Genomic DNA, 114,064 nt, shown 5'->3' on the forward strand with positions numbered 1-114,064 from the left:
CTGAGTTGAATAAATGTTTGTTGCCCAGAATAGGGCCTAACTAGGTACAGTACCCAGGATTCTGAGTCTGATGAATTTTTGGCACTGGTTTGGAACTGCAACAATCTATCCCAGGATATAACGAGGAATTAAGTGCCTATATCTTTGTTTACTGCAAAAATCAGCCTGTTATTTGTATTGATTCCTCCATATCCTGAACTCCAACATTTTACATCAGTAGCTTCCTCACAGTAAGATCATTAGAACCATATGAGATATTAGAATTCATGTCATCTTCATTTTACTAAGGTATAAACTAATGCATCCCATAGAGATAAAATGATATGTCCAATCTCATAGTGAACTAATGGCAGAGCTAGGACTAGAAGTCATTTCTCAACTCCCAGAGTTTATTTCACTGTCCTCTGCCTCCATTCTCCTCTCCTGTTCATTACATTCTGCATTCTTTTACCACGGTCATCTTATTAAAATATACTTTTGGTCATGCAATTTCTCTGCAATGATTTTTACCTTTGATGCAATTGTTATGTATTCTTTTTACCTATGCAATTACCATATCCTTCTTAACTAGGTCATCATCTCCATGATGCTAAGGGACCTGTCTTATCAAAAATTTGTATTGTCTTTAGTACTTAAGCACATTGCTTGGTACATAGTTGGTTCTTAATAAATGTAAGGACTTATGGAATTGGATTAAATTTGAGATTTAACAACAATTGAAGCATTTGTGTCAGCCCCACTATTAACAGCTATAGTACATTTACCCTTGCATTTCCCTACCCAGGCTTTCTAGTGAGAGAATAGCAAATCCCATTAGAACCAGGTATTCATTCTCTTTAAAGATAGAGCCAAATTCCCAGGGACCTACTTCATTCATTCATTTGCTGAATAAGCACTGTAAATAAAGAATAAGCTCCTGCCTTCAAGGAGTTTATTCTATTGAGACCCTGTCTCAAGATTAAATATTCCATTGTCTTGGGAGCCTTCTTAACAGAGATAGAAAAGGGACAAAGGGAACGTTCTTATTTGAAATTTTGCTATAGCTAGTATGAATATAATTGTATATGTGTCTCCACATACATATACATGTATGTTCATAATCTTATGAAATTTTTTATTGTTTACATATTTATGTTTATATACCACCTATATATATTCAAATGTACCTGTATTTATTTTTATATATACACAAATTATTTACATATGCATATGTATATATGCAGAGTTATAGAGATAAACAATAAATATATTTCATAGGATTTAAAGCTGGAAGGGTTTTTAGAGATTATTTATTTGATCCCCCATTTTATAGATGAGAAAAATGAGATCCATGGAGGATAAATGATTTGCTCAAAGTCACATGGTGAATAACTAAGTCAGTACTCACCAATAAGCCCTCTATCTCCGTATCTATTGTTCTCTCTATTACTCTCTGCTGCCTCCTCAAATTAATAAACAATTAAGCAAACAAACAATATTGATAAATATATACATGAAAAAGCACTTATTAAACATCTACTTGAGAGTTAGATACTATGTTAAACTCTGGAGATATAATGCAAAAGTGAGAGTGTCCCTGACCTCAAGGAGCTTACATTCTAACAAGAAAGAAACAGCATATATTTGGTGATTAAGGAAGGTAGTTTTGGTCTGGGAACTCCCAGGGATGATAAGCAAACTGCCAGATTGCATCTCTGCAAAGCTTGCTCTCCTGGACTATGGCTTTGGAGGTCAGCCTCGAAAAAGTCTATGGTTTGGGGGTACTGTTGTTTGCAGTGCCCTGGAACTTACTTGCTCATCTTTGAACAGTTGACCAACAATTGGTGTTGGTGGTGTCAAAGATTGTGGGCTCCTTTTCTACAGTGGTTCCTCCCCTTGATAATAGATGCAAAGGTTGAGTTGGAAATAAGACCAGCGGTCTGAGGGCAGATGTATATGTGATGTGTGTGTGTGTGTGTGTGTGTGTGTGTGTGTGTGCACTGCTGTTCCCAGAACTGCTGAGCTCTTAGGCTATCTTCGCTGGGATCTGAGGGAATGGATGGTCAAGGTACTTTGACCTACCTGGGATCTGCTGTTTTTAAAATTTCTCCTTCAGGTATCTCATTGTTTCAGCTAGGTTTGCTTGACAATTCGATTTTGGACAGGGAAATCAATGGACATGCTTTTTTCAGAAGCAGTGGTAATTTTGATTTGATTAGCATTCTCTCTCTCTTTTTTTTTTTTTTTCCATCCATGTCTTTTCTTCCTGGATGGGAGAAAGCATTTATTTATTTATTTTTATTTAATAGCCTTTTATTTACAGGTTATATGTATGGATAACTTTACAGCGTTAACAATTGCCAAACCTCTTGTTCCAATTTTTCACCTCTTACCCCCCCCCTCCCCTAGATGGCAGGATGACCAGTAGATGTTAAATATATTAAAATATAAATTAGATACACAATAAGTATACATGACCAAAACGTTATTTTGCTGTACAAAAAGAATCAGACTCTGAAATATTGTACAATTAGCTTGTGAAGGAAATCAAAAATGCAGGTGTGCATAAATATAGGGATTGGGAATTCAATGTAATGGTTTTTAGTCATCTCCCAGAGTTCTTTTTCTGGGTATAGCTAGTTCAGTTCATTACTGCTCCATTAGAAATGATTTGGTTGATCTCGTTGCTGAGGATGGCCAGGTCCATCAGAACTGGTCATCATATAGTATTGTTGTTGAAGTATATAATGATCTCCTGGTCCTGCTCATTTCACTCAGCATCAGTTCGTGTAAGTCTCTCCAGGCCTTTCTGAAATCATCCTGTTGGTCATTTCTTACAGAACAGTAATATTCCATAATATTCATATACCACAATTTATTCAGCCATTCTCCAACTGATGGACATCCATTCAGTTTCCAGTTTCTAGCCACTACAAAAAGGGCTACCACAAACATTCGTGCACATACAGGTCCCTTTCCCTTCTTTATAATCTCTTTGGGATATAAGCCCAGTAGTAACACTGCTGGATCAAAAGGTATGCACAGTTTGATAACTTTTTGAGCATATTTCCAAACTACTCTCCAAAATGGTTGGATTCGTTCACAACTCCACCAACAATGCATCAATGTCCCAGTTTTCCCACATCCCCTCCAACAATCATCATTATTTTTTCTTGTCATCTTAGCCATTGATTAGCATTCTCAATGCCTTGCACATAGTAGGTGTTTAAGAAATGTTTGTTTCCCTCTCTTCCTTCCTTCCTTCCTTCCTTCCTTCCTTCCTTCCTTCCTTCCTTCCTTCCTTCCTTCTTTCCTTCCTTCCTTCCTTCCTTCTTTCCTTCCTTCCTTCCGAAGCATGGATGGTGTGTGGGACCTGCTAAATCAGGTGTACCTTTGTTCCCTCTTTCCCCTCAACCCTTTAGGGTAAGAGTTCCAAAGCTGTCTTGATTCTGGAGCTTGTCAAAGTCTCTGGAGTTTTGGTTCAGAGGATTTAATAGTGGCAGGATAGCATGGTAAGAATATAGCTAGAATGAGGCATGATGAAGATGAAGATGATGATAAAGAGGGAGTGGAGAAGAGGGCAAAACACCTTGGAAAACTGTCACATCCAACACTGGCTATGTGACCATGATCTAATTACTTAGCTTCTTTGAGCCTCAGTTTCCCTATCTGTAAAATGGGACTAATGATACCTGTATCACATATTTCATAGGGTGATTGTGAAAACAGCATTTTGTAAAAATGTGTTTTTATTTCAATAATTGTCTCTAAAGCTGGAAAGCTAGCTGATTAGAACTGAACCTCCCTGAAATTTTGGTTTTTGGAGAAAGGAGGGGCAGATTTCTCTTGGGTTCCACCTTGTGACAGTGAACTCCCAGTAACAAACTTGTGGTTGCTATGGTAGCCATAAAGCATCTTTGAAGCTTTCCTTCAAGGCTCCCAGATATGATCAACCTCAAGACTTAGAAAGCAAAATGAAGGGTCATAAATCTGAAAACTGATGACAGAGCTGTTTAGGGATTGCACATTCTCACAAAATTTCAAGTGCCATCCTGAAAAATAGCATAACTATAACAGCAAACAGATGTTGTACCTATTAATGCAATATACAAACATACACATAAAAATATGATTTTGATCCAGCAAAAGCAGGCTCTATTGGTTTGGGCTAGAATTAGTGAATATCAGAACTCCAAGTAATCTAAAGAATCATTTCCAAAGCATGCACACAAATATTTACATCCCTCTAATTTTACAGATAAGGAAACTAAAATCTAATTTTATAGATGCTACTCACATAAAGGGGGAAAAACTTGTCTAAGGTCATACAACCAGCTAGTAAGTCAAGACTTGAACCAGGTTTCATGAATATCAGACAAAAACTCTCTCCATCATACTATGCTGCCTTTCTAGGCTTGTTGGAGTTGAATTTCTTGAAAGTCCAAGAAGAAAGCCAGCATATGGGCTAACTGGGAACAAATTTGACACATTAGGTATTACTCCTCCTCCCCCTCTCTCCCCATAAAACACCTGCTAGCTGATGAATCAGAGCTTGTTATCTCTTTAGTGACAAGTTTCTCACAAAGTCCACCCTGATCTATATATAGTGATATTCATACATTCCCACGGTTTCACCCCAGATGAGTCAGGTATTAGTGCCGTCTGAAATAGCAGCCTGAGAACACTATACACAAGCTAATAGCTTGTAGGGATTTAAATAGGGAGCTGTTTAATTACCAGTTTAGAAATGAAGTAGGGCAGTTGGATGGCACACTAGCTAGAGCACAGGGCCTGGAGTCAGGAAGATTTGAGTTCAACTATGGCTACAGATACTTAGAAATGTGAGACTCTGGGTCACTTAACCCTGTTTGCTTCAGTTCCTCATCTAAAAAATTAGCTGGAGAAGGAAATGGCCAACCCTTCCAGTATCTTTGCCAAGAAAACCCCAAATGGGGTCATGAAAAGTCAGACATGACTGAACAACAGCAAAAATAGAAATGCAAAAAGCATTAAAGTATTGTGAAATAAATGCAAAAGGCATTTATTAAGCATTTGCCATATGTCTAACATTGTGAAGTGGAATCATAAGTCAGTTCTTGATCTCAAGAAATTCACATTGTAATCAAGGTAGATGACACATAAAGAGAAGGTTTTAGTTGTAAGTCAGATGGAAAGACCTAGTAGGATTTAGGATTCTAGGGCAAAGCAGGTAGAAAGGCATCTTCTTAGGGTCATTTTTATTAATAAGACGATATTACAATATTAATTTATATCTGCTTATATCTGAGGAGAGGTGGTGTCAGGGTAGTTTGACACAATTGGTTTAAGCTGTTTTCTGTCTCTCCCTCAGGATACCTTTGTCTAGATTGGTTTACCTCAAAAGTCAATACTCCCAAATTTCAGAAGGACCCGTTGTATATTGTATATTATTCAGATATAATTGTATATCTTATAATATTCAGATAATATTGTATATTATTCAGAAGGACCCCTATAACGTATATTGGATCAAAATAAGAATCCCTGCTACCAATTAAGTGGTCATTAGCTTTTAACTGAAGACTTCCAGTGAGAGTGATCTCATCACTTGCTAAAGCAACTCATTCTATTTTTGGACAGTTGTCAGAAAGTTTGTCCTGAGTAGCAAGCCTAAATATGCCTCTCTGCAGCTTGGACTTATTTCTCCTAGTTCTACCCTGTGGGATCAAGCAGTATGTCTAATCTGTTTTTAAAAAATTCTTAGCTAATAATAAAAGCTAACTTTTAGTATTTTAAGGTTAACAAAGTAATGTACATTTATTGCCTCATTTGATCCTCATAACAATCCTGTAAAAGTATGAATGTTTTTCTTTTACTCATTTTATAGATGGGGAAAATGAAATTGAGCTATGTTAAGTGACTTGTTCACGGTTACACTACTAGAAAGTATATGAGGTAAGATTTGAATTCAGATCTTACTATCTTCAAGTTCAACATATTAACCACTTATCACTTAGCTATCTTATAGGATCCTAAGGTAATAGACTCCAAAAGAGAACTTTTCACCTATATTTATCATTCCACACCTCAGGGTTAGTGGTGTGGTTGCCTCCATGATCTGTAAACTCCATGTAAAATTTTTTTGGTCCTCCCTTCATGCCAAAAAAGAAGTCAATTATTATGGCATTAAAAAATAAAAATATGTTGATGTTATGTAATGATATACATATATTTTATGCATTTCTGAATTTTAAAATTTTTTATGTCATCTACTGCCTTTGATTATTGTCTATGGTATCTGTAAAACTCCCTCCAAATTCCCATTTAATTTCTTATGCCAACTCTCCACATAGCAAAAGCACAATAGGCAGAGTCCTGAAATGAAAGGGAAAACTATAATTTAATCCTGATGAGTGTCCCACCTGAACTGCTAACTGCTTTTTCCTCTAACCAAAATGAAAACCAAAAATCCACTTTTCCAGATAGACATTTTGAAATGTATATGTTATCATAATTCAGGAGGACTCATATTCAAATATTCCCCATATCCTGACAGAATGGATTTGTGATGGTCTCAGAATATAGATCAAGACACAGATTTTGGGACTTGGCCAATGTGGGAATTTGTTTTGCTGGACTTGAACAGGGTTTGTAACAGGGTTTTTGTTGTTTTTGTATTTGTTATTATTTTTGTTTTCTTCCCCCTTTTCCCCAAGGAGAGAGGGAAGGAGAGAAGGTATATATTTGTTGATGTAAAATATAAAATATAATTTTAAAAATAATTAGAACATCAAAATGTATCCCCTAATAGAATGCAAGTTCCTTTATCTTTATATGCCCACCACCTAACAATACTTTGAACATAGTATTTAGTAAATGTGTATAGAGTGTATCTAATATTGTGGAAGATTTGATAGGAGAAAGCCCTTGCCTTCTAGCAGTTGTTGGTTCAGACTCTGAGGAACTCATATGAATTTTCTCTTATTCGTCTCTGGCACATAAACTTTAATGCCTTTATGATTCTGTTTCTGTTGTTATCCAATGAATTTGTGTTTTCCAACAACCTCTTGGCAATGAAAGAGAAAGAAACTGTCTGAACAGTCCTTCTCAGCATTTAAGGGCTCCCATTAAACTACAAAAATGAATACTAAGGAAGGAGCTTGGTTTTTTAGCTGTCAAGAATCATCTTTCATTCTATCTTTGTTCAATAATGAGACAGCCCTTTTGCATTCAGACATTAAGGTACTTGTTTTATCACAGAGATTCCTTGAGAATAGAAAAAAGCAAAGCAGAATTCATTAAATTTAACAATCATTTATTATGTCAACCGGTATTTGTTAAATACCTGCTAGGAGCATTAAAGTGTAGATGATACAAAGACAAAAGTAAAATAATTCCTTTCCTTAAGGAGTTTATATTCTTCTGGGGCCAAGAAAGTAGTATGGAGCTGTGCCATGTAGATTTCAGAGATCAGGCCTATTCTGACAAAATAACAATGGCACTTTTTTCTTGTATATTATTTTTAAAAGAACAATTGAAAATCTTCTTTATGTAGCACTATTTGATTTTTTAAAAAAAGAATTTTTCTCACCATACAAGGTAGGTAGTATAAACATAGAGTACCTTTGGCCCCCTTCCTTACTCTCAACTTGGGATATAATCAGCTGTCAAATACAGGGAAGCTTTGGGTAGGTTTCCATCCAGGCATGTGTAGTGCAATGGATATATATTTTTTATTATTATAGCTTTTTATTGACAGAACATATGCATGGGGTAATTTTTCAACACTGACCCTTGCAATCACTTCTGTTCCAACTTTCCCCTTCCTTCCCTCCACCCCCTTCCCTAGATGGCAGGTAGTCTCATACATGTTCAACCTGTTAAAGTATATTTTAAATATAACATATGTGTACATATTTATACAGTTCTCTTAGTGCAATGGATATTACAGTTGCAGTGAGACCTGAGGTTGAATCCTCCCTCAGAAATTACTGTGTGAATTTAGGAAAGTCACTTAATCTCAGTGAGTTTCAATTTCCTCATCTGTAAATTGGGAATAATAATAGTGACTATAGGGTTGTAGTGAGGATCAAATGAGATGATGTGTATAGAGTTTACAAACCTTAAAGTGCTATAAATGATAGTTGTTAACAATAATAATAGTAATAGCACTTAATCCAAACCAAGTATTATGTTAAGTATTTTACTATTATTATTATTGCTAATATCATTAATTCTGCTACATTTCTTGGTGTTTCTGTTTTGAATAATATTTTATTTTTTCTCAATTGTATGTAAAAATAATTTTTAACATTCATCTTAAAAAAATTGAGTTCCAAATTCTATCACTTTTTCCCTCCCCTTTCTCTCCCTCAGATGGTAAGTAATTTGATATAGGTTATACATGTGTATAATCACGCAAAACATTTATATATTAGTCATGGTGTAAAAGAAAACACAGACCCCACCCTTCCAAATATACAAAGTAGAAAATTGTATGCTTTGATCTGTATTTAGATCCATTCAGTTTTATGGGGTTTGAGGTGCAGAAGTGCTGAACCCCCAACTATATTGAGTTCCAGGAGTCTTCCTATACAGTTCACCAAATATTAGAGCAGGGTTGAACCCCAAAGTATATTGGGGTTTTGGGTTGGTGCCATGAAGTATCTCAAAAAATTTTGTAGGCTTAAACCATAGCCAAATCAAGAGGCACAGATTTTATTACACTGCTGACAGTGGGCTAATTTCTCGAAAGAATGTTCCCTAGTGGAATGCACTGTTAATAAAAAAGAAGACATCATAAAGCAGGGCTAAGTTCCTTGAGAACATATAAAAATTTTCCTATCTGTGTTCACTTCAACACATGAGACTTCATGGATCTTTTCTTGGCATGAGTGACTGAGGGATTAGTACTATGAGAGTGTTCAATCATCTTTTACCTGGCTAAAGAGTTGGAAGGACTGATGATAGGAAAGTGGCTAAGGAGGAAATGAGTGATGAATGTGCATAGGGAAGATCTCAATCACTCTTTCTTTTTGGATTGAGAAAGATTGCTGTGAACTAATAGCTTAGGACAAGGCAACAGCAATGTGCACTTCCCTTGATGTGGCCCTCCATGCATCCTTGAACTCTTATCATTTCTGTAACTTTTGTGTTTATTCTTTCTGTTCTTAGGATAATGGGAATGAGAGACGGATAAACTAGGTGGTTAATCCCCAGTTTCTGGTATTTGAAAAGTTGGAAAGGCCATCAGAAGTTTCCTCAGCAAGAAGTGGGCATAGCAGAGACTATTGGAGGCAGTTGTAGAAGCAGCTGAATCCACTGAGGAATCACCAAAGCAGTCAATTTGATGTAGTTCCCAAAGTAGATCAGTTCATTAGCTAAAACAGAGCATCCTGGAAAATCACTTCAACTGAGTATGGGAACAACTCATACATCAGGATCCAACCTGGAAGGTAACTTGGTGGGAATTTTGAGAAGAGAGAAAAGGACTTCTAGGGCTAAGAACTGTAGGGTCCTTGACCCTCCCATGTGTTCCCTATATGTGTGTCTCATTATTTTTATATTTTAAGTTTGAGTCTATTCTCCTCAAGAACCTTATATATGGAGGAGTAGAATTCCCTGATTTTCTGGTCTACCAATATGAGTGGGAATAGAAACTTAAAGTGGAGTTCTGCAAGAATAATTATTCTTATTTTATACTGAGGCTTATAAAAGTTAAGTGACTTATGATAGATTACACAATACCAGAGCTGAGATTTTCTGTTTTCAAATCCAGTGCTCCTACTACTTTGTCATCATCATTGTTGTCATTGTTATCAATGTCATCATCATCATCATCATCTTTGTCTTAAATAATCAATATTTGTTTATCTTTCTTGATCCCTCTGCTGCATTTGGCCATTTTCTTCTTTGGAATATAATATTTTCTTTGGGTTTTTATTATTATTCTTTCTTAGTTCCTCTCACCAGTCTGCTCCCTTTTTAGTTTCCTTTGCTGGATCATTAACCATGTCACATCCTCTAATTTTGGGTGCCCTCTTCTTCTCAAAGGCCTTCTTCTCTTTTCTTTCTATACTCTCTCTTTTTTGATTTCATCGACTCTTCTATAAGTTCAATTACCTCTATGCTAATACTTATATATCCAGTCCTATTCTCCTCTTTCTCTCTGTTTTAAAACATAGTATTTTATTTTTTCATTTACATGTAAAGATAATTTTAAAAATTCATTCAACAATTTTTTGAGTTCCAAATTCTCTCCCCCTTTCTCCTGCTCCCTCTCTAAGATGATAAGCAATTTGATATAGGTTATATATGTGCAGTCATGTTGTAAAAAAAAAAAACCCTCACAAAAACACAAAAGACTCTTTCTTGAGTTGTAGTTCTATACCATTAATTGGCTATTGGATATTTCTAACTAGAAGTCCAATAATACTTCAAACTTACTATATCTGTATATATATCTTGCTATGGAATTTCTAAAGTTTATGATACTATAAGCCAGTGGTTCTCAATTTTTTAGTCTAAGGATCCATTTACACTTTTAAAAATTATTGAGTACTCCCCAAAGCTTTTGTTTATATGGTTTATCTCTCTTGATATTTATTGTATTAGAAATGTAAACTGAAAAATTAAAAGAAAAATTTCAAATAACAAACCTATTACTTGTTAACATAAATAAAATCTTTTTTTTATGAAAATAACTTTTTCAAAGAAAAAAACTTAATTGAGAAAATTGGCATTGTTTTACATATTTTTGCAAAGCTCTTTAATTTCTGGCTTAATAGAATTTAGCTGGATTCTCCTATCTGCTTCTGCCTTCAATCTCTTGCAATCTGTTGTTTTGGTTGAAGTATATGAAGAAAATCTGGCCTCACATAGTATAGTTGGAAAAGAGAGAAATATTTTAATAGTCAAATAATGTCTCAAATTATTATAAAAATAGTTTTGATTTCAAAAATCCTACTGAAATGGTCTCAAGAGTCCCCAGGGAACTGAGGACCACATTTTGAGAATTGCTGCTACAAGCTAATGGTTCAAAAATGATTAAAGTTTCCATATGTCTATTTGTTGTACTCTAAATTTTTCTATCTTATGCTTTTTTCTTTTGATTATTTTTGTATTGTCTTAAATACTAGTTCACAAGGTAGTGCATATTCCAACCTTCCATAATAAGTATAAATCAAGCTTGGAAAGAATTTTACAAATGATTTCTTCAAGCAAGGTTCTCCCCTTTCCCTGTCCACCAAATAACTTTTAGAGAAATGTATTAGATAGCATTGAAAGATGAGGTCAAATTCTGGTTCTGAAGGTGAGGAAATAATGCAAAATGCAGTGGAGAGAAGAAAGAGAGGGAATGACAGACTGTACTAATGACTTTTTCAGATGTTCATATAGGACTTATGTAGCTAAGTAAATGAATAGCTATTAGATTCCTCTCTTTGATATGCCAGCCCATGGAGAATTTCCAAGATTCTTTTCTCAGCAGAAGAAACAGTGAATCTTTAAAAGTCATTGGTTACCTAGGTCAGACTTCAAGGAACACATTATCTTATATTTCTTTTAGATTATACCCGCATACATAGTCACATCTCTGTCCCCCATCTATATATAGATACTATATATCTTTTGTACAGATATATACTAAAGATATTTGCAATATAGCTATACTATTGTGTAGACATACAATACTCTATATCTGTCTCTATATATAATTGTGGATTCAATGAAAATTGAAGCCTCTGCTGATGTCACCAAATAATTATTTGCATTGATGTTTTATCCTTTTAGTATACTGTAAGCTCCTTGAGGGCAAGCACTATCTTATCTAAATTTTGTATCTAGGATCTAGGTACTGACTACTGGATAGCAAGAGTCACTTAATAAGTATGTACTGGATTGGAGTGGATTGATAGCAAACCCCACCAACCAACCAATCAATTAACCCACCCCTAAGCATATCTGACTTGAATCTTATCATTTTCATTTGATTTGAGTAGTTGTTGGGTTAAATCTAAATGTGAGCTGTGAATCTCTTCTCCTAGCTCAGTTTCTTTTCAAATTTAGGACATCATTTTCTGAATGAATTTTTACATTATCATCCTTTTCCTTTCTTTTTCTTCTCTAATTACATTTCTTTTATAATCACATAACTTCTTTTCTCCTGGTTTTGGGTATACATAGACACATGTAGTACAGGGAATCCTATATCAGAAATAGTGAAGAGAAAGGATGCTGAGGATGCCTTTTGGCCATGATTTTTCAAAAAAAAAATTTTTTTTTAGCATTAGATCTCAGCTTCTCTTTGTATATATAAAATTGCAAAGGTTTTTTTTTTTTAAATTGAAATTGATGACTTTTTAAAAACATATTTTGATTACAATGAGCAATGAGAATTCCAAAGAATTCATGATGAAAAATGCTCTTCATCTCTAGAGAGAGAGCTGATGAATTCCAAGAGTAGACTGAAATGTATTGGTTTTCATTTTTTCTATTTTTTCTTTTAGTATGACTAATATGGAAATATATTTTCTATGATTTCACATATACAATGTTTATCATGTTGTTGCCTTCCCAATGGGTTGGGAAGGGCTGGTGGAAGGGAGAAAATTTGGAACTCACAATTTAAAAAATAAATGTTGATGCTTCAGTCTTTCCCAAAAGCTGAAAGATGAGGATGAATTTGGCAATTTTTGGTCTTCCCTTCCTCCAGCTCCTCTACTCCCTACAACTGCTTAGATTCCTACCCTACACAATTTTAGTAACACTAGTTGTCCAGGTTTAATTTAGGAAAATGATTCTTAAGAACAAAACATTAGTATGTCAACTTCAATTATGGATCAAGTAGCATTGAAAACTTTATTTTTTAAAGTGGTTTTTATGTGTGATAAGTTTAGGTATTTTCTTCTTCTTCTTCTTCTTTTTTTTTTTAAGTTTAGGTATTTTCAAACCACCATGTTTTTAATAAGCCTTCCCTGCCAAGTTCTTTGTGTTGGTGTCCATACACACACATTCATATCCTCTAACCTTTCTCATTTCTTTGTTTTAAAAATAATGTAAAATTTTATTTATTAATGGTATAAAATTCTGAAACTACCATTATGAATTTTTTTTTAGTGAGAGCAATGTGATTTCATTATTTTAGAAAATATTTTAATATTTCATAATAGCTTTTTATTTTTCCAAATATATGCAAAGATAGTTTTCAAAATTCACCTTTATAAAATACTTGTGTCCCAAAATTTTCTCCCTCCTTTCTCTCTTCTCTCCTTTGTTAGGGGTGCAATCTGCTAGTGGCTGTTGGGTGTAATGGGAGTCACCTGCTAGTGGCTGCTGGGGATCTAATTCTGACCAGCAGAATAGATCCCTTCATGTGAGAGGATGATAATGATACAAGGAGACTGAGAGGCAGTTATATTCTCTGACCTCTCTCTTCTTCCTCTTGCCTCCAATTTATTTCATTCCCAATCCACAAGCAACATCTGCATTAGTAAAGGCTGCTTTGCAATTCCTTCAAGTGTATTATGATTCACAGCTGTGGGGACTTTCCGGAGAATTGACCTGTCCTTTCACACTTAGGCATGGTCCTTAACACTCCTCCCCTAGACAGCAAATAATCCAATATAAATTAAACATTTGCAATTCTAAAAATATTTCCATATTTGTCATACTGCACAAGAAAAATCAAATCAAAAGGGAAAAAAAGAAAACATGAAAAAGAAAAAAAAACCCAAGTAAGCAAACAAAAACAACAACAACAAAAGATGAAAATATTATATTTTGATTCACATTCAGTCCCTATAGTTCTCTTCTGGAAGCAAATGACTCTTTCCATCCCAAGTGTATTGGAATTGCCTTGAATCACCCCATTGTTGAACAGAGCCAAGTCCATTACAGTTGATCATCATATAATCTTCTTGTTTCTGTGTACAATATTTTCTTGGTTCCAATCATTCACTTAGCATTAATTCATGTAAGTCTTTCCAGGCTTTTCTGAAATCAGCCTGCTCATCACTTCTTATAGAATAATAGTATTCCATTACATTCATGTACCATAACTAATTTAGCCATTCCTCAACTCATGGATATCCATTCAATTTCCAGTTCCTTGCCACCACAAAAAGGGCTGCTATGAACATCTTTACATATGTAGATTTCCCTTCCCTCCCACTTTTTTATGATCTCTTTGTGATACAGATCCAGTAAAGATACTGCTAGATCAAAGGGAATACATAGTTTTATAGCCCTTTGGGCATAGTTCCAAATTGCTCTCCAGAATTAACCTTTCTCATTTCTTGGGGACTTCCCTCTTTCATGCCCTAAGATGTTTCTCAGTTGTACTTAACCTCTCAGCAACTGAGATGTGGAGGGCAGTTTCTGGTATATTTTCTAGAAAAAAAAAATCTGGATTCTAGCTTTAAAAAATTATAAAATGAGATTTTTTTTCAATATTTTTACTAATCTTTTTGTAAAATGAAAAGTGTGATGACAGAAGGTTGGTTATGTGGTGGCTCATTCCTCCTCCTCTCTTCTTCCTTCTTCTTCTTCTTCTTCTTCTTCTTCTTCTTCTTCTTCTTCTTCTTCTTCTTCTTCTTCCTTCTTCCTTCTTCCTCTTCCTCTTCTTCCTCTCTCTCTCTCTCTTTCTCTTTCTCTCCCTCCCTCCCTTCTTCTCTCTTTCCCCTCCTTCCCCTCTTCCCCTTCCCTCTGGTTCTCATTTTTCTTCCCCTCCTCTCTCTGTCCTTCTCCCTCTTATTTTCTCTTTCTTTCTCTCCCTCAACTGCAACCTGTCACATTCCACAAGTCTCCTGTATATGTACCTGTAACTGACTAATGAGAATAGATTGAGGGGATTGTTAATATTCTTAGTATGTATATTTATACTTCGGAAATCGGTAATTACTAAAATTAGTACTTGATTTATGCTTTTTTATTTTTAGGTTAAGAAAGTATTAACAATATAGATTAAACTTGTGTGATTGTTCATTCCCTCACTCCAGCCTTGGTTGTTAAATATTTTCCAGCACACTCCTATTGCTTTTTAGTCATTTTAGTCATGTCCAACTTCTGACCCAATTTGGGGTTTTCTTGGCAGAGATACTGTAGTGGTTTGCCGTTTCCTTTACCAGCTCATTTTACAGATGAGGAAAACTGAGGCAAACAGGGTTAAGTGATTTGCCCAGGATCACACAGCTAGTAAGTGTCTGAGGCCAGATTTTTAAACTCAGGAAGATGAGTAACTTTGATTCCTGCCCTGGCCTTCTGGGCACGTTGGCACTCCCTAGCTGTCCATGCTATAGTTAGGATTACAACAAATTTTAGCTTCTTGATGTTGGATTAGACATACATTTGCCTGCATGTCATGTCTTGGCTTTAAGCAGACCTTCTCTTTTGGTTCTTGGCTAGCAGGTCAAAGTACCTTTCATTGCAGTCTTACAAAGGTGACTTGTCATTGATCAGTGTACCACTTCTGAAGGGCAAACTTATTTTTTAAATAACTTTTTATTGACAGAATGCATGCCAGGGTAATTTTTTACAACATTGTCCCTTGCACTTACTTCCGTTCCAATTTTTCCCCTCCCTCCCTCCACCCCCTCTCCCAGATGGCAAGCAGTCCTATGCATATTAAATAGGTTACAGTATATCCTAGATATAATATATGTGTGTAGAACTGAACAGTTCTCTTATTGCACAGGGAGAATTGGATTTAGAAGGTAAAAATAGCCTGGGGAAGAAAAACAGAAATGCAAGCAGTTTACATTCATTTTCCAGTGTTCTTTCTTTGGGTGTAGCTGCTTCTGTCCATCCTTGATCAATTGAAACTGAGTTAGGTCTCTTTGTTGAAGAAATCCACTTCCATCAGAATACATCCTCATACAGTATTGCTATTGAAGTATATAATGATCTCCTGGTTCTGCTCATTTCACTTAGCATCAGTTCATGAAAATCTCTCCAAGCCTCTCTGTATTCATCCTGCTAGTCATTTCTTACAGAACAATAATATTCCATAATATTCATATACCACAATTTACTCAACCATTCTCCAATTGATGGGCATCCATTCATTTTCCAGCTTCTGGTCACTACAAACAGGGCTGCCACAAACATTTTGTCACATACAGGTCCCTTTCCCTTCTTTAATATCTCTTTGAGATACAAGCCCAGTAGAAACACTGCTGGATCAAAGGGTATACACAGTTTGATAACTTTTTGAGCATAGTTCCAAACTGCTCTCCAGAATGGCTGGATGTATTCACAGTTCCACCAACAATGTATCAGTGTCCCTGTTTTCCCACATCCTCTCCAACGTTGCACATTATCTTTCCCTGTCATTCTAGTCAATCTGACAGGTATGTAGTGGTATCTCAAAGTTGTCTTAATTTGCATTTCTCTGATTAATAATGACTTGGAGCATATTTTCATATGGCTAGAAATAGTTTCAATTTCTTTGTCTGAGAATTGTCTGTTCATATCCTTTGACCATTTATTAATTGGAGAATGGCTTGATTTCTTATAAATTAGAGTCAATTCTCTATATATGTTAGAAATGAGGCCTTTATCAGAACCTTTGACTGTAAAAATGTTTTCCCAGTTTATTGTTTCCCTTCTAATCTTGTCTGCATTAGTTTTGTTTGTACAAAAACTTTTCAATTTGATATAATCAAAATTTTCTATTTTGTGATCAATAGTGATCTCTAGTTCTTCTTTGGTCATAAATTCCTTCCTCTTCCACAGGTCTGAGAGGTGAACTATCCTACGCTCTTCCAATTTATTTATAATCTCATTCTTTATGCCTAGGTCATGAATCCATTTTGACCTTATCTTGGTGTATGGTGTTAAGTGTGGGTCAATGCCTAGTTTCTGCCATACTAATTTCCAATTTTCCCAGCAATTTTTGTCAAATAATGCATTCTTATCCCAAAAACTGGGGTCTTTGGGTTTGTCAAATACTAGACTATTAAAGTTATTGGCTGTTTTGTCCTTTGAACTTAATCTATTCCATTGATCAACTAGTCTATTTCTTAGCCAATACCAGATGGTTTCAGTAACCGCTGCTTTATAATATAATTTTAGATCTGGTACAGCTAGACCACCGAAGGGCAAACTTTCAGTGATTTTTCCCCCATTTATTCCATCTTCATTTTCCAAAGAAATTTCTCTTTGTGATCAATTCAGAGTTAGGGATTTATATTCCAAGAAGTTATACAAAGAGTTACACAAATAGCATTAAACTAATGTTACATGTAATTTCTAAGTAAAACACAGGAAGCACTGAAGTAACTATCTTCCACATGCACATGCAGTTTTTATCACCAACAAGCATATTCTGTGATTACAATCAAGTCATTTAAACTTTGTGTCCCTCAGTTTCCTCACGTGTACAATGAGATTGGCTTAGGTGAATTTTAAAATCTCTTATTCATATAAATAAATATGTGCTCCTATGAAGATTTTTTTTTTAAGGTTAGATTAGTTATATAAAAAAATGCTTTAATAAGAATAAATAGTAAAAAACTAGAATGCAGTTGCTACTTATACATTTATAACTAAATTTACAATTGGCACTACTATTGAACAAAAGTTCTATTAATTATCAAAATAGAAATTGAAAATGAGTTGTATTCTGAATGATGCAGAGGATAGGCTGCTGGACCTGGAAGTAGAAGACCTCAAATACTATCTGAGACATTAGCTATGTGAGCTTGGGCATGTCACTTAATCTCTTTCTGGTTCAGTATTTTCATCTGTAAAATGAGAATAATAATAACACCCACCTCCCAGGGTTGTTATGATGAAAAAAGCATTGTATTTTTTAAATTATAAAACATTATATCTATGCTAGCTCTTATTGTTATCATCACTATTGATGGGAATTACATCTATAAAATTATTGTTTAAAGAAGCATCATGATATAGTAGAAATAATTTATGACTTACTAGACAGGCAGCTTAAATTCCAATCCTATCCCTGCTGCTAATTTAGATGTGTGACTGCACAAATTACTTAACCTCTCTGAGTCTCAATTTACTTTTTTGTAAAATGAAAGAATTAGACAAAGTGATCTTTAAGATTCCTCCCAGATCCAAATCCTATGATTTTATATGTGGGGCTGAAAGCCAGAGGAAATTTTTAGCTACTAGTTTACAAATTTCTAATATTTATCCTGTAGTTTTTTATCTTCAGATTATTCCATTTTTGTTACCAATTATCTATGAAAGGAATTACTAGCAGATCAGAAACAAAGAATCCTTTTGACTGCAGTCAAAAAAAAATATGATAGATGAAGGAAACAAAATTAGTTCCTTATGTTCTTTGTAGAATTTAAGAATGAAAAAATTCTCTGAGGTATATAGCCAAAAATAGTACCCTAGAATTTTATATTTCATTTGGAATGAAATATAAAATTCTCCCTCCCCCACTTTAAATTTATAGGCAGCTAAGTAGAAAAGTGGAAAGAGTGTTTCACCTGGAGTCAGAAGAATCTGAATTTGAATCTTGTCTCGGGCATTTATTGTCATGTAATTTTAGACAAGGAATTTAATCTCTCTCAGCCTCAATTCCATTATCAGTAAAATGAGGATAATATTATCTACAAACAGGATTATTATGAGATAGCATATGTAAAATGCTTTGCAAACATTAAAGCCAATATATGACTTAGACATAAAGGATGATGTCTGTCATAAGCAAACGTCTATTATATGGAAGAAAGTACCTGCCAGAGCTGAGGGAAAGAGTTCATGACCAAACAAGAGATAGACAGGTTCATAGGATGTAAAATAGATAATTTTGATAATATAAATTAAAAAGGTTTTTTGTAAACAAAACCAATGCAGCCAAAATTAGAAGGAAAGTAGGAACTGGGAAGAAAATGTTTACAGTAAGTTTTTTTTTCCAATAGAAGTCTCTCTTCTCAAATATATAGTAAACTGAGCTAGATTTATAAGAATGAGAGCCATTTCCCAATTAATAAATTATTCAGGGATATGAAAAGGAGTTTGAAGAATTTAAAGCTATCAATAGTCATATAAAATGCTTTAAATCACTTTAAAGAAATGCCTACTAAAATAACTCTGAGGTACTACTTCATATTTATTAGATCAGCTAAGATGACAGAAAAGAAAAATGAAAAATTCTAAAAGGGATATAGAAAAATAGGAAAAGATATGTTTGGTGGAGGTATGCACTAGTAAACCATTCTAGAAAGTAATTTGGAACTATGTCCCCAAAGCTATGAAAAAATGCATACCTCTTGACCCAGTAATGCTGCTACTAGTTCTATAGCCCAAAGATATCAAAGAAAAAGGAAAAGGACCCATATATCATACAACAGTTCTTTTTCTAGGGGCAAAGAATTGGAAACTTAGGGGGAAGTCCATCAATTGGGGAATGGCTGAACAAAGTATGGTCTTTGAATGTGATAGAATGTTATTATGCTGTAAGAAATGATGAGGGGGATGGTTTCAGAAAAAAAACTTGGCAAGACTTATATGAACTTATACAAAGTGAAGTTAGCAGAATCAGGAGAGCAATTTATATAGTAACAACAATACTGTAAAGATAATCAACTGTAAAAGCTTTACTAATTGTAACTAAGTAACTAATTGATATAATGATCTACCACAATCCCAAAGTGCTCATGATGTAAAATATGCTATCCGTCTTCAAAAAGAGAACTGATGAACTCAGAGTGCCCACTGAAGTAATTTTAAATTTCTTTTTCTTTTGAATATGACTAATATGGACATTCATTTTACATGACTTCAAATTTGTAATTTTGCATTTCATATTTTATATTTCTTGCCTTTTCTTGCCTTTTCAATGGGTAAGGGAATGACTGGAAAGAAAGAATTTATATAAAATGAAATTAAAATTCAACAAAAATATTAAAAATAGAAAAATATCCAAAAGAAGGAGAAAGAGAAGCAGCAAAAACAACATGGCAATAAAGGATTTGGACTTCAATTCCTGGCTGCATTTGGGGTGATAACTGAATTGAAACTAAGGCTGCCTCCAGAAGCCCCCCAAGAAACCTGCTCCCAGAGAAGATTACATTTTTTAGAGAAGAATATTATAATGAACTTAGTGCTGTCCCAGACTTTAAGATCACTAATTAAGCCGCTGCTATAAAGTAGATGTCTATGAGTTGGTTTAACTCTATAACATTATTTGGGGGTTCTTGGCAAAGATAATGAAGTAATTGCCATTTCCTTCTCCAACTCATATTACAGATGAGGAACTAAGGCAAACGGGGTTAAGTTAATTGCCCAGAGTCACACACTTAGTAAGTGTTGGGGACTGGATTTGAACTTGGGATGATGAATCTTTCTGATTCCAAACTCTGATTCTGATTCTATTTATAGCACCATCTAACTGTCCTTTTAGAAGTTGAAAGTGAGAATATTATTCTCCTCAGTTCAAAACTAAAGAAACAAACTTATTCATGATTTGTTCACAGTCACAGAGTTAGTAAGTTTTGAAGCTGGATATTCAGGCTAGGGTGTGTATGGATGCTAGGTCCAACACTTTTCACCATATCCAGCTGTCCTCTCAAGAATAAATGAGACCAATCATTCAATTCATGTTTATGAAAAATGCACAAAGCACTAAGCCCTTCACTTGTTACTGTAGAGTATACTTCAACCTGTTGAAGATATGTTCAAATGTCAAAAAAGGCAGGTGTCAAATAGACAAAATAATTCAATAGAACATGAGAGAAAGCTCTGAGATAAATGTTAGATATATAATTCAGTGTACTTAGTACTTTTAATATTTAAAACAAACAGCTGTTTTAAAGCAACATATGGTCGTTTTTAATTTTGCCATGTATCTTATCATGTTTCATTGTAACTTAATCCTTATGAACTCTAACTTGTTTATACATGGGATTCATTTAAGCACCCATAGCAGCCTAGACTAATACCCTGTCCTCTTTTTCTTTCACATACATAAAGAATAAGTAACAGGTATTTTTACTTGTTTTTCTTTGACACAAGCAAGGAATCCATTTTGAGGAGGAAAGAGGCTCTCTTCTCAATGGCAGGTGAGGTTGTTTCTCAATATTATTGTGGTGTAAAAAACATAAACTTATTTATTTAAAAGAGCCCCACAAGACTAACAAAATCACCTAATACAATATAATTATATTATATATATTAAATATTTATTATTTATTATATATAATATAATAATAATATAATAGTTATTGTTTTTCCACAAGCCACCAAGAAGAAAATATTTTATAAAGCAGATAAATCAGGAAATTAGTACTAACACTTAAAAAAAATCTCTTCATGATTGGATGATGATAACCTTGTTCTGCTTTTTTTTTTCTTTACAAAGGATTCAATTAGTTATATTTTGATTTACATACAATTTTTCTGGAATATGGGCATTGCACAGAATGAGACATATTTGTAAAAGTTTAAATTTTGTCCTATATGGAACTTATATTTGGAATCTATTAAGTAGCTCTAAATGACCAAATCTGATATTCCTTTTAAAATTCTGAATGAAAACTTGCCTTCTTGAAGTGCTAAAACATGCCTTGATATTTATAAATGGCTGGAAAAAAGCAAAAACTTGAAGTGGCAAAATGAAAGAAATTATATGTAACTCACAATAGGATAGAAATATAACAAACAATAAAAGTTATGATTTAAATAATGCCATATTATATATTATCATGTTAGGCACCGTGCTAATCATTTTACAATTATCTTATTCAAACAAGACAATAACCCTGGGGAGTTGGTACTATTATTACTTCCATTTTACAGTTGAGGAAACTGAGACAAATAGGGCTTAAGTGATTTTTCCTAGGATCACTCTGCTAATAAGGCAAAAGGCAATTTTGCCTAAGGCAAAATTTGAATTCAGGCCTTTCTGACCCCAGAACCAGCATTTTATCCATTGTGCTACAGTCCAGGATTTAAGAGAATATTTTGATTTGGTCCACTAGCAAAATCCCTAGCAATTATCTTGCACTATGAGGTTTGATAAAAAGAAGTTACTAAAAGGGAAGCTTTTCTGTTGCAGATGTGAAATTGATTGGATTCTAATGCCTTTATGCAGATTTTTAAAAAAAATAACCGTTATATGAGATGGAGAGGAGATGGCATAGTAGATAGAGAGCTGATTCTGGAGTCAAAAGGTTTTGAGTTTAAATCCGGCTTCAGATACTTACTAGCTGTGTCACCCTGAGGAAGTCACTTAACATTGTTTCAGTTTCCTTATGTGTAAAATGAGCTAGAGAAGGAAATAGCAAACCACTCTAGTATCTTTGCCAAGAAAACTTCAAATGTGATCATAAAGAGTTGACATGACTGAAAAGTGGCTGTACAACAATAACAATTATTATCTGAGACATTTAATTCTTCAAAATACAGTAGTGAACCTGTTAAGGTCCTCTCCTGCTCTGAAATTCCAGGATATTGTGCAGTAATTTCCTTCTAATCTTAATTTACGATCTTGGAGTCAAGAAAAAACTTTCAATATCCTTCTAGATAAAGCAATTCTCTATCTCTGAAGTACATCATTGTTAATAGTATTTTATTTCCCCAATACATTTAAAGATAGTTTTCAACACTAATTTTTGTAAAACACTTGTGTTCTAAATTTTTCTCCTTCCCTCTCTAAGGTCCCCTCTCCTCAAGACAGCAAGCAATCTGATATAGGTAAATGTGTGCAATCCTTTAAAACATATTTCCATATTTGTTGTACAAGAAAAATCATACCAAAAGGAGAAAAAACACAAGAAAGAAAAAAACAAACAAACAAAAAGATGAAAATAATCTGCTTCAATTTAAATTCAGTTTCCATAGTTCTCTCTCTGGATGCCGATAGCATTTTCTACCCCAAATCTATTGGAATTGCCTTGAATCACTACATTGATGAGAAGAACTAAGTCCTTCATAGTTGATTATCACATAATCTTGTTGTTACTGTGTATTACTGTTCTCCTGGTTCTGCTCATGAAGTATAATCTTTGTTTCAAAGCTGGCTAAAAAATATGCCAGATTGGATACCTCAACAAGCATTTATGAAGTGCCTAATATATGCAAAGTACTAAGCTAGACCCAGCCTAAAACTAAATACTCCATTCAAGGAGCTTAAATTCTAATGGGGGGGGGGGTGGTGGTAGAGAGAAACAACCATATAATGTACAGGTAACTCAATACAAATATATGCTGTCAATACAGACTAATTTCAGGAAAGAGATACCAATAACTTGGTGATAGGAGTCATCAGGAAAGGTAGAACAGTAAATAGGCCAGTTTAACTGGAATACAAAAAGTTCCTGACGAGGAGTGCAACCTGAAATCAGCCAGGTTGAAGAGAGCTTTAAATGCCAAATGTAGGAATTTGTATTTTATCTCGGAGGCAATATATTACATCTTGATATTAAGACATGGATTTAAGAGAGGTAAAGGGAATTTTGTGTGTGTGTCCATTTTATGTATCTCTTGTTAATGTTTCCTGCCATCACTGAGGAGACTACTAATTAGAACTAAGGAGAAAAACCCATCTCTTTTAAAATTAATAGTTCACAAACTTTTTGGGTCAAAAGTTCCTCTTGGTTCATGGAAGACATTTAAGGCCTTCTACCCGAATACTTATCCCCATTTTCTTTTTCATGGTGAACCCTTGGAGAAGCTGTTAAGTAAAGGAAACTTTACTTATTCAGGTAAGTGAAGTTTTGATTGTGGTTACCTTACACCTGGGCTTCTTATCTTAAAATCAAGAGCCCACTCTTCCTTCTAGCGAACTCTTGTACTTGACTGACTGGTTCCCCCTTCTGGTTTCTTACCATCACCATCTCTTCACCATACAACCTGTGGAAAACTTTGGAGTATTCTTCCTCTAGCTTTCCATATAACTAATTTTAGGTCTTTTCTTCATTAAAGGCATTTACAACTAGATATTAAGCATTAATTCCTTTCATTAGCAATGTTTTACTCAATTTAATGAGAGATTTTATGGATGGCCTTAAAAATACATTGAGAAGACTTGTGACGAAGAGTACCATCCACAGCCAGAGAGAGAACTATGGAGATTGTATGTGGATCAAAGCATAATATTTTCATCTTTGTTGTCATTATTGTTGTTGTTGCTTGTTTGTTTGTTTTTTCTTTCGTATGCTTTTTTCTTTTGATCTGATTTTTCTTGTGCAGCCTGACAAATATGGAAATGTTTAGAAGAATTGCACATGTTTAACCTATATTGGATTGCTTCTCTTGAGGAGAGAAGAAAGGGGGAGAGTGGGAGAAAAATTTGGAACACAAGGTCATGCAAAGATGAGTGTTGAAAACTATCTTTGCATGTATTTAGAAAAATAAAATACTATTAAAAATAAAAATGCATTGAGAGAGGATTCTGAAAAGATGGCAGAGTAGGCCAGAAAATTACAGGCTCTTCAAATGCCCCCCCCCAAAAGATAGAATATCACCTCAAAGTGAACTTAGAATAGCAGAAATAAATAAAAGTTGGAGTAAAAGATGTCCTCCTAAGAGGTCATGAAATAACCTCTGGAAAGGGAGTTCCAGGAGTGGATGGGTTATGTGCAAATACTTTTGGGCAGATTCCTCTGCATCAATAAACAAACCCTGAGACCAACTGGGTGAGGAAGGCATCATCACCTCCCATCACATCCCAGCTGTGGATATGACAGCTGAGGCAGTAAGGATCGAAGGACAAACTGTGTTAACCAGTCACAATTTTGACTGTGTCTGAGGGCAAGGAGGAGGAGTACATATACTCATTAAGTATGGTGAGATGGGAGCCCTGCCATTTATAGTAACTTGCAGGATAGCTGAGTTCCTAGTTTTGGCCAGAAAGAGCTGAAATTTGCAGCCACATTTGGAGGCACCATAGGGAGCAAGAACATTTGTAGGACAGGGTGGGCTGTGGGCTCAAGCCATGGCTTGGGGGGATATAGAAGAAACAAGTTGGGATGGAGGATTGATAGTGCTGCAATCTTACTCTCATGAGACATGGGTATAATATATGCATCTACAAGGGTATAAAAGTTTTCTAAATTTATAAAGAAATAAAAGGGAGAGAGGATAAGATAAGGGAAATATTTTTTAGAAAGGTGTGTAGATTAAGAATTAGTAGGGTGCAGGGAGAGGATAAAGGTGGGATTTTTAGGGGGATGGGTAGATTAAGGAATGGGAGGATGATGTAGAGGTTAGAAATTAAATTAAATTAAATATACCAGGAGGAATAGGGCAAAAAGGATGAAAAGGGCAAATAGTCTGTGTGTGTAGGGGAAAATAGGAGGGAATAGGAACCAGTAATTATAATTTTAAATTATAAATGGGATAGATTTTCCCATAAAGCAGAAAAGAATAACAGAATGGATTAAAAATCAGAACTCAATAGTATCTTGTTTACAAGAAACACAATTAAAAATGAGACACTCAAAATTAAAGAATTGGAGTATCTATTATGCTTCAGCCTATCTAAAAAAAAATAATTACAGGCAGCAATCTTGATCTCAGATAAAGCTAAAGCTAAATATATTTAATTAAAGAAAGAAATAGGAAACTTATACTTTGTCACCAATATCATTCAATGTTGTTTTAGAAATGCTAGCAATAGCAATTAGAGAAAACAAAATGAAAGGAAATGAATCAAAAGGAGAAATGAAATAACTTTTTTTTTGCAAATGATATAATGATATATTTTTGAACGTCATAATGATCCAAATAAAAACTTATTGATAACAATTAGTAATTTTAGCAAAGTAATAGTATGTAAAATAAATCCATGTAAATCATAAGAATTCTTTTTTTTATTTTTATTTTTTAAAAAATATAAATTTTTTTATTGAATTAAATACAAAATAAGAAAAAAAAATAGAAAAAGACAGAAAAAGAAAAGAAAAGAAAATATTGTCATGTGCCCAGTAGAACATCAGGGAGGATTCAAAATATATAACAATAAATTTCCATTTCAAGAAAGCATATATAATAATAGAAGAGCTTATATTTATATTCATAAATATCCATCTTTCCTTTGCTTCCTTGTATTCTTTCGTTCTCTGCTGTGTACTTTTAACTATTTTTTTTCTCCCCTTTCACCTTTCCCTCATGTAGAGGGCTGAAACTCTTGAGTCAATGCACTGAGGCAGGACAGCGGAGCATTTGAGGCTAACTACCGATTGGACAATGGGTATATGCTTGGATAATGGCCCTTCCCACTATCCTGTGCTGGCTCGATGATTGGTGTATACACAGGATTGTAGGAGGGACTAGGGAATGGAGAAAGACTAGCAGAGTCACTTTGGCTGTGGACAGAAGAAGGTAGTTGCAGAGATCCTACTTCCATCCCCTTCACTTCTACCCCTAAAGACCAAGAACAAAGACTAAGGACTTTAGCTTATCTGACTCTGGTAGATTCTAAGGTATCCTGGGTGCTAGCGTGGTTGTCACACCCTCATCCTCCCAAGCAGGCTATAGTTAAGCACAGATATCTATCTATCTGTCTATCTATCTATCTATCTATCTATCTATAGATATATACATATATCCACATATATACATATGTATTTCACATTTCCCACCCATAAACATATAGCTCCATACACACATACATACACTTACATGCCCACTTTGCTCAGCCACATACACACACACACATATATACACACACACATATGCATCTACCCATATGTAAACATGCATCTAAAACAATATTATTATAGCTGACATATAACGTAAATGTCTTTCTTGATTGAATCTTTAAATTTGATTTAAGATCAATGATTACTAGCCTTACTTTTTTTTTTCTAATAAATTCTATTCCTGATTCTTGTGTATATCTTATTTCCTATCCCTGCTAAATCTTTTACTTTAATTCTGCTCCTTAACTAGCCTTGCTATTGGTTAACTTCTCCTAACCCATGGATCTCTCCCTTATCTTCTTCCCACCTTTTAATTCCCTCTTTATTCCATTCCCATTTATCTATACACTTTTTCCTACTCCTGTTAATCTAAACACCATTCTGTATCCCACCTTATCCTATACTACCCTCCCCTACCCCATCCTTTATCCCTTTCCCATCAATTTACACTTTATCCCACTACCATAACTCCACACACTCTTCTATTACTCCACTTTATCCTTTATCCCTTGTCCATTAATCTACATACCTTGTCCCACTGCCATAGATCTATACATCCTTCTACACCCTATTTTATCCTATTCCCTTCCATCTTATTTTTTTTTTATAGATTTTGGAGGGTATTAGCATTTTTATGTATCACCAACAAAACCCTTCAAGAAGAGATGGTAAGAGATATTTCATTTAAAATACCTGTAGATAGTATGAAATATCTGCCAAAACAGACATAGGAACTACCTTTATAATAATTATACATAGGGGCATCTAGGTGACATTGGAGTCAAGAGGAAGTGAATTCAAATCCCTCCTCAGATATTTACTATCTGTGTGACCTTGGGCAAGTTAATTTATCCTAATTGCCTTGCCAAGGAAAAAAAATACATGGTGGGGCAGCTAGGTGGTACAATGGATAGAGCACCAGCCCTGAAGTCAGGAGGACCTGAGTTCAAACCTGCCCTCAGTCACTTAACACTTCTTAGCTGTGTGACCCTGGGCAAGTCACTTAAGCCCAATTGTCTCAGCAAAACAACAATAAAAAATACATGGTTAAGCAAAACAAGTAGCTACACTGATCATATCCAAAAAATGTATGCCTTGCTGTGCACTCTGAATCTATCACTTCTCTATTAGGTACATTTTATAATTGGAGTAGTGGTTAGTGATTGTGTTGATCAGAATTCCTAAGCATTTCAGACCTGTTTGTCTTTACTGTTATTACTGTAAATTCTTCTCCTGTTTCTTCTACTTTTCATTAGTTCATACAAATCTTTCCAGGTTTCTCCAAAATCATCTCTTTTATAATTTTTCAAAGCACATATTGTTTTATTATTTTTTTGGTTTCTTATAGCTTCACTGGCTTCCCCTTACCCAATCCTAATTTTCAAAGAGTTATTTTCATCTTTAAAAACTCTATATCTCTTTTTCCAGTTGGTTAACTTTCCCCCCATAACCTTCTTGTTTTTCTTGGATGGTCCTTGTTTATTTACTTTTTAGTTTTTTTCTCAATCTTTCATCTGATTTTTGAAATCTTTTTTTGAGTTCTACAAATTTTTACTAGGCAGGTAGCAATTTAACACTCTTTGGGGTAGGAGAGGCTTTAAAAAAAAAACCTTCATTGTCCTTCTCCGAAGACAAACCCCTGACTTCTCTATTTCTATATTAGGTTTCTATGGTTGGGTTCTTTTTTCTTTGTCTGATTTTTTAAAAATGAGAATTATTACTGTAAACATCTTTAATCCTGGAGGGGTGAGCATGGTTCCTCTAGCTAACATCACTTCTCTCCTCTGACCTAGAACCCCAAACTAACAGTACCTGCAGCCAGGTATGTCCCTACTCCACTGCTTCTGCACTCACCAGGTGTGCTAGCTCCATTTCACCCAGGGTCCCATTTCTGTAGTATAGCTGGGCCTAGAATTCCTACTCAGAAGAGGTTCCCTCAGTCTTCCTGGACTCCTCACCTGGAAGTTTGGGCTGAGACTCACTCCAAACACGTTAGCCCCAGGACTTTCTGTTTGCTCTTTCAGTAGAGTGTATGACTCCAGGACCAGAATTTAATTGGTTCATTCTTCCAGTCTTCTTAGGTTGTCTCAGGAGGACCTTTGTTCTGCCTCAAGTCATTTTCTTTTTTAAACAGTCTTTTTCACACTGAGGTGCATGCAGTTTTGCTCTATTTGTGGGAGAAATCTGTAGAACTTGAAATTTTCTGATCTCTGCCATCTCCCCCAAATCCTGGAAATATAACTGGCTTATTAATAAATTCTACTGATGGAGAAGCTGAATCTTATGTTTCCTTAATCGTACCTTGACTTAGTTCCTTCTTTCAGATCTCATCCTTTTTTTTTTTAATAGCCTTTTACTTCTAGGTTGTGTCCTTCATAAGGGAATAAAATTAATACCCCTTTCTTGTTCCATTCCCCAGCTCTCAGACTCATAAAGAACAGCTCAGGCTTCTGGATGAAACAATAAGACTTTGACCTGATTTCTTTCTAGAAGATTTCTGACAATCCCACCCCATTTCAGGGAGGAACTCGAGAATGCCTTTTTAATTTCTTCATATAGTGCTTGCCTTTCTCCACTTTCAGAGATATTCTCAAGGAACTCAGAATCCCTGTATTTCTCCAAAGTTCTCCAGTGTATGGAGGAAACCACTTATAAACTATTTCACACTACCATGTTTAGTTAAATTTTTTACTCCTCTTTGAACATCTATATTTTAAAATATGATGCCTTTTAAGAAGGCAATGAAATAAATCTTTTGAGTCATTTCAGAGGTATGACTTAGGTAGATATCTAAGGATATGAAGGGGAAGTGTCTTTTTTCATAGTACCATATGAAAAAAAAAAACCCAGATCTTCAAATGGGAAAAGATGTTGAGATCCATTCCTACTCATTCATTTTATATGTAGGAAAACCTAGTTTCAAAGGGTTTAAAAGATTACAGAGAAGCAAGGAAAGTGAGAATTTAAACCCAGATCCTCTAACTCTAAATCTAGTGCTTTTCCCCATGTTACAGCTCCTGTTGGAGATTACAAACTAGTTTACTAAATTGAAGTTCTGCTTTCTTCATCATTAAGGGGCATGGAATCAGAAGGTTGGTATCAAAGCCCTAACTATGGCCCTGAAGCTTTGCATAATTTACTTGCTTTCTCTAAGAAGGCAATATCTAAAATGGAGGGATGGTATAAATTATCTCTAAAGTCCCTTCCAGCTCTAAAATTCCATAATTTACTTCACTTCCGTATTTTATTAAAGTTTGGATTAGTAGCCAAGAAATCTGTGTGCTTAATGTTTTGAAACAAGCTAGGTCTGATCTTAAATAATTTCTTTGGCCTCACGATTCTCATCTGTAAAATAATAATATTGGTAGTCACTCACATTTGATAGCCATTTACTGCCAATACTCTTTACTCACAACACCCTCTGAAATTTGTAGTACAAATATTATGCTTATGTTATAGATGACAAAACAGAACCAATAACTTGCACTTTCCAAGGTTAGAACCAGGTCTCCTAACTCCAAATTTTGGTCTAGAAAGTTCACGTTAGGCACATCTTTCAGCTCTACTTTTTTGAGATTTCATAATCTAAGTGGCACAATGGATAGAGTTCTAGTCCTGAAGTTAGGGAAACATGAGTTCAAACTCAACCTCAGAGTCTGAGAGGGTGATCCTGAACAAGTCATTTAATCTCTGCCTCCCTAGATTTCTTCATTTGTAAATTGAGTATAATAATAGTACCTAGTTCCTAAGGTTGTAGTAGGCACTTAATAAATGTTTGTTTCCTTCTTTCACTAACTTTATCTTGAAATTCCTTATTTTATATTGAAATTTCTCCTAGTATCTTTGCTTCAGGCTGATGTTTACCCAAAATAGTAATGTTTCCAAGACCCCTTTTATTTCTTGTTTCTCTTTTTCCCTTTCCACTAAGGAGCTGACTATACTTTACCTTTGGGAAAAGCCAAGCGCTTTTGATGCAGAATGGAATTTCTCCTTGTTGATTTCTTCACCTTTTGAAAGATAGAATTATCAATAAGACTGATAAAGAAATCATTAACTACTTTGCTTTTGGCAGAGAAAAAAGAGCTTCAGCAAATATGAAGTCCTCCATAACTGCCATATCATGCTTCTGTTCTAGATTTGTGATATTTCCCAAATTCTTCATCTATTTCTTCTTTTTTATATAGGGTCTCTGGGACAGACTCCAATAATAAAAATTCCTTCTATTTCACCTACTTTAACCAGATACCATTCATTCATGCTTCCTTCCTCTGACTCCTGGATTTCCTCACATAAGTATATCTTCTTAATAACAATCTTAATAACTCTTCCTTCCTTCTCTCCCCTCCCCCATATCTAATTTTTCTTTTAAATAAGGCAAATCCCTCCAGAGATATGATTAAGTTATGGCATTCACCTCAGCAAATCTCAGCAATACCTATGACATCAAATTCGCCTTGAGAATGTTTGTTCCTCTTGGTTGTTGCCTAAACTTTGGGAAAAGACTCTTGATGCTATGAATTGTATGTAACATTGATTATCTTCTTAGGTTTTACCTCCTGTGGGTATTCCATTTGTTAATCTTCTTTCTTTGATATTATAGTATCTGTCAAAATATTTTAGAAATACACTGTTTCCCAGAGGTAAAACCCAGCAAGCAGGCTGTGTCCTAAGCTTGGTATAACAATATCCTTTGCTCTTAGGATTTTACCTCCTGTCAAAGAGTATTGCTTGAACTAGCAATACCAAGATCAGATGTTCACTGAGGGATTTAGCTTCCCTCATTTCCCAAGGCCATCCATCACATGTTTACAATCCCTGTTTCTTGTCATTGACAGGTACTGCTGTACTGTTCCCATCACAGATCTTCACAGGGTGGCCACCACCCTGCAAACAAGAGAAGGGCTGTTCCCACGGAACCTAAGAACACCGGTATTGTTCCAAGAAATGCTAACCAGGAGAACTATCTCAAGATCTATGAATGATTGTATTGTAGATAGGCCCTTTTTAAAACATATGTGACCCCAGTATCAGCAGTCTTAACTCCTTCTTAAAAGGTCCACCTACAGGTGTCACTTTCCTTAGGCTGAAGTTAATTAAACTTTTGTTTGAGTCCTGACTCTCCTGTCTCCTGCCTGTTCTGTTTTGGCTGTAGTCATCCACTGGTTAGAGGCTGGTTCCAATCTGGTTGATGTATCTAACTCTAGGAATATAAACAAGCAGTCCTCTCCTTTAACCACCCTTTTAAGTTCAAATCCCTTTTAGTTAAACTTTCAAGACACAGTAAATACATTTTTAAAAACTTAAAAAATATTATTAAGGACTTATTTTTTTAAATAGTTTTTTTATTTTTCCAAATACATTCAAAGACAGTTTTCAACATTAGCCTTTGCAAAACCTTGTGTTCCTTTTTTTCCCCTCCCTTTCTCCCCCTCCTCTCCTTCCCAAGATACCAAGCAATCCAATATAGGTTAAACATGTGCAATTCTTCTAACCATATTTCCATATTTGTCATGCTATGCAAGAAAAATCAGATCAAAAGAAGAAAAAAACCCAAGCAAACAAACAATAAAAAGATTTAAATATGCTTTGATCCACATTCAATTTCCATAACGATGACACTTTCTATCACATCTATTGGAATTGCCTTGAATCACCTCATTGCTGAAAAATCACACCCATCACAGTTGATCATCACATAATCTTTTTGATACTGATACAATGTTCTCTTGGGTCTGCTCACTTCACTTAGCGTCAGTTCATGTAAGTCTTTCCAAACTTTTCTGAAATCAGCCTGCTCATCATTTCTTATACAACAATATTTAATTACATTCATATGTCATAACTTATTCAGCTGTTCCCCAACTAATGAGCATCCACTCAGTTTCCAGTTCCTTGACTTTGCAAAAAGGGCTGTTACAAATATTTTTGCACATGTAAGTCTTTCCCCCTTTTTTATGCTCTCTTTGGGATACAGATCCAGTAGAGACACTGCTGGATCAAAGAGTAAGTATAGTTGTATAGTCCTTTGTTTATAATTCCAAATTGCTCTCCAGAATGGTTGGATCATTTTACAACTCAATCAACAATGCATGGGAGTACCAGTTTTCCTACATCTCCTCTGACATTAATCATTATCTTTTCATTAAGGAGTTATTTTTTTCTCCCTCCCAACTGCTCTTCTTCCTTGCTCAACCACTGGAAAAGAAAAAAGGAAATGAATACTTTATAACAAATATACATGATCAAGTGAAATAATTCCCAACATTGTCTGCCTTATTCTACATTTTAAGTTCATTGCTTCTCTGTCAGGAGGAAGGTAGCATGCTTTATCATGTGTCTTAATTGCTCACGCAGTGATCAGAGTTAAGTCTTTTAAAACTGTCTTCATGTTTATGGTTATTGTATAAATTGTTCCCTTGGGTTTGCTTACTTTACTGTACTTCAGTTTATGCACATCTTCCTATGTTTCTCAGAAACTATATCTTTCATATTACACAATTATTATTGTATAACAAACACATTAATATTACATTATATTAATACCCCATTTGTTCAGCAAGTCTCCCATCACCCCTTTTTGTGAGGTAGTGGGGGTTAAGTAACTTGCCCAGGGTCACACAGCTAGTAAGTGTCAAGTATCTGAGGCTGTATGTGAACTCAGGTCTTCCTGATTTCAGGGTTGGTGCTCTATTCACTGTGCCCCATTGATGAACGTATTTTTAGTTTCTATTTTTTTGTTACCACAATAAGAGCTGCTATAAATGTTTTTATATAGAGAGATACTTTTATTCTTTTTTTTTCATCTCTTTTGGGGTTTAAGCATAGTAGTGGTATTTTTAAAATTTAGTTTAATTTTTTCAGTTAATAAAAAAATTATTTTCTCTACCTCTTACTTTCTTCACCTATTGGGAAAAGGAAAAGAATAATAACCCTTGTGACAAATATAAATAGTTAGACAAAATATGTGGTCATGCCCATATAACAGATGCATTTACCTACACTTTAAATCTTCTTATCTCTTTGTCAGAAGTGTGTAACATGTTTTAACAGGGATCTTCTGGAATTGCAATTGGTCATTTTGTTGATCTGAATTCTTAAGTGTTTCAAAGTTGTTATGTCTTTACAATGTTGTTGTTATTTTACATATTGTTCCCTTGGTTCTGCTTATTTCACCCTACATCAGTTCATACAGATCTTTCTAGCTTTGTCTGAAAATATCCCTTCCATCATTTCTTATGGCACAATAATATTCTTTTATATTCTTAAGATCCCTTGATTTCCACTTCTTTGTTACCACAAAAAAGGTGCTACGAATATTTTTGTGTATATGAGTTGTTTTCCTCCTTTCATCTTTTTAGGAATATAGACTTAATAGCAGTGTTGCCAGTTCAAAGGGAATGCACAATTTAGTGCCTTTTGAGTCCTGGTTGCAAATTATTTTCTAGGATGGCTGGATCAATTTCACAGATCCAATAACAATGCATTAATGCATTTGTTTTCCCTTATTTCCTTCATCATTTGTCAGTTTCCTTTTTTGGGTCATCTTTGCCAAACTGATGAATATTTTTAAAATGCATTTTTTTGATGATGATGATGATGATGATGATGCAATTGGAGTTAAATGACTTTCCCAGGTTACATAGCTAGGTTTTGTGTTACAAACCCTTGTGTTCAAATTTTCCCCTTTCTTCTCTCTACCCACTCCTCCAGATGGCAAGTAATCCAATATATGTTAAACATGGCAAAAATATATGTTAAATCCAATATATGCATACATATTTATACAATTATCTTGCTGCACAAGAAAAATCTGATCAAAAAGGGGAAAAAAGAGAGAGAAAATAAAATGCAAGCAAACAACAACAAAAAGAATGAAAATGCTATTTTGTGATCTACATTTAGTTTCCACAGTCCTTTCTCTAGGTGTAGATGGATCTCTTCATCACAAGATCATTGGAACTGTCCTGGATCACCTCATTGTTGAAAAGAATCATGTCCATCAGAATTGATCATCATACAATCTTCTTGTGTGCAATGATCTCCCAGTTCTGCTCATTTCACTTAGCATCTGTTCATGTAAGTCTTTCCAGGCCTCTCTGAAATCATCCTCATGATCGTTTCTTATAGAACAATAATATTCCATAACATTCATAAACCATAACTTATTCAGCTATTTTCCAACTGATGGGCATCCACTCAGCCTTCAGCTTCTTGCCACTACAAAAAGGGCTGCCACAAACATTTTTGCACATGTGGGTCTTTTCCCCTCCTTTAAGATCTCTTTAGTATATAAGCCCAGTATATAAACACTGCTGAATCAAAGGGTATGCACATTTTGATAGCACTTTGGACATCATTCCAAATTGCTCTCCAGAATAGCTGGATCACTATACAACTCCACCCAACAACGGATTAGGGTTTTCCTACATCCCCTCCAACATTCATCATTATCTTTTCCTGTCATCTTAGCCAGGCTGAGAGGTGTGTGGTACCTCAGAGTTGTCTTACTTCACATCTCTCTGATCAATAGTGATTTAGAGCACCTTTTGATATGACTAGAAATGGCTTCAATTTCTTCATCTGAAAATTGTCTGTTCATTTCCTTTGACCATTTATCAATGGGAGAATGGCTTGAATTCTTATATCAATTCGCTATATATTTTAGAAGTGAGGCTTTTCAGATTTCTTTCTTTCTTGGAAGGCAATTGGGGTTAAGTGACTTGCCCAGGTTTACATGGCTAGTAAATGTCTGAGGTTGAATTTGAATCTGGGTCTTCTTGACTCCAGTGCCTATCCATCCCTGCTATGTAGTGTTCTACCCACTGTACCATTTAGCTGCCCCTGCTTAGATTACTTACTGGGGATTGGATTTTATTCTTATAAATTTGAATCACTACCTTATGTAACTTGGAATTAGAACATTTACCAGAGAAACTTGTTGCAAAATTTTTTTCCAGTTAATTTTTCCCCTTCTAATTTTAACTTCATTGATTTCATTTGTACAATTTTTTTTTTCAGTTTTATGTAATCAAAACCGTCCAGCAAATACATTCCTAGGTGTCCTCCATCTCTGTCTAGGGTTCTGTCAGCACTATATTGTAAGTCACAATCCAGAAATCCAAACATCATTCTCAGGTACCATCTTCTTAGCCAGCTGTTCACATCCCAAATTGATTTTTCTCTTTGGCATCCCTGGCCTCCAGTAATCAACAGAGAGGACACAATCTTTCCCTTATAGTCTTCCTTTTTTTTTTTTTTTTTTTTTTTTTTTTTTTTTTTTTTTTTTTTTTTTTTTTTTTTTTTTTGCTTTTTAAATCATTGACAATATGTTCTAGGTTTCACATTTATATCTTTATGGATCATTTAAAATCGATAGTTGTCATGTATTTTGCTAAGAATTGGGATGTTTTCTGCTATGTCTTGGATTTGTACTTTGGGAAGAAAACAAACATCTTTTATCAAGTCGACAAAAAGCTTCCTCAGTTCCCCAGAGAAGTAAATCATTACTATTCTCTTCTTCCTCTGCACCTTACTGGAAGTTTGCAAACACTTTATATAATTATCTCATTTGATGCTCCTGACAAACCGTTTTAATGAGGATAATGGGAAGCTGGGAAAGGTTAATGACTTGCCCCAGGGTCACTTAGCTAATATATGTCTGAAGCTGAATTTGAACTCAGATCATGCTCTACATTCGGCAGTAAATTTATTGCCCCACCTAGCAGCTAGTCAGCGTGGTGGGATGCGGGAGGGTGCACGGAGGTGCAACTGAGGGAAACCGAGAGGCGCTGGAAAGGCACAGTAGGGAGACTACAGAAAATAGCCACCATAGAGCAAGAGGGAAACAAAGAATAGTTGGGTAGATGGAGGCGGCAGCCAGAAATACTAGAGGAGAGAATCCTCGCCTTAAACCAGCTTGCCCAACCTTAGTTTCCTAGGTGCAAAAGGATGATAGTCACTCCCCCTGCTCTCCTCACAACACACACACACACACACACACACACACACACACGTGTCACGCAGCTGGCCTCACAACTTCGGAAGAGGCGGGCACTCAGATCAAGCGCTCGGGTCACTAGGGAGAGGGGGCAGGGTGTAATCTTAGGGCACGACGAGCGGACTGGGGTGCCAGTTTATCAATATGTCTGCATGCCCAAGGGCTTATCCTTGGAGCTGGGCGGGAGGTTTGGGGGTGGTCTCTAAGGGCTACGCCCTAGGCTGGGCTGGGCTGGGTGGATAAGGAGGGAAGGCGGCGGACCAGTGCTCTTCTAGCTGTTTGTCTTTGGGGCACTCACTCTCTGGGAGCCGGCAACCGGGCGAGATGAGTTCCGGCAACTTCGAGCTGATCTTCGACCAAGTCGGACACTTTGGCAGGTACAGGGATGGTGCGGTTGTTCCTGCCTTGTCACCAAGATCCTCTTCCTCGCAGTGGCTCCCTCTCCTTTTCTCTAACTTCTTTCCTCTCTTAGGAAAGGGGGAGAGAAAAAAAGAAGAAAGGGACCTGCGCCCCACCCCCTTTGATCTTTTATCTTATTCCCCTCCCCCTTCTCTTTCCCTCCTTCTTTTCTTTCTCCCTTTCGTCTCCTTCCATTACCCACCTCCAGTCACCTTCCCTCCTTTCTTCCTGTTCTCTTCAAATTTCATCCATCTTTCCTTCCTTCCTTTTTCTCTTTTACCTTTTCCTCCACATCTCCCCTTCCCATTTCTTGTAACTGCTCCCTTCCTTCATCCCCCGTCCTATTCCCCCTTTCCCTTTTTTTTCCTGCCGTATTCTCGTCCATGATTTTCTTCAACGGAAAAAGGAAAAAAAAAATGGGTCAGAAAGTATAGGAAGTTTCCCCTTTTTTTTTGTCCCCAAAAGTACGTGGTGTGTTGGGACTGTGCGTGCAGAGACTTCTGGTACCCTATCAGACTTGCTGCTGCAGACGTTGGCTTGGAACATTTCTACCTCTCCCGGGGAGTCATCACCCCGGATTTCCTTCCAAGGCTCTAAGCGGGTGTTGTCCTCGCTTGACTTTTGATCTTGGTGTAGGACTGGAGGAAAGTAGGAGAAAAAAAAAAAACCCTTACAGATGTTGGGGAAGGAAAAGAATGCCTCTTCCCTAACCCTCAGGTCAAGGATGAGTTCCAGGAAAGCAATGCATTTGGTTAGGCCTTGGCAGTAGAACTTTTTAAAAAATGCCCCTGATTCAGAGTAGATGGGTTACAGGTGTGACTTTTCGCCGCTCTCTGCATCGCTCAAATATTTAAGATAGTCGATGCTGTCTCTTTTCTTTCACTTACCCTAACAAATGCTGCATTTTCAAAGCCTTGTTAACTCTTCGGATTTCTAGGGTCTCTCACAATGCCTTTTCTTGAGTAGGGACTCAGTAAATATATGTTGAATGAATGACTTTTAGACTATGAGGTTATTTTCCATACTGCTGCTTTTCCTATAAATATTTGTTGTTGAATGAATGATTGAAATGAAGACAAACGTTTCTGTTTTAAAAGTAGGTGCTCTATGACTATGCAGATGTGAGAAAAAGGACCTGACCAACTCTTTCCTTAGAAGCCTTAAATCTTTTGAAGTGCTAAGGAGGGGCAGGAAGAGCATCTCCTTTGTCTGCTGGGGCAATTCAGAGAATATAGTCTCTTTATGACAGCAGGATCTGTTTTATTTAATGTTTGTATCTTTTCCCCAGGCCATATTTGGGTTATTTTGTTTTGTTTGTGAGATTCTGTTGAAGAGAGATCAGAGAAAATAGAGATGTGGCTTGAACTTGGTCAGGCAAAGAAGGGGAAATCAAGAGTCCTTAGTGACTAAACAAAAATGTGTTAATGGTTTATCTAACACCTGAATATTTATGCCCATTTCTCTCACTTATGTTCTTTCCTTGCATAAGAAAAGATTTCTTCTGGACACCTGCCCCCATTCTCATAATAATGCCAAACAATCTTGGGAAAACAGGTGGGATGTACAGGTGGGATACAGTCAAGATTTCACCTTAATATGATTTAAGATTTAGTGTCTGGGAATATATTTGTTTTAAAAACAACAACAGGATTCATATGTCCTAGGACTCAAAGTGAAATGAATTGAGACTGTCCAAAGAAACATCTGGAGTAGAAATCAATTTAATCTAGTAACTTATAATAATTAGTCATTTGCAAACCTTTAAAGTTTGCAAAGTCCTTACCTTCCTTTATTTCACTTAAGTTTTACAACAACCCAATGAGGTAGGTAAAATAGGTTTTATTTATCTCCATTTTATAGAAGAGAAATTGAAGCTCTGAGTAAGTTAGTGATTTATAATGGAAAGGAGAAGTTATCATGAGGAAGAGTTAGAAGTGTGATTTGAACTCTAGACTAGTTGACATCATCCATATCTATATATCCATCCCTTGACTTGCTCCTGAGTTCTAGTCCCACATTACACCCTATCTATTGGACATTGCCCTCATTGGATGTCCTGTTTTTGTTCAATCATTTCAGTCATGTCTGACTCTTTGTGACCCTATTTGGTAATTTTTTTTTTGACAGAGAGGAATGATTTGCCAAATTCACTATCATCAAAGTTCCTTATGTTTTCCACCAAACCCACTTATTTCTATGGTGGGTGAAACCATCTTTTTTATTTTTATTTTTTATTATAATAACTTTTTATTGACAGAACCCATGCCAGGGTAATTTTTTGCAACATTATCCCTTGCACTCACTTCTGTTCCGATTTTTCCCCTCTCTCCCTCCACCCCCTCCCCTAGATGGCAAGCAGTCCTATATATGTTGAATATGTCGCAGTATATCCTCAATACAATATATGTGTGCAGAACCAAACAGTTCTCTTGAAACCATCTTTTGAAACCAATATTCTCTCACCTTCACCTACATTCACGATCAACTTCTTGCCATGATTCTAAGTCTGCAACATATCTTTCTTCATACTCTTCTTAACTCAACTATTGTTTCTCATCATATATTATCCTGACCCTTACAATGGTTTCCTTGTTGTTCTCTCCCTCAAGTCTTTCTCATCTCCACAAAACAATTAGTGATATTCCTAAAGCACAATCTGAATATGTCACTTCTCTGTTTGAAAAACTCTGGTGATGTCTGATTGTCATTAGTAAAATACTAACTTTCCTGTATGCATTTAAAAGTCCTTCATAGTTTGACTCCAATTCTTCCTCTTTTTTCAAAATTAATTTAATTTTAAGTTTTGATTTTTAAAAATGAAATCTATTTTATCTCTTTTATAATTTCCTATAGAAAAAAAAAGAATTCCTTGAACAGTTAGATATACATAGTCAAACAAAAACAATTTCCCTCCATTTGTCATGTCCAAAATATATATATTTCTCATTTTACACATTTAACACTCCAATTCCTCATGGAATTTTTTCCTCTCATCACCTTGCTGTTACGAGGGAACCAAGGAGTTCACAAGCTCCTAATATGTATCAGGCACTGTGCTAAATGCTTAACAAATATTATTTCATTTGACCTTATGATAACCTTGTTGCTTATGATTATCTCCATTTTACAGATAAACAGACAGAGGTTAAATCATTTGCCCAGGTTCACATAAGTTTCTAAGCCTTGGATTTGAATATTCATATCTATTAATTCTAAGCCAGGAACTTACCACCTCTCCTAGCTTTCTCAGGATATAAGTATCATGCTTTATCATTGGTCCTCTTGAATAGGGGTTCAACCTATCTTTCCAGACTTAATAATAATGTGTAAATGTTATTCTACTTCATTGAAGCTACATTTCCCCCAAGCTGCCTGACTTGCTATCTTTCACACATCTTTAACTCAACCTTGCAGAGATTATTTTCTTTTCAGATCCACCTGCTAGAAGACCTTCTTTTCTAACATTCTACACATTCCTTATCACTACCTTCTCCTGAAGCAATTAGTGCCTCCTAGACACCAAAATGGCCTTGTATTATATTTACACATTTGTTGTAAGCTCCCAACCCCTACCCCTATCTTAGTGCTTAGCACAATGTCTAGGCACGGTGAATTATTGGCAGAATACCACAACCTTGAGAACAAGGATTCTTTCATTTTTATCTTTATATTCCTGATGATTTTCATGTAGTATTTTGTTGCGTAGAACTGCATATTATACTCTTGTTTCATGGAGTACTTTTTGTGAGGGAGGTGGGCTGGGAAAATCCTTCCATAGCAGATTGCAGTCAGGCATACTTTTGGTTGCTGCTGGCTGTTGTATTTATTTATTTTTCCTTTTAAGATATCTTTTTATATCATTGACAAGAATGGGTGATTTCTGTTGATTTGGTGCACTAGAGGGGGTGGTAGGATGAGTGGAAAGAAGACCCCACTGAGGGAAAACAAGGAATGTAACATTGGGAGAGAGGTCATAGGAGAACTACAGAGATGATTAAAGTCAGAGATGGGAAAAGACAATCTTTGGGAAGAGGTTAAAGGACTTAGTTTTGTTTGTTGTGGAAGCTTGAGGACTAAATATTTTCCCAAGCATATGAAGAGTTTTCACAAAATGGTGGTGGTTAACTTTGGTTCCTTTTTAAAAGAACCAGTAGAAATAAGTATAAGCATAATAATATGAGGTATTTATATTATATAAAAATAACTTCTTTTACAAAGTGATGATTGAAAGCTAGACTGAGGAAAGTAAGGAGTAATTTTATGGTAACTATAAAAAAGAATGAAAGAAAAAAGATGGTTTAGAAATAGCTTTATCTATAGGTAAAGAAATTGAGTAAATAATGTGAAAAACTACAAATCCTTTCATCTAGCAAGTACTACTTAATTTAATTGATTAAACATTGTTGAAGTCAAGAGTTCCAATCATTTTTCCAATCCTCTTGCCCTTGGCTTTTAATAAACTTCCCATAGCCTTTAATTTATATGTAAGGAAATAAATTCTAGAATATAACATAGAGGAGAATATATTAGCTGCTGGGAGGATCAAGAAAGGCTCCTTGGAGGAGATGATGCTTGAGCCGAGTCTTAAAAGAATTCAGAGATTCTAAGAGTTGAAGTGAGAAGGGAGAACATTCTGGTTATGAGTGTCTGAACTCAAATGGTGACTAAATGTATGTGGACAGATGTAAGAGAAGTTATGGAGGGATGGACAAGTTTTGACAATTGAGAAGATATGTGGAGTAAAGAAGAGTCCTGTCTCCTCTGTGTGGGGATATCTCAGGGTACTATACCATCTGTTCTTATAACTTCACTATTTCTGTTGAAGACATCATTATTCTTTCAGTCATCCAGCTTTACAACCTTGGAGTCATTTTGGACACCATATTCTCCCTCCCTCTCAAGTCAATTCTACTTTTTTCCTCTCTCTCTCTCTTAAATCAACTCTACCTTTGCTTCTGGAAAGGGTATGCCAATTACTTTTCTATACCTCCATCTCTTATCCCTGTGAGATAAAAAAGATTTATAAGACGATAAAATCCTGTCCTGGGTATTACCTCTCCTGAATACCTTATCTCCCTCTATCAGAATGTATGTTTCTTGAGGCCCAGGACCATTTTTCTTTTGTTTTTTGTACTAGATTTAGCCCAGTACTTGGTAAGTGATTATTAGATGTTTTTTATTCCTTATCAATTTCCAAAATCAATCTCTTGTCACTACATCTATCCCCTTTCTTTCCATTAATAATTCAGGCTATTACTTCTTACCTTCATCCAGTCTGGTAATAAATAGTAAAATCTTGTTAGTTGATTGATTGATTGGACAATTGGATCCCCAAATACAAGGCTTCTTAAATTGTGAGTCACAACCCCATATGGAAGTGTATAACTGAATGTGGGGATTGCAAAAAATTTGACGACAGTAAAAGATTTCTGAAAATAGCGATAAAAAATGAATTCAAAATCAAATGTGGAGTGAATCAGAGGTATTTCTGGCAACATTTGCCTGTTGTTGTATTGTGAGATTTCACTGCACCATTGGTCATGAATATATAATATGCATTTTGCACTATGCATGCACAAATACTACTAGAAACACTTTGATTCAGATTTGAAACAGGGTCGAGGAAAAATTTCTTGGGCAAAATGGATTGCAAGTGGAAAAAAGTTTAAGAAGCCCTGTCCTAGTAGAACAGGAATTGTTTTGTTTATTTTGTCTATCTTGAGTTTAGCACTATACCTGGCCCATACCTCTGTGGAATTAGTGATTTTTGAACAAGTCAATTCATCTGTAAAGGCCAAGGTCTTCCATTTCATCCAGGGTTCATCTCCAGTCATCATCATTTTGCCACTGGACCCAGATGACTCTGGAATAGAAACTGAGGCAGGTGGCTTTGCACAGCTCTCCCTTTCTTAAATCCATTTCATTTGCGTGTCATGGCATCTTTAATGCCATAGTTCTCTTCAAAGGACAAAAAAATTGTATCTTATTTACTAGCCTTGTAAATTGTAGCAGGGCAGAAGTCATATCTGATTTTAAGTCCAGCTTGGTCTCCATTGCCCTATATATGAAGAATATTTCATTTCCATTTGCCATCAAAAAAAGTATACAAAAAAAGTAATGAGATACTGGGATTTAAATATGAATTGTAATTAATGGCAAATTCATTTATTTTGTGCCAAGCCCTTTTGCTCTTTTTCATTTTGCTCTCCTCCATTCATTCACTTTATGATACAGCTTTGTGACAGTGTTTTGACTTTTTTTTTTGAACATAGAATAATGCTTGGCACAAAAGAAGTGTTCAGTAAATGTTGCCTGACTAATAGTAATGTTGGATGAAGAAAAACATAGTATAGTCAAAAGGACACTGGACTTGTAGGAAGATTAGAGTTTGAGTTGGGCTTCTGAAATGTTGTAGAAGTGTAACGATGCGCAAGTCACTTAGCCTGAATCTGTTTATTCAGCTGTTAACTAGGGATCATATCATCTATGATAGACTTAGCTCTTCTCAACAATGCAGTGATTCAAGGGAATTCCAATAGACTGGGAATGGAAAATACCATTTGCATCCAGAAAGAGAATGTGGATCAAAACACAGTCACTTTAACCTTTTTGGTTTATTTTGTTTGCTTTTTTTTTTTTAAATCATGCTTTTTTCTCTTTTGGTCTGACTTTTCTTGAACAACATGACAAATATGGGGAAAAACAGGTGTTGTGCTGGAAGTATCAACTTTATAGGATTGCTGTGAGGAAAGAATTTTATGACTCTTTAAGAGTTCTCAAGAAAGGTGAAGAATCCTTAGTTGGTGTTTTCAGAAGTCATAGTCTCTGCCTTGCTTTTTTCCTTACTTTTCTTTCTGCCTTCCCACTCCTTCCACTTTTAAAATTTAATTATTGTCTACTTATCCTCTTCTCTCTCTTATCCCTATTTCTATTAGATAGTGCAACAGTTTTTGAAGTGTGTAGTCAATGGTATCTTGGCTGTATTTATTTTTGCATCATAATTAATGGTCAGAATAAAGATAAGGTTGGAGAAAAAGGAATCAGTCTCAAAAGTTAGCTTTCTCAATGCCTGTATAGTATACTCCTACTGTCCAATTCAAAGGGTTCTAAATTCTTGGTGTAGGGAAAGAAGACTAGACCTGGGTTCACCAAACCCCTGTGTCATCATCTATGAAAGATATGTGCATCTACCTCACAAGATGGCTGGGAAGAACTTATAGGTTGCTGAAAAATGGGAATTTTCTTATTCAAGTGTTCTTGTGAGATTAGCAGGAGACATGTATTTTCTCAGTTTGGAAAACAACATATGAGATGAAAGTAATTTGCCCAAAGGCACATCATTTATAGAAACTTTAGATTTACCTAAAGTTTTAGGTAAAAATAGACTGAGATTCGCCAGTTTTTTCCTTTATGACAATGGAAACTTCATATTTCCTTCTCCTCCACAACCAAATCCTCCCTCTGTAGTTATTACCATAACTGAAATATAGGCAATATTCAATTCATTGTTTTGGATAATAATTATTACAACTCATTTTATCATATTATTCAAATACATTTTTGTTAATTTAAAAAATAAACAAACAAATTATCCAATGATTTGAATGCTGCATGGTATGAAAAAACATGGAAAAGGGAGGTAGATTGTTGTGTGTGAGGGATAGCTGGGCCAGGTTATCCTAATTAAATGGGATTAATGTACAATAACAATGGAAAGGTATATTGTAAAGGACTTTAAATGCCAAATAGAGAAATTTTATCTAATCTTCGAGGTAATGGGAATTTATTGATCTGGAAAGTGTCCCAATTAGACCTGTCCTTTAGGAATATTACTTTGTCTGCTATATGGAAGATGGTCTTCTAGCCTAGTCTCGCTTTAATTAGGCTTGAATTTCACCTCTTTTTCCTCTTAGTTGGTTCCTCATTTTGGTTCTGGGGATTGCTCTTTTTAGAAAAAATATTTTCATTTTTTCCCAGTTACATTTAAAACATGGGAGGGAGGGAGGGAGAGGGAGAAGAAGGAGAAGGAGAAGGAGAGAGAGAAAAAGAAGGAGGGAGGGAGAAAGAGGGAAAGGGAGGGAGGGAGAAAGAGGGAGAGGGAAAGGGAGAGAATGTTTCAATTGAATTCAAACACAATTAGTTTTTTCTCTAAGTATGGATAGGATTTTTCATCATAAGTCCTTCAGAATAATCATAGATCACCATATTATTGAGAATAGCAAAGTCAATCACAGTTGATCATCCCAAATTACTTTGTACATAGTATATTTCACTTTGCATAAATTTATGGAGGACTTTCCAGATTTTTCTAAGAGCATCTTGCTTATCATTTCCCATAGAAAAATAATATTCCAATGTAACCACATACTACAATTTATTTAGCATTTCCCCAATTGCTAGCCATCCCCTTAGTTTCCAATTTTTTGTACTGAAAAGAGAGCTTCTGTAGATACTTTTGTACCTATAGGGTTTTTCCTTTTTTTTTTAATTTCTTTTGGAATTCATGACTTATAGTGATATTGTTAGGTCAAAGGATATGCATAATGTTATAATCCTTTGGGCATAGTTCATATCTTTTAATCATTTATCAATTAGGGCATGGCTCTTATATTTTTAAAATAAATTTGATACAGTTCCCTACACTTGAGAAGTGAAGCCTTCAAGAGAAACTTGTTTAAAAATCCTTTTTACAATTACTATTGCTAACTGTATTTCTCCCCATTTATTCTACTCTCCCTCTCCTTTCTCCCTGATCTTCCTCAACAGTGTTTTGCTACTGATCATACCCTCTCCCAATATTCCCTTTCTTCCTCAATTTAACCACTTTCCCTTCCCCTTCCCCTCCCCCTCCTACTTTCCTTCAGGGTAACATAGATTTCTATACCCATACTGAGTTTGTATATTATTTCCTCTTTGTATTAATTCTGATGAGAGTTAGATTCACTCACTTCCCCTTTATTCCTCCTCTTCTCCTCCTCTGTAAAAGTTTTTTCTTACCTTTTTTTATGGCAGATAATTTATACCATTATACCATTCTACTTCTCCCTTTTCCTTTCTCTCAGTTCATTACTTCTCTCCCCCCCCCCCCTTAATTTAATTTTTTTAGTGGTGATTGTTCTTAATTACCTGGAGTGACCTCTATCTCTGTTCTTCTCCCTATCCCCACATTTCCTTAACTCTGAACAATGATAAGATGTTACAGAGAGGCAAATTTAGCCCTGATTTTTTAGGAAAATTTCCCAGCAATGAGGATTTTTCAGAGGTGGAATGGGGATGCCTAGAGAGATAATGGAGTCTCTATTCTTCGAGGTCTTCTGTCAAACTATGGGTTAGGTCTATTGTAAGGGATTCCTTTTGAATATGGGGTAGACAAGAATGCTGCTGAGATTCCTTCTAGTTCTAACATTGTGTTTAGTTTTATTTATTTAATTCCTAGATATTAATTCATCTCTTTCCTTACTTCTCAAATTTGTTCATTCCAATTGATTGTGTGGCCATTACTTCATTAGTAGAGGTCATCACCATTCATCACCTGATAGTATGTAGTACTGTCTTAGTTTTGAAGCTTTCAGTTGCAAATACCTTTTTATCATGGAAAAGTGGAGGGATAGAGAGTCACTTCATCTTAGAGCCTTCATTTTGTTTTCTGTAAAATGATGGGGGGAAGGAGGATAGGGATGGTGGTTGGATTAGATATATTCTGAAGTCTCCCAGAGCTAGTTATCTGTGATTCTCCATGATGTGATGAAGAACATTTGGCCTAGATTTTCCAGCTGAAATATTTTTCTTTTCTTTCACATTAATAGGTCAGAAAAAAATCTGAGGAATAGAGCAAAATGCTAGTTATGATTCATTAGTAACTTCTCATCCAGTGCAATTCTCATGCCCTTCCATAAATTCTTTATAAAGTATCTATATCTGTTGGAGTATTAGAGGACTTTCACTGAGTTTTTTAAAAAAATATTTCATGGATAACAGTGTAACACTCAAGTTGTCCATTTGTTATTTTTTGCTCTTGATAGGCAGGTAAATGTTGCAATAGATTGAACATGAACCTGGAGTTAGGAAGACTTGAGTTCAACTCTAGACTTAGACACCAACTGCATGACTCTGGGCAAGTCATTTCAATTTTTTTTTGGCCTTAATTTCCTCATCTTTAAAATGGGAATAATAATACCTCCTACCTATCAGGGCTGTTGTGAATATCAATGATGAGATAATATTTGTAAAATGCTTTTGCAAGCCTTAAAAGCATCATATAAATGCTAGCTATTATTCACTAGTTAACTATTGAATGTCCACCTCCGTTTCTGGTCATGTGGGTACCTAATAATGTCTTTTACATCGCTTATCACATGCAAGTTATTATTACGTGCTCTAATCTACTTATATCCAATATCTCTTCCATAAAACTTGTATTCTGATGTCATTTGTGAAAAGGATAACCTTCCATAAAAACTGTCTTTTCTCTCGAAGAGTGTGAAAATGATGTGTTCCTTTTTTGTTGTCCAAAGGGAGAGGAATGACTTTTAACCATATTTCAGCTTCTATTTGAAAGAAGAGTAGAGTCTGATGAGAAAAGGATATTTAGATGTCCTTCTCCCAGTTACCTTAGAAGGGTTTCTGGGGACTTCCCCAAATCAATCGAAGTTAACAGAAATAAGAGTTTTCTCTTCCCAAATTGTAGGGTTTTTTTTCTCTTACAATATGACCTAGGAATAAAAGTCCTTACTCTATCTTTATTCCACAGTGCTGTTTTGTAAAGAATAGAATCAGATACACTGAAGACACTTCCTTTTGACATATAATACCCTTCTTCACTCCAGTCTCTGATGAGGAGATGACTCTTCTTGCCAAGACTAATCTATTTACATCTATTCTTGATCCCATCTTTCCTATTTTATCTAAGAAATTGGTCCCTATGTTTATCCTTTATCTCAGCAATTGTCAATCTCTTTCCATCTTCTGACTTATTTTTGGCTGCCTACAAATACTTCTCTGTCTCTTTCACCCCTGAAAGATCCTCACTAGATTCTATCATTTTGTTTGTTGTTCAGTTATGTTTGATTCTTCATGTCTCTATGGACCATAATTTCCATGGGATTTTCTTGATAAAAATATGAGAGTGGTTGCCATTTCCTTCTCCAGTTCATTTTACAAATGAGGAAACTGAGACAAACAGGATTAAGGAGTAAGTGTGAGGCTGGATTTAAATTCAGGTCTTCCTGACTCTAGGCACAGTGCTCTATTCACTGAACTACTTAGCCGCCTCAGATTCTCTCATCCTTATTAGCTATTATCCTATATCCTACCTCTCCTTTACAGCTAAACTCCTTGAAAAATCTGGCTTCTCTTGATGCTTCCACTTCTTCTGAAACTCTTATATCCTTTGCAATCAAACTTCAGATCTCATCATTAAATTTAATCTTTTATCTCCAAAGTTATCTGTGATTTTGTAAATGCTAAATCTAATGACCTTTTCTGAATCTGAATTAAAAAAAAATATCTCTGCAGCAATTGACACGTGATTATCATTGTTCTTGGTTTTTCTCCTTCCTATCTGACTGACTGCTCTTTACACTCCTTTGCTTAGTCTTTCTCACTGTCAGTGTATGTTAAAATTCTGTTCTGGGCTCTCTTCTCTGTCATTCTCTTCTGTCTCTCTTTCTCTACCATTCTTTCTCTGTCTCTCCCTCTCTCTCTTAAAAAAAAAAAACAAACTATGTCACTTTATTTCCTCAACAACTCCAATGTATTCAGTTATTATCTCTGCAGATAATTCCCTTCCATTCCTGGACTCTTTCCTGAACTTAGTCACATACCAAAAATTGCCATTTAGACATTTCAACCTGAGTTCCCTGTAGGCATCTTAAATTTTTCATGTACAAAATTGAACTTATCTTTCTCCCCTAAACTCACCTCTTTTATGAACTTCTTTTTACCTATATTCTTTGCCTACATTCTTCCAGTCACTGAAGTTTAAGATCTAAGTATTATCCTCAATTCTTCACTTTCATTTACTCTATAAATACAATCTGTTGCCAAATCTTGTTTCTACTTCCACATCTCTTGAATCCTTCTTCATCTCTGTGATCACACAAATACTATCTTTATTCAGGCTTTCATAACCTTTCATCTGGACTATTTCAAAAGCCTTTTAAAATGGTTTTCCACAGCTGCTAAAATGATTTTCCTAAAGCATTGGTCTAATCACATCACACTTCTTTAAAATTCAATAAACTTTAGAAATTTCCTGTTATCTTTGGGATCAAATATATAGTTCTCTGGTTGGAATTTAGAACTCTTAATAACCTCATCCTGTCTTATATGTCTTTTTTTAAAATTATTAATACCCTTTTAATTTATTAATCCCCTCAGTAGAATCTGTGATCCAGCCATACTGGCCTCTTTGTTTCTCCTTGAGGATACTCTCCATCTCTTCTTTTCTTTCTTTGCTTCTTAAAATCCCTGGTTTCTGTCAAGCTCACATGCTACCTTTTATATAGCAGGTCTGGTCTCACCAGCTACTAGTGCCTTTCTTCTGTTCTGCACTTATCTTTTATAAGCCTATTTATATCCATCATTTCCCTCATTAGAATGTAAGCTCCTTGGAGTCTGAGAATTGTTTTTGCTTTTTATTGTTATTTCTAGAACCTAGCACAGTAAAGGTTTAATAAATGCTTCTTAGTTGATTTAGATTGCTGGTGATAACACTTTGAAAAGTACAAAACCCAATATTGAAATAAAGCTATTTTATATACACATAAATATAAGAATCTCTCTCTCTCTCTCTCTCTCTCTCTCTCTCTCTGTGTGCGTGTGTATGTGCGCGTGTGTGTTTGTGGGCAATATGTGTTCCATCTTTTTTCTTAATCAAAAATAACTCGAGTGATGAAACATTTACTTCAATGCATCTGGAATCTCCTCTGTATAAATTTCCTCCTCCATTAATGTATCCCTTCTTTGTTTTCTCATCCCTTAGAATTTTTTTCCTGTTCTCTCAAAGACTCATCATAGAACATTTACCCAAATGTATGATTGTTTTGATGTTGTATGGCCAGGATGTCTCATTTGTTGAAGAACTGAAATCATAGTCAACCAAAGGAAAACAGACAAAGGTCCTAGGATATATGTATGTGTGTGTGTGTGCATGTGCACACATGCAAGAATGATAGGCACAGTGTACATTGTGATTTCCCTACCATATGTTAATGTCTGAAAAATATTTATTTCACTACTGTGTCTCATTTTTAAAATGTGTATTTTAAATAAAGTTAATTTTAAAAATTAAGTTTTGGTTGCTTTAGTTTGAGGAATAAAAATGCCTATCATAATTAGTCAATAAATGTTCTCCTTAAAAAGTATAAATTCTCTAGATACATACTTTAAGGAAATATGTTATGAGAGCATGGTGGGCACAAGTAGATTGCACAGGTCATCCCTAGAAATATGTTGTATTTTTGAGAAGTGCTGAAAAGAATACCATTGAGCTGCTGATATAATAGAATGAGGAATTGCTAATAGTAAATGTTTAACATGTGTTACACAGTTATACATTAGTCTTAAAAAACTCTGGAAATCTAAACTTATATAAGAAAGACAGTCTCTTTTCATGTATATTTGGCTTGTTTTCCAGTCACTCTCTAAGGGTACTTAGTCAGGGTAATTTATTTTTTATATATTTCCTTGCATTGTTGGGCAGTGTTTTATACACAATGGTCACTCAGAAGATATTTGTGACCAACTTTTGAAAAGTCATTTAAAAAACGTACATATACATACACACATAGATCAAGTACTTTTTCTTGTTCTTCTGTATTTCTCTATTTTTGCAAATCTTTTCCTATCTCCCTCTCTAGGTAAAATTCCAAAATGGTAGAACAGTTCAGGAAAGTGTTTGTCAAATTGAAAACCAATAATCAATATCCATTGCACAGAATTAGCTTTCTCAGAATTATGTAAATAGATTTATTTAAAAGTCCTGATACTCATTTCATTTTACATATTAATAATTTTTTGGGAGGTACAATCACTTCCTAATAAATTGCTCCTTTCCAAACTCCCTTTAAACACACACACACACACACACACACACACACAAGCAATTTTTCTCCAGGGTGGGGAAAGTGAGTTCATATAAATATGGAAACTCCCATCATTGGTATAAATAAGCAGTTCCTCTGTAATTTGTAGTTTTGGACAGTTGACTGGGACAAGAGCTTTATTTGTGTGTGTGTCTGTGTGTGTGTCAGAGGCAGGACTTTAAGCCTTTTATATAGTTCACTATTCCTTAAGAAAAAAGAAAACAATGTATTAACTTTAGTTAATAGTACTTACATTGGTTATTGTATTTGATTTGAATTTTGAGTTATTTTTGTGTTGTTTTTGTTTATCTTATTATAGCCATTATATATCTTGTTGATCTGTACAAATTCATGCCTGTCTTCCCACATTTCTCTGAATTCCCATATTTCTCTGAATTCTTCGTATTCATCCTTTATGCGGCAGTGGTGTTCCATTACATTTATAGACCACAGTCGCTTCATCCATTTCCCAAATATTGGGCATACAATCTTGTTTCCTGCTTTTTGCTATTACACACAGTGCTTATATGACTATTTTGTTATATAAAGGGATGGGTTCTTTCTGTTATTAACCTTCTTGAGTATAAATGAATTGTTGAATGATGAAACGAGTCTCCTCTCTTGCTTATATACTAATCTAAGATAGTAATCATTTTAAAATAAGCTGTGACTTACTCATCTGTATTGTTACTTGACTAAGAAAATGGTGCTATAACTGAATCAGATTGGAAGCATTATTCTTTGCTATTAGAATATACTTTCCAAATGGATTAGACACTTGTACTTAGGGTGCCCTCTAAACTCCACAGTGACCACTATCTTTCATCAGTGTGCTTTTTAGCTTCAGGATTATGAGAGGTTTGTATAATAATGATATTAGCTATAATTAAAATGGCACTTTGCGATTTTGAAGCACTTTTAAAGCCATTATCCCATTTTCATGATAAATACCCTATAAGGCTCTATCACTTTCCTTTGTGTATCACCACTTTCTTTATTAAGCTATCAGTACAAGAGAAAGAAAAGTTTAAGGAACAAAAGTGAATTAAGGGTCTCCTTGGCAGCTTAGAAGAGGAATCATTCTTTTCTTTTCTTTTTAAAAATTATTTTAAACAAAAACAAAATAGGAAAATAAAAAAATTACCATGTGCACAGAAGAAAATATGCAAAAATGTAAAACAATAAATTTCCATTTCAAAAAAGCTTATATGATAAATACTACACATTATATTCAGAGCTGTCCATCTTTTCTTTCCTTCCTTGTAGTTTTCTTTTATTCTCTTCTGTGTACTTTTTACTTTATTCTTTTTTTCCTCTCTTTCTTCTCCCCCCCCCAAGAAAGCTATAATTAAGCCCATATATATGTATATCCATCTATCTATTTTTCTTCATATACATACATCTATACACAAACATATAAAATGCATATAGACATACACATACATATGTGTCTAAAATCATATATATATATATATACATATATATATGCATCTATGTATGACCATATTATGCTTATTTGTCCTCTATTTCTCTGAAGATAGATAACATCATCCTTCATAAGTTCAAGTCTTTCAATATTTTTCTAATTTCACCAACTCATCATTTCCTAGACCACAACAATATTCCAACATTATCAAGTCTAGTTATTTTAAATAACCTAAAATAGTATTGATTAACATAACTGACAGTGTAGTTTAACTATTTTTCTCTTTTGATTAAATCTATTTTAGTTTTAACTTTGATGTCATAATTACTATCCCTGCTTTTTTTTTACATAGTAAATTTTACTTCTGATTTTTATTTTATATGTAGATATAGCTCTTATTTCCTATCCCTCCTAAGTCTTCTGCTTTACTTCTACTCTACTACCTTGCCCTCCTATTACATAATATACCCGTTGTCAAGGATTCCTCCCTTATCCTCTCCCTGCACCCTTTATCCTTGCCCTCTTGTTTCTATCTGAATTTAGAAAACTTTTATAATCTTCCAACAGTACAAGCACACACGCACACCCACCCACACGTATATGTGTGTATGTAGTGTCTCCTCTTTATCCCATCCCCTTTAGTCTATACACACTTCTATGTCCCTCCCCATCTTATTCCTTCACCTTCTTTCTTTCTTTCTTTCTTTCTTTCTTTCTTTCTTTCTTTCTTTCTTTCTTTCTTTCTTTCTTTCTTTCTTTCTTTCTTTCTTTCTTTCTTAGCAGCACAGATAGGCCCAGCTTTCCTTATCTGATGTAGTTTCTTTAATTTTCCCTGACTCTTACTCCAGACTCCCCACACTGTCTAGGAGGTAAAAATTCATGTGGCTTGGGCTGGGGCTGGGAAGAGCTACTTCCCTACCCAGCTAGGTGCAAATTTGGCCCTTTCTGTTTCAGAAGAGATAGCTTTGGAGGTATTTCTACTTCACAGTGGCCACACCTCCATCCCCGATATCTTTCTTTGTATTTTTCCAATTGTTCCAGGACCACCACCACTATTCTACCTGGATACTTATTGTTCTGTATTCTGTCTGAGGCATTTTTCTGATTTGTGAGAGAGACTGGAGAGATAGAAATTTTCTGACACAGGCCACCTCTTCCTGAAATAACTGCCATCATTATTTTCATATCAGATTCTGCAAAATAAAATGAGAGCTTTTAAATTCTCAACTTTTCAGACCTAGTATCTCTCCATTGGCTTAGTTTAAAAATAGATGACAAGGTCAATCAAGATGAAGAGTCCCTTAATTCTTTAGATGGTGGTTGGTTATCCTAGTCACTAGCCTATTTCTGAAAGTTCAAAGTATTCCTTATACACTTTAATAAAAACTTAAAAATTTTCATTCTCAGCTGGATTTGGAGAGAAAGTGTGGCATTTTAGGGAAGAGCTGGAATGTTTTCCTTTTTTAAAGAGTATTTAATTCCCCTCTCAGTTATAGTTCAAGAAAAAATTGAGCATTTATATTTTTACAAGATTTTAAATTCCAGATTTTTCTTCCTTCCTTACCTTCCTTCCCCTTTTACAAACATGGTAGGCATTTTGATATAATTTGTACACATCCTAATATTTAAAACTTTTCTATATTAATCACAGTTTTAAAATAAGAAACAGATCAAAAGAAAAAAAACACAAGAAAGAATAAAGTAAGTGAAAAAAATATGCTTCAATCTGTATTCAGAGTCCATTAGTTCTTTGTATGGTTATGGATGGCATTTTCCTTTTTGAGAATCCTTTGTACTTGTCTTGGATCATTGTATTGATGAAGTTTGTATCCCCTCCATTCTCAGTGGTGATGAGGTTAGTGGCAATAAGAGAGTTGTTAAAATCCTCCTTTCAGTCCTCTGAAGTTTTAAAGTGAAAGAATTCACTTATCCCAAATTATTAATTGCAAAATGAAAGTTTATTGTTGGATAAAAACTAGTTTGCTAAGAGACTGACTTCTATAGTAGCAAAGTCCCATTAGGGAAATGGAATCTTGCACTGAGACAAGAATGCCTTCTCAGTGGGCAGGGTCCTAGCAAATTGCTTGGGCCTCTACAAAGAGTCAGTGCAGATATTGCCCTTTTTAAGGAGTCCCTTCAGGAGCCAAAGTTCCCAGGCTTGGATGCTTATCAGTTTCCAGCCCAGATCTCCTATTGTAATTAACACTTTAAAGAGGTGCTTTTGGACCAGGATTTCTAATTGAATCAAAGGCTCTGGCATCCCAGAAAGATAACTTATCTGGAAGCATATGCCTTCCCCAGTAGGAGCTGAGACTCTGAAAGGGATCACAGATCAAAAGGAAATATAATTTCAGAGTGATGATGAAGGGGGAGGAGAACTGTTCCCTTTAAGATTATCACTCTGAGATTGTGTCCCCTTTTCTGATCTCAAAGATCAGGATCTCCCAGGCTCCAAGGACTGGAGACAGAACCCAAATCTTTCAGCATAAGAGAAGCAATATTATTCAGGGGCAAATCAACTCCCATAGAAATTCTAAATTCTCATTCAATTGAATACTGATCTGATCAGCTTGGATTATCCCAGCCCCCATCAAGATACCCAATATAACAACCTCCCTCAACTAAAGCCTTTGCAGATGACCCTAGGTAGCTTGCTCAGCTGCCAGGACCCTTCTGCCCACTGAGAAAGCATTCTCAGTGCCCAAACTCCATTTCCTTAGTAGATCTTGTCACTACAGAAGTCAGTCCCTTAGCAAAACTGATTTCTATCCAACAATAAACTTTAATTTTTGCAACTAATAATTTGGGAATGAGTGAATTCTTTCACTGCTAAACCTGAGGCTGATCTAAGAGGGATATCTTAATAACTCTCTTATTGCCACTAACTTCTTGACCACCAGGAATTGAGAGCATTCAAACAGCATCAATAATCTTAAAGGGAACACAGTTAATACAGTTTCAGAGTGGTAATCTTAAAGAGAACACAGCTTCAGTAAAGGACACGGTTTCCCCTTCAGTATTGCTGAGAAGAGCTGAATCAAACATATAGATCATCACACAATGATTCTGATGTGTACAGTATTTTTTGTGATTCTGTGTACATTATTTCCTGATTCTTTCATTTCACTTTACATCAGTTTGATGAGGTTTAGATTTAGGGAACCAAAATGAAATTGGGGTTTCTGGTGGTCAGGGAGTTAAATGATAAGGTCCAATGGCAGGCTCAAGGTTCAGGGAACCAAATGGAGAAGTTTGGCTCCCCTGCAACCCCTTGGGATTCAGTGTAAGAATAGGGAGTTTTGGGGACTCCCTTCTGGCGGCATGGAGGTTCTCTGTAAAAGAATTTACAGACCCAAAAACCTAGATTGATAAAAAGGTTTATCATGGGGATTGGAAGTAAGGTTAGAAATCCTGACAGAGAGGCATAAAGTCTGGTTAGGGAAATAGGTGAGGGTAAAGAGAGGGTGGCACTGGAAAGAATATTCCAGTGGACAGAGGCCCTTGGCATCCCAAACATAACATAGCATGGCATGTTTGGAACCTCTACCAAGAGAGGGTTTTAGTTTGGCTCTTTTATAATAGGGGGCTTTGGCTGCAAGCTGAAGGGGGCTCATGGGTGGAGTCCCAAGTTGACTCCTTGCTGGGTTTCAGCTTGAGCTGGAATTTGAATTGAATTCAATGAGTTTCAGGACTAAACCGACCCCACCCAGATAACAAGGATGAAACTCTTTGTCTCTTGGGGGCAGGGTCCCTCACTGAGGCAGAGTTGAAGGAGATTTTCTCCTTTAAGGATTTTTAGAGTTTTGGGGTCCCCTCTTCAAGTTCATATATCTTCCCAGGTTTTTCTGAAATCTGCCTATTCATCATTATTTATTGCAAAATAGTATTCCATTACATTTGTGTACCACTGTTTATTCAGCCATTCCCCAGTTGATGGATTTCCATCAGTTTCCAATATTTTGCTCTCATAAAAGGACTGCTATAAATAATTTTGCATATGTAGGTCCTTTTTCCTTTTTTTTGGATCCCTTTGGGATATAGACCTTAGTATTGATATTGCTGGATCAAGGGGTATGCTTAGTTTGGCTACCCTTTTATCATAGTTCCAAATTGCTTTCCAGAATATTGAATATGTTCACAATTTCACCAATAATGGTATTGGTGTCCCAATCTTCCCACATCCTCTCCAAAACTTATTACTTTCCTTTTTTGTTATATTGTTATAGTGGCCCATATGGTAGATATGAGGTGATATCTCAGTTTTAGTTCACGTTTTCCTAATCAAAAATGATATGAGGTGATATCTCAGTTTTAGTTCACGTTTTCCTAATCAAAAATGACGTAAAGCACTTTTTCATATGCTTATAGATTAGCTTTGATTTTTTTCATCTGAAACTTTCCTGTTCATATCTTTTGACCATTTACCAATTGGGAAATGGCTTGTATTTTTACAAATTTGGCTCAGTTCTCTATATATTTGCAAAATGAAGCCTTTATCAGAGACACTTGCTGTAAACATTGTTTCCCCACTTTCCACTTTTCTTCTAATCTTGTTTGCATTGGTTTTGTTTGTACAAACCCTTTTGAATTTAATATAATAAAAAATTTCTGTTTTGTATTTTATAACTATCTCTTGTGTAAGGAACAAAATATCTTACCAACAACTCTGCTGACTCACTGATGAATACAGGAAAGATTTATTTTAGATTCTTGCAAGAAGGGATGCCTTGATACACATTTGGAATTGCAAAGGCAGTGTTTTATTTCTTATCCTGAAACACATCCCTCCCCTAATTGTCCTTTAATTGGGTGTTATAAAAATTGCAGAATGTAAATCGCCACCTGTCCTTACATAACCAATTTCTGCCCCAATGAACTCACATTCTTAAGGGTGAATAACCTAAGGAGGCAAAATTTAGAGGGCTCTTGTTCAAATCTGAAACCTCCATCTTTGATTACATTCTTTTGTGGGTTTTAATTTTCTAATTTAAATTTTTATTTCTTTAATTTTTCATAACTGTGGAAACTAAAAAATCCACATCCATTTCTGACACTTGTTTGGTCATGAATTTTTCCTCTTTCCATAGATCTTACAGATAGATTGTTTCTTATCCTAAATTGCTTATGTTGGCTAATATTCTTTTTATCTCCTTAGTTTTTCTTCTAGTTTTTGTTGTTGTTGGATTTATCAAGTTCTGTGAGGAGATAGTTGAAGTCCCTCACTAGTATAGTTTTGCTATCTATTTCTTCTTTAACTCTCTTAACTTTTCCTTTAAGAATCTGGTTGCTATTTTATTTTTAAAATTTCTTTTAAAAATTAATTAATTAATTAATTAATTTTTACAAATTGAAGGTTTGTCATAACCCTGCATCAAACAAGTCTCTTGGTGCCATTTTTTTCAACAGTGTATGTTCACATCATGTCTCTGTATAGTATTTTGGTAATTCTTCCTTCCTTTCTTTCTTTTTTTGCTGAGGCAATTGGGGTTAAGTGACTTGCTTAGGTTCCCATAGCTAGAAAATATTAAGTGTCTTGAGACCAAACTTGAACTCAGGTCCTACTGACTTCAGGGCTAGTGCTCTATCCACTGTGCCATCTTGTTGCCCCTATTTGGATAATTCTTGCAGTATTTCAAACTTTTTCATCCTTTTCATCAATTACATCTGTTGAAGTTATTATTGTAATTGTTTGGGGGAACCATTAGTGGCTCCTGTGAACTTCCTCAGTAAATTTGTGTATTCTGACTGCTCTACTGACTGAACATTCTGTTCCCTATCTTTCTTCTTGGGCTACCTTATTCCCCTAGACACAACAGTATTGAAATTAGACCAGTTAAAAACCCTACAATGGCCTCTAAATGTTCAAGTGAAAGGAAGAGTCCATTGATGTGACAAACTTCATTGTTGTCTTTTTTAAAAAAATTCATTTCAAAATTCATTAAAAAAAAACAAAAGAAAAACACTTTTATGGACACAGTAGAACAATAAATAAAGAATTCAATATAAAACCATAAATTTTCATTTCATACTGTTTACTTTTTTTTTTGGAAAAACTAATAAATACTACATATTGTTTTCAAAGGTACTCAGTTTTTCAATTTTTCTTTCTAGGTTTTTGTTGTTGTTATTGTTGTTATCTGCTATATACTTAATTTTTCTCTTTCCTTCCACACTCTGCCCTAGAGGAAAGACTCCAATTAAACATACACACAAATATGTGTGTATGCACACACACATACATAAGTAAAACCGTACAATACATACTTCTGTTTTTTAGTTCTTTTTCTCTGGAAGTAGATAGCCCCCTTCCTTTCTGTTTTTCTAAAATCAATCAGTTCATTTCCAATAACACATTAGTACTCCATCACACTTATATACCATGACTTATTTAGCCATTCTTCAATTGAAGGGTGTCAATCTTTTTTTAACACTCTGATAGGTGTAAGATGATATCTCAAAATTACTATAATTTGTATTTCTTTCATTAATATTTAGCTGCCCCCAGAGCTTGGTTGTTTGTTGAATCAAGGAAGTCTGCCTGTAGGTGTTTGCATTTCATTCCTCAGCCACTGAAAGTAGTGTCTTTCCTGAAGTCCTTTCAAGTAGTCTTAGAAGAACTTCGTTAATACTGAATTTTACTTATTTCATCTGCTCTATGTTCACTTTGAGACAATGTTCTTTTTTGTGTGAGGAAATTTGGAGAGCCTGGAATTTTCTGATCTACTTTGTTATCTTCCCAGAATCTTCTCCATTGTTGTCTTATTATAAGAAATTGCCAAAGCCACCCCATCCTTCAGCAATCACTACCCTAATAAGTCAGCAGCCATTGACAAAAATGTTATAATTTGCTGTGGTTAGCACATTTTAGCAATAAAATATTTTAAATGAAGGCATATGATTTTTTTAAAGACATAATACTGTTGCATACTTAATAGACCTCTTGGTGTTGTTTAGTCATTTTTCAGTTGTGTATTGCTCTTTATGACTCCATTTGGGAATTTCGTGGCAAAAATGCTTGAGTGGTTTTCTATTTCCTATTTCAGCCCATTTTATAGATGAGAAAACTGAGACAAACAGGGTTAATCCAAGCTACATAAGTAGCTTGCCCAAAGTTATGAAATTAGTAAGTGTCTGAAGCCAGATTTGAACTCGAGAAGATAGTTTTCTTGACTCAGGTCTGTCACTCTATCCACTGAATTACCTAGCTCTCCTTAATAGACTATAGTATAGTGAAAACATAATATTTATATGTACTGGAAAAATAAAATATTTGTGTGACTCTACTGTGACATTTATTTTTATTGTTGTGGTCTGCAACTCAACCTACAATATCTTTGAGTTATGCCTGTAATTTCTAAGTAGTGTCTTTGAGTTGAAAAATCAGACAGACAAAATCCAGAGAGGAAAAATAGATGAAATATGATCCAAGGAAAAATTCAGCATATTAGCTGGAATATTTGTGTCTTGAAATCTTAATCTTAACAGGAAGAAATCATCATCCCAAAAGACAACAAATAATAAACAGTTGCCAGGCCCAATGTTGCATCAGTTTGAGTGGATTATTCTTTTCTTCATTTTGTTTTCTTTGGCTGGCCTCTTTACTCAAGACCTCTTTACTTAAACTCATTATTTTCCCTGCTGAACTTAAAAATGCATGAAGGAAATAATAGCTTTTTTATGGGAGGCATCCTGAATTTAGTGGGAGACCGGAACCTCATAGTCTTAATTTCCATCCTGTACAAATATCTGTGGTCTAGGGGAAGAGGATGATTTTATCAACTTTCAGAATTGAATGCAAAAAAACCTTAGTTTAATTTCAGGATAAATTTAATATTTTTCCTCTCGTTTCAATAATCTTGCTTCTTTTTCCTGTAAAACATGACACTGAGGAAAATTTATAGCTACATTTCCTTCAGTCTTTTATAAACTTATAGAATCTCAGGGTTAAAAGCAATGTTTGAGGTCATCTGGTTTAACTTTTATCTAAAGAGATGCAATATTTACAATCCCCTTGATGAATAGACATCCAATGCTGCTAGAGAACCCTCGTTGAGGAAGGGGTTCACTATCTACAAAAAAGAAATCTAGTCTACTTTTGTGTTGCTCTTTTAAAGATTTTTCTTGTAGTGAACCAAAATCTGTACTTCTATAACTTCTAGCCATTTCTTCTTCCTCTTCCTTTGGTAAACTTTTGATAAACTTGATTCTATTTCTATATGAAGCCTTTCAAAGATTTGAAGATAGTTATCATCTACCAGTACTAATACCTACACTCACCAAACTTTGGGGAATTAGTAATGTACCGTGGAATGGATAGTAATTTTGGCACCACCTGGGACCTGAATTCAAGTTACAAGTTACTGAACAAAAGAAAATTAGATTTAATGGCATCTAAGATCCTTTGTAATTGTAAAAATATGATCTTGTAAATTTTCTATTCTTAAAGTCTGAGTTCACATCCCTCCTCAGATATTAGCTTCTTGACCCTGAGGAAATCATTTGGTTTCCTCATCTGTAAAATGATGCTCATAAGGAGCCCTTCCTTGCACCAAATTTGGGATTAATTAAATTAACAAAAACCATATGATCATCTCAATAGATGCAGAAAAAGCATTTGATAAAATCCAACATCAATTTCTAATAAAAACACTTGAAAGTATAGGAATAAATGGACTTCTCCTTAAAATAGTCAGGAGCATCTATTTAAAACTGTCAGTAAGCATCATATGTAATGGGGATAAACTGGAACCATTCCCAGTAAGATCAGGAGTGAAACAAGGTTGCCCACTATCACCATTATTATTCAATATTGTATTAAATGGTCATAGTAGCAAGTAGATTTTTGTGTGTTTTAGAAAGATGAGCCACAGATTATTGTCTGGATATGTCTTAACAATGTGTTTTCTACACCCAATTCAATATCTAAAATGTGTCTATTTGTTATGCACTCAAATACATTTTGACACTTCAGATTAAGAATTTTATTTGAGTGGCCCTTCCAGGATTTTTATCCTCTTTCTTTCTTTTGTTCATCTTTTCAAAAACTCTCCATTTCTCTCCAAAAAAAGAGAGAAATGCTGTAGGTATCCCCAGATTTCTTTTAATATTTCATATATACTAATTTATCATTCAAACTCTAGGGAGTGTTTTAATAAAATATAATCCTTTATCCCAAATCTTTTTTTAATAACCAGCACCTAATATTAATGGATTCTCTAAGCATTAATGAAAGGATAAAAAAGATACTGCTCATAAATTCACAGATTTAGAACTAGAAAGGAACTTTAGCTGTCATCTAATCCAACCCTCTAACTCTACAGATGAAGAAACTGAGGCCTGGAGAGGCATTTAAATGCACCTCTAACACATAATGGTTCTATAATCTTGGGCAAGTCATTCAATGTCAGTACCACAGACTTCTCTCTGAGACCATTAGTGACAGAACAGTTAGACAGACAGACAGACACACACACACACACACACACACACACACACAACCAGAGAAGGCCAGATGAGTAGAATGAAGCTGTCTGAAGGTATCCAAATAATCAATCATTCATTTGTTTTACATTTGTGCTGTGTAGACAGAGTCTCATTGTAAAGTAAAATAAGAGAGAGAAATTATTTTATTTGAAGTGAGAAGATACTGGGTCTGATCTCAGCTCTGGCACTTATTCCCTGTTTGACCTTGGGCAAACACTCTTGGCCTTACTTACCTGTAAAATGAAAGAGGTTGAATTAGTGTCCCCAGAGATATTATTACCAGTTTTGGTATTAGTACAAAATATTACCAGTTTTTGACTCATAAACCTAATTCATAAAGCAGCAAAACAGAAATGAAGAAGTTGAAATTATAATGGGCTATTATTTTGGGAATTTTCTTAAAAGGTTCATTTTCTGTTTTTTAAAATGGTTTAACATAGGCATTATTTTAGGCAACAGAAGTGATAATAGCTGTGCTTAACTCTGCTGCGACTGAACAAGTATCATTTCTTTTATTTCTATGAAGTTTCATCCAAGAAACAGGTTAGCTTATGGAAAATGAGTTCAGGAAAGAAAATATAAAAATAATTGATATTGTACCTTTGACGTAAATGTAGTAACTTTTAGTAGTGTAATTAGAGTGGGGTAATCAGAGCTCTGTTCCAGGGTGCCAACCTTTAGAGGGAATGCAAATTTAAAACAATGATTTAAAAAGAGTATCTAATTTAAACTTTTGCTAAATTTACATTTTAAAAAATGCCTCATTGAAGTTCTTTTGGAAAGCACACTGTCATTTTCCAGAAACTCAGATAATCTCCCCTCCCTGCCCTTAATAGAACTTTCCTTTATAATAAAGAAATATACGCAAAGTATTGAGCAGACTACATTTGAAAAGGTCTGCCTCATTCGCACCTATAGCCCACCATCTCTGCTAAAAGGCAGAAGGCATGGTGAAGTTATAACTTTCAATTTGTGGTCAGCATTTAAGTTGTTCTCCTGGTTCTAATTATTTTGCTCTGTATTGTTTATGATTTCAAATTGGTTTTCAGAATTTTTGCATCACTTCACAGCTCTAGTGATAATACATAGTTTTCCCATACCCGCTATGATACTGGCCATTTTCATCTTTTGTCATCTTTATCAGTCTAATGGATGTGAGACTAATTTGCAATTCTTTTATTAGTGATCTAGAACACTGAATTAAGAGCATTTATCTATTGTGAAATAGTTCTTATTTTCATATTGTGAAAAAATGCCAACATTTCTGATAAACCTTTGAAATCTTATATGCATTTATAACTATATATATTTTATTATATAATATATTATTTGATACAAATACTTTTCTCAATTATTCCTTTTCCAATTGTAGCTTTACTAATTTTGCATAAAATTTACATTTAATTTTATAATAATAAAATGTAAATTTATTATATTTATATTTTGATTAAACATGCATTTTGGAGCCTCTATTTCCTAGATGGAATGGCTTAGGTTCTTGCCTACCACTGAATTGAATTTTGTCATGTTTCTTTTTCTTTTTTTTTCCCACATCATGAATTAATAAAGTTGATGTCTTTGGGCTAAAGGTACAAGAACTTTAGCTAGCAGTTCTAGCTACAGCTAGGGCAAGTAGAATAAAGAAAATGCCATCATGGCAACTTTATAATTCATGATGTGCTTTTCCAGTTTTTCTGAGAGCATTCTGCTTGTCATTTCTTATAGCATAGTAATATTCCATTACATTCCTATATCATAAACTTGTTTAGTTATTCCCCAATCTATGGACATCCTTCCAATTTCCAATTCTTTGCTACCAGAAAAGAGTGGCTATATTCTTGTACATAAAGATGTTTTTCCTTTTTAAAAAAATGTATCTCTTTGGGATATAGACCTAGTAGTATCATTTCTGGGTCAAGCGATATATACAGTTTTATAACTCTTTGGTCATAGTTCCTCATTGCTCTTCTGAATGATTGAATCAGTTCACAACTCTACCAATAGCATATTAATGTATCATTTTAGAATCCCAATTTTTCCATATCCCCCTCCAACATTTGTCATTCTTTTCTGTCATATTAGCTAATCTGATAGGTGTGAGTTATTACCTCAGAGTTGTTTTAATGTATATTTATTTAATCAATAGTGACTTAGAACATTTTTATGACTCCAGATAATGTTGATACCTTCATTTGAAAACTGCCTGTTCATATCCTTTGGTATGATATTTATCAATAGGTAAATGACTTGTATTCTTATAAATTTGGCTAGTTCTCTAGATATAAGAGATATAGTCTTTATCAGAAGATTTTGCTGTAAAATTTCCCCTACCTTCCAGTTTTCTATTTTCTCTTAAATCTTGGATGCATTGGTTTTGTTAATACAAAATCTAATTTAATGTAATAAAAATGATCAATTTTACATAATCTAATGCTCTCTGTTTCTTATTTGGTCATAAATTCTTCCCTTATCCATTGATCTGATAGGTGAACTAGTTTGTGCTCCCCTAATTTGCTTATGGTGTCTAAATCATTTACCCAATTTGACCTTATCTTGGTATTTGGTTGAAATATTGATATATTAATAGTTCCTGCCAATCTAGTTTCCAATTTTCCCAGGATTTTTGTCAAAAAATGAATTATTGTCCCAAAATGTTGGATCTTTGGATTCATCAAATAATAGATTACTATAGTCATTTACTACAGTGTATTGTGAACTTTACACATTAGCCATATTGTTAAACAAATAAGTAAGGACAAAAAATATGCATCAATTTGTACTGTTCAGTTCAATTCAGTAAATACATATGATAAAATCCATCTCTCAGTTTTATGTAATAGCTAGGAAATACAGTGTGTGTTGGACTTGAATTCAGGAAGACCTGGGTTCTTCAGGCATTTATTAGTTGTGTGATCCTGGGCAAGTCACTTAAACTCTTTCAGATTAAAATTTTTAATTGTAAAATGAGGATAATTTTATTACTATCATGGGGTTATTGTGAATATGTAAAGCACTTGGCTTAAAGTGCTTATATAATCTTAAAGTGTTATATAAATGCTAGCTATTGTTGTAATATGATGAGGATGATGTCTAGATAAGGAAGAGAGAGAAAGAGAGGCTGAAGGGAGGGAAAGGGTGGGGGAAAGAGACTGAGAAGCTTGGAGAAATTGCCCTGGAAGGGGAAAAGAATAAAAAAGGAATCAGAGAGAAAAAAAAAAAAGACTCAAGGTGAAAGTATGTAAAGGAAGGGAGGAGAAGAGAGACATAGAGGAAGAGTTACAGAATCCCATGAGAAAGAAAGAAGAGGGTACTAGGAACTTAATGGAAGGCAATGTGGTGAAGAGGAGAGCCCTGAGTTGGGAGTCAGAGAACCTGAATCAAAACTGGATTTTGCCTTTAATACCTGTATAAACTTAAGAAAATCATTTCACTTCTCTTGTTCTCAGTTTCCTCATCTGTAAAATCAAGGATTTTAAAGTTTTATTTCAGCCTTAAATCTGTGATTTTATGAGCTGGAGATGAAATAGCTCTGAGTGAGAAGAGTCAAAGATATAATGTTGATGACAAGAACTGTCATATATATCAATACAAAGAGTATATAGATGGAGGAGACAACATGTTAAAGATGAGTTTTGCTTCCTCAATAATTCTGGCTAAAGCTACCTGATAGAGAAGATGTCCCTTTAATAATATTGTTCAAAGAACAACAGTGAAGGATTCCTCCCTGACTGCCATAGATTAAAGACTGACCTTCTCCATGGAATAAATTAGATTTGCAAAACAGAGGTATCAGTCTCTAATTTGGAAGATCTATGTTTCAGTGGGAAGTTTTTTTTTTTTTTTAAATTATAGTTTTTTATTTACAAGACATAAGCATGGGTAATTTTTCAGCATTGACCCTTGCAAAATCTTCTGTTCCAACTTTTTCCCTTCTTTCCCCCCACCCCCTCCTCTAGATGGCAAGTAGACCAATACATATTAAATATGTTAAAGCATATGTTAAATATAATATATGTATACTTAAATACAATATATTTATATAGTTATCTTGCTGCACAAGAAAAATTGGATTTAGAAATTGAATTCAGGAATTCAATTCTACAGTGGAGAATTATGGTATCTAAATGCCTAGAAAAAATAACAACAAAATTCATATTTTGAATATGAGAAGGAAAACAAAAATGCAAGCAGACAAAAACAGAAGGAGTGGAAATGCTATGTTGTAGTCCATGCCCATTTCCTGCATTTCTTTTGCTGGGTGTAGCTGGCTGTCTTCATTATTGAACAATTGGAACTGAATCTCATTGTTGAAGAGAGCCACATCCATCAGAATTGATCATTATATAGTATTGTTGTTGAAGTGTATAATTATCTTCTGGATCTGCTCATTTCACTCAGCATCAGTTCATGTAAGTCTCTCTAGGCCTTTCTGAAATTATCCTGCTGATCATTTCTTACATAAAACATTACATAATATTCCATAACATCCATATACCACAACTTATTCAGCCATTCTCCAATTGATGGGCATCCATTCAATTTCCAATTTCTAGCCACTACGAAAAGGGCTGCCACAAACATTTTTACACATACAGGTCCCTTTCCCTTCTTTAATATCTTTTTGAGATATAAGCCTAGTAGAAACACTGCTGGATCAAAGGGTATACACAGTTTGATAACTTTTTGAGCGTAGTTCCAAATTGTTCTCCAGAATAGTTGGATGCATTCATAATTCCACCAACAATGTATCAGTGTCCCAGTTTTCCCACATTACCTCCAACATTCATCATTACCTTTTCCTGTCATCCTAGCCAATGTGAGAGGTATGTAGTAGTATCTCAGAGTTGTCTTAATTTGCATTTCTCTGATCAATAGTGATTTGAAACATCTTTTCATATGGCTAGAAATAGTTTCCATTTCTTCATCCGAAAATTGTCTGTTCATATCCTATTTACAATAGGAGAATGGCTTGATTTCTTATAAATTAGAGTCAGTTCTCTATATATTTTGGAAATGAGGCCTTTATCAGAACCTTTGACTATAAAAATGTTTTCTCAGTTTATTGCTTCCCTTCTAATCTTGTCTGCATTAGTTTTGTTTGCATAAAAACTTTTTAATTTGATATAATCAAATTTTTCTATTTTGTTATCAATAATGATCTCTAGTTCTTCTTTGGTCACAAATTCCTTCCTCCTCCACAGGTCTAAGAGGTAAACTATCCTATGTTCTTCTAATTTATTTATAATCTCATTCTTTATGCCTATATCATGAACCCATTTTGACCTTATCTTGGTGTATGGTGTTAAGTGTGGGTCAATGCCTAGTTTCTGCCATACTAATTTCCAATTTTTCCCAGCAGATTTTGGTAAACAGTGAATTCTTATCCCAAAAGCTGAGGTCTTTGGGTTGGTCAAACATTAGATTATTATAGTTATTGACTATTTTGTCCTGTGAACCTAACCTATTCCACTGATCAACTAATGTATTTCTTAGCTAATACCAAATGGTTTTGGTGCCCAATGCTTTATAATATAGTTTTAGATTTGGTATAGCTAGGCCACCTTCATTTGATTTTTTTTTTCATTAGTTCCCTTGAAATTCTTGACCTTTTGCTCTTCCATATGAATTTTGTTGTTATTTTTTCTAGGTCATTAAAATAGTTTTTTGGTAGTCTGATTGGTATAGCACTAAATAAATAGATTAGTTTAGGTAGTATTGTCATCTTTATTATAGTCGCTTGACCTATCCAAGAGCACTTAATATTTTTCCAATTGGTTAGATCTGACTTTATTTGCATGGAAAGTGTTTTGTAGTTTTGCTCATATAATTCCTGACTTTCCCTTGGCAGATAGATTCCCAAATATTTTATAATATTGGCAGTTATTTTTTTATTTATTTAAAAATTTTTTTCCAAATTACTTATAATCTCTCCTCCTAATGTTTAAGTTTGAAACAAATTCATTGTCCCAGGAGAATAAGAAAAATAATCTGCAATGATTTCAGCAGTTATTTTAAATGAAATTTCTCTTTGTATCTCTAGCTGTTGGATTTTGTTAGTGATGTATAAAAATGCTGATGATTTATGTGGATTTATTTTGTATCCTGCAACTTTGGGGAGGTTTTTTTTTTTTTTTTTTTTTTTTAACAATCTTTTCTTTTCTTGCAGATTCCAGGCATTTGTCTATTTTGCATCAGTTTTCCAAACTATCTCTTGTGGCATCCATTACTTGGCTTCTGTGTTCATGGCTGTCACCCCTAAATTTTCCTGTGGGGTCCTGGGGAACATAAGTCAGGTCCTCTTTTATAATTCATCTGTCTTGAAGATAGAAGATGCCTGGCCACTGTTCACACCAGGCCAAGAGGATTACTTGGTAGTGAAGTTGCAGAATGGAGATGTTTGGGAACTTGCTCAATGCAGTAGGTCCAAAAGGGAAGATCCTTATTTTGAGTATCAATATGATGGTGATACATCTGACTTTCCTTGCACTGATGGCTACTTTTATGATCATACCAAGTGGAAGAGTACTGTGGTGACTGAATGGGATCTGGTCTGTCACCGGGAGTGGTTTGCAAAATCCATCCAACCTACTTTCATGCTTGGAGTCCTTCTGGGAGCAGTAATTTTTGGTGACCTTTCAGATAGGTAAAGTATAGATATTATATCTTTGTAACACAATACTGTACAACCTTGTAGAACCCCTTTTAGTGTGTTCTCAAATGTTTTTCCTAATGATTTCTTTTACCAAGTTTGTCATCCAGATGTATCTACTAGGATCTGTGATTTGGGATTATTTAAACTTTTTAACACTACTAAAATAGTCACTAGTGCATTTCCTGGTCCCATCTTCCTCAATGCCTTTGTTATATGACATCTAAAGAGAACAATGTTAAATGTGACATCCAATGTAATTTAATAGTTTTACTTTAATACATCCATGGATTTGTCACTTCATCAGTGTGGATACATCCTTTGTTATCCAAAGTGACACATTTTATGCTCAAAATCAAACTGGGAGGTCAGTGTAGGCAAAAGTTAAATTGCATTTCTCTAAGTTTTATATAGGAAAGAAATTATTTGAATTTAGTTCTTTCTGATTCCAGGTCTAGTGCCCAAATGCACCAAGTCCACCAGGCCACTTGAGATAAGAAAGTATATATACTCTTGGACTAGAACACACATTGAAGAAAGTGTTAAAGTAAAAACTATTAAAATTAAGTAGGTTATCATATTTATGTAAAATACCTCTGAAATAACTATATCAATTCAGAAAGCATTTATTATGTTCCTACATTATGGAGATTAAAATTGTCTCACTTATAATAAAGAGACTGAGGCAGAGCCTTGTGTCAATGGCACTTTGTTAAAGGGTCCACAGTCCCCTCTAATGAAGTGGATGTCAGATCTTCTTAATGGTCTGAGATCCCTCCTCTTTCTAGGACCCTATTTTTATAAAGCTAGATGTCCAGTAATTCCAGAACAACTATACCAAATACAGATTAATTCCATTGCTTGGCATATATAAGCTAATATAAGCAAAATAATATATCAGCAGGGTCACAAATTGGATGATTAAGGAATATCTTCAGATAAGGTAGGCAGGCTTCTCCTTAGTTTGGGCCACAGAAATAGTTCAAACTCACAAGCACTCACAAGTGATCATAAGATGGTCATCTGCTCCTATTGACTGGAGATACAGTCAATATTTTTGGGAACTTTTCATATAGTTGTGATCTCTGCCACACTGGGCTTGGTCACCCTCACAAGACAAAACAAGAGTGGAGGGTTTTTAGTTAACTTCCTGTAAGTAAGCTAGTGAACTTAAAATCTGTAGCTCACAGATCTGGGGTCTTATATACAGAACTTTGATATAATTCTATCAAGTTGATTAATATTGATTGGAATAGATTAGGGGTCCAAATGAATTATTTCTCTCAGTAACATGCTAAACTATATGCTTGAGTGCTGGCTAGACCAAAATTAAACAGAAAGTTCTCAGGGAGCTTACATTCTAATAGAGAAAATAATATGCATATAACAAGATATGATTAGAGTAGATAGAAAGTAATCTCACAGGGTAAGGCTCTGGCAGCTTCAGGGTTGGAGAAGGTGAGATTTGAGCTGAATCTTGAAGGAAGCTACAAAAGCTAAAATGCCAAGGTAAAAAGGGAGAACAATCTAGGTATGGAGAACAGTCAGGGTAAGAGTGGAAGATGGAGTGTTGTGTACAAAAAATAGAAAGTAGGCTAGTGTAGGTAGATCATGAAGTATGTGGATTGGGAGTAAATTGTAGAGAAATTAGAAATATTAGAAGGTTAAGAAAAGCTTTAAATGTCAAACTGTGGGCTATATCCTGAAGGTGATAGTGAACCATTAGAGATTATTGAATAGAAGAAGATGGGTCAGTGTGGGGAAGTTGATGTGATCATTCTTACAACTGAGGAAAAAAAAAACATTTTGTAAATTCAGTAGAGAATAGATTAGAGTTTATTCTTGAGATGGGAAATTGGATTAGAAGGTTAACATAATAATACAGGTGAGAGGTGATGTTGAGGACTTGAATTAGGGTTGTGGTTGTATGAGAAAAGAGGAGATGTAGATAAAAATTGTCACAAAGAGAACAATGACAAGACCTGGCAGTGGTTTAGATTGTGGAGGTGAAGATGAGAACTTGAGGGTGACAATAACAGTCCGGAGATCAGGAAAGGCTTTATATAGAATTGAATTTTCAAGAAAACTAGGGATTTTGAGATGTGAAGGTTAAGAGAAAATGTGTTCCATGTTTGGGGAACAGCCTGCAAACACAAAGGCACAAAGATTGATAGAGTGCCTTGTGAAAGGAACAAAAAAGGCCAGTTTGGGTGGATTATAAAGCGTATGAAGAGCAGGAATATAGAAGGCTGGAAGGGACTTTGGAGTCAGATTGTGAAAGATTTTTACAAGATTTACAAGCCAAACAGACAAGTTACTTGATTCTAGAACCAATAGGGAATCACTGCAATTTAGCAGGGAAATGATATCATGCTGCTGCTGCTGATCATAACACCAACAACAGTAATAATGATGATGATGATAATAACAATGATAGTAAAGAAGATAAGGATAATAACAATAATAGTAATAGTAATGATGATGATAACAGTAATAGTGATGCTGCTGACAACAATGATAACAATGACGAAAATTAACATGTATAATACTTTACTGTGTACTAAATACTTTGTCATTTCAATTGAATCTCATTACAACTCAGAAGTAGGAACTATTATTATCCCATTTTATAGATGAGGATACTGTAACTGAGAGAGATTAAGTGACTTGTTTGTTTAACCTAGGAAAATTAGGAAGCTAGGAAGCTTCCGAGGAGGATTTCAATCAGGTGCTTTCTGATTTAGTTCTGTGTCTACTATGTAATTTTACCTTTGTGGTCTATATTTTGGGAAGAATTTTTTTGCCAGTTGTGTGGCTGATGCACTGGAGAAGAGGAGGGTTGAAGTTGAGATAGCAATTGGGAAGCTATTGGAATAAATGGATACCTGCTACAGGCCTCATCTAGCATGGTGGAATTGAGATAAGGGAATTGAGATAAGAGAGGCTATAGAAACAGAACTAAGAACAGTTGGCAATTAACTATATATGTAGATGAGGGAGGGAGCAAAGGAACTGTAAGAAAAACAGAAAGAGACAGAGACAGAGAGAGACAGAAAGAGAAAGACAGGACACACAGAGACAAGGAAAGACAGAGAAACAGAGAGAGAATGAGACACAGAGAGAGACAGAGAGAAACAAAGGGACAGAGAGAGAACAAGACACAGAGAGAGAGACAGGGAAAGACAAAAAGAGAAAAAGACAGAGAAACAGAGAGAAATAGGGAGACACAGACAGAAGGAGAAAGAGAGATAGAAAGAGAGAGAAATGGAAAGAAATTGAGAGAGAGAGAGAAGGGGAAGGAGAGAGAGAGAATGTATTTGTTGTACTCTATGTGCACATTACTTTATTAGGCAATGCTTTCTTAGAAATTAGAAGGTAAGCCTGTTTTAGAAGCAAAGAAGTACCAGCTCTATCTTCTCAGAGGCTTATGATTAACATATGGTGTGACATTTGTCCATGACAAATGGAGTTGGTATTTAATTGTTGTATACCAATGCTTTATTTCTTCCATTATGTAATTCTCAGGTTAGGAAGGCGGTTTGTGATGTGGTCCACCAGCACTGGGCAGTTCTTCCTAGGAATCACAGTGGCTTTTACATTTGATTATTACAGTTTCATAGCTGTACGCATTCTTCTTGCTATGGTGAGTGTCTGCAAAAAAACACAACTCTTTGATTCTGGCATGTTTCTTAAAATAAGTTCTAGGTGATAGAAAATCATAAAATTGACACCTGTATAGTACAAAAAACCTCTGGTTTCTTAAATCTCTGCTTTCTCCCTTTTTCTCTAAAGCTGCCACTTTACATAGAGTAATAAAAGTATTGATGCAGTGTTTTGAGGTTTGCAAAGTGCTTTACTTAAGTAAAGTATAATTTCATTTGATCTTCTACAACAAGCCTGTAAGGTAAGTTTTACTACTCTTCCCATTTTATAAATGAAAAAACTGAGGATAAGAGCAAATTAAGTGGCTTGCCCAGAGTCACAGAATTAGCATAGTATAAAGCACATTTCATTTGGGTGCATGTTAAAGGAATTTTATTGTTTTAAGGTTACTATTTGTTAAATATTCAATAATATATAATAATATATATAATATAATATATTGATATATAATAATATATATATAATAATAACATAATAATATATAAATATTCAATAATAAAGAACATTTTTTCATTTATCAAAGGAGAAAAACTAAAACAACTAAATTATAAAAATTAACTACTAAATTTTACTTAATTAACGCTACAAAAAATTTTTTTTGACAACATTAAGATATGCCCAGGCAAATAAGTTACAAACTTGTAAGTACCTAGGGCAAATTTTGAAACCCGGTCTTCCTGATTCCTTGTCTAGTACTCTACCATGATGCCACCCTGCTTCTTATCTGTCTTTTATGGTTTCCTTGAGGATTAGGTATCCCCTCAGTAGAATATGAAAATTCTCAAGCCCAGGAACTATTTCGTTGGTTTTTGTCTACCTATCCCTAGGACTAAACACAGTAACTTACACACAGTGGCACTTCATAAATTTTAAATTGAATTCCATATACTTTACTAAAAATAAACTCTTGGGAATTATCCTCCTATTTTGCTGTTAGTAGATCAAGATAGGGCAGTTCCTCTAAAATTACACTGTAATTGCCTTAGTAATGGAAAGATTTGAAAGTAAAGAATTGGGGCAGTGCCTCTGAAGTCCCATTCATCATCAGCATTAATCAAAGGTGTCATGTGACTTATTGTGTATCCTCAAGAATTTTCTATAAGAGTTTAATATAAGAATTGGACTTAAAAAAACCCTCAACAAAACATCTCATCTTATATGTGCAAATTTATAGATGACTTAAGATGTCCAAATATCTTGTGGGACAATGGAAAGAATGTTTACAATCAACAGACTTATATTCACTTCCCATTTCTTCCACTTACCATCTGTGTAACCTTGGGCAAAATAATTCATCTCTCTGGATCCCAGTTTGTTTATCTGTAAAATGAGGGGGTTGGACAAGATAGTCTTCAAGTCCTTTTAGTATAAATCTCTCCTGATCTTTGTTACTGTAAGGTACACCAAACTCTTTCTGTATTTTTTTCCACAACTTTTTCCACCAGACTCTTTTGGTCTATGACAAATAAGCTGAAAATAATCTTTGTTTTCCTTGTAGCAAAATATTGTTCCATTTCTTCCTATTAGAAGATGGAATTCATTAAAGTGAAAAATTGTTACTGAATAGGCTGACATTATTTCTGTTTGATGATTAAAGAGTTGATATATACAGCTAGTGAAGAAAGTTTAAACAAATTAAGTATTAAACCTTAGAGAAAAGATTTGGGAATAATTTCATAATTTTTGATCTTTTTTATTCAAAGGATAGATTTTTATTATTCTCCCAATGCCACTAAATATGAAAGAAAAGAAAAATGTTCCTAAGCTGCAGGATGAGTAGGATGTAATAATAATAAAAATTGGTACTACAAGTTTTGCAAAGGTTACCTCATAGCAGCTTGGTGAAAGTTTAATTTTTTCATTATAAAGAAAAAGAAACATTTAGATATTAATGGACTTGCCTGTACTCACAAAAGTAATTATAAGGCAGAATTAAAATCTTAGTCTTCTGACTTACATTTTCATCCTTTTTAGAAGCAAGTGGTACAGTGGCTAGAGTGTTGGCCCAGGAGTCAGGATTCAAATCCAGTCTCAGACACTTAATAGCTGTGTGACTTTGGGCAAGTCCCTATTTTAGTTTCCTCAACTATAAATTGGGTCTCATAATAGTCTCTACTTCCTAGATTGGTTGTGAGAATTATACAAGTTATTTGTAAAACACTTAACATGGTACTTGAAAATTAGTAGGTGCTTAACAAATATTTCTTTTTCTTCTTTTCCTCTTTCTCCTGTTTTTTTTTTTTTAATTCTCATGGGAATTTTTGTTTATGTAGGATACATAGATAATTCAGTTTTTTAAGCCTAGAGAAAGAGACAGTAGGAGAGAGGAGACATTTGATGTAGTGAAGAAGAGGTAGCTAATAGGAAATGTGAATGGTAATGCCTTATGGGCTAGTCCATAGGATAATAAATTGCTAGCAGAGGGAAAATTAATGCAATTTGTCCATTAGTTTTTCTCCTTATTATTCCTCTGAACAACTAAGTGGTGTAGTGGAATCAGAAAGACCTGAGTTCAAATCTAATCTCAGTCAGTTACTAGCTATGTGTCCCTGGACAAGCCACTTAATCCTGTTTGCCTTAGTTTTTCATCTGTAAAAAGAGCTAGAAAAGAAAATGGCAAACTACTCCAGTATCTTTGTCAAGAAAATCCCGAATGGGATCACAAAGAGGCAGATGCAACTGAAATGACTGAAGGAAAAATTATTATTCTCACAAGCAAACTTTTATTGAAAGTCATTTGTGGAGAGACAGGAAAATAGTAAAGATATTAATATAAACAATCATTAATAAGAAACTAGCTAAAACAAATTCTAAACCATTTTGTTTAAAAGCAAAAGATAAATGTCTTCTAACATTTCTTTACCAAAAATGTATTATATCTTTTTACTATTTTGTGGTTCTCTGACTACTTGCAGTGAACTGATGGAGGGAGGAGAAATGAATGAATAAAAAAAAAATTCGTTAAATACTGCTAATGAATGAAAAAAATATTAAGTACTTATTTTTAATCCCTTTCTGTCTACTGGCTGCTTGCCTACAAATGCATGTCTCCCCATCATTAAAAAATCCTAATTTGATCTGTCCATCCTCACTAATCATCATCCTCTATCTCTCTTAACTTTTGCAGCTTAAGTTGGGAAGACTGATAACAACTGATTCATCCACTGTCTTTCCTATGTTAGAGAAGTGGACTTATATAAGGTAGATAGTGGAGGTAGAATAATTTGGAAACAAGTTGGATATGAGGAATAAAAATGACTGAGATTCATCCAAGATGACTCCTAGATTAATAAGTAAGGATGGGATGATCCTCACAGGAATAGGGAAATTAGGAAGAAGGGAGGATTGTGGAGGAGAATGAGTTCTGTTTTGGATATTCTAAATTTAAGATGTTTATGGGACTTCTGCTTTGAGATATCCAATAGTCAATGGAATATTTGAGACTACTGAATATTGCCTGCTTCTTTAAGACTCCTGCCACCTTGCTCTCAGTCCTCATCTCTTTACACTTTAAATACTGCAACATTCTAGTTTGCTAGATGATCTCCTTGCCCCTTGGGTCTCTTCTCATTCTATTCAACTGTCAAATGATCTTTTTAAAGGGCAAGCATGCCAGAAAGTGCATGCTACTATCTCATTCAGTAAATTATCTATTACCTTCAGAATTATATAAAACATAAATGTTTGGATTGGTATTTGCCATTTAAAATTTTGGTTCCTTCCTACCTTTCTAGTCTTATGTCTTTTGTGATCAGTCATATAAGATTCGTCATGACCTCATTTGGGGTTTTCTTGGCAAGGATAGTGGAGCAGTTTGATGTTTTCTTCTCTAGCTTAGAATACAAATGAGGAAACTGAGGCAAAAAAGGTTAAGTGACTTTTAGGGTCACACAGCTAGAAAGTGTTTGAGACCAGATTTGAATTTAGGAAGATAAATCTTCCTGATTTCAAGCCCAGTATTCTATCCACTGTGCCACTTACCTGTTATACAATCTGATTAGTTGACACTGGCCTCCTTGTTGTTCCTTCTAGTAGATATTTCATCTCCTTTTCCTTTATATTTACTGGGTGTCCCCATGCTTGGAATACTCTTCTTCCTCATATCTGCCTCCTGACTTTATGTAAAAGGCTGAAACTCTTAGTAGGTGCACTGGAATCAGACAACCAAACACTTAAGGCTAATTACTTATTGGACCATACTCTATTAACATACGCTTGGAAAATGGCCCTTCCCACCATTCTGTGCTGGCTTGATCTTTTAGTGTATACAGATAATCGTAGGAGGGATGAGGAACTGGAGTGAGACAAGCCAGAGTCACTTTTGCATGGATGAGGAGAAGGGAGGTAGTGGAGAGCTTGTGTCCATTCCCTTCACTTACCCCCCTCCCCCAAAGACCAAGAAGAATAAAGACAAAAAAAAAAAAAAAAGATATTTTTGCTTATCCTGACTCTGGCTGATTCTAAGGCATCCAGGGTGCTAATCCAGACCTCCCAACTTTATCCTAGTTTTCTGTCTCTCAGCAAAAATCCTACCTTCTTCAAACTCACTACCTTCCTTTGGAGCTTATTTTTAATTTATCCAGTCTCTATCTTGTTTGTACACAGTTGTTAAAACTATGTTAGACTTTAAGAGCAGAAACTGCTGTTTGCCTTTCTTTGTATCCAGTGCCTAGCAAAGTGCCTTGCACATAGTAGACACTTAATAAATTAACTTGCCTTATTAGTGGCTGTATACACTGCATGTTTGGCAGCTAGATAGTACCGTGGATGGAGTGCTGGGTCTTGAGTCAGGAAGATTCATTTTCTCCGGTTCAAATCTGGCCTCAGATATTAGCTGTGTAATTCTGGGCAAGTCATTTAATCCAGTTTGCCTCAGTTTCCTCATTTGTGAAATGAACCGGAAAAGGAAACAGCAAACCACTCCAGTATTTTTGCCAAAAAAAACCCCAAATGGGGGCATGGAGAATTGGCCATGATTGAAACAACTGAATAACACTGCATGTCCTGCAAAGAAAATTACTAAGTAAACATAAGGGAAGGATTTAGAGAGAATAGATGAGAGGATAATTGTGTAAAAAAGCATAATACAGATAATTAAGGAGAAAGATGAAACTTGAATGTTATTTGCAAGTAATTTAGGAGAAAGAGGATTGAATGCTATTTGAAAATTTAAAAAAAATTTGTTGTCATATTATCTTTTACCCCACATAACACATTATTTGAATGTCATTTGCAAATGGATGTTCTATATTGCTAGAGTAAAAGAGTCTTGGCAAACCTTTCTTTATTAAGCTGTGTCAGGTGAACTAATTTCTCTTTCTTTTCCCCATCCAGGCTGCCAGCGGGTATCTGGTGGTGGTATTTGTTTATGTGACAGAATTCATTGGTACTAATGTGCGGACATGGGCATCTATGCACGTCCATGCCTTTTTTGCAGTTGGCATTATGGTAGTGGCTCTGACGGGATATTTGGTTCGAACTTGGTGGCTCTATCAGATTGTTCTTTCTGTGACAACTCTTCCCTTTGTCTTTTGCTGCTGGGCTTTGCCTGAAACACCGTTTTGGCTTCTCTCAGAAGGAAAATATGAAGAAGCACAGAAAGTAATTGATATGATGGCAAAATGGAATGGAAGAAGCACTTGTAATGTGTCTGATCTGCTTTCAGTAGAACATGACAATGTAAATGACATTGGTACCACCACTGGAAATATTGTGTCTGGAACAAAAAGTCATAACATTCTTCATCTATTTTATAACCGGAATATTGCAAGAAGGACCCTCACAGTCTGGCTCATTTGGTTTACTGGCAGTTTGGGATACTATGTATTTTCTTTGAGTTCTGTTAACCTGGGAGGCAATGAATATTTTAACCTCTTCCTCATAGGTAAATACTGAACAATTTTATAGTGACAGTTACCTGACTAGTAAACACTTGGGAATTTCAACAGATGTGTGTAGTACAGTATCATTATCCTTTTATTCAGGAACATGACTGCTAACCACATTATTGTGACATTTATCTTCTCTCAGAAATACTATTTATTTTTACTTCAGCCATTTAGCTAGTAAAATGACATTTCCACTTCTCCCTGCCAAAGTGCAGTAGATAAAATTATATGTTATCATGTTATTGAATATGTGGCACATTTTATTTCATTGTAACAGCATGGTAGAATTGTTTACAAAGTTACTATTAGAGCCCTCAGCATACAAGTCCCAAGTGAGATAAAATTACATATTTGTAAATCATTGAAAATTTAGCAATTCTAATTTTCTGCATATGCTATGATGCATTCTTGACTGTGGGAAGATTTATTTGTATTGTGGATTTTCCATGGACAATCTTGAATCCCAATTATTATTTTCTTCTTGGTTTATTAGGTTGCTTGTTTTTTTTTTAACAATAGCTTTTTATTTTCAGAATATGTGCAAAGATAGTTTTTAGCATTCACCCTTGCAAAACCTTGTGTTCCAAATTTTTCCCTCCTTTCCCCATCCCTCCCCTGGACAACAAGTAAGCTAGTATATGTTAAACATATACAGGTCTTTTATATATATTTCACATTTATCATGCTGCATAAGAAAAATCAGATCAAAAAGGGAAAAAATGAGAAAGAAAAAAGCAAACAAGCAATAACAAAAAGGTGAAAATACTATGTTGTGATCCATGTTCAATCCTCATAGTCCTTTTTTTGAATGCAGATGACTCTCTTCTTCACAAGTTATTAGGTTGTTTATTGTCATAAATATGATTGTTTGCTGTATGAGGAACTAGACAGATAGCCTTTTAAGATAAAATAATTACTGGATTCCTTTGTCCAAGAAATGAATGAACTGGCAAATTTCTAAGAGATGGCCCATCTCTGCTTCAGAATTGATTTGGGAAGTGCTCGTGTTGGATTCCAGCTCAGACACTGAACTCTATGGCTGTGATCAATTTAATCATCCTCTCAGAACCTCAGTTTCTTTTATAACCTGATAATAGAAGTGTTTCATGGGGTTATCATCAGGAAAGACCTATCCAGCTTTCAAAGTCAAAGAACAGGAGTAGCTAGGTGACACAGTTGATAGAGCAGCAGCCTGGAGTCAGGAAGACCTGAGTTGTGTGACCCTGGGCAATTTACTTAACTCCAGTTGCCTCATAGACTCCCCCCCACCCCCCCCAAAAAAAACCTCTTAAAACCAAAAAAAGTCAAGGAATAGGAAGAAAAGGAGAAGACAAGGGAGACCTCTGCTATATTGGTTAGTGGCATAAATTCCCAGATCAAGCATTTCCCATGTAATCACCAAATTTCTTTTATTTAATTATTAAAATTTTTTTTCAAAATTCTTTTAAAAACTGAATATAAATTATTTTATTTTATATATTATCTTGTATCATTCACTGTTTCTGCCATTCATGCATATTGTTGAACAAGGATTGTAGTCTATATTGTTTTCCCCAATTTGTGCATAATATATAAACTTTTGAAATTATAGATTAGAAATTCATTTTTCTGAAATTGCTTAGATATGGAGGACTAAAGAATCACAACTATTCATATTTTATTTTTCCTTCAATAGTATTTTATTTTTTCTGCAATAATATTTTATTTTTCAAATGTATGTAAAGATAGTTTTTAACATTCATTTTTGTAGAACTTTGCATTACAAAATTTTTCTCTCTCTCCCTTTCTTACCTCCCCCATTTCCCAAGACAGCAAGCAATCTGACATAGGTCAAATATGTGTAATCCTTTTAAACATATTTCCCTATTTGTCATTCTCTACAAAAAAAAAAAGACCAAAAGAAAAAGGAAAAATAAAACAGACAAAAAGGGTGAAAATACTGTGCTTTGATTCACATTGAGTCTCCATAGTTTTCTTTCTCAATGCAATTGGCACTTTCCATCTTAGGTGCCTGAAATTTGAACCTGGTATTTGGTACAGTGGGATATCTTTGATAATCTCAGGGTGTGTTGTGATTATATTCCCATTTTTCAGAGTAAAATAATTAATTTCCTTTCACAAAAGCTGCAGGTCACTACCAAATTTGTGGAAATTATTGAAAATGTTGTCAGGGTTCCAAACCCTAAGTCAATTGAAGACCAAATTGACAAAGACATGCAAACAATGTCTCTACACCACAATTAACCAAAACCACCTGGGCATATTGCTAACTTCTCTTAAGCTATTTAACATTCATTACTCTCATTTCTCCTGATTTCAGCTTTACATGAACCAGAGTGATTATCAGTACTTCAACCCATTTTTTTGGTGTCTTTGAATGAAAGGATCTTAGAAGGTATTTTTTTAAAACTAAAAAACATTGAAGGGCACCTTCCAATATTTTTTATTTTTTATTAATGGATTTTATTTTTATATCACATTTGTTTCTGAATATATTCTTCTGGGCAATTATGCAGCACAGTGAATATAGCACCAGGGCTTGGAGTCAGGAAGAACTGTGTTCAGACCCACCCCCAGATGCTAACTACCTGTGTGAGTCTGGGCAGGTCCCTTAATTTTTGTCTACCTCAGTTTCTTCAATTGAAAAATGAGAATTGTAATAGCACTTACTTCCTAGGATTGTTGTGAGGATAACATGAGATAATATTTATAAAGCACTCAACATGTAATATGTAATAGATATTGTAATAGGTATGTAATAGGTGTTTAATAAATGCTTTTCTCTCTCCCCTCCCTACTTAACAAAAAGTAAAGGGTCGGTCTTCATTGTTTGTTTAGATCCCCCAGAATATTGAACTTTTTCTGCTAAGACAGTTTTTGGGGGAACAAATTCTTTAGAGTGATAAATAATTCTATTTTTATTTATTCAACTAATATCATTTAGTAATCATTAGTTACTATGGCTTTTGGTCTTTAGTTTGGCTTTCTAGTATGAGGACTAAGATCTGTACACAAATAATTACATTATAAAGCAGCCGTGGTTATATTATCTAAAACCTCTTTTCCACCCTCTCCCTTTTTTCCCCTTTCCCTCTCACATTGCCTTTATTAACACACACACACACACACACACACACACACACACACACTTCAAAACTTAATGTTTTGAAATACAGATAGTATAAAAACATATCTCTTTCAGTTTAGTGGCACAGTGAATGGAGCACTGGGCCTCCTGGAGTTAAGAAGACCTAAATTCAAATCCAGCCTCAGGTACTTATTAGCTAGATGACCCTGGGCCAATCACTTAACCTGTCTCAGCCTCAGTTTCCTCTTTGGTAAAATGAAGGTAATAGAACATATCTTCACAATAATCCTGGGAGCTAAAGTAAGGTACTTATTTAAGTGCTTTGCTAACCTTAAAATACTATATGAACGCTAGCTATTTTTATTAATGGAAGACCATCGAAGAAAGAGTTTCAGCAATTACCTCTGGCTAAGTATTCTGGTGTTTGACTATCTTTGTTATCCAGAAATTCTTGAATTTCTTTTATTTAATATTCTCAATCCCTTTGGTAAAACGTCTCTTTCTTTGATTTAGTATCATGGAGGTAAAGAGGTCTGGACTAGGATTCAGAAAGGCTGAATCTGAGTCCTCATTTCCTGAATGAATCACAGTCTCCGAATTAGTTCTCTGTAAAGTAGGAGCTCCTAGCTTATGATTCCATGATGCTATAAAAATTATTCTTGTTATTTTTCACTTGTGTCTGACTCTTTGTGACTCCATTTGAGATTTTCTTGGCAAAGATACTGGAGTGGTTTGCCATTTCCTTCTCCCAGTTCATTTTATGGATGAGGAAACTGAGGCAAACAAGATTAAGTGACTTACCCTGGAATTACATAGCTAGTCTGAGGTCAAATTCGAACTCAGAAAGATGTCCTCCTGTCTCCAGACTTGATATTTACTGCACTACCAAAGTTGTTTTAAAGGAACATTTATAAGTTAGCTCCCAGCTAAACTAAATTGTTTGAAGGGTTTACTTCCTGTGGCATGGCAGTAAAGATTTTTTTTTCCATTGTGGTATTGGGCAGGAGAGATGAGGGTGAAAGGAGGAGTCCCTCTGGAAAGATTCATTTCGAGATCCTAGGATTGAAGGGTTTGTTTTGTAGTCAGAATTTATTTTCCCACGAAAATGCTATCCTTATTTATAACCTTTGTTAAATTATAGGCAGGACATCTGTAAGTCTAGGGGATGTCTTTTTTAAGGATATGATTATTATTCCAGAATCAATGTTTGCAAAAAGGTCAAAAAGACAATGGGACTGTAGCCAGTGGTCTACAGAAAAGTGAATCCAGTTAAAAATAGATTCAGAATGGTTCTTCATTTTATGACAGTCACAGAGCTGGGAAGAATCCTCAGATTTGTCAAGATTCACCCATTCACTTTACAGATGGGGAAAGTGAAGTCCAGAGAGACTGATTTATTCAAGGTTGACAGAGAAAGCAGTAAAGTTAGACAATGGCATATAGTAAAATTTGAATCCTGATGCTTTGATGCCAAATCTAGAATTCTTCCAACTATACCACCTTTCTTCTACATGGATAGAAACCTCAGCTTCTTTTCTCTTTTTGACAAAATAAGAGCCTACCTTCTTGTCCTTATAGTTTAGTTATTTCAGATGTGTCTGGCTCTGTTTGACCCCATCTAAAGTTTTCTTCAGAAAGACCTGAACTGATTTGCCATTTTCTTCTTCAATTCATTTTACAGATGAAGAAATTGAGGCAAATTGGGTTAGATGACTTGCCCGGAGTCATAGACCTAGGAAGTATCTGAGATTAGATTTGAATTTAGGGCTTTCTGATTCTAGACCTGGCATTCTACTGTGCTATGTAGCTGCCTTCATCTTACATTACAATTTGCTAAATTTACCACTGACAGGTGCTGTGGAACTTCCTGCTTATGTTATTGCTTGCCTTGGAATGGAGAGAATTGGAAGAAAAAATACTCTCACACCATTTCTTATCTGTAGTGCCATGATTTGTGCCATGATTATGCTGATCCCCCAGGTGAGTTGGTTGTTATCCTAAATCAGTGGTTCTCTAACTTTTTTTGGTTCAATGCCCAGAATTCTTTGCTGGGAGGATGAATGTTTAAATTGGAACTACAGGAGAAGTGGGTGATTGTCACAGCCACAATTCCCCTTCTGTGACAGCAGAGTTCTTTGTTAATTCAAGGTTTGGTGTATTTCGAGGTGAATGCATACATACATACATATATATATATATATATATATATATATTAGATGTGTTTTGTTTATTAAACCCCCCCCCACAATACTTAGACTATGTTAAGTAAATTTCACATTAAATTATTTATGAATTTTCTTTCATATGAAGTAGCATAACATACAGAATTTCTTGGCTCAACTAAGGAAACATATATTGTACTTGGAGAACCACCATCTAAATTTATTTTCCAGAAAATGTATATCATTTGGATAAAGTGCCAGGTGTAGAATTAGAAAGACCTAAATTCAAATCTAGACTTAGATACTTACTAGCTTTTGATCCTGGGCAAATCATTTGACATGTTTGCCTTGGTTGTTTTTTTAAATTAAAGCCTTTTATTTTCAAAACATATGCATGGATAAGTTTTCAACATTGACCCTTGCAAAACTTTGTATTTCAAATTTCTTCCCCTTTCCTCCACACCCTCTCCTAGATGGCATGTAATACAATATATGTTAAACATGTTAAATATATATGTTAAATTGAATAAATATGTATATAGAATCATCTTGCTTCACAAGAAAAATCAGATCAAAAAGGAAAAAAATGAGAAAGAAAATAAAATGCAAGCAAATAACAACAAAAAGAGTCAAAATGCTTTTTTGTGATCCACACTCGGTTCCCACAGTACTCTCTCTGGGTGTAGATGGTTCTGTTCATCATAAGATCATTGGAACTTTGCCTTGGGTTCTTTAGCTATAAAATAGCATAACAATAACACCTACCTCACAGGGTTGTTGTGAAAATCAATTGAATAATATTGTATTAGCACCACTTAGCATGGTGCCTGGTACCCAGCAGGCACTATATAAATGCTTATTTTTTGTTGTTGTGTATATTGAAAAAGTAAGTGGGTTTATAAGCATGAGCTTTCTTTATATATTTAATAATAGATATTATCAAAGGATTGGGAATATTTTAGAGATAGCTGCTGTGCTTATCAAGAAATAGAGTCAGCAGTTAGTAGACGTTAGAAATACATGACCTAATATCATGATCTAATTGTTCTAAGTGATTCTGGAATTTTTTTGGAAGCTAAATTACTTGAGATTTAAATATAACACATTGATAGCAGGATTGAAGTTCATTCATTTAAAAATATTTATGAAGTGCCAGGCATTGGGAAAGACAAAGATAAAATTGAAATAGTTCCTGCTCTCGAGAAATTTTTAGTCTGTTGACTAGAACATGTACACAGATAAATAAATACAAGAAAATCTGTTCAGTTAAAAACCCCCAGTAATTCTGGGGAAACAGGAAAGGAAATAATTCTTGTATTGAACTTTGAAGGAAGAAGAGGCTTCAGAGAGGCAAATTTGAAGGACTGAATTTGTTGTAGGTGGAAGTTATGGCAGAGATGAGAAATGAAATATCCATAGAAGAATGGGTAGTAGTCCAGTTTGGCTAGACTATAGAGCACATGAGAGGGAACAATATCAAATAGAGTAGGAAGAGAAGTTGAAAGGTGTGGAAGGTTTCATATGCCCTAGGGAAATGAATATTATTTTGAAGGCAATAGGGAGTTAAAGAAGGCTTTATCCTTCAATATTGAGAAATATATGTTCTCTTGGACTGGTTCCCCTATAAAATGATTGTTATTCCATATCTACAATGAAATTGTCCAAATCTAGGAAGTTTCACAGAGCTACTAAAGTGATTTTTTCATTAGCCCAAGTCTGACCCTATTATTCCTCTACTCGATCAACTGCAATGACTATCTTTTCCAGCTCACTGTGTATTCTTCAGCCTCTTTGACTCTATAATCCAATCAAACTGGTCAATACTCCTCAAACACAACAATCCATCTCCAAGCTGGATACCTTTGCACTGACTTTTCCTGATGTCCTTATCTACTACCTCCCTCCTTTCCAAACTACACTCTATTTTACTCCTTTATTTATTTGGTATCTACTTTTTTGTTTTGTTTTGTTTTTGGTCAGGCAATTGGAGTTAAGTGACTGCAGCAACTCACACAGTTCCTAGCATACAGTAGGCACTTAATTAGTGCTTGTTGATTGATTGATAGGGACTCCTATCAGGAATTTTTCTTTTGGGGATAGAATCATACTGATTGACGATCCAGATATAGTTGTAATGTTTTTAATATGAGACTTTTAGACTATTCATTTTACTTGAATTCCAGTAGGTAATATTTTCTTCCAAGTTCTCAAAACTTTCTATCTCCCTAGGAAATCACTTATATAGGGCTATGCTTTTTAGCACTTACTTGTGACACTTTGGTATCTCTAGTTGTCTTAAGCAGTGTTGTGATGCTTTGACATTCTCAAAAGAAAATACATCCTAATTTAATTCGCTATACTTTAAGAGAAAGATAGGTGCCTTGAAACACTTGTAAATATAATAATAATAATGATACATACAGTTTTTAAGCTATACATGTGTATATCATATGTATAGCTTGCAAAGCATTTTATGAATAATATTATACTTTATCATCACAACAACCCTGGAATGTAGATGCTATTATTTTATCTTTTATAGATGAGCGAACTGAAGCAGACAGAAGTGAAGTGACTTATGTAGGATCACACAACTAAGAAATGTCTGAGGCTGTATTTGAACTCAGTTCTTTCTGATTCCAGGTCCAAGGCTCACCTACTGTGCCACCTAAGTGTATTATTGCTGCTGTTTCACAAATGGGGAAACAGAGGCCCACAGATATTGAATGAATTGCCCCAAATTTGTATTGTGGTGGGCCTGGGACTCTGTGACTTTTTAAAGCCCTTTTAGATCAGCGAAAATAGGATATACTGCAGTGGAAATGCCTTCATATTTGAGAGAACAAATGCACCTCTCAGATTACCTAAAAACATCCAAGGATGTATTTTGGTTTCCTATTGAATCAAAAATTATGTGCAAGTGCTTACTTCTGTGTGTATGTGAGAAATACAAAGAGTGATAGCAACACAAATCCTGCTTGCAATGACTTTATATTCTGATAGGACGAATTGTTCTTCAGTTTTTTTTTCAGGTTATTTTAGTGAAAATACTGGAATGGTTTGCCATTTCCTTTTCTTACTCTTGAGTGACCCCATTTACACTTTTCTCAGCAAAGAAACTGGAGTGGTTTGTATTTTCCTTTTCTTGTTCATTTTCCAGATAAGGAAACTGACATAAACAGAATTAAGTGACCTGTCCAGGATCATGTAGGTAGTAAGTGACCAGATTTGGATTTGGGAAAATGAGGTTTTCTAATTCCAGGTTTGGTGTTCTATCTACTGTGCCACCTAGCATCATGAGGAGGAACACCCCATATAAACAAATTTAATCCTGGATAGAGTGTATTAGGGGCAAAGAAGCAAGCCAGACTTTCCAAGACTTGTGATGGAAAGTGCCATCTACATTGAGAGAGAGAGAGAGAGAACTGAATGTGGATCAAAGCATAGTATTTTCACATTTTTGTTGTTGTTGTTTGTTTGCTTATGTTTTTTCCCATTTCTTGTGTTTTCCTCCTATTTTAATCTGATTTCTCTTGTGCAGCATGACAAGTATGGAAATATGTTTAGAAGAATTGTACTTATTTAACCTATATTGGATTGCTTAATGTCTTGGGGAGAAGAGAGGGAAGGAAAAAAATTGAAACATAAGATTTTATAAAGGTGAATGTTGAAAACTATATGTATTGGAAAATACAATATTATTAAAATTAAAAGAAAGAAACAAAGGAGAGAGCCAGAGTGCTCTAAGAAAATTTGAATGCTAAGAAAAAGCATTTAGAAGAACAAGAAGAACTGGTATCTTTGATATTCCTTAAATGAGGAATAGTGGTAGGTGAGCTGGAGGAATGAGGAAAGAGAATATCTCTGGGTCAGAGAGAATTTACTACGTTAATGAAATGTTCCAGTGGGAGCATGCTGAATGAGAACAGGGTCTAGTTTCTCTGGAATGTAGTTCTTGAGAAAGGGAATAAAGCTGGAAATGTATTTTAAAGCTCCTTTGAGTCTAACATGCCCATCTGAGTTGATATAGTTTCCCAAAGTTAGTAGGAAGCCACTGAGGATTTTTGAGCAGGGGAGGTATATAGTCAGAGCTATTCATTAGGAAAATCATTTCAAAGTGGTGCATTGGAGGCACTGGAGGGAGGGAAAAAGGGAAATTAGATAGAAAGCTTTTACAATAGTCTAAAAGAGAAGTAATGATGCAGTTTTGCATTGGGGAGGGAAAGAGTAAACATTTAAGTGCCTACTATGTGCTAGGCACTGTGCTAAGTGTTTTACATATATCATCTCATTTGATCTACACAATAAGCCTGTGAAGTAGGAGCATTATTAGCCTCATTTTTCAGATAAGAAAACTGAGGAAAACAATTTAAGTGACTTGTCACAAGGCTAGTAATTACTTGAGGCAAAGATGTGAAGTAAAGTCTTTTTGCCTTCTGATATGGTACTCTATCCATTCCACCATTTAGCTGCCTCCAGGATATAGGTACCACTGGGGTGGTGACAGTATGAATAAAGAGACAGAGACAAGTATATTGGGGGTTAGGAGATCCTTGGGTTAGAATTCCTGCTCTTAATACTTGTTAGTTATAATGTTAATTAGGTTATCTGTCAGTTTCTTCATCTGTAAAATGGAGGACCAATACAACCGTAGTACTCATCTTTCAGAATTGTCATGAGCTTCAAAGAAGATAATGAGTCCAAAGTACATTGCAAACTCCTTAGAATGACACATTTGCCTTGTTTCCACAGCGTTGCAATGTTTTGAATGTTTTAGCAAATATGGCAGGAAAATTTTCCATTGGCATTGCATTTGGTCTCATTTACCTGTATACTGCAGAACTTTATCCAACATTCATAAGGTAAGAGGGGGCAATTTATCTTCCTGTTTTCCTATCACTGTTGAATGCACATCCTTTGATACTTCAAGGATATATAATTTGTTTGTAGGTACTGCTTTCCCTATTGCAGAAAGCAACTGTCCTCTGTGCCTCAGAAAGTGAATTATTGTGACTAAAAATTTGTTGTTCCCCCTGACTAGCCTGGAGATGAGCCTTTCTGAATTTCACTTGGCTTGTTGCCAAATGATGGCAGATGACACCATCCAAGTGGTCAAACCTAGAGTCCCAACCTTTTTAGTTAATAAGTCACTCAATAGGGCTTTACAGAATGCTCACCTCCACTCCACAGGACACTGGAAGAGGACGTTAGTGGACATCACAGTTAGGTACCACTTGTTTAATTGGCTACTTGGTACACGGATGTTCCAGTTATCTTCTTTATAGGAGAGCCTAAGGTAAAAGAAATTTTGTTATATTGGAACTCTGAGATTGTGGTTATTGATCAACCAGTAAACATTTATTAAGCACCTACTGTGTGCCAGACACTATGCTAAGTGCCAATTACAGTTCATTGTCGTTGAAAAACTAAGAAAAGGTATTTTGAAACATATCACTTTTTGAAGGTGTGCACAATCCTTAAAGAACTCTTTAAGATTCAATTGTCTTGGGCCTCTTTTAGTTTTAAATCCCAATATCCTATGACTGCCTATATTTCATATAGCACAAGTTTATTTTCTCATCATATATGACTGCTGTTATATGACCTTAAATGTAGAAGCCTTTTTTTTTTTTTTTTAATGTGGGCTGTACAAAAACCAGTGGGGTGCAGCTGGCTAATCCTTTATCTAAATGAAAACAGATGCCAATAATGTTAGAACTCCTTATATTTAGAGGCCCCTAGGCATCATTTGTTAACCCAGATATGACTATGGGCAGGAAAGGGGGTGTGAGAGATCTAAGTAGCATGTCCAGTAATAAAGTATATGGAAATCCACTGACTTTTTTTGTTGTTGTTTTGGCAAGGCAATTGGGGTTAACTGACTTGTCCAGGGACATATGGTTAGTAAGTATAAAGTGTTTGAGTCTGATTTGATCTCAGTTCCTTCTTATTCCAAGTTAGTACTTTATCTACTGGACCACTTAGCTTTAATGAGAAAAGACCCAATTCTGGGACCAGAAGTAGATATTTACAAAGTACAAAAATTCTTTTTGTGGGGTAAGAGTACTTTCTATAATTTTGGGAAGGGAAGAATTCAATCAATCTCCATTGGCTGAGGAGAAAAGAAATTGCCCTAAACCACAGGCGTGGATGTGTGTTACTCATAGTTGCGATGTGTGGCCATAGAAGATGGTGTGCTGAAATTAAATACAGGAAGAGAAGTTGTTTGATTTCTTCCCTGACACATAACTAGATACTTGATCATGGGCAAATCACTTCATTTCTCTCTTCAAGCCTCAGTTTTTTTCATCTATAAAATGGGGATAGTGAGAGTAGCTTTTTCAGAATTATTATGAGGTCAACTTGGGACATGCTTTGCAAATTTCAAAGCAGCATGTCCACCAGCATTTATAAAGTGTTTATTAAAATGGCAGCTAGTATGAATTTTAGAAAAGTAGGTAGTCTCTTTTCAATTAGAAGTACATCCCACTTCAAGAAAAAGTCAATATGAGAACACTTGAATTTGTAAAACAGTACTATTTATTAGGGAGTGATATAACTTTAAAAGAAGTTCTTTTTGCTTTACAGAAAAAAAAAAAACTTACTAAGGTTTTTCTTAGATGATGATCACACATTTTAATACTGCTTGACATGAAAAAAAAAGTCAAATTTATATACAACTTTCCAGTTAGCTATCATTTGTACAAATTGAGGCATAATACTACCTGTGACTCCTGCAGTTGTAATACCTCATGCATTGACTTTGTTTCATATCAATATTCTTGAAAACATCTCATTTTAAAATTCCTTCTGGATTGAAGTAATCTAATATTTCTATCATGGGTCCTTTATTCCACTAAAGTCTTCCTCTTGGAAGGCTCTTTGGGGCCTCAATGAGTTGATGGTAATGGTGTGTGAGTTCTGGCCATCTCTATCAAACCAGAGCCACTTTAACCATGGGCTCATTGTGAATATAAAGGCCATGGCTCAGACTAGCTGAATTCTTAGTGGCTCATTGTCAGAAAGCTGGCCACCAGGTGATAAATATTTCTGACCACAGTAACTACTAAATAACCTCTTTTGAAAGTGTCGAGGGGCCCATTAACTGTGTGAGTTGAGGGAAATCTATATATCAATGTGGGTTTGGCCGTATTCTATTTCCATCTATGAAATTCAGCAATGTTTAAATATTCTTCCATAAATATTCAGTGTTCTGTATTTTATTTGCTACTTACTTTCTGTGCTCTTGCTTTCTTTAATATTTCTTGAAACTTTTAGGTCTCTCGCTGTAGGAAGTGGTAGCATGATGTGCCGATTTGGAAGCGTGATTGCACCTTTCTGTGTTTATCTCACAAATGTGTGGATCTTCATGCCACAGGTATCAAATGACAACATTTTATTGATAATACTTATTTAAAATTTAAAAATAGTAGTCAGTGAGATAACTAACTAGTTGATGGTTTTTAAAAGAATTTGTTTTTTAATGATTCTCTTTTTTTTACTCCTTTAATAATCATGTCTTTTTCTTTTTAAAAAAACTTTTATTAGTGTCTTGTTTTTATATCACAATAATTTTCATATGTAGGCAGTTCCCCCACCCCCACCTCCTTTCTTTCTGTTCCTATGAAATTAAATCTTCCCTTGTAACAAAAATAGATGAGCTAAAGTGAGATAATGATTATTTCTGAAAGCGCATTGTAGCATGCTGTCACCATAGTCCCTCAAGCTGCTAAGAGGAGGCAGGTAGCTTTCATTATCTATTCTCTTGAGTAAAAATTGGTTTTACAACCATTTGATTTTTGAATTACTTTTAGAATTCTTTTGTTATGATCATTGTGTGAAATGGTGAAGTGGATAGAATGCCAGGCATGGGTTCAGGAAATCCAACCTTAGACAATTACTAGCTGTGTGACCCTAGCAAGTCACCTAACCTATTTGACTCAGTTTCCTTATCTGTAAAATGAGTTGGAGAAGAAAATGGCAAGTTACTCCAGTGTCTTTGTGAAGAAAATCCCAAATGGAGGTATATGGAGTAGGATATGACTGAAATAATTTTAAAACAACAACAAATCATTGTGTGTTTTATTGAAATGATCATTTCCTTATCCCTTCATTAGATTTGGAATCAAAATCTTTGTTCTTTCTCACTTCCTCCTATCCATTGTCTTTCTCATTTTTTGTTCCATCATGGCCAGAACAAATTCTTCTGTGGTCAGATACCTTCATGCTTCCCTTTTACCATCCAAGGTTGTGTATACTTGGCCTCTTTCATTGAAACCAACCTGTTCTATGGCTAAGCCTTTCAGAGTCCAAATTCTCAACTATTATTATAAGAAAAACAAGCAATTTCATGGCCTAATGTTCCAGGAGGAGAGATGGTTTCAGTAAAGAAACAGGTATTTATTTTAATTGTAGTTTTCCAGAGATAACTTTACTGCTATTGTCTAACCCAGCAGAGTCAAGATGGTAGGGATTTTAGGCTGATAAGGAAGAAATTTTGAAGCAGGCCAGCCTTTCAGTGTCTCTCAAATGGTATTTTTTGTAGGTAGCTACAGGCAGAAAGGAATTGAAATTAGAATTAAAGTATACTTTTAAAAGAGAGAAATAAGAACATACCTAAGAGAACTCAAAATCAGTGAGACAGCTAACAACAGGTTTATCATTGTATAAAACACAATTGTGGAATCTACAGAACAGTTGGACAACAAGCCCATGAAATGCTTAAATTATTAAAAGAACTTCAAAATATCAAATTCAAGTGATTAAAGTTAACCGATTAAGACTTTAGAATTACTGACATCTTTCTCCCACCCAAATTTAGAAAATCAAAATAATAATAATAATTTAAATAATCATATATATAATTAATTACTATATTATATATGTATATATATATATATATATATATATATATAAATAAATATAATAATAAGAGTCTGAGGCTAGATTTGGACTCAAGAAGATGAGCCTTCTTGACTTCAGACCTAGCATGCTGTGCATTATGGCATCACCTAGCTGCCCTGACAAAAAAATTGGTAAGATTCAGTTCAAGACAATATTATAATTTATTAAAAACTAGAAAAAAGCCTCAGAAGTTATTCAGCTCAATGTCTTCTCACCCCTACCACCATTTCTTCTACTGTTTTATAGATGAGAAAACTGGTTCAGAAAATTAAATGACTTGACCAATATCACATAAATATAAAGTGGAGAAGCCAGGGTTTGAATCCAGTTTATAGTTAAATTTTAACACTACATTAAAAAAAAGAAAAAGTCATGTAAGTAACCAAAAAAATAACCATACCAATGAACATCAATTTTGGAATTCTCAAGAAAGATGTGGGTTGATTAGAAAAAATATATGTACAAAATTAAAATGTATTGGGGAATTGAATTTATAGACTTATTTGTACAGATTCAAAGACTTCAGTGGAGTAAAGTCTTTAAATAATCAAGCCTCCAAGAGTAAAACATAAAAATTTTAAATAATTAATAATTTTCAAATTAAGAAGAAAAATATGTTAGTGAAAATGTGGCTTTTATATAAATGAAGAAAAAAAAAGAAAAAATAAGATTCGTACAAAGTTACGTGAGAGAATAATTCCCAGGTAATAAGAAAACTTCTATCCTTGATAAAGAAGAAGTCTAAGTTAAAGAAACATACATAGTCACTAGAATAAAATAGGAATTTTAATTTCAGTGTTTTAAACTGGGTTTAGATTATTAATAACAAAATGTTGAATTATTACTTAATTTTTTATATTATTCAATTTATGACAAGGAAAGAGGACAATAAAAGTGTAACAATTTTAATACTAAATATAAACTGAATTATTTAGCAAAAAGAATGAATTCTGGAATGGCACAACATAGAATCTGACAATATGTAATTTTCCATTTAAAGAACTTTGTATTTAAGATGATTATTGCAAAAAATAAGAGCAAAAACTATGGAAAATGGAAAATATCAAAATCAAATTTCAACCAGAAAGTATTAGAAAAGATAATCAAAGATATTATGTTATGCTAAAAGGTTCTAGTTAGATATGAGAAAATCAACTTGAAATATGGATGCACCTGATAATTCTGCAGTAAAATTCATAAAAGAAAAACTGAGGGTATTACAAGAAGGAATAGCAAAAAAATGAAATCAATAATAGTGAGAGATTTCAATACCCCACTATCAGAATAGGGCAAATCTAAAGAGAGGACAAACATAAAAGAAAATATATAGCTCAATAGAGCACTAAATAAGCTATAAAGGGGTGGAACCAAGATGACAGAATACAAGCAACAATCCAGCAAAAATCTTCCAACATTCCCCTCCAAATAACTTTAAAATAACTTCCCAAATCAAATTTTGGAGTGGCAGAGCCAACAAAAAAGTCAAAATGACACATTTTCCAGTCTTAAGACAACTTAGGAAATCAAAAGGAGAGAACCGAGACATTGGGGTGGGCACAGGTCCAGAGTGCAGCAATATTGCCTTGGAGCTCACTGTGAAAGCAACAGCAGCAGCAGCAGCAGCAACTTTGAAAACTTTCAGCCAATAAGAGGTCGGACAACTGGTCAGAAGGAGATTGATTACAGGAGTGCCTTTGCTAACACTAGATACAATTGACAGACTGGTGACTTTATTACTCTTAATGCAGTTCTAGATCATAGACTCAGGACAAAGAGGAGTGCTTCTGGTTGGTCACAAGGATGTTGGGACCCTGTTCTTAGTTCCAAGGCAGAAAGGAGCATTTGTGTTTGCAGCTACAATGGTATGGGAGACTAGGAGAGAGCAGCAATCAAACCTCTCCCCAGATTACACCACTTTAGAAGCACTGAAAATTGCAGACTCAGAACTATTTCTGAAAATGATAGCACAAAAAAGCTTGAAGCTTGGGACAGTATATTTCCACTCCAAGGTGAGCAACTTTAATATTAAAAAGTTAAGAAATAGGTTGGAAAAATAAGGAAATAACAACAACAAAAAGAACTTGACCATTAAAATGTTGCTATGGTGGCAGGGAAGACTACGACATAAACTTAGAAGACAACAATGTGAAAACAGCTACAAATAAAGCCTCAAAGAAAAATGCAGAATTGACCAAATGGAAAAATTAGGGCCAGCAAAACCATTTACAAAATAGTCATAATACTATAAAGGAAAATAACATGGAATTTTGATCAAGGCAGGGATCATAACTACAGAGAAATTAATGGTGAAGCATACTTCCCACCAAATAGGTGTGGAAGGAGGCATACATTTTTAGACATAGCTAACATATTCATTTATTTTACTTGGCCGTTCTTATTTGTTAGAAGATAGAATTCTACTATGGAGTACAGGGAAGAGTAAACCATTGGAAAATTAAATTGATGTTTTAAAAAATGAGCATCAGAAAAACTTTTTTTTTTTTTTTTTTTAAAAAGAAGGTTCAGTGAGGAGAGTGAATAGGGATATAGTGGGAAACGAACAGAATATAAAAACAAAAGATATCGACGAAATTTATTTTTTCAATAAAGGAAGGTTCTTTGTAAACTGTTAAAAAAAACCCAACCCAAACAAATGATGTAATTACTATATGTAAAGAGGATGGGGAGAAAAAAAAAGTATAGATTTTTTTCTAAGAACAAATGGAATATCCAGAAACATTGAAATTATACTGAGTATGTTGAGGTAGATATAGAAAAGAAGAGATTATATGCGTTATGTTTATAGGACAGAGTACAATAAAGTTAATGCAAAATAATTATATAATGCATAAAAGAAGTAAGTATATATGTAACCAAAATAATTTTATTAAATATTAGTAATATAAAATTTAAAAATACATAATATATAAATAATGACTTTCCTAAGCAAAAGAAAGTATAAGAAAAATAGCATCATTACACAAAAGATTATTCCAATACAAACATGACATTTCAAAATCCCATGGGTTGAAGCCAAAACAGTACTCAGAGGCAAATTTAAAGCATGCATGCCAAGATCAAAAAGTTGAATCTGTACTTAAACCCCTAGGAAATGAACAAATCAGTTCACTAGCAGGAAAAGAAAAACAATTAAAATAGAACAGAATTTAACCAATTCAAATAACCTAATTCAAATGATATATCCAAAAACTTTGCAAAATAAAAAGAGTTCAGTTCAAATGATTAAAATTAAGAGGGGAAAGAAAAGTCCATAAGGAAAAAGAAACCAAGAAAATTATCAGAAATTATTAGACATAGTTCTGACCAATAGGCTAAAAGAATATAAAAGAAATTAATGACAGATATAAAATACAAATATCAGCAAAACAAGAAGTGGAAAATATAAATGGACATATCTGAGTAGAAACTAGTATAGTGTTATTCTGTGGAAAAAGACATGGAGTTCAGTCAGATTCACATGCAAATTTCACCAAATTCTTAAAAAAATAAGTAATTCCTATATTCTAGCATAGAGACTCTTTCAGTATGAGAGAAAAATGGTAGACTAGCAATTTTTCTTCTGCAAGGCAAATATGGTTTTGATCACTAAGCCTGACAAGACAAAGCTGAGGGACAATGATGGACCACTCTGATTGATGAATATTAATGCAAAGACATTGAAATAGCCCACAATAGAATATAGCAGTACATAAAAAATTAAACAGCATGACCAAGAAGTATTTATAACTGGAATGAAAGAATGGCTTACTAGTAAGGGAATGAGTCATATAAGAAATCTTGTCAGCAAGAGAAAAATAAGACAACTATGAAATTTTAGCATTAGATTCAGAAAAAGCTATTCATAAAATATAATGAGGAGAGGGAGGAAAGTAATTAGGAAAAGCTTCTTGAAGAAAGTAAGATTTTAATTGGGCCTTGAAAGAAGCCTGGGAGGCAGGAAATGGGGATGAGAAGGAAATATGTTCTAGGTAATGAGAATGCTCTGAGAAAGATGATGTCCTGTGGAAGAAAAAACAAGGCCAATGTCCTTGGATGGAATATTTAATGAAGGGGAGTAATATATTAGAAGACCAGCAAAGTAGGAGGGATTATAAAGGGCAACTTATTAAACAGAGGATTTGCCCAAAATCTCATTGAAGTTTTATGTTTTCCAACCCTGCCATCCCTTTTGAGGTTTTCTTAGAAAAGATACTAGAGTGGATTGCCATTTCCTTCTCCAAACTCATTTTACAGATGGGGAACTGAGGCAAACAAGGTAAAGTGATGTGCCATGTCCAGTGTCACAAAGCTAGTGTATGAGGGGAGATTTGAATTCGGGTCTTCTTGACTCCAAGGATGACATTCTAATTGCTGTACCATCTAGCTACCTAAGCTTTAATTAATCCTTGAAGTAATAGGAAGCCAAAAAATTGGAGTTTTTTGAATAGGAGATGGGATCATATGGTTGGAACCAGTGCTTTAGGAAGATCACTTTGGCAGCTGAATAGCTGAAATGGGTAGAGACTTGAGATAGGGAGATCAGACATGATGTCAAGAGAGCCTAGACCTGGGTAGTATCTGCATCAGAATCTCTTCTGAGAAACAAAGGAATTTATTGATACAAGAGATATTGCAAAGATGGTAGACTTGGCAACAGATCAGATATGGAGGGGAGGGGTGAGAAAGAGTGAGAAGGATGAGCCTGGATAATTGGGAGTATGGTGGTGCCCTTAACATTAATAGGGGAGGGAAGAAGATAATGAATTTAGTTTTATGTGTGTTGAATTTAAAATGTCAGTGTAACATCCAATTTAAGAGGTTGAATAAGAAGTTAGGGATATGAGACTGGAAGTTAGGGCCATATTAAAACTGAGGATCATCTGTATAGAAATAATCATTGAATTCATGGGAGGATTTGAGCTCATCAGATGAAACAGTATAGAGGGAAAAGAGGAAAGGGTCCAAGACAGAGCTTTGGGGAACACTCATGGTTGTTGGTAAAATGATCTGGATAAAAATCCAGGAAAGAAGACTTAGAACAATTGGGTAGGTTGCTGGGAAAAACAAACAAACAGGAAAGATCAGTATCATGAAAACCTAGAGAGAAGAGAGAATCAACAAGAAGAGTATAATTGATATCATGCCTGTTTTCCCAAAGCCTCTCCCATATTTGCCATTTTTCTTTTTTGCCATCTTTGTCAGTCTGATGGGCATGAAGTAGGACCTCAAAGTTGCATTGTGTTTCTATAATTAGTGATTTGTAGTAGATTTAGATTAGATACAATTTAGTTGTATAGTTTAATATATACATTTAGTTGGATACAACGAGTTAGTGAGTGCCAGAAGGTTAGGTTGAAGTTATGGTGACTGGAAAGGAGCAATTTAATGCCTTTAGCCATTTAGAAAACAGGGAGTGGACTGCCCCAGGATGAGATGTTTGCCCAGAATTAGAAAAGTTCTACCAGAGAAGAGTGGGGAATAGGAGGAGCTAGGCAAGGAAGGTAATTAAAAGTCCATTTCTTCCTGGATATGCATCTACTTCCCCTGTCCCTTTCATCTGAAGCTTTAGTCTCCTAAATTGCTTAAACTTTCCCACAAGAAAGGAAACCGAGAATTTTCCTCCCATGATGTGCCAGGAAGGATTCAAGCACCCTCTCAGTGTTTACCTGCTTGTCATTTTTCTTTAGACTAATCACTGCAGTATTGAAAGTCAATAATGCCTTCAAGGTGACTGTATATTATCAACCTTACTAAAGGAGCAGGATTAGGAGTCAGAAGTCCTGGGTACCAGTGTTTGCTTCTAGGTCTGTTTACTTTTTTGTAAAATGAGGGAGATGGTCCACATGTTCTTGGAGTTCTCTTCCAATTCTAATAGTGTGAGGGCAACAAGGTGGCAACGCAGATAGAGAACTAGCCCTAGAGTCAGGAGGACCTGAGTTCAAATTCAACCCCAGACACTTGACACTGTGTGACCTCTGTAAATCACTTAATCCTGTTTGCCTCAGTTTCCTCATCTGTAAAATGAGTTGCAGATGGAAATGGGAAATCACTCTAGTACTTTTGCCAAGAAAGTCCCAAATTGAAGTCAGGAATAGTCAGGACATGACTGAAACAGCTGAACAAGAAGTGTTCAAGAAAAATGTTGGCTATTTCACAGTTTGGCTTAGGGCCAGCCCTTCAGAAGGAACAACTTGGCATTTGTTTTCCCTCACTGTTATGACTTGCCTGAAACTCCTGAAAGGTACTTCAGGCTGAAGGTGTAGATTACAAGGCAGTGAAATTCTCTGCCTCTTTCTGGCTGGCATAGAAGGAGGCAAAAATAGTGCCTTGACCTGTCCAATTGTCAAAACTTTTTAAAGTGATTTGTACTCTATTCACTGTGCCATCTAGGTGCCTCAGTTGCTTCTTCAACAGAGCTAAATACATGGGATTTTTTTTTCATGTGGTGTAAACTCTGCAAAACCTCACCATAGGAAAGCAGAAGGCAAGGCACTCTAGTATGATCTTGCAGATGTCGCCAGATTGGAAATGGGGTGTGGAAACTACAAGACATAACAAGGCACGTGATAGAGAATCAAGTCATTTGGAAGATTCTTATTTAAACAAAATATTCTTGATAACCAGGTGCTAACTCCAGTTGCTTTATACTTGGAACACCTGGCATCAGAGAAACCTAATAGCTGTGTGTTAGGTTTTATGTAGGAGGATATTTTGCAAGTTTCTTAAATTTAAATGCATCTTTTATTAAACGTGATGCCCTATTAATTGAAATATAAGCTTCATCCCCTCCCTCCCCACTACAATTGGCTTGTTTTAAAAACTATGTAGTTTATAAGCAATTATTTTTCAATACCAATAAGAATAAAAATTGCAGAGAAAGTCCTGACCTTCATTGTTGGAGGTAATTTCCTGATGTAAAAGTCCTCTTTACCACTGAAATTACACATCCAATCCCTCTCCTTTTTTATACCTATACATAATATACATATAAATTTCCCCATCTTCCAATCAGATGTTATTCTAAGGTTAGTCTATATTTGGATAAAGGAGGTTTAGAAGGGGGGGAGGATCTCAATTTAAGATCCTTCCTTCCTTCCTTCCTTCCTTCCTTCCTTCCTTCCTTCCTTCCTTCCTTCCTTCCTTCCTTCCTTCCTACCTACATATACACATACATCTGTACATAATATTTTATTTTTTCCAATCATATGTAAAGATAATTTTCAGCATTCATTTTTTAAAATAAGACTTTGAGTTCCATTTTTTCTTCCTCTTTCCCTTCCCACTCCCCTTCCCAACAGAGTTAAGTAATCTGATATAATCAACCTAATGTATTTTTAAAAAATATTTTTTTCTTTGTATAATTGAATATGTTTTCTTTGGATAGCAAGTACAACTCAGATTACTTAGATTTTATGCTTTATTTTGATTTTAAATGAAATTTGTACAATAATAATGCAATTTTTTTGGGTAAAATTTATGTGTGGTTGTCATAATACCCAAGAAAACAGTAGTTTCTTTTTTAAGGGCTGGGAAGAAATGCACTTCCATTCTATTAATAGGGAATGGGAGATCACTATATTGGAGTAAGGGAGAGGTTGTATTAAATGACTTTTGGGTTCCTGCAAGCTGAAAATCAATGATCTCTAAGCATCTCTAAATCTCAAAATTGTCTCCTTATCTGTGCATTGTGTCCATAGAAGGGATTCTGATGAATGAGCATTGATTCTGGATTCAGAAGAACTGGGTCACACCCCATATCTAATGCTAATTGTATGTGACCTTAGATAAGTCCTGACCCTCACTCTCTCCAATTATGGGAGTTGGTCCCCAATTATGGAAGTTGGCCTATATGACTCCCAGATACCACCCATTCTAGGGGCCAGGGGAAGAACATAAACATTGACCAAAAACAGAGCAGATTAAGGAGTTAAGTTCTATATTTCCCATGAAAAAAGTTTCATGTTAGGGTCCAATATATTTTAATTAATTAATAATAATAAATATAGAAGGTAGCATGACTTTAGTGGATGTAGAACTGATCTTAGAGCTAGGATAGATCTGGGATCCTGCCTGTGATACACATGCCTGTGTGATCCTGGTTAATTCACTTAACTTCTCAGTGCTTTTGACCAGAGATGTTAAATATGGAGCCGGTAACACTCCCGGATATGTTAAAATGTAATTGGGAAATATTTAATGAAATAAAAATACAGCACAACAGAGATATATTTTAATTTGTGAGTTGTCAACATATGCCTTCTGGAATCTGTTTTTATTTGAATAGGATATCATTCCTGTAGACAACTCTGTAACTCAACTGATTGATCTCCATCAATAGAGGGAGCTTTCTTTAAGGGAGTTTTTTTTTTTGTGACAATACAATCACAGGTGCAGCCCTATTTTCTAATAATAAAAAAGAACAAACCTTCACATCCTAATAAATACAGTACTCTACACATTGGGGTTGCTCAGTGTAGACTGACTGATCCTTTTTCCTATTGCTGAGAGGTACATCTCACAATTCAGTTCCATCTTTATCCTTTTAATTTAAGTCATCCAGGACATTAAAATGATTCATTCTTAGGAATTAAGGAATCCTGTCTCCCTCTCTCCTTTAATCATTATATAATGTTCCTATCTTTTATTAAATGTATCAGTTATTTTTCAAATTTGAAATAAGGGACATTGGAAGGATGAGAAATGCTAAAGTACTATATTAATGTAAATTATTAATATATGAGATCAGATTTGTAAATGTTCAGCTTGAGTTGGAATTCATAGGGAAATAGTTCCACACTGCCCCCTAGTGTTTTCCTCAGTGGTAAACAGCAGGGACCCCAAGAGTTTCTAAATCCTTATTGTATCACCTACCCAGAAATACAGTGGATTTGAAGTAAACAAATTTTTTCACAATTGTAAAAAAAACATAGCAAAATAGGATAGCATCTTCACTTGCTTTTGAAATAAATTCCAAAAACTCTTTTTCTCCCTTCTTGGAAAGATCTATTTATTTTTTATTTTATTTTTATCTTTTTTTTTTTTTTTTTTAAGTGCTTAGAACAATGTCTGATGCATGGTGGATATTTATTCCTTTTGATTTGTTATGACCTGCTAATTAATTTTACTTTTCTAGTTGCTGGTTGGTATTATGGCCTTTCTGACTGGAATGTTAACACTGATGCTCCCTGAAACTCTTGGGAAACCTTTAACTAACACTTGGGAGGAAGCTGAACAACTAGGAGAGAAGAAAATCATTTCTTCTGCTGACTCACCTCCTACAACAAATAATATGAACTCAGAAGAAATAGAGATGATTCATCAAGGGGCAGCTGGTGCTCATGGATAAGAGAGTATTATTTGACTATCATTTGAAAAATTATTAATCATTAATGCCATTTTACTAGAATTCCTTTTCTATGTATTTGTATTCATGCTTTTTAATTTTATAAGGAGTTGTGGACACTATTTTCTATGAATAAAGAAATTTTATGAAAACAATGTCCTGCTTGCTAATCAATTAAACATATGCATAACCAATTTATTGCTAATAGGAAGGACATATTTTCCCTTTGTAATTTTTTCTTCATTTCTCCTACTTTACTTTTTGAGCTTTAAGATTTTATTTTCTTAAAAGCTTTTTCAGATAATAGATTCATTTTGACCATGAATTTAAAGCAACAACGATAATGTAATACTACTAGCTCACATTTAAATAGCACTTTGCAAAATGTTTTATAAATACTATCTCATTTTTATCCTCACAACAACTCTGGGAAGTAAGGTACTATTACCACCCTCATTTTTCAAATAAGAAAGCTGAGGCCAAGAGAAGTTAAATAACATGGTCAGGAGTGACATAAGCAACTTGGTGTCAAAATAGATAGAGTGGCAGGGTTGGAGTGAGAAAGACTTATCTTTCTAAATTTAAAATCTGACCTCAGACACTTATTAGTTGTATGATCCTGGGAAAGTCACTTAATCCTGTTTACCTCAGTTTCCTATTTGGTAAAGTAACCAGGAAAAGGAAATGGCAAAATGTTCCAAGATCTTTACCAAGAAAACCCCAAATGGAATCATGAAGAGTCTGAAGACTGAACTAATGTCAATTTGAATATTTCTAAGGACTTTTGTTCTTAGCAGTTTGAAGATATCCTTTCTTTTTCATGACCATTTTTTTCCACTTTCCTCAGTTCTGGCTGCTTTTTAAAACTTACATTATCATCCTAGCTCCTTCCATTCCATAATTACCATCATTGCATTTTAATCCTTTTTGCTGGGATTGAGATGAACATTTTCTCCCAGGTGTAACTGTTGGTGATTTTCTTGACCATTAGGAACTGACTCTTTTATCTCAAAACTTTAAGTGATTGAATAGAGAGAGAAAACTTGGATATATTTTTAAGTGAAGCAGAATGTTGAAAGGCTATGCAAGTCATTTGGCTGTCTGGGAATTTCAGATGTTCAGGGTGAGAAAAAAATGGTAGTTTTTTCTTAAACTTCATCAGCACTGACTTATTCATACATTAACACAGTTTTATAAACGTAAAAGTTCATGTTTAATTACTGCTTTCCCCTAAGCATTCCTGTATGATATTTACTACAAATATATTATTATTTTTAATTTTGTAGATGGAAAAACTAAGGTTTAGGTAGGTTAAGTGATTTGTGCAGTTTTATACTGAAAGCATCGTTACTAGGGCTCAAGCTTAGGTATTCTGATACTAATACCAGTGTTGTTTTTAAATAATGATTTGTTTTTCTGGGTAAATGCTGAATTCTCCATTTCTCCATTTCATTTAAACTTTTAAAAAATTAGTTTCTCCCACCATTAATGCAAATGAAGAAGATAAGTTTTCTTGCTGGAGTTCTCCTAGTTCTACTTTTAAAAAATTTCTTTGATTTTTTTTTTCATTATCAGTTTACTTTTGATTTTTGTTGTTCTGTGTCCTTTGCCAGTCTCACTACCCTGACAAGAAACATCTCATCATTGGTCATCTTCCATCATCTCAATGACTTCCATTTACCCTGAAGCAATAGGCTGGAAAAAAGAACTGAAAAACTGCCTACTCTTTGGGTGGGGATCTGCCATTATTTTTCAGTGATCTGGTTTAATTAGACACTCTTAAGGGCACAAGGGTATATTCCTAAATGCCCTGAGAGCATCCTGATTTGACAGGGAGTTACCCAGGTAATTTTGGACTAGTCCCAAAGTCAGAACTATAATGGCCAGGAAAATTAGGATTGAGGTGGGAGGAGGTATTGTTAGCTGGACATTTTTATTCATGGTGTGATCAACATTTTGTTGCTCACTCATTCTTTATTTGACACTTTGATACTAAATTCATTGAATAGAAACATGAAGAGATGGTATAGTGAATAAACTGCTCATATACATGGAATCAGAAGTACATGAGTGTAAATCCCAACTCTTGACATTTTAAAACTGAAAGAGCCAGGGAAAGATACTTAACCTCAAAAGGTCTCATACAACTCTGTGAAACAGTAAGTTGTAGATGAATTGAGCTCTTCATAGGTGCAGATCTTATAAACATATTACAAAAAATTTATGTGTAGCTATTTTCTTAACTTTTTCAACTTTAAAAAATACACACACACACACACATATATATATAGAATACACATGTATATGTGTATATACATATAGATACATGTACACATATATTTATACATAGATATATAAATATATACACATGTATGTCATCTAGACAAATGCAGATATTTCTATTTTTTGGTTCAGATCTGTGATTTCCCAGTATGGAAAATTCATTTGGAAACTTTTTTTTTTGTTGTTTTGCCAACAGAGATCAACTTATTTCTAACAATCTCACAAAATTGTCTGAGTCATAAGATTTTAAATAACTTACTCCTGGTCATAAGGCTAGTATGTATCAGAGACATGATTTTAAGATTAACAATCTTATAACAATGTTATGCTGCTTATCTTGATGTTATACATCAAGTTTAGAAAATCCTTATGCTTACATGAACCTGATCTTTCTAAAATAAAAGACTTGATAAAAATGAAATGCTGAGCTAGTCTAAAATATATAATACAGACATATAGACATAAGACTATGCACATACATATACATGTATACACACACACACACAAGGGAAGCTAGGAGGTACAGTAGATAAAATGCAAAACCTGAAGTCAGAAAGACTCATCTTGCCTACTTCAAATCTAGTCTCAGACACTTAAAAGTTGTGTGATCTTGTGCAAGTCACTTAATCCTGTTTGCTTCAGTTTCCTCATTTGTAAAAAGATCTGGAGAAGAAAATGGCAAACCATTTCAGTATCTTTGCCAAGAAAACCTCAAATGAAGTCATAGAGAGTCAACCATGACTGAAGTGAATGAAGAACAACAAATTCATATATGTGTATAAACTTGATCTAAGTTATCTTAGTATTATCATTTCCTTAGTGTGGATAGTCTTTCAGTTAATGCAGATTGCAATCCTTCCATGCCTTAGGTGACAATCTTAAATAGTTCAGGAAAAAAAAATGTATCATCCTGACAACTTGTTGAGTTCCCTTGGATTTAGTGAGGTGGTCAAACAGTGGGTGTACAGCCCATCATTGAACTTGCCTTCAGAAGAACATGTTAGCAAACAGTCAGTATTTGCCTGGCATCAGAGTGGGATTTTGGTGAAGAGAATATGTGTGTGTGTGTATATATATATATATATATATATGTATATATACCCACATACATGTGTTTTTATATGAAGTATAATTAAAAAGCAATTTTTTGCTTTTCCACTAGCAGGAGTTCTTAACTTGATGTGTATGTGTATGTGTGTATGAACTTTTTTCTTTTAATTCAATAACTGTTTCAATAGAATTGGTTTCCTTCCTAATCCTATGCGTTCTATTTTATGCATTTCAAAACATTATTCTGAGGAGTCCATGGGCTTCACCAGATTGCTAAAGGATGTATGACACAAAAAAATTTAAGAACATCATCTTTAGAAATCTCAGAATCTTAAGTTGAAAAAGAACTTTTCTTTTCAAATAAAATTTAATTTTTTTCTAATTATAGGTAAAGACAACTTTTAATATTCATTTAAAAATTTTGAGTTCCAAATTTTCTTTATTCCTTCCCTCTTCTCTTCCTAAAATGGCGAGCAGTTTTATATTGGTCATATATGTGCAATTATGTAAAAATATTTCCATATTAGTCATGTTGTAACAAGAAGAAACATTTAGAGGTCAGGAAACTGAGGCCCAGATATTAAGACTTGCCCAATGCCAAGAAAAAAAAACCAGGAAAAAAATAAAGCAAGTAAAAATAGTATGTTTTGATTGGCCTTCAGACTCCATCAGTTCCTTTTTTTTTTTTTTTTTTTTTTTTTTGGATGTGGATAGCATTTTTCATCATGAGAATTGTCTTGGATCATTGTATTCCTGAGAAGAGTTAAGTCCATCATAGTTAATCATCATACAATGTTGCTGTTACTGGGTACAATGTTCTCCTGCCTCTGCTCACTTCATTTTGCATCAGTTCATATAAGTCCTCCCAGGTTTTTCTGAAAACAGTCTGCTCATCATTCTTATAGAATGGTATTCCATTACATTCATATACTCTTAACTTGTTGAGCCATTACCAGTTGATGATGAAAATCCTCTCAATTTCCAATTCTTTGCCACCACAAAAAGAGGTAGCATAAATATTTTTGTGCATATAGGTCCTTTTCCTTTTTTTATGATCTCTTTGGGATACAGACCTAGTAGTTATATTGCTAAATCAAAGAGTTAGCACAGTTTTACAGCCCTTTGTTGCATAGTTCCATATTGCTCTCTTAAAGGGTTGGATCAGTTCACAACTCCACCAACAATGCATTAGTGTCCCAATTTTCCCACATTCTCTCCATCATTTATCATTTTCTTTTCTTGTCATCTTAGCCAATCTGATAGGTATGAAGTGGTAACTCAGAATTGTTTAATTTGCATTTCTCTAATCAATAATGATTTATAACATTCTTTCATATGATTATAGATAGCTTTAATTTCTTCATCTTAAGCTACCTCTTCATATTCTTTGACCATTTATCATTTGGGGAACAACTTATATTTTTAAAAATTTAAATCTGTTCTCTATATATTTGAAAAAAGAGAGGAGGCTATCTTTTCCAACTTGAACATAAATTCCCTCAAAAAGCATAGTTGGTCACCCAACTTGTTTTCAGAATTCTAGTGAAAGAGAGTCTACTAAATCTTGAGGTTGTTCTTTCCATGCTAGAATACTTTTAATTATTAGGGAGTTTTTCCTTATTATTTCTCTCTGCAGCTTAGACTGATTGATCTTTGTTTTACCTTCTGGGACCAAACAGAAATCTAATCTCTTATCTGCTTCAGCTACTTCAAAATAGCCAGGGTGCCACCTCTTAGGCAAGCCATCTGCTTCAGCTCCGTCAACCAGGCCTCATAAGACATATTCTCCAATATTTTAATACTCCTGACTTTCTTCCTCAGAATTTACTCCAGCTTGTCCTTGTCCTTCCTATAATGTGACTTCTAGCACTTTGTTTTTAAAGAGTGAAATAGAAAATGTTCTTCTAACTTTAAGAATAAGAAACAAACTATTCATTAACTGTAGAAACTCCCTTCAAAAGGACAATTGGTTAATGATATGGAATGGAAAAGAGGATAGACATAAAGCAACAAAAAAAGAAACAGTAAGAGATAGAGGAAGTTGAGACACTGACATATATTCATAACAGAAGGATATTAAAGGATAAAGACTAAATGGATGTAGAGAACTTTACTTATGGAACAACATCACTTTCTGAGATATTGTTCCTATATTGGGATTTTTAGAGTTTTTTCACATTTCTACAGATATAAGATAAATAATGTCAACTCTTTGTGCTTGTCCTATAGCATGAATAAAATCAAATTGAAACAAAGTCCAAAAATTTCTACTTTTATGTATAATGGAAGTAAATCCTCCATTTTGACACTGATCAATCTGGGACCATAGGCTTAGGTCTAGAAGGGACCTTAAAGGTCTTCTAGGCTAACTTCCCTCATTTTAGAGCTCAGGAAACAGACCCAGATATTAAGACTTGCCCAATGTCATTCAGGTAGTAAATATCAAAGGCAAAAACTCTGAGGTCTCCTGACTTCAAGATCAACACTTTATCCAATGTACTACATAAAAACTTCCTGGGGAAAGTTATTAACTTTCATAAATGTGTTTTGTGTGTTTTGGTGAGGCAATTGGGTTTAAGTGATTTGCCCAGGGTCACACAGTTAATAATTGTCACATGTTGAGGCCAAATTTGAATTCAGGCCCTCCTGATTGTAATACCTAGGTACCTAGCTGTTCCTCTTTTTTTTTTTTTTTTTTTTTTTTTTTTAAACTTACCTCTTTAAAGATTTCATTGGCAGACTCAAAACAAAAAATTTGGCATGCTATTCTTTTGGAGTAATTGAATTCTTCTGATCAATGTGATAGTTAACAAATGTCAGAATTAGTCAATAGATGCTATTTTAAGAGTCCATTATGAAAGAGATTTAAAATTGGTTGACTTTTGGCATTTGAAAAGACTTTTGTTAACTAATCCAAGTAATGGCAGATCTGTGCAGGGAAGGTTCAATTCAATTAACGTGGATATAGTTGGTCTGGTGGAAAGAGTACTAAGAACTGAGAATAAGAAAACCTGGGTTCTGTCAGATACTCTCCCTCCTCTGAAACTGGGTTTGACCAAGAGGTATTTCAAAACAGATGATCTTATCCTTAGATGGTCCACTTCAAAATCATTTAAAAATATCTGCAATAATACTGTATTCTAATAATAATCTACTTGCATCTGGGGTGTGATAAATTTCATTTTCTTGGCTTTCAGTTTTTATGAACCCTATTCAAACAACAAGTCAGATTCTGAAAGCTAGTTCCATTTTCTATCCTTATGAATTTATTTATCTCTGTAGCTGATGTCATGTTTTTAACTATTAAGTTCATGATTATATTATCCCCCTAAAAGCATGATTTAAAGCAGTTTGTAGGATTATATAAATTGATTCAGAAGGGACGTTAGAGGCCATCTATTTTGACTTTCTCATTTACAGTTGAAGAAACTGAGGTGCACAGAAATTAAGTGACTTGTCTGAAGTCTTAGAGATAGCACTTTCATTCCTGATTTCCTTTTTATTTTATTATCTTATTTGTGCCCTTCCCACCCCTTAATTAGAAGCTAGGCCTGAGAAATTTATTTTGTTCTCTCACACAAATATTAATAATCTAGAATTTAGCTTCTTGATTCATGGATTCAATATTCTTGTTCAATTATTTTAAACTCCTGCTAATACTTCAACTGAAACCTAATACCTTTACTTTGGTCTCAGTTTCTTTCCAAATCTGTGTTATTATTTAGTTGTTTTAATTGTATCCAACTCTCCTTTACCCCATTTGGGGTTTTCTTGGCAAAAGACACTGGAGTGGTTTGCTATTTCCTTCTCCAGCTCATTTTACAGATGGGGAACTCAAGCAAACAGGATTAAGTGACTTGCCCAATAAGTATTTGAAGCTGGATTTGAATTCAGGTCTTCCTGATTTTAAGTCTGGCATTCTATCCACTGTGACACCTACCTACCCTTACTAAAAGAATTAGTGGATATTAAGGATAATTGGTAGTTAAATGAAGCTTTTCACTGACTTTAAGCAGAATTGAAAAAACATTGAAAGAAAAATGAAAAATAATTAAATTAAAATCATGCTAAAAGGGATAAAGGATAATGACCAGTGATGAATAACATTAGGTCTAACAGTAATAATAATAACCATCATTTGCATACACTCTCTTAGAGATTACCCTCATTTTATAAATAAGGTCTGAGATATAAATGACCTGCTCAGGGTCTCAGTAAGTGTCTGAAGCAGGATTTTATCCCTAATATCCTGACTCCAAGAGGATTTCAAGCATTTCTAATGAAAAAATCAGAGCTGAATAAACAATTTTATCTCCAAATACAAAGTCAAGGGAAACATAAGAGAGATAAAGAAACAAGAAAGAGAAAACAAAAAATTTAATAAAGTTAAGCAGTTTATATTTTTATATGGCAAGATAATATTTGTAATTCTTAACTTTTTAAATATAAGAACAACTAAAAGGAGCATAAGTAGATAAAGGGTGTGGTTGTAAGTTAATTTTGATGGCATGATAACCTGAAAAATGAAATAAAAGGGTGAGAAAGAAAACTTCATTGGAAAGAGGAGAGAGATTGAATGGAGTAATTATCCCACATAAAAGAGGCATGAAAGAATTATTATAATGGAGGGAATGATGGGATGATCGTGGAGGCCAAAGCTTAAACCTTACTCTAATCAAAATTGATTTAAAGAGGGAATAACATACACGTTTGTTGTTCAATATGGAAATCTCCTTATCCTCTAAGAAAGTAAAAAAAGGATAATGGAAGGGAGAGGGAGAGGGAGGACTAATAAAAGGGAGGATATATTAGGGAATGTGGTAATCAAAAGTAATACACTTGTGAGCAAGAAAAGGATAGGGTATAAGGGGGGAGAATAAACAAACAAAATATAGCATGGAGGGAAATACACAATTTTCATAATTATACAAATGAATGGGATCTACAAAATGGAAGGGGAGAGTAGAATGAATTAAAAACCAGAATCCTACAATATGTTATTTTCAAGAAACACATTGAAGCAAAGAGAATAAAAGTAAAAACCTAGAGTGATAAAAGGCTAAAGTAAAGAAAGCAGAGGTAGAAATCACGATCTGAGACAAAGCAAAAACAAAAATAGATCTACTTAAAACAGATAAAGGAGGAAATGATATTTTGCTGAAAGGTACCATAGACAATGAAGTCATACTAAACATATATGTACCAAGTGATATAGCATTTAAATTTTTGAAGAAGCTGAATGAGTTACTAGAAAAAATAGATAATATAATTATACTAGAAGGAACTTCAAGTTTTCCCTCTTAGAATGAGATGTCTAATAAAAAATAAACAACAAAGAAGTTAAGGAGATAAAATTTTGAAAAAGTTAGATATGATAGATCTCTGGATAAAACTGAATACAGGAATAGAAAGAAATATGCTGGGGCGGCTAGGTGGCACAGTAGATAGAGCACCAGCCCTGAAGTCAGGAGGACCTGAGTTCAAATCTGACCTCAAACACTTAATACTTCATAACTGTGTGCCCTGGGCAAGTCACTTAACTCCAATTGTCTCAGAAAAAAGAAAAGGAAAGAAAAGAAAAAATCAGGACCAGATGGATTTATTTACAAACTACTAATACTACCAACATTTAAAGAACAATTAATCTCAATACTATATAAACTATTTGGAAAAATAGGTGAATTACCAAATTTCTTTTATGACACAAATATGGTGCTGATAATCCAAACCAGAGAAAGAAAATTATAGACCAATTTTCCCTAATGAATATTGATGCAAAAATTTAAATAAAATGCTAGCAAAGAGATCACAGCAATATATCCCAAGAATCACACATGGTGATCAGGTGGAATTTATGCTAAGAATGTAGGACTGATTCAATATTAGGAAAACCATCAGGATAATTGACCATAGCAACAACATAATCAACAGACTCTAGGACTTACAAATTTTATTATAATTGGAGGGGAAGACAGGGGAGAAGTTGTAGACTAAAATTATTGATGCCTTTAGTCTATAAAAAAATTAGCAAATAGACAAAGTTAATGTGGATTTGTTCCAAATCCTGGATCATAAATCCTTAAAACACTAAATTCTGCCCCAAAGAAAATCCAACAAAAGAGAATTAGGTCAAATAAGAAGAAACATAGCTTAATGCTGTGAGTTATAAAATTTTAGAGCTCATTAACCCAAGAGCTGGTAGAAGTGAATATATGAATAGATTTTTAAAGGCTTAGATAAATTCATGGGTGACAGATTCATAATAGCCATTAAATGAAAGCAGTAGTTTTTTTTTTTTTTTTTTGAAGGGAGAGATATATCTAATCTTTCAGGTCAGATTCAAGGAGGTTAAAAATGTATTCTTCCTCAAAAGATTCCTTTGCTTACATTGTCAAAGATGGGGCCTTTGGGGGCATTGCTTTAACCCAATGTGGTTATGCTTATCTTTTTGTATTTTAACTTATGAAGTTCTACTCTTATTATGTTTTATAGTAACAAATCCTATCATGTTTTGATAAATCAGCTGCAATAGCTTTGTGAACTCTTTGAGAATAATCTATTAGTTGTCAAATTCTGTCATTTGTTCCCTTGCAATCTATATTCATCTTTTTTTTCCTTTCATTCCTATGGTTACACAACTACTTCTATCTATCATCTCAAGCCTTGAGGTTTTCCCAGTGATCTCTTTGCTTTAGTCTTTCTTTTTCTTAGTTAATTCACCTGGAACTCTACCACACAAAGCATGTTATCTCCCTGCTCACCCTTTACACACTGGCCCCAAATGATTTTTACAGACTTAATTCTTACAATATTCCTGAAAGCCCTCCCCTAGCTCATTTCACTGTTCCCCAAACATTTGAGGAATTCCTTGCCTATGAGCTTTGGCTCAGATGGTCCAACTTCCCAACCCCATTAAAAAAATTAATTCAACAAATACTCAATAATTTTCTATTATGGGCAAGCACTTAGTGCTAGGAATATTTAGATGAAAATGGTATTGTTTCTGACTTCAAAAAGCTTATATCTTTTTGTATCTGGTAAGTTCAACAAATATACAAGTAATAAATACAAACCATATTTTAAAAATCAGTCTACTGGATAGAGTATTGTACATGAAATCAAGATTTGGGTTTGAATCCTACATCAAAATGATTAGCTGTGTGACCCTGAGCAGGTCACTTAAATTTTTTGAACTTTTCTTAATAGTAAAATGGGGATAATGACAGCACCTATTTTTTTTCTTTTCAAAACATATGCATAGAAAACTTTTCTTTTTTTTTATATTTATTTTTTTTTATTTAATAGCCTTTTATTTACAGGATATATACATGGGTAACTTTACAGCATTAACAATTGCCAAACCTCTTGTTCCAATTTTTCACCTCTTACCCCCCCCCCTCCCCTAGATGGCAGGATGACCAGTAGATGTTAAATATATTAAAATATAAATTAGATACACAATAATTATACCTGATCAAAACGTTATTTTGCTGTAGAAAAAGAATCAGACTCTGAAATATTGTACAATTAGGTTGTGAAGGAAATAAAAAATGCAGGTGTGCATAAATATAGGGATTGGGAATTCAATGTAATGGTTTTTAGTCATCTCCCAGAGTTCTTTTTCTGGGCATAGCTGGTTCAGTTCATTACTGCTCCATTAGAAATGATTTGGTTGATCTCGTTGCTGAGGATGGCCTGATCCATCAGAACTGGTCATCATATAGTATTGTTGTTGAAGTATATAATGATCTCCTGGTCCTGCTCATTTCACTCAGCATCAGTTCACGTAAGTCTCTCCAGGCCTTTCTGAAATTATCCTGTTGGTCATTTCTTACAGAACAATAATATACCATAATTTTCATATACCACAATTTATTCAACCATTCTCCAACTGATGGACATCCATTCAGTTTCCAGTTTTTAGCCACTACAAAAAGGGCTGCCACAAACATTCGTGCACATACAGGTCCCTTTCCCTTCTTTATAATCTCTTTGGGATATAATCCCAGTAGTAACACTGCTGGATCAAAGGGTATGCACAGTTTGATAACTTTTTGAGCATAGTTCCAAACTACTCTCCAAAATGGTTGGATTCGTTCACAACTCCACCAACACTGCATCAATGTCCCAGTTTTCCCGCATCCCCTCCAACAATCATCATTATTTTTTCCTGTCATCTTAGCCAATCTGACAGGTGTGTAGTGGTATCTTAGAGTTGTCTTAATTTGCATTTCTCTGATTAATAATGACTTGGAGCATCTTTTCATATGACTAGAAATAGTTTCAATTTCTTCATCTGAGAATTGTCTGTTCATATCCTTTGACCATTTTTCAATTGGAGAATGGCTTGATTTTTTATAAATTAGAGTTAATCTTCTATATATTTTGGAAATTAGGCCTTTATCAGAACCTTTGACTGTACAAATATTTTCCCAGTTTATTGCTTCCCTTCTAATCTTGTCTGCATTAGTTTTGTTTGTACAAAAACTTTTCAGTTTGGTATAATCGAAATTTTCTATTTTGTGATCAGTAATGACCTCTAGTTCTGCTTTGGTCATAAAGACCATCCCTTCACAGGTCTGAGAGGTAAACTATCCTATGTTCCTCTAATTTATTAATAATTTCATTCTTTATGCCTAGGTCATGAACCCATTTTGACCTTATCTTGGTGTACGGCGTTAAGTATGGATCAATAGAAAACTTTTCAACATTAATCCTTGCATAGCCTTATATTTCAGATTTTCCCCTCCTTCCCCCTATTCCCTCCTCTAGATGGCAAGTAATCTAATTTACGTTATAGATGTTAAAATATATGTTAAAACCAATTTGTATGAACATATTTATACAATTCTCTTGTTGTACAAGAAAAATCAGATCAAAAAGGAAAGAAAATGAATAAGAAAACAAAATGCAAGCAAACAACATCAAAAAGAGTGAGAATGTTATATTGTGATCCACATTCAGTTCCCACAGTCCTCTTTCTGAGTCCTCTTCTGAGAAGACGACTTCTTTATCACAAGATCATTGGAACTGGCACTAATTATCTCATTGTTGGAAAGAGTC

At 34.6% G+C, this 114,064-nt stretch overlaps 1 protein-coding gene across 1 annotated transcript; it reads left to right on the plus strand.

The window, feature by feature from the left end:
• The first annotated feature begins 36,775 nt into the window (after window positions 1-36,775).
• SLC22A16 (solute carrier family 22 member 16) lies at window positions 36,776-101,832 on the plus strand. The gene is made up of 8 exons (XM_031964409.1): window positions 36,776-36,956; window positions 68,138-68,614; window positions 72,146-72,263; window positions 77,618-78,167; window positions 83,112-83,239; window positions 88,174-88,283; window positions 90,700-90,799; window positions 101,459-101,832. The coding sequence occupies exons 1-8, from the start codon at window positions 36,904-36,906 to the stop codon at window positions 101,669-101,671; spliced, it is 1,749 nt and encodes a 582-aa protein (XP_031820269.1). The 5' UTR covers window positions 36,776-36,903; the 3' UTR covers window positions 101,672-101,832.
• Window positions 101,833-114,064: the final 12,232 nt, after the last annotated feature.

Source organism: Sarcophilus harrisii, chromosome 4 (assembly GCF_902635505.1).
Source record: "Sarcophilus harrisii chromosome 4, mSarHar1.11, whole genome shotgun sequence".
NCBI lineage: Eukaryota > Metazoa > Chordata > Mammalia > Dasyuromorphia > Dasyuridae > Sarcophilus > Sarcophilus harrisii.

Coding starts and splice junctions, on each gene's coding strand:
- SLC22A16 (XM_031964409.1), top strand. CDS start 36,904: ATGAGTTCCGGCAACTTCGAGCTGATCTTCGACCAAGTCGGACACTTT. Junction 68,615..72,145: donor TTTGGTGACCTTTCAGATAG/GTAAAGTATAGA, acceptor TGTAATTCTCAG/GTTAGGAAGGCGGTTTGTGA. Junction 90,800..101,458: donor TGTGGATCTTCATGCCACAG/GTATCAAATGAC, acceptor TTACTTTTCTAG/TTGCTGGTTGGTATTATGGC.